The 144,179-nt window shown below is 36.4% G+C and overlaps 6 protein-coding genes across 12 annotated transcripts; 4 read left to right on the top strand and 2 right to left on the bottom strand.

Moving 5' to 3' along the window:
* Window positions 1–324: 324 nt before the first annotated feature.
* Window positions 325–52,354, bottom strand: tmem163a (transmembrane protein 163a). The gene is made up of 8 exons (XM_051120061.1): window positions 52,016–52,354; window positions 47,575–47,694; window positions 10,263–10,306; window positions 9,011–9,102; window positions 6,927–7,023; window positions 3,712–3,823; window positions 1,524–1,665; window positions 325–788 (listed from the first exon to the last, which is right to left on the bottom strand). Exons 1-8 carry the CDS (start codon window positions 52,203–52,205, stop codon window positions 728–730), a joined length of 858 nt encoding a protein of 285 aa, XP_050976018.1. The 5' UTR covers window positions 52,206–52,354; the 3' UTR covers window positions 325–727.
* A 1,839-nt stretch (window positions 52,355–54,193) lies between these two features.
* Window positions 54,194–59,331, top strand: acmsd (aminocarboxymuconate semialdehyde decarboxylase). Its single transcript, XM_051120058.1, has 10 exons — window positions 54,194–54,362; window positions 54,845–54,889; window positions 56,072–56,168; window positions 56,333–56,382; window positions 57,204–57,440; window positions 57,573–57,666; window positions 57,808–57,903; window positions 58,027–58,199; window positions 58,837–58,935; window positions 59,078–59,331. Exons 1-10 carry the CDS (start codon window positions 54,306–54,308, stop codon window positions 59,138–59,140), a joined length of 1,011 nt encoding a protein of 336 aa, XP_050976015.1. The 5' UTR covers window positions 54,194–54,305; the 3' UTR covers window positions 59,141–59,331.
* Window positions 59,332–59,783: 452 nt separating this feature from the next.
* ccnt2a (cyclin T2a) lies at window positions 59,784–70,672 on the top strand. 3 transcript variants are annotated; one of them, XM_051120054.1, is made up of 10 exons: window positions 59,786–59,979; window positions 60,582–60,663; window positions 61,661–61,789; window positions 63,796–63,856; window positions 64,164–64,226; window positions 64,456–64,501; window positions 67,314–67,477; window positions 67,570–67,640; window positions 68,058–69,138; window positions 69,234–70,672. In XM_051120054.1, exons 1-10 carry the CDS (start codon window positions 59,822–59,824, stop codon window positions 69,299–69,301), a joined length of 1,923 nt encoding a protein of 640 aa, XP_050976011.1. In that variant the 5' UTR covers window positions 59,786–59,821; the 3' UTR covers window positions 69,302–70,672. The 3 variants fall into 3 exon arrangements, 2 of the variants coding, with proteins under 2 accessions (XP_050976012.1, XP_050976011.1); XM_051120055.1 differs by having other exon boundaries at window positions 59,784–59,979; window positions 68,058–70,672; XR_007828512.1 differs by lacking the exons at window positions 67,570–67,640; window positions 68,058–69,138; window positions 69,234–70,672 and having other exon boundaries at window positions 64,456–64,871; window positions 67,314–67,456.
* A 781-nt stretch (window positions 70,673–71,453) lies between these two features.
* map3k19 (mitogen-activated protein kinase kinase kinase 19) lies at window positions 71,454–85,885 on the bottom strand. 2 transcript variants are annotated; one of them, XM_051120044.1, is made up of 14 exons: window positions 85,748–85,885; window positions 85,074–85,255; window positions 84,336–84,527; window positions 83,970–84,124; window positions 81,755–81,867; window positions 80,820–80,929; window positions 79,919–79,976; window positions 78,897–78,975; window positions 78,257–78,465; window positions 75,913–75,953; window positions 73,968–75,824; window positions 72,695–72,796; window positions 71,886–72,577; window positions 71,454–71,742 (listed from the first exon to the last, which is right to left on the bottom strand). In XM_051120044.1, the coding sequence occupies exons 2-14, from the start codon at window positions 85,242–85,244 to the stop codon at window positions 71,643–71,645; spliced, it is 3,879 nt and encodes a 1,292-aa protein (XP_050976001.1). In that variant the 5' UTR covers window positions 85,245–85,255; window positions 85,748–85,885; the 3' UTR covers window positions 71,454–71,642. The 2 variants fall into 2 exon arrangements, with proteins under 2 accessions (XP_050976001.1, XP_050976002.1); XM_051120045.1 differs by having other exon boundaries at window positions 79,919–79,973.
* Window positions 85,886–89,079: 3,194 nt separating this feature from the next.
* On the top strand, window positions 89,080–112,958 carry kif5c (kinesin family member 5C). Of its 3 annotated transcripts, none has more exons than XM_051120052.1 (26): window positions 89,080–89,564; window positions 95,942–96,029; window positions 96,128–96,201; window positions 96,707–96,811; window positions 97,796–97,844; window positions 98,436–98,492; window positions 98,590–98,676; window positions 98,818–98,942; window positions 99,564–99,668; window positions 99,808–99,956; window positions 100,620–100,768; window positions 101,970–102,136; window positions 102,233–102,301; window positions 103,278–103,484; window positions 103,590–103,733; window positions 104,219–104,407; window positions 106,037–106,154; window positions 106,295–106,371; window positions 106,576–106,685; window positions 106,806–106,907; window positions 107,045–107,105; window positions 107,254–107,325; window positions 108,054–108,158; window positions 108,282–108,498; window positions 108,719–108,888; window positions 110,963–112,958. In XM_051120052.1, exons 1-25 carry the CDS (start codon window positions 89,439–89,441, stop codon window positions 108,874–108,876), a joined length of 2,910 nt encoding a protein of 969 aa, XP_050976009.1. In that variant the 5' UTR covers window positions 89,080–89,438; the 3' UTR covers window positions 108,877–108,888; window positions 110,963–112,958. The 3 variants fall into 3 exon arrangements, with proteins under 3 accessions (XP_050976009.1, XP_050976008.1, XP_050976007.1); XM_051120051.1 differs by having other exon boundaries at window positions 110,911–112,958; XM_051120050.1 differs by having other exon boundaries at window positions 110,866–112,958.
* A 401-nt stretch (window positions 112,959–113,359) lies between these two features.
* lypd6b (LY6/PLAUR domain containing 6B) lies at window positions 113,360–137,489 on the top strand. 2 transcript variants are annotated; one of them, XM_051120068.1, is made up of 6 exons: window positions 113,360–113,505; window positions 131,703–131,792; window positions 133,862–133,987; window positions 134,796–134,894; window positions 135,038–135,165; window positions 136,180–137,489. In XM_051120068.1, the coding sequence occupies exons 3-6, from the start codon at window positions 133,885–133,887 to the stop codon at window positions 136,348–136,350; spliced, it is 501 nt and encodes a 166-aa protein (XP_050976025.1). In that variant the 5' UTR covers window positions 113,360–113,505; window positions 131,703–131,792; window positions 133,862–133,884; the 3' UTR covers window positions 136,351–137,489. The 2 variants fall into 2 exon arrangements, with proteins under 2 accessions (XP_050976025.1, XP_050976026.1); XM_051120069.1 differs by lacking the exon at window positions 113,360–113,505 and having other exon boundaries at window positions 131,390–131,792.
* The last annotated feature ends 6,690 nt before the right edge of the window (window positions 137,490–144,179 follow it).

The raw sequence follows: 144,179 nt of genomic DNA, 5'->3' as shown, positions 1-144,179 counted from the left end.
GACCAATAGTCATGTGGTTTCAAATACACATTTACATGGTTTTTCATTAAACTTCCCTCAGCCTCTCGAGTAATATAGTACTGCACTCCCTGATTGTTCATGTTTGTCATTTGCACTCCATAATTTGGAATTGAAAAACTCTCACTAAAAATTGTCTTTTGTCCTCGTGTGTGTTCGGTTCGGTTTGTTTTTGAAGTTTGTGGCATATTTGTGTTTTGTTTCATTAAAATTATCCTTTCCTGCATTTGGACCCTGACCTTTTTTCATGGATGTGACCATTAAATGCTAATCTCAAGACAGACGTGTTTAAAACCATCTATGGTTTTTCATTAAACAGAGAGTAATATAGTATAAATTAATGTTTTCCTCCATAATTTAAGAAAAAATAAAAACATAAAATGTGGCATAATAGAATTTCATGGATGTGACCATTAAATGCTAATCTCTGTTTAAAACCATCTAGAACGATAACTTGAGTGCCAGAAGTGACACCGATCCATTGACCAGCCCACTCTTCTTCCTCCTTCCTTCTCTTAAATGTTGTGCTGAGTGAATGAGGATATTAGGATCTGGTCAGAGTGGTGATTCTACAATACATGATGTTGAACTGGCTGCCAGCAGACTTTATTCCTGGATGTTTTGGGTATCGTGTGAGTTGAGAGAGCAGCAGGAGCAGAGAGGGATAACTGGATCCATATGATGTCTTCTTTGTTCTTCTGAACCAGCATTACTCAAAGCGCTCATAGTTTCGAGTTTGTCTTACTCGTGGTACCATGTCCATCAACAGCCTGCAGGAGAAATGAAGAATGGAAAGATTCACATTGGAGACATTGGGTGTTTTTTTTTTATAATCACCTTATTATTATAATCACCATGCTATGTTGTCTTTAATGTCAAATACTTCAATTTACCCAATTAGACTGTTTAAAATTGTATCTTTAATTATATATGTAAAAAACAGGAAGTCTGCAATATTATGACAAGATGTAGATTATTTTGTAGATCATAGATTTGTAGATTATTGCTCTTTGTAATAATGATTATTCATTTCGATACAATAAAACAATATAAAACATTTTTATGTAGTTTTGGGCACATCACATTTTGGCTTCACAGACAAACATGTCGGTCCATGACATTAGCCAAGTCTAGCACAAGTTATGCAAAATCTCCCATTATTATTACTGAAGCTACAAAATTAATATTTTATTTACATCACATCTATACTGTGTTGTTTATGATGAGGGAATTCGTGATCGTGCGCACTCATCAACAGGCTCAGTGCTGCACAAAACAATACTTAAAAGCATTTAATGCAGTGTGAGCGAATCTAAATGTAATTCTGCAAACTGACACTTTACATTCATTTTCACTGTTCATTGTAATCACAGCTGCTGTAATAAATTGTGCAGGGGCATTTTTTGCCCCTTTGTCTTGAATTTATGCTACTTTTTTGTTCATTTTGGTGGCATTTTTGCCACAAGCCCTCATTAATTTCAGACCCTGGTTCTCAGTACACTTACTTGACCCCATAAGCTAGAATGATGAGTCCAATCAGGACCCCAATGGTTCCGTCCAGGTACCAGATGGTGGGATGATGTCGAAACACTTCAGCACTAATGAGGATGGAAAATCCCATGATGCCTCCAACCATAGAATTAAAGCCTTCAGAATAAATAAATAAATGAATAAAGAAGAGCAATTACATTTTATGTTATTATGAATTTTATCTTCATGACACCTTCATTTAAGGTTTATAAACAACAGTATTGTTACTGTAATCTAATTATTTTAATTAACTGAAATAAAGCTGAAAAACTTAAACAGTTAACTTGAATGAAAATTTGAAATATTGCCTTGGCAGCTAAATCCAAAGTTCTGTCATGAAACTCTAGATGGCGCAGTCCATACTCAATCTGACTTAATGACATCATTATCACATGGCGCAGCTGATTGGTTTCTTTTTGTATCAGCAGCCAATGAGCTTGCTGCTCAACATTCAAATATTCGGCTAGTGCTTTAGCAACCGCAGCATGTTTCAGAAACCCTCCACCTTCCCCTGCTCCACCTGTATAGATCTGCTAAACATCTCTCAATACTTAAGTCTGTTTTTTTTAACTCTTCACACAGCTCTCACAACCAACTTTCATCTTGTTACAGCAGTTAATTTCACATTTAAATGCACTAGGGCTGTCATCGACTAAAGTGTTTTCTGGTCGGCTAGTAGTCGTTCATTTTAAGCATTAGTCGACTAATCACATGTTTATTAATAAATCATTTCAATTATAATAATCAGACTTTACATAGTCTAGTAAGCGCTCAAGAGCACGCATAAAACTTGCCACAGCGCACCGGTAGAAGTAATGATTATGAGTGTGTCTGGGGAAAACAGTAAGGAGGTTGCATTAACATTTTTATAATTTATTGATAAATCAGTCTTTGTTTGTTTTCGGCTTAAGAGATCAATTTGGCATCACTGACTCGTCATCTCCACAGTAGTGATGCACCTGTATTCATATTGCATACGGATTACATAATCTGAGAATATTTGTTTTCCATTTGATTAATTTGAAAATAAATATTTCACTCTCTATAGATATATTTTTCATGTCTGTAGGGCAAGTATACACAGAGTTTTAACGTGACACGCTCAAGTTCACAGAGACCAAGATGGCAGAAAGTGCATCCTGTTTGCTTTTTTTATTATTTTACCAAAGTGCAACATTTTGTTGTTAAGACTCTACAAATAAATGTAGAGTCTTTACATATTCAAAACATGTATTACTTCTATCTGTATGAGCAAAAATGATAGAGTATTTTAAGAGCAAGTGAGCGCACCGGCGCCTCCATCTGTCATGCATCTGTTCAGCTTCCACACTCCGCACATACACATAAATAGCACATTTTTCTAGGTTAACATTAGATTGAGTGGCCATGTAAAGTTACTACTACATACATCTTTTAGAATAGATGAAAAGCCATATTTGAGGTTGATGAATGATGCTCAGTGTTCGGATGTCCTGCCCGATGTACTACTGTATATTACAACATAGACCAGCCGTGATCAATCTGTCAGTCCACTTCCTGTGGATTTTTTATTTATTTATTTTTTCTTTGACTAAACACTAATAAAATTTTGATGGACCAAGCCTCCTCTCGTCTCGTTAGACAACTGTTCAGGGGCAGCCCTAAAATGCACCAAAACAACCAAAACACTTCATACGTCTGACACACCTGAAATTGACAGACTAACACGTGTGTATGTGTTCGGCTACATCTAATTGTTCTGATATATTCAATTGCTGTCTTATTCAGTTCTGTATTACTTTAGGTTTTGACCTTAAGTTTAACGGTTTTGAAGAAAGTATGTAAACTGGCCTGTAAATACATAGACTTTTGGTGGTGATTGTGTCTAAGTCAGAAAAGATTTAATGTAATTGGAAAGATGTGGTCACTGAATGCATTTTGTGCCAAAGCAATAAAAAAGGATCCACAGTTTAGCCCACATAAATTGCTGTTGTGCTCACTATGTGAAGAGTTTTGAAAAAGTGACCAAAGAAGTGAGAAACTGCTCCTTGCGACTGTAAAAAACAATATTCACAGTCACAGAGGCAGGTGGCACTATGATATTGTGAGCTAATAGTATGAACTGAATGAGAAACAGTGACATGCCACACGCTCATGATGTGTGTGTGTGTGTGTGTGTCATACCATCAGTGATTAGGGCTCTGCTGGTCAAAATCCTTCCCAGCATGAACTTGGCAACAGCAAGAATGACACACATGAGGCCACTGACGATAGAAACGCTGAACAGGAAGTCATCCTGGCAGAGAGTCAGACAGTAACAGACAGAAAAAAAGAATTGTTCACAGTTAGAAATTATGTAGGGTCCATATGGTTGAATACCAATATGGAGACATTAAAGCCAGAAGGCCTGTGGAAGTGAAAAAAAAAAAAAGGATACATGTATAACAATATCAGTAGGTCTTTCAGTGATGTCTTGTTGGCTCTTGAAGCTATGCAGAGATGAAGCACAGTTCATTTTAAGCACAAGTAAAAAGTGATAAGAGAAACAGAAAACGACGATTAGATATGACTGATTTACAGAACAAACATGCTGGCTTTAAATACACAAAAACTAACATTATCACAAACTGATCACAGAAGCCGAAAATCACCAAAGCTATTAAAGCATCAATAAAGGGAAAACTAAAGGTACAAAAAATAGCTATTATAAATAATTAAACTGCAAGAATGACTCGTATCAGTCCTTAGGACATTTTTAGGTGCTTCATAAATGAACTACAGCTGTTTTTGTCTCTTGCTTTTTCTTTTTTCTCTCCAAAGTCTGCTTCCCCACCCACACAACATCTAGAAGCGCTTCTCCTACATTTCTAATAAGATGGTTTGTTCAGAGACCTTCATCTCCGAGGAGCAGCTGAGAGATAAAGAATGTGTTTAAATTCAGACTTTCATCTTTAAAGCTGTAGACTGGCTAGTTAAGACTGACAATTTGGATGAACTGGACCACACAGTTTTCAATAAGACCACCTTAGAGATTCAGAGTGATGGCCGTTTGCCAGTGAAGGTTGCTGACATGGACAGTCCAGATCTAATGAATGTAGAACCACAGGCCGACAGAATGAAAGAAAAGCACATTAAAGAAGGTGGAAGCCCATTTCCAAATCATCCATCCTAACGGGAGAGGGCCGGCAGAACAGATGGCTTTCGGCCAGCACAAATCCATCATTAAAACTGCTGCAGTGATGTTTCATTAGCATTAAAGGGGCAAAACAAGACTTGAATGAAAATCTGTGATGTGATGACAGTAATTATTTACATCAGATCAGCCTTTCAAGGAAGAGATGGCATTCACTAGTAACTTAATAACACACACTTAGATGTCAGTATAAAGTGGAGTTTTAACCACCTAAACGTGTGGTGAGTTTGGTGGGGGGTAACTGAGAATGAATGGGGGAAAGTCACAATGCCTCCATCACAATATGATTGGATATGACTGGTTATGATCAGCTGTGATTCGTTCACGAATAAATCCCAGCTCTTGTGTTCATGTGTGTTCCACATTTGCGAATCAGTCTTAATAAACAATATAATGGTGTTAATGAGAAGACTACTTTAAAAAGTAAGTAAACAACTCACACCCTTAGATATAACCACGGTGTTGTGTCAAAATAAGACTTAAAATGGCCTGAAAACATGATGTGTGGGAGTTTTTAGTGAGTAACCAGGTGAAATTTAGGGTAAATGTGTCCGTGATCAATATTTACTGAGCTTTGATGACAGATGATTTAAACAAATTAAAAAATAGTTAACTGTTAAAAAGAAAAGCTGAACATAAGTTCACAAACAAAATAAATGGTTTAAATTGTTACTGCCTTGAGTTATTACTGTGGAATAAATGTAAAATCCTTAAAAACACTAAACTGATGAGATAACAATGTAATGTTAATGTAAAGATATAAAATAGGATTCAATTGTTTATTTTTTTCTTTCTCCCTCTTTTTCTGATAGTGTAAGTAATGTTTAATTAACCAAGAAAAATGCAACAAGGACATGAATCTACATTTGATTTAAAAAAAAAAAAAAAAAGGACTGTGATATATACTGTGATGTATATGTCGGTAAATTAGTACATTATGTATATGCCAGTATTTTAAAATTTTTAATTTGTATTTATTTTTAATTTTTTAATTTTAATGTAATTTGTCATTTAAATACTTTTAATTAGATTAATTAATTTAGTTTATTTTAGTTTTAGCAAATTTAGCATGTTAAACTCTTTTTATATTTCAGTTAGTCGCCAAAGCAAAATTTTCAAATTTATGTTTTTCCTCCAATATTTATAAATTGTAATGTTTTAGCTTCATTTTGATTAGCGAGTCACTCATTCCACTCATTACTTGTCTTGGGATCTTGGCAACATTTCCCATTTCCTCTTTTTTTTAATCTAAAAACAGACATATTTAATATTTTCTGCACATTAGAGATTCATCAAATAAACCACAGAGGACAGTGATAAAAACTCATTCTTGACCCTCCCGCTGTGCTGCTGGAGTCGAACATAACAGATCCCTGACACCTATTATTCCTGTCAGCGGCATCTATGTGTGACTCCAGATTACTGCCGTTTCCTCGCACTCATTAGCATTTTATAGTTTGCAAAGATGAAAAGGATGTGAACTGCTATTTCCCAACCAGAAAAATAATCATTGAGTAAAAACACTGATTTACATTTAGATTTACTTTAATTACTTTTGGCTGTCAATGACAAACAAAGGGAAAATATAGTGTTTTGATTGTCATTCAGTTTTTTAGTATAGCCATTTTCTCTTTCATTCCTTCTTCCTTCCTTATATGTTTCCTCACTCATAAACATAGAGAACATTTTGTGATATAGATAACTAGAAGTCTCCAGATCTGGATATCAGTTAAAATCTTGTTGATAGTAGATAAAAAAAAAATAATGTTCAGTAATGTCACAGTAGGGATGTATCAGTGCTCAGAGATTTATCAGTGGTGTAAAGAGAGATGAAAATAGAGAGAGATTAAACTCGCAATACCATTAATCACCACCTCTGAAATGATCATCCTGCAGCTCTTTGGAGTGCTGCCAGTCTTTGATTAATTAACGGATAAAGACTAAACACATTGCTGTTAGCTGTGACTGCTGGAAAAATCCACATCTGACCTGTGAGATTAAATACTGCAGTGTAGAAAGAGTTTGTCAGGTGACCTAAAGTCATTTTTAAGTGTCAAAAGAGGAAGAATAAGTTAATAAATGTACATTCGATTTTTTTAAGGCGTGAAGATGGCTGTATTCCATTTGTCTAACTCACCATCTATTGCATTCACTGTAGGAAAATTAACCTTAAAATTATAAATACGACACACTGCCATTAACTCACCACTTCAGGAAGAAGTTTGGTGGCAAGATCATGGATGGCCTTTCCCAAAATACACATAGATGACAAGATGAAAATCACTCCCAGGATCACACATGCTCTGTTGATGGAGAAAAGCAAAAAACATATGCTGAAATATGCTTTTTGACACTGAAGACTAAAGAAATGAATTACATTTTAAATGTACATTTTAAATTATATTTTAGACTTCTTTAAAAACACATTTTATAAATATTACCAACCCCAAAGTGTACAATTGAGGTCAAAAGTTTACATAAACCTTGCAGAATCTGCAAAATGTTTATTACTTATAAGAGGGATTATACAAAATGCATGTTATTTTTATTTAGTACTGACCTGAATAAGAAATTTCACATAAAACACATTTACATGTAGTCCACAAGACAAAATAGCTGATAAATAAAAATTACCCCGTTTACATACACTTGATTCTTAATACTGTTGTTACCTGAATGATCCACAGCTCTGTGTGAGTGTTTTGTTTTTGTTTTTTTATTTTAGTGATGGTTGTTCACTTGTTTTCCTTGTTTGTCCTGAACAGTTAAACTTCTCAGTGTTCTTCAGAAAAATATTTCAGGACCCACAAATTCTTTGGATTTCAGCGTTTTTGTATATGAATCTTTCCAGCAATGACTGTATGATTTTGAGATCCATCTTTTTACACTGAGGACAACTGAGGGACTCATATGCAACTATTACAAGGTTCAAACGCCTACTAAATTATTTTGTCTTCTGGGAAACATATCTTCTGTAGCTTCTGAAGGGCAGTACTAAATGAAAACATATGATATTTAGGCAAATAAGAAAAATCTTCATTCTGTTCAAAAGTTTTCACCCCCAGCTCTTAATGCATTGTGTTTCCTTCTGGAGCATCAGTGAGTGTTTGAACCTTCTGTAATAGTTGCATATGAGTCCCTCAGTTGTCCTCAGTGTGAAACGACGGATCTCAAAATAATACAGTCATGGTTGGAAAGGGTTCAAATACACAAAAATGCTGAAAAAAACAAGTAATTTTAAGGATTTTTCTAAAGGACCGCGGGCAGTTTAACCGCTCAGGACAAACAAGGGACTCGTGAACAGGTATTACAAAAAAAAAATAAATAAAAAAGTTGTGGATCATTCAGGTAACAACACAGTATTAAGAATCAAGCTTATGTAAACTTTTGAATGGGGTTATTTTTTATAAATTCAACTATTTTTTTCAACTATATTTTACTTTATGTAAACGTCCTTTATGTTAAATAAAGAAATAACATGCATTTTGTATGATCCCTCTTATTTTGGTAAAATAATTAACATTTTGCAGATTCTGCAAGGTGTATGAAAACTTTTGACCTCAACTGTATATATTAAACCTCTTCTATACTTTGTATTTTTTTTTTTTTTAGCTGATGTTGATTCAAGGTTGAAGCTATAACATTGACAGCTTCACAAAGGTGTACCTGGGGAATGCTGGCTTCAATTGATTTACAAATGCTTTGGTTTTTTTTTTTTTTAGTAAACCTGCAGAAACCTGATCCACTCTGAAAAATATGAAAAGTGCCCACAACACACCTTCAGATCCATGTATGACAGGTGGCCACCAGTACACCTACAGAGACCTGCAATTCTTCTCCAGTATTGCACTATAAATCTCCTATTCTGACACATCGACCAGAGAAATGTAATTCACAAACCCTCACAGACTGAGGATGAAACCGGCAGCACAGGCCTTTATCAGCGTAATACGTCTCGAATTGAGACAGTCAAGGTGAAACCCAGAAACAAAGCAGATCACTCAACAAACCTGATAAATCAAACATGTTCAGACTTAAAAAATGTCACACTGAATGTTGGTAGGATCTAGTCGATTGTGTGTTCTACCATGCTCCACCACAATCCCAAATGTGCTAGCTTTACTAAAAATACCACTGACTGTAAAATGTTGACTTATATTGTAAACTGGAATATATTTTTGAATGTTGGTCACAGAAAGCATTATTCATCTTTTTTGGTGATTTGCTACAGGTTTTTTGCACTATGCAGTGCCCTACATACCACAGACAGCTTGTCTTTTGTTTACTTACATGTATTCTCTATGGGCAGAGTGCACTGCTGCAGCGTTGCTATAGCGCCACAGCACTATAATGGAGGAAAGAACATCTAACGTCGCGTCAAACTGAAAAACAACAGTGATTCATCAGTGCTATAAAAAATTATCCTCATTACATCAACTCACTATGTCACAAACTCAGGTCCAGTGATGCATTTAGTCTAACGAAACACTCCCACAGCTGCCTTAAGCACAAGAATGTAATTAAGGTAAATGTAATAAATCAAAAACAAAACCTGGATCATAAAAATATCCATTTAAGCAGCTTGTTATTTTTTTCCCCAGCAACCATCTTTCATCATACTTATTTAGCTTGATGACTGAATATTAAAGGGATAGTTCACCCAAAAATGAAAATTCTGTCTATAATTACTCACCCTCATGTCGTTCCAAACCCGTAAGACCTTCATTTATCTTTGGAACACAAATTAAGTTTTTGATGAAATACAAGAGCTTTTTGAACCTGCATAGACAGCAACACAACTGACGCATTTAAGGCCCAGAAAGGTAGTAAGGACATCATTAAAATACTCTGTGTGACATCAGAGGTTCAACCTTAATGTTATAAATCTATGAGAATACTTTTTTTTAACAATTTCTTCTCTTTTGTGCCAGTTCTTCTGTGTGTTCACTGACTGACGTACAAAGTCCATCTCTCTTAGTTCATCATCTGTATATTCTAGTTCAAATAAGTAAGGCTGGGCAAAATAATTACAAGTCATCCTCTCTGTCAAATCTTCAGACATGTTTACGAAGACTGTTTTATGTACAGTGTGCATCATCTTTTGCTTGTAAACAAGGCGCAGTGCATCCGGGCTCTACGTCCTGCGTCAGCAGTATCTTACACATGCGTCGAGGTACTCTTGTGAACGCACGCTGAATAATTGTTGAATAAATTCGTTGTTTTTGTTTTCTTTGCACACAAAAAGTATTATCGTAGCTTCATAAAATTACAGTTGAACCACTGATGTCACATGGACTATTTTAATGATGTCCTTACTACCTTTCTGGGCCTTGAACGTTTCAGTTGCGTTACTGTCTATGCAGGGTCAGAAAGCTCTCGGATTTCATCAAAATATCTTAATTTGTGTTCAGAAGATGAACAAAGGTCTTACAAGTTTGGAACGACATGAGGATGAGTAATTAATGACAGAATTTTCATTTTTGGATGAACTATCCCTTTAAGCAGAAACAAATAATTCATTAACACTGAATATTATACTTACGGCAAATCCAAAAGCTGAAGCACTGTGTCTCATGAAGGATACAGCTATTGGGAGAGAACAAAACAACAGAGAAGAAGAAGAGAGAAAGATGTATCAGTATTTATATATTACAGCACAAAGCATAAATAATACATAGTACAGCACTTTACAGCACTAATTAATGTAAAGGAGCTTCTGATGAATATTAAGCCATTTCTGAACTACAGTTACTATGTCTATTATTCTGAACTGATGTTTGGTAACGAAACATTCAAAGCACATCTCTGTTGTATAATGTCAGCTGTTGTTATCAGATGAAAGTGCAATTGTCAAATCCCATGTTACATTTGTCAGTAACAGAATGCACAGTCAACTCACCCCTTTATTTGCATCTATTAAAATGTGAATTGAAAAAGGCTGCCCACTGTGTTTTGACTTTTTTGACAAAGCTCTCTAGCTGTAGAGATATGAGGCTCTCCATTTTACCAGGCGTGAGCTTGCATTTGAGAGGCTCTATTTGCTGCCCCCCTCTTGAGTGGAGAACTCGCACTGTTCTATTGATCTCCAACTTTAAAGACAGACTCGACCACCACGTGTCATAGCAACAGAGGGGCTGCACACCGCATGATATCCAACACTGCCCTTGAAACAGAATAACGCTCCAGCTTAGAAGCTGTTGTTATGCATGGAAAACAAAACATCTTTTGTTTATTAAATCAAACGATTAAAACAACTGAGAACTCTTCAGAGCCAATAACAATGTTGATGCAGTCAATGCATTGTTTTAATAGAATATCCAACAATGTCAGAGTGGTGGCATTGTGGTCAGGTTCAAGTTGGGCCCAGATTGTGTTTCCATCACATTCTATCTCTTTTCATTTTTGTTCTCAACTATCTTAAACGTATAGTTCACTCAAAAATGAAAATTAGCCCATTATTTACCCTCCAGGCATCCTAGGTGTATATGACTTCCTTCTTTCAGACAAATCCATTCGGAGTTATATTAAAAATTATCCTGGCACTTCCAAGCTTTAGAATGACATGAGTGGGTGTTTCTCTTCATCAGTCTAAAACAAGTCCAATAAACCGCATTCATCCATATTAAAAAGTGCCTCACACGGCTCCAGGGGGTGAATAAAGGCCTCCTGTAGTAAATCAATGCATTTTTGTAAGAAAAATATCCATATTTAAAACATAATAATCACTTTAGCTTGCGCCAGCTGGTCATACACGGAAGCCTTTGCAGGCGGATTGCGTAGGACATATGCGTTGCGCAGAAGTGCCAAACGTGAACGCGACATAGAGTGACTGGTTTTCCTTTGCTACAGTGAGGAAACTTTGCTTTCTTTGCTCTTGTAAACAAATGTTGGTTTTCATGAGACTCACCGGCACATGTGCAACGCCGACATCCTACATCATCTGCCCTAAAGGCTTTCGTGTATGACCAGTTGGCGCAAGCTACTAAAGTGATCACGTTTTAAATATGGATGCAATCAATTCACTACAGGATGCCCCTTTATTATGGATGGATGCACTTTATTGGACTTTTTTGGACTGAAGAAGAGAAACTCTGAAGAGATTCATCTGAATAATGGAAGTCATATACACCTAGGATGCCTGGAGGGTGAGTAAATAATGGGCTAATTTTTATTTTTGGGTGAACTTTCTCTTTAATCAAACAGCTTACATGTTTAATAGCTCTAAACATAAACAATTGTTTGCTGATGGCTTTTTAAAACTTGCCAATATACACAGATAAAAAAGTACAAGTCTATCTGGAAAAGATAACATCCACATTCTTCCTGGCCTATATGCATATGAAATATTCCCCAAAAAAGCTGTGCACATAGGCAGGAATGTGATGATCAAAGAACCCAGTGAGTGTAGTTACTGCAGAGGAAACATGCCCAAAGAAGTAGGTCAAAATATGTGTGAATATCTCCGGTCCTGCATTACATCCATATTAGTATTACCAAGATTTTTTTCTACTTATGTAAATATATGGTTTTGGAATGTTCAGTAAGCACATATGGCTGTGTTGTTAAGGTGTCAACATATTTGATTTGTTTACTGTCTCTTATAAAGGCTCAGTTGGAAACTGGAGGTGGGAAATGTAGGCTGGTCCAGATCTTTTGACAGACAGCAAGTTTGAACTGGGGGAATTTCTGCATACTGAAAGTTTCTGAGTAAGAACACAAAACGAAAACTCCCAGTTGGGGGTTTGCTAACAAGACATAAGACACCTACTAACAAGAGAAAAGCCGTAGAGGAAGAATTAGAGGAGAGAGAAAGAGAGATGGCTGGCTTGTCTGATTCGCACTTAGTCACTATTTCACTTTCAGTCTCTTCTAGTCTCAAGTGTGTGGTCCAAAGTCCCTTTCAAGAAATCTCAGTTCACTCAGCGGCTGTATTTACAATGTCTCTGGGCAGCTATTTCAAGCAACATCTCTCTTATATTATTGACCGGGGAAATAGTGAATTTTCTTTACTCACATTGCAAATCAGCAACAAAATTAGACATGAAATGTCTCATAAATCTTGTTTTTAAATGCCCAAACAACATATGTATTAAAGGTTGATGTAGTCAAATCCCAAGCACAGTCTTCTGTGAGAACTGAATCTTCTAACAGCACATTCAGTGACATGATGACACAATTTATTTAGAAAGGTAGGTTCATAATTAGCATGTTTTCTGAATTTTCATGGGTGGAATCATTTCATTAGGAATCCATGCAATTGACCCTTTGCAGGGAGTTTGACTGAAAAGCAATCTGTCCAATCATAATGCCGAATCTGCCATTTTGTCCAACAAACAAACCAGACAGAAGAGCAGATTAATGTCGGTGGACTTGAACTTGAAAAATGGTGTGTACTGACGTCTGTCCACGGTTGAAACAAGATACCTTCTGATGTTCATTAATGTTTTTTGTTTGTTTGTTTGTTTTTTTGTGCTATAACTAGTAAAGAAGAAGAGATGATCGGTTCACGTGCCACTTGAACGGAGGTCCTACAGCGATCTGTTACATGTTAAAGAGCGACAAAATGGTATTTATTGTTTGAATTTCTTACAAAATGACCAAATTTGAAAGCTGAGATTTTGTTTCCTACCCAAAGTAACCTGTTTTGTCTTGTCTGTCGGCGCATTGTCAAATTCCTTTTTATTCCGCAATGTATTTTATCACTGCATGAGAATGAGAACGTGTGGCTTGAAAGTATGGGTGCCACGATAAATCGATGTCTAAAATCTATTCAGATCTTAGTTTTTACCAGCAGATTGCCTTCTAGGCTAGTTTTTAAGCACACATTCAAATACTCACAAAAAGAGCGCTTGTGAGAAATTTAATTGGTTACTTGCACCTTAGATTTTATGCTTTTATGATGCGAAATCAATGTAAACACAGCCCACTGTGAACACGCTTGTAATTCACTTTAACCTTTTCGAACTTTATGAATGATTTTAATGATTTTAAGTTCAAGTGGTGTGTGTGTATGTGTGTGTGTGTGTAAGGAACTGGACGGAAGCAGGGTACAGCTGTTTCTAAAGCACGCTGTGCCATCTGCTGTTATAAACTACGTTCAGAATCAATTCAAGAGAGATTTGCGATGCAGTTGGAAAATCACAGAATCGATCCACAAATCAGTTTACTGAGACAGCCCTATGTAAGAGTGCCATGGCTTGTTGGACGTAGCAACAGTAACGGGTCAGCAACGAGAAGGGTCTTTGAGAAGGGTCAATAGGAATTTCGCCTAAGGGCGAATGATTTTCCCACACAGCTTTTATAACAGGTTCAAGTTGGTTACACCAGATTCGCCCTATGACCATCAGAAAGCTGCTTGTTTTCAACTTGCTTTATCAAGTTAAAGACAATTTCAGCAACATTTTAAATGCATTTACAGATGCATTTAAAATGTTGCTGAAATTGTCTTTAACTTGATTGTAACTAAAGCCCCCTCATTGTGCATTGCAGTGTAATAAATTTCACTTTCGCCAACCTAGGGACGCCAATTAAGGTAGTGAATTTAACTTTCACCAACCTAGGGAGGTGAAATAGGGTAGTGATGGGTACTCATGTCACAGCTGACGTTATGATTCTTGGATCACGTGTCAATTAATGTGTGGTTATGAGTACATCACATAAGAAAGATTGGTGGGATCTCTAACTTGTAGAACCTCTTCTGTATTATCAACACAAGGAAGACACAAGTTGTAATAAAATAAATTTTATTAACAAAAGATAGACAAGAGTAATCAACAACTACTAAATGAATGCCATGAATGAAGAAGGAATAAAGTGCATAAGATGCATAAAAGCAAGTGATTATGTTGGGTGTTGCTATGTCATTGCTATGTTATCTGGAAAGATAAACTGTTGCTACTCTGAAACAAGGTGAATAACCTTACTATGCATTCAAACAAATACGTGTAAGATTTGTTATCAACTGCAATCAGCTATATAATATCTAATGTAAATTAGAAAATCATATACTGATAATATACAACAATGGTCTCCGGAAGAGGTTTGGAAGTGATATGTACGTTCACTGTGGTTGAGTGAGCAGTCCGGTGGCGACAACTTCCTCCACCGGTTGCGCTGGTGGCAGTACAGTGGGGAAAGGAGCAGTAATCCGTTTCAACAGCCTTGAAGATGAAGCGCTGTAGGATGCTGATCTCCTGGAGCACCAAGGGTCCTAAGATCTGGAACACGCAGATGTGGCCCTGGAGTAGGTGCTGAAGGTCCTTAGCTTGGAACACGCAAGCAAAAGTACCTGAAGTGAAGGTTTGCTCGCCGGAGCCTAACCTCGTTGCAAATGTCTGTGTGTCTTCTGCCTCTCTGAGCTAGAGACTCAGAACTTGGTCAATCCGCTTTGTCTCTCTAGGATGGAGACTCAGGATGCTGCATCAGTTGTTGTCTCGCTGGACGAAGACTCTGAAAGATTATCTCTTTCCTCGCAGGCTAGAGGCTCAGAACGTGGTCGTATCTGTTGCTGCCTCAAAGCTGGAGACTTGGACTTGGTATCTGTTGTTGTCTCACCCTTGCGGGTTGCAGACTCAGAACTGGTTGATCTGTTAGTATCTTTCCCCTTTCAGAACTCAGACTCAGAACTGAGGTTGATCTGTTATCGTCTCACCGGATGGGAGACTCAGAACGAAGGTGATCTGTTTCTGTCTCATCCCTTACAGGACTCAGACTCAGAACAAGGATTGTCTTTTGGAAGAGTACCTTTATCCCTTTCCGATGAGGAAGAGATTGCAATTTGGTGCTTCTCCGTTTCCATGCTGTGATTGGCTGGTTCCATCAGAGTGGGGGAACACGTGGTGGACCACCCTTCTTTCCTCCTGTGGAATTTATTTGCATAGTCCAAACACAGGGTTAGAAAAGTGTCACTAAAGTTTTACTGGTGCATTTATCACTTCTCAAACCATAACCAGAATGCATTTGGCAATGTTACGAACACATTAAGTAGTTAAGTTAAGAAAAGATTGAACTGTCATGCATGCATTTATTTGTCGATTAACAGCTGCACACCGCATGATATCCAACACTGCCCTTGAAACAGAATAACGCTCCAGCTTAGAAGCTGTTGTTATGCATGGAAAACAAAACATCTTTTGTTTATTAAATCAAACGATTAAAACAACTGAGAACTCTTCAGAGTCAATAACAATGTTGATGCAGTCAATGCATTGTTTTAATAGAATATCCAACAATGTCAGAGTGGTGGCATTGTGGTCAGGTTCAAGTTGGGCCCAGATTGTGTTTCCATCACATTCTATCTCTTTTCATTTTTGTTCTCAACTATCTTAAACGTATAGTTCACTCAAAAATGAAAATTAGCCCATTATTTACCCTCCAGGCATCCTAGGTGTATATGACTTCCTTCTTTCAGACAAATCCATTCGGAGTTATATTAAAAATTATCCTGGCACTTCCAAGCTTTAGAATGACATGAGTGGGTGTTTCTCTTCATCAGTCTAAAACAAGTCCAATAAACCGCATTCATCCATATTAAAAAGTGCCTCACACGGCTCCAGGGGGTGAATAAAGGCCTCCTGTAGTGAATCAATGCATTTTTGTAAGAAAAATATCCATATTTAAAACATAATAATCACTTTAGCTTGCGCCAGCTGGTCATACACGGAAGCCTTTGCAGGCGGATTGCGTAGGACATATGCGTTGCGCAGAAGTGCCAAACGTGAACGCGACATAGAGTGACTGGTTTTCCTTTGCTACAGTGAGGAAACTTTGCTTTCTTTGCTCTTGTAAACAAATGTTGGTTTTCATGAGACTCACCGGCACATGTGCAACGCCGACATCCTACATCATCTGCCCTAAAGGCTTTCGTGTATGACCAGTTGGCGCAAGCTACTAAAGTGATCACGTTTTAAATATGGATGCAATCAATTCACTACAGGATGCCCCTTTATTATGGATGGATGCACTTTATTGGACTTTTTTGGACTGAAGAAGAGAAACTCTGAAGAGATTCATCTGAATAATGGAAGTCATATACACCTAGGATGCCTGGAGGGTGAGTAAATAATGGGCTAATTTTTATTTTTGGGTGAACTTTCTCTTTAATCAAACAGCTTACATGTTTAATAGCTCTAAACATAAACAATTGTTTGCTGATGGCTTTTTAAAACTTGCCAATATACACAGATAAAAAAGTACAAGTCTATCTGGAAAAGATAACATCCACATTCTTCCTGGCCTATATGCATATGAAATATTCCCCAAAAAAGCTGTGCACATAGGCAGGAATGTGATGATCAAAGAACCCAGTGAGTGTAGTTACTGCAGAGGAAACATGCCCAAAGAAGTAGGTCAAAATATGTGTGAATATCTCCGGTCCTGCATTACATCCATATTAGTATTACCAAGATTTTTTTCTACTTATGTAAATATATGGTTTTGGAATGTTCAGTAAGCACATATGGCTGTGTTGTTAAGGTGTCAACATATTTGATTTGTTTACTGTCTCTTATAAAGGCTCAGTTGGAAACTGGAGGTGGGAAATGTAGGCTGGTCCAGATCTTTTGACAGACAGCAAGTTTGAACTGGGGGAATTTCTGCATACTGAAAGTTTCTGAGTAAGAACACAAAACGAAAACTCCCAGTTGGGGGTTTGCTAACAAGACATAAGACACCTACTAACAAGAGAAAAGCCGTAGAGGAAGAATTAGAGGAGAGAGAAAGAGAGATGGCTGGCTTGTCTGATTCGCACTTAGTCACTATTTCACTTTCAGTCTCTTCTAGTCTCAAGTGTGTGGTCCAAAGTCCCTTTCAAGAAATCTCAGTTCACTCAGCGGCTGTATTTACAATGTCTCTGGGCAGCTATTTCAAGCAACATCTCTCTTATATTATTGACCGGGAAATAGTGAATTTTCTTTACTCACATTGCAAATCAGCAACAAAATTAGACATGAAATGTCTCATAAATCTTGTTTTTAAATGCCCAAACAACATATGTATTAAAGGTTGATGTAGTCAAATCCCAAGCACAGTCTTCTGTGAGAACTGAATCTTCTAACAGCACATTCAGTGACATGATGACACAATTTATTTAGAAAGGTAGGTTCATAATTAGCATGTTTTCTGAATTTTCATGGGTGGAATCATTTCATTAGGAATCCATGCAATTGACCCTTTGCAGGGAGTTTGACTGAAAAGCAATCTGTCCAATCATAATGCCGAATCTGCCATTTTGTCCAACAAACAAACCAGACAGAAGAGCAGATTAATGTCGGTGGACTTGAACTTGAAAAATGGTGTGTACTGACGTCTGTCCACGGTTTGAAACAAGATACCTTCTGATGTTCATTAATGTTTTTTGTTTGTTTGTTTGTTTTTTTGTGCTATAACTAGTAAAGAAGAAGAGATGATCGGTTCACGTGCCACTTGAACGGAGGTCCTACAGCGATCTGTTACATGTTAAAGAGCGACAAAATGGTATTTATTGTTTGAATTTCTTACAAAATGACCAAATTTGAAAGCTGAGATTTTGTTTCCTACCCAAAGTAACCTGTTTTGTCTTGTCTGTCGGCGCATTGTCAAATTCCTTTTTATTCCGCAATGTATTTTATCACTGCATGAGAATGAGAACGTGTGGCTTGAAAGTATGGGTGCCACGATAAATCGATGTCTAAAATCTATTCAGATCTTAGTTTTTACCAGCAGATTGCCTTCTAGGCTAGTTTTTAAGCACACATTCAAATACTCACAAAAAGAGCGCTTGTGAGAAATTTAATTGGTTACTTGCACCTTAGATTTTATGCTTTTATGATGCGAAATCAATGTAAACACAGCCCACTGTGAACACGCTTGTAATTCACTTTAACCTTTTCGAACTTTATGAATGATTTTAATGATTTTAAGTTCAAGTGGTGTGTGTGTATGTGTGTGTGTGTGTAAGGAACTGGACGGAAGCAGGGTACAGCTGTTTCTAAAGCACGCTGTGCCATCTGCTGTTATAAACTACGTTCAGAATCAATTCAAGAGAGATTTGCGATGCAGTTGGAAAATCACAGAATCGATCCACAAATCAGTTTACTGAGACAGCCCTATGTAAGAGTGCCATGGCTTGTTGGACGTAGCAACAGTAACGGGTCAGCAACGAGAAGGGTCTTTGAGAAGGGTCAATAGGAATTTCGCCTAAGGGCGAATGATTTTCCCACACAGCTTTTATAACAGGTTCAAGTTGGTTACACCAGATTCGCCCTATGACCATCAGAAAGCTGCTTGTTTTCAACTTGCTTTATCAAGTTAAAGACAATTTCAGCAACATTTTAAATGCATTTACAGATGCATTTAAAATGTTGCTGAAATTGTCTTTAACTTGATTGTAACTAAAGCCCCCTCATTGTGCATTGCAGTGTAATAAATTTCACTTTCGCCAACCTAGGGACGCCAATTAAGGTAGTGAATTTAACTTTCACCAACCTAGGGAGGTGAAATAGGGTAGTGATGGGTACTCATGTCACAGCTGACGTTATGATTCTTGGATCACGTGTCAATTAATGTGTGGTTATGAGTACATCACATAAGAAAGATTGGTGGGATCTCTAACTTGTAGAACCTCTTCTGTATTATCAACACAAGGAAGACACAAGTTGTAATAAAATAAATTTTATTAACAAAAGATAGACAAGAGTAATCAACAACTACTAAATGAATGCCATGAATGAAGAAGGAATAAAGTGCATAAGATGCATAAAAGCAAGTGATTATGTTGGGTGTTGCTATGTCATTGCTATGTTATCTGGAAAGATAAACTGTTGCTACTCTGAAACAAGGTGAATAACCTTACTATGCATTCAAACAAATACGTGTAAGATTTGTTATCAACTGCAATCAGCTATATAATATCTAATGTAAATTAGAAAATCATATACTGATAATATACAACAATGGTCTCCGGAAGAGGTTTGGAAGTGATATGTACGTTCACTGTGGTTGAGTGAGCAGTCCGGTGGCGACAACTTCCTCCACCGGTTGCGCTGGTGGCAGTACAGTGGGGAAAGGAGCAGTAATCCGTTTCAACAGCCTTGAAGATGAAGCGCTGTAGGATGCTGATCTCCTGGAGCACCAAGGGTCCTAAGATCTGGAACACGCAGATGTGGCCCTGGAGTAGGTGCTGAAGGTCCTTAGCTTGGAACACGCAAGCAAAAGTACCTGAAGTGAAGGTTTGCTCGCCGGAGCCTAACCTCGTTGCAAATGTCTGTGTGTCTTCTGCCTCTCTGAGCTAGAGACTCAGAACTTGGTCAATCCGCTTTGTCTCTCTAGGATGGAGACTCAGGATGCTGCATCAGTTGTTGTCTCGCTGGACAAAGACTCTGAAAGATTATCTCTTTCCTCGCAGGCTAGAGGCTCAGAACGTGGTCGTATCTGTTGCTGCCTCAAAGCTGGAGACTTGGACTTGGTATCTGTTGTTGTCTCACCCTTGCGGGTTGCAGACTCAGAACTGGTTGATCTGTTAGTATCTTTCCCCTTTCAGAACTCAGACTCAGAACTGAGGTTGATCTGTTATCGTCTCACCAGATGGGAGACTCAGAACGAAGGTGATCTGTTTCTGTCTCATCCCTTACAGGACTCAGACTCAGAACAAGGATTGTCTTTTGGAAGAGTACCTTTATCCCTTTCCGATGAGGAAGAGATTGCAATTTGGTGCTTCTCCGTTTCCATGCTGTGATTGGCTGGTTCCATCAGAGTGGGGGAACACGTGGTGGACCACCCTTCTTTCCTCCTGTGGAATTTATTTGCATAGTCCAAACACAGGGTTAGAAAAGTGTCACTAAAAGTTTTACTGGTGCATTTATCACTTCTCAAACCATAACCAGAATGCATTTGGCAATGTTACGAACACATTAAGTAGTTAAGTTAAGAAAAGATTGAACTGTCATGCATGCATTTATTTGTCGATTAACAGCTGAGTTTGTGTAAGATGTTGCACTACACGTTGCTGTCACAAGGAATACTTATTTCTCTGAATAAGTATAAAATGTGTGTGTTGTAGTGTGCATCAGATTTACGGTTTGAAAACAGTTATGAATGGATTTGGATGGATCTCCATGATCCCTCTTAGTTTCACCCACTGCTGCTGCATCTGGAGGTCCTGAGGAATTTTTATGGTTGGTCACAGGCCAAACCATTAGGAATCAGTCTCAAGGTGGGTGAAGGGCACAAACTGCATTTTGACCAATAGGAAGTTCTGTCCTTCCCAGCTTTGTACCAAAAGTGGTCTTCTTGCGCTCTAAGAGATGTCTGGCTGTTGTCCTGGCATCTTTATCTGATGGCGTTGGACAGTTTGTTTATGTTAGTTCACCAAGATCCAATCAAAATGTAGCAAACCTATGTCCAGTATTGTGGTCAGGGAGGGCCCCTGCCATAAACTGGGCCCTGGAATGTGCTGTCCAATACAGCAGTTTCTCACACTGTTCATTTGAATGAGTCTTTGTTTTCTTTTTTGTTTTTTTCATTTTCAATGAATCATCAAATCTTATTCAGCTAATTCAATTCAGCTGAACTCACTGAATCAGTGATCATGTTACAGCAGTTAAGATGTGAATGATGATTTAAATTACAGTTTGTTAATCACACAAGCCTATCAAATGACTTGGAATATAGTGCCTGAATTGTATGGACAACTTCTGTGAACACTTCTATGATCATGTTAGATTTTTGTGCCACTTTTGTGCTTTTGTGGCACTAAAGCTCCCGTTAAATGTATCTATTAATTATCATTAATAGATCAAAATGTGTTGATTTGTTTTCTACAGAAGAAAGCAACATGGGTTTTAATGACATAAGGGTGAGCAAATGCTGATACCATTTTCATTTTTAGGAAGGACTATTCTTTTAATTCCTTTAATAATAGAGTCTAGTTATAGCCTTGTTCCCTGATCTGAAGATAGCCTTTGAGATTGTTATTCATAAAATCCTTATATCTAAGTCATGTAGTTTCAGTTTTAATTTTTCCTTGCATAAACTCAATTGACCCTTTGCAAAAACCCACCTTCCTTAGTTACTATTGCTATATCTGAGAAACAATGCCACTCTCACACTACACATCACGTTCTCACTCAGTGAAAAATACATTGCGAAACAAAGAGGAAACTGACAACATACAAACAGACAAGACAGAGCAGGTTACTTCTGGTATGAAACAAGCTTTCAGCTTTAAAATGTTGTCATTTTTTAAGAAATTCAAACAATAAATACCGCTTTGTGGCTCTTTAATGTGCCGTGACAGATCAGCATATTGCCTTATTATATCAATGGCATGTGAACTGAGTGTCTTTTCTTCTTTACTTAAAGCATAAAAAAACATGAATGAACATCAAAATGTTTTTTTTTTTTTGCAACCACAGAAAGACGTCACTACATGCAATGTTTCAAGTTTAAGTCCACCAAAGTTAATCTACTCTCCTGTCTGAATTGTTTGTCTGACAGAATGGTGGATTTGGTGTTATGATTAGTCAGATTGCCTGTCAATCATGCTGTTTGCGGAGGGTCAGCTCAATTGAATCATATCTGTCAGATCACAACATCCTCAATCAACTGATGTAGGTACATGTACTGGTGTTCCTCAGGGATCTATTTTGGGTCCATTGTTCTTTGCTTCATATATAAATGATCTTCATTTTGCATGTCCAGGCACTAATATATAAATGTATGCGGATGGTAATGTAATCTATTTACGTGGTAATAGTTTCACACAAGCTGCAAATGAACTTACGAATATTATAGTTAATGTATCGGCATGGCTAAGGGCCAGATTTACTAACAGTTTGCACCAGTGCAAACCGTCTTCTGGCATTAAAATACTCCTGTCAGGATTTATTAAAGACGTGCAGTGAAGAAGTAGTGCTGAAAAGGTGTGGACAGTTATTTTCACTTTCAGATGCAAAATGTATCACACAACGTGATTTACTAATATTTGCGCTCATCAAATGATTGATATTTGCGCCATTATTTATGTCTTAAAGGGGTCATCGGATGCAAAGTTCACTTTTTCATGTTGTTTCAACATTAATGTGTGTTGGCAGTGTATGTACAAATCTACCCTATAATGATAAAAAAACTCTTAAAATCTTAAAATTGTAATTAATCTGTAAAAATGATATCCCCTTTTTTAAAATCGAGCCATTCTCAGATGCATCACACCGACAGAGGCCGATCCCACGATAGTTGATTGACATGAGCGTCTTACCTCAGACCTGTCAGCTGTAACAGTCCAACCTCCATTGTTTCGATGCCGGAGCAGGGATGTAAGTTAGACAAGAGTATCTCAATTGATGTGTTGTGTGGCTGGATGCAATAATGAACAGTGGGTTACGTTTGTTTGTGAATGGAATGTGCCTCCCGATCTAAGTTACATATATCTGTCTATGTTTGCGCAACTTGCGTTGTGCAGCTTCACTTAGTGCATCAGATTTACGGTTTGAAAACAGTTATGAATGGATTTGGATGGATCTCCATGATCCCTCTTAGTTTCACCCACTGCTGCTGCATCTGGAGGTCCTGAGGAATTTTTATGGTTGGTCACAGGCCAAACCATTAGGAATCAGTCTCAAGGTGGGTGAAGGGCACAAACTGCATTTTGACCAATAGGAAGTTCTGTCCTTCCCAGCTTTGTACCAAAAGTGGTCTTCTTGCGCTCTAAGAGATGTCTGGCTGTTGTCCTGGCATCTTTATCTGATGGCGTTGGACAGTTTGTTTATGTTAGTTCACCAAGATCCAATCAAAATGTAGCAAACCTATGTCCAGTATTGTGGTCAGGGAGGGCCCCTGCCATAAACTGGGCCCTGGAATGTGCTGTCCAATACAGCAGTTTCTCACACTGTTCATTTGAATGAGTCTTTGTTTTCTTTTTTTTTTTTTTTTCATTTTCAATGAATCATCAAATCTTATTCAGCTAATTCAATTCAGCTGAACTCACTGAATCAGTGATCATGTTACAGCAGTTAAGATGTGAATGATGATTTAAATTACAGTTTGTTAATCACACAAGCCTATCAAATGACTTGGAATATAGTGCCTGAATTGTATGGACAACTTCTGTGAACACTTCTATGATCATGTTAGATTTTTGTGCCACTTTTGTGCTTTTGTGGCACTAAAGCTCCCGTTAAATGTATCTATTAATTATCATTAATAGATCAAAATGTGTTGATTTGTTTTCTACAGAAGAAAGCAACATGGGTTTCTAATGACATAAGGGTGAGCAAATGCTGATACCATTTTCATTTTTAGGAAGGACTATTCTTTTAATTCCTTTAATAATAGAGTCTAGTTATAGCCTTGTTCCCTGATCTGAAGATAGCCTTTGAGATTGTTATTCATAAAATCCTTATATCTAAGTCATGTAGTTTCAGTTTTAATTTTTCCTTGCATAAACTCAATTGACCCTTTGCAAAAACCCACCTTCCTTAGTTACTATTGCTATATCTGAGAAACAATGCCACTCTCACACTACACATCACGTTCTCACTCAGTGAAAAATACATTGCGAAACAAAGAGGAAACTGACAACATACAAACAGACAAGACAGAGCAGGTTACTTCTGGTATGAAACAAGCTTTCAGCTTTAAAATGTTGTCATTTTTTAAGAAATTCAAACAATAAATACCGCTTTGTGGCTCTTTAATGTGCCGTGACAGATCAGCATATTGCCTTATTATATCAATGGCACGTGAACTGAGTGTCTTTTCTTCTTTACTTAAAGCATAAAAAAACATGAATGAACATCAAAATGTTTTTTTTTTTTTGCAACCACAGAAAGATGTCACTACATGCAATGTTTCAAGTTTAAGTCCACCAAAGTTAATCTACTCTCCTGTCTGAATTGTTTGTCTGACAGAATGGTGGATTTGGTGTTATGATTAGTCAGATTGCCTGTCAATCATGCTGTTTGCGGAGGGTCAGCTCAATTGAATCATATCTGTCAGATCACAACATCCTCAATCAACTGATGTAGGTACATGTACTGGTGTTCCTCAGGGATCTATTTTGGGTCCATTGTTCTTTGCTTCATATATAAATGATCTTCATTTTGCATGTCCAGGCACTAATATATAAATGTATGCGGATGGTAATGTAATCTATTTACGTGGTAATAGTTTCACACAAGCTGCAAATGAACTTACGAATATTATAGTTAATGTATCGGCATGGCTAAGGGCCAGATTTACTAACAGTTTGCACCAGTGCAAACCGTCTTCTGGCATTAAAATACTCCTGTCAGGATTTATTAAAGACGTGCAGTGAAGAAGTAGTGCTGAAAAGGTGTGGACAGTTATTTTCACTTTCAGATGCAAAATGTATCACACAACGTGATTTACTAATATTTGCGCTCATCAAATGATTGATATTTGCGCCATTATTTATGTCTTAAAGGGGTCATCGGATGCAAAGTTCACTTTTTCATGTTGTTTCAACATTAATGTGTGTTGGCAGTGTATGTACAAATCTACCCTATAATGATAAAAAAACTCTTAAAATCTTAAAATTGTAATTAATCTGTAAAAATGATATCCCCTTTTTTAAAATCGAGCCATTCTCAGATGCATCACACCGACAGAGGCCGATCCCACGATAGTTGATTGACATGAGCGTCTTACCTCAGACCTGTCAGCTGTAACAGTCCAACCTCCATTGTTTCGATGCCGGAGCAGGGATGTAAGTTAGACAAGAGTATCTCCAATTGATGTGTTGTGTGGCTGGATGCAATAATGAACAGTGGGTTACGTTTGTTTGTGAATGGAATGTGCCTCCCGATCTAAGTTACATATATCTGTCTATGTTTGCGCAACTTGCGTTGTGCAGCTTCACTTACAGCAGAAGTGAGTATAAGTTTTTTTTTTATGAATCTTTGCGATTGCCTTTCCTAATAACGTGCTAGTTAGCAAGTTTTGCAGCTAAACGTGGCTAAATGCGGCTAAAGTACACGGGCTCGTCACTCCACAGAGAGAAGAGAGGGGCAGGGCGAGCAGAGCTCATTAACATTTAAAGCAACCTTGATCAGAACAGGATGATTTTTGCAGAGCTGGTTTTGGCAAGGTAAAAAAGGTGTTATTTACACTACCACTGAGAAATTTTAACCAAAGCATGTTATGGACTTTTCGTTAAGACCCTAAAGAATCATATCAACTTGTGGAATCCAATGACCCCTTTAAAGCATTAAAGCTTTAATGTGCACACTGTCAGTAAATCACACACAGAATTTTCCCGTTCCATCTGCACTTTTATTGAATTGCACTGTAACGCTAATTTGCACTGTTTTGTAAATCTGACTCTTGGAATGCAGTGCCTCAATTGTATGGACAACACTTTTATAATCATGTTATATTTTTGTGCCACTTTTGGTGTTTTTGTGGCACTAAAGCCTCTGTTAAATGTATCTATTAATTGTAATTGTATAGAATTAAATTAGAATGAAAAAGGTCACTCTTCAAAAATTGTTCATTTGTATTCCACAGAAGAAGACCACATGGGTTTCAAATGACATGGGGGTGAGTACACAATGATACTATTTTCATTTTTGGGGAGGACTATTCTTTTAGTTAAATCAATTTTTTATCTTGTTAAAAACAATAATCCTACATTGTTCAATAAACGGCCAAAATAGCATTTGCGTTGCTCTGAAACAAACACTGTATGACCTCAACAGAATGACAATGAGATTTTAAATTTGTTTTTGTAATGAATGAGGAACGGTGGGAGAACCCCTTTCTGAGAGCTTTGGGCCGATAATGGCCACCGCTTCTGCTTTTCATCACGCTAATCCCCGTCTCAGAGGAATCGAGCTGACTGAGGATGTCGTCCTCTTGTAAGACTGTGTGTGCTATGAATTTCAAAAGAGGACAGAGACATCAGTGCAACAGAAAGTAGAATGTGCTGCTTCCTGTTGATCAGATTTTTAAAGGAAGAACTCTTTAAAAGCTTTGAGCTGTCACAAATATACGTCAAAGCTTCTTTGTTTATTTAAGGCTATGACTTGAGATGTCACCGGCAGTCCAAGGATTCCCATTTTAAAACTTTATTTGTGGTGCAGTGCAGCTAATTTGTTGTTGTGAAAGGAAGAATCTTCCATCCACTTTCTGCAGTGGAAATCCAGTATATTTATAACCGACTGGGCGAATCGATAGCCAGTGTCTCGCTAATTCTACTGTAATCTATTTGAAATCAATTTTAGGAGCGAAACAGAAAGCGTCACTTTAAAAGAGTCAATAGGTTTAAGCGAATATCAATACATAACATGCTCTTAATATCTTAGTGTCAGGATAGTGACTATGTCACCCCACGTACAGTACGTGAATAATCAGCATTTACCTCATAATACAGTGTGTGTGTACATGCAAAGGATTTAATCGCCAATTCCAATGCAGATGAATGCAAATTCCTCGACCCCATGTAGCAGCCACGTTAGGGGATGCTGGCTATCACAACAATGCTCTTCCTCAGCTCTGCTGCAATATGTTGTCTTTAATAATTCACAACCTACAGCGCTGGGCCATTTGCCACATGCAGAGTGGAGTTTACTGCACTCCCAATGCTCAGTGCAGCTTACCAGTGCTGACACCAAATTTAGGGAACTTCTTTCGAGAAACTGTGGAGTTTAGAACTAGCACTGAGTAAAGAAGTTTAAAAGTGCACCTTAAGGGTCTAACAACTATTTTAAAATGATGTTTCACATAACCTGATTTCCATTAACTCGTTCTCACCACAAACAAAAATATAAACTCATCAACCACAGACCTCCACAGTCTTAAAAAGAAAAAATCAGAGGGGGAAAAAACTGAATTTGCACATACATTTGCATTATTTTTTCAGAAGGATGGAATAGTGAAGCAGTACATCAGTGACTCATTGCCCCAGTGACTGTGTTTTTTAGATTAGTGTTCAGCTGTGTGCTGAGGAAAAGTGTGACTTTAAAATTGATGTGTTTATCCACATAAGAATTTACACACTGCCTTGCACACAGCGGCACACAAAATACTTCCATACATTTCTAAAGCGTTTAGCATAAGAAATGTGCAAAAAGTGCAAGTGTATTTGTCTTCAGTTTACAAAACTATGAACCAAAACACTTCAGTTTTCACTGAATGCCAAATTTGTATTTTGTATGATACTTTTGATTTACTTTAAGTCATTAACTAATGCAAACAAGTAAATAAATTAATAAATTAAATAATTAATATTAATAATTATTATAATTATATTATTATTATTATTAATATGAATTTTTATTTATTTATTTATTTATTTATTTATTTATTTATACAAATGGCTATATTGAGTAACATTATTCATTATTATTCTTAATACTACTACTACTACTACTAATAATAATAATAATAATAATGTTATTATTATTATATAAATAATATTTATTTATTTTTTTTCCAATGGATATATTGAGTAAAATTATTCATTATTTTAAATGATTATTATTATTTTTCCCCCACTGGCTATATTGAGTAAATGTATGTATGTATTTATTTATTTATTTACTTACTTATTTCCAATGGCTATATTGAGAAAAATTAATTAATTATTATTATTTTTTTATTTATTCATTCCTTTATTTTCACTGGATATACTGAATAAAATTACTTATTATTTTTATTATTATTATTATTACCATTGAGATTGAGATACAGCAGTTCTTAATATAATAATAATTTGTTGTCAAAATATATATATAAAAAGTTTGATAGCTAAGCAGAGATTTTATGCATGATCTCAAAGGACTTTGATGGCCCTTTGATGACTATTACGATAGATTGTAAATGATGCTGTCATAATGTGGAGATGTTCTATAGACCTGTGACAACAACAAAATAGAATCTTTATTGGATACATTTTAAGGAAATAATACATTTCATGCATTAGTACAAAATGTGACGTTCCACTGAAAATGCATTCATCTCATTTTAAGAAGAATTATTTACAGATTCCAGGTATTCCCTCTTGTGGGACCAGCCACACGTCCGACCCGCCTCCTCACCCTCCGAATCTCTGTGGTACCGCATCCAGGTTCCAGAGACCTAATCTAGGTTGATTTATTGAGGTCACACTCACAGCACATGCAGCTCACGTCTGAGCTCAGCTTGCAGGAGCCCCTTGAGACCAGAGACTCCCCGCCAATATGGCCGGTCGAGCAGATTTGCTTGGCTACCGTTTCGCTGTTAACAGGAAGAGAGCTGCACCTGCTTTCTGCTGCAGAACACTATCAAATATATACCGATAAAGGCTTCAGGACATGCCAGACTGCCAGTGTTTCTATGAGGAAGTTTTATGGTTTGCATTCATGTTTCAAGGCATTTAAATTTAATGCGGTGTGTGTGTGTGAAGAAGCATGTGACAGGATTGGCATGCCCACAGACACATCTGATCCCCAGTCAGTGCTCACGCTCACGTAAACACCCCGTTCGGCTGACTGAATAACTGAATAAATTCTGAGGGACTGAAAAGAAAAACTAATGTCACTCAGTACATGCAGTAAACGTTAATGATATAAAATGAGATTTGCAAAACTTAAAGAAAAAAGAAAAAGGGAATGATATTTACTTTTTTGTAGGGCTGCCTCCTAATAGTCGACTAATCATTAGTTGATGAGAATAGGCTTAGTCGACTAAAATTGTATCAGTCGCTTAGTCAGAGGAAAAAAATCCACAGGAAGTGGCGAAGTCACGGACGGACAGATCATTAAGGGATGGTCTATGTGGTAATACAGTACATTGGACAGAACATCCAAATGCCAACCTCAAATATGGCTTATCATCTAAAATATGTAAGTAGTAACAACTTTACATGGTCACTCAATCTAATGTTAACCGAAAAATGTGTGTTATTCAAGTGTCTGTGCGGAGTGTGAAAGCTGAATAGTAGCACGCTCACTGCATGACAGATGGAGGCGCCGGTGCGCTCACTTGCTCTTAAAATGCTCCGTCATTTTTAGTCATACAGATAAGAGTAATACATCTTTCCAATCTATAAAGACTGTACATCTATTTGTGTGCACTCACAATATCAACAAAACATTGTGCTTTTGTAAAATAATGAAAGCAAACAGCATGCGCTTTCTGCCGTCTCTGTGAACTTGAGCGCGTCACTTCGAAACCCCATGTATTTTTGCCTTACAGACATGAAAATATAGAGAGCGAAATGTCTACTTTTAAATGAACCAGTTCAAATGGAAAACAAATGAAGAGTTCAGACGCAAAAAGCCGATGATAATGATACTGATAATGAGTGAATGCTCTCGACACATTGTATACGTCCATCAAATACTTTTACTTCAAACTCGTTAAATCCCAGCCTCAGCCCAATCAGAAGTACTGGTACTTAGGTAGAAACCTATACATAGGAGCCTGATAAAAATGCTTATTTTAAAGAAAAATGTCAGATGGACTTAGAGACTTTTGCATATGAACTCTTCAAATATTCTCAGATTATCTCATTTGTTTGAAACATGCATACAAGCACATCCACTACTATGTAGATCACAAGTCAGTGTCGCCGACTTCATCACTTAAGCAGAAAACAAAAAAAGCACTAGTTCATCAATAAATTATTATTAAGTTAATGCAGCCTCCTTACTGTTTTTCCCTGACACATTCACAATCGTTACCTCTGCCGGTGTGCTGTGGCAAGCTTTATGTGCACGCTTGAGCACTTCGTAGGCTATGTAGGCAATTAAAAGCTCATTATTATGACTTAAATGGTTTGCGATTATTGACCAGAAAAATCTTTAGTTGAAGGCAACCCTAAATTTTTGTTTAATTGTTAAATACCTGACAGCAGAAGCTTATGATTTTATTGCATGTGGCCAGAATAGAATAAAAATGAATTAAATAAATAATCAGTTGGGAACAGATACACTCTTTGATATTAAAGCAGATACTGGATGCAAAATACACTTTTACACTGTGTTTGCATATAAATGTGTCCTAGCAGTGTGTGGACACAACCACCCTACAATGATAAAAATCTATTCATGTCTTTTTTTTAATCTCCAAAATACCTAAACAGTCTTAATTATCAAGCCGTTTTGATTTTCTGAGCAATATGATGTCATATTGCTCAAGCCCCGCCCATAACTGCTAATGGAATGTCCTGTATCCTGTATGCTGTCTGCCATTTTCTCCGAACTCAAGCAGCTGTTGTGACATCAATGTCTCGTAAGCAATGCAGGTGTTTTGTAGTTGGATGTAAAAGTGAACATAAGAGTCTAAATTTTCTTTCGACATCAGAGCCACTGAAGACACATTGGATTAGTTTTGTTTCACCAAATAAACAGAAGAGAGGGGTGGAGTGAGCAGAGCTCATTATCATTTAAAGAGACATGTACTGAAATGGGTCGCTGTGAACAGAGCTGATTTGACAAGGTAAAAAGAGTGTTGTATTACATGACCATTGAGGAATTTTAAAGTATTTTGCAGACATTTCATAAAGACTCTAAAGAATCATACCAACTTGTGGTAAATAGGCATTTGATGTCCACTTTAAAGGTTTCTGTTCAAAGCTTCAGCCTGTTAAAAGTTTAACTAGAAAAGACCTAAATACAAACGATCTGCTTTGTTGGTATAATGACTTCATATTACTCAAAAGCCTCTCTGGTGTATTTTAGAAAAGACTATTAGACTGTGGCATAGTGGAAACTTTAACTACATGGCTAGATAAATATTTAATCACCTTAAAAATAAATCATTTTTCATTAAAGCACAATTAAATATTTTGATCTAAAATTCTTTATAGTGAATTTTAAGGGTTTTTAGGACTCTCACATACAATCATGCATAAAGATAAAGTGTGTAATATCTGAACAAAATAACATCATCAAATAGAACACTCCCCATCTGCCATTGGTTAAGCAAACAGATAGTCCCACCTCCAAACTCATGTCATTGGTTGAGCCAATGTTGCTGTGTCAAGCCAAAGTCCCTTTCAAGGAAAGCCTGGTCATTCTGCAGCCATATTTGCAATGCCTCGGGGCAATTATTTCAGACATGCAAGTCAAAGTCCTTTTAACTTCAGTAGGAAAATACTGAAATCTCAGAAACTTCTTGACACACTCACATGTTTTAAATCAGTTTCTCTGATTCATAGTAATATGGGAGCACTGTCCATGAGACATCACCGTTCAACAGTGATGTTATGAAGCTACGAGAATACTTTTGTGCACAAAAAAATAAATAAATAATGACTTTATTGAACAATTTCTTCTTTGAGATGCTTCATAACATTATGGTTGGACCACTGTTGTCACACGGACTATTTTAATGATGTCCTTACTATCTTTCTAGGCCTTGAATGTGTCAGTTGTGTTGCTGTCTATGCAGAGTAAGAAAGCTGTCGGATTTCATCAAAAATATCTTAATTTCTGTTCCGAAGATGAACAAAGGTCTCACGGGGTTGAAACGACATGAGGGTGAGTGATTATCGACAGAATGTTCATTTTTGGGTGAACTATCCCTTTAAGATTATTTTTTCCTCTCCATTACGGTTGCCTGCAGACTGAGGCACAGGTTGAATGCTGACCTGATGAGCTGACATGCCTTAGGAACACCTGCTCAGCTCGTGTCTGTGTGCTGTACATGAACACATGTCTGAGGCCCTGACAACAAGCTACCAGAGCAGCAGCTGTTCCTGTCTATATTTTAACATGAGCAGGACAGGAGTTCAGGTGAAATAGACTGTAATGTCCTAGTGTTAAATACGGTGTCCTTTCATGCATTCCTACATGACACATCCAGTTATATTTAAACACTGATTTTTTTCCAGGACAAAAGAACTTATGTTTTTCACAGGTTACTATAATTAGTGCTCAAAACAGAAATTGTTCTTGAACTTGACCTTTTTAGCTGTATGCAATGTATGAGCAGCATTACTCAGAAACAACATAATTCAAGCTCAGTCCAGGCTTTCTCAACTGTAATAGCCAGGGGGAATTCAGGACCTTGGACAGCACACTAGGTGCTTTTCACTACCTTCGAACAAAACAGTGAGAACACAGATGAGAAGAACATACAGCTAGAATATATGTGCTGGCTGATGCCACTGAATGCTGACATTCTCGATGGATAAACTGTTATCCTCTCAACTTACACATACACAGCATTAGCATATTTTTTCAAAGTATTCTATTTTTGAGGGATTACATTGGAGCATTATGAATACCAGTTGTTGCTGTAGTGCAATAACTCTGAACTTAAAAAAAATCCCAAGCAGAGAAATTAATTTAAAAACTAAGATATTACTCATATTTACCAAACAGACTGCCACACTCTGCATTCCGTCAGAAAACATATTGAGGCATTACTAGGGATTGAAGCAGGAAAGGAAGGAAATTGCAATTTTTGTAAAAAGAAACTCCGTAGATAAATTGTATTTCAAAAAGGAAGGAAGTGAGGATGGATGGAAAGAAGAAAGCATGGCCGTAATCAGGGTTTGAAATAGAGTGAGGTCTGGGGTGGGGTTAAGAATTAAGCTATAATAACCCCTACAAATATAACACATTATATAAACAAAACACTTTAAAATTAGATGTTTATGAACGATGTTTTCTCTGCTTTGAAGGGATAAGCAGTATTAAATTATATTGCATCAAAATTTGTTATTACTTTACTATAGGCTAGTGGTTTTCATTATTAACCACTGCTATAGGTGATAATTTCATCTTGTGCTCTTATGAATGATTTTAGCATGACTTTGTGAAAATGTAACTACTATACTGAATGAAATAACTTGTGTTAAATGTTGTGTTAAATGCTACTGTTTTTGATAGCACTAATAAGGTTTCTGACAGATTATATCATGATGTTTTAATCATGATGTTTGCCTTACCAAATGTGGTATCTTGTCAGCAATAACCCGTCTGTGGGCTTTTTTGATTACTGTCAGTTTAAGTGTCAGCGATACAGTGTTGCCAGATATTGCTATGAAAAAAAAATAAAATAATAAAATAAAAATAAACCAAAATCTTTTGCAAATAAGATAAGATAAAGGTATTGCTAAACCTAAACTGCAACTTCCAACTTTATTAAGTTGCTAAAGTGTCAAATAAAGTGGAAAAGACAAGTCCAAGAATGCTTATAATAGCTTGATCTGACAACACAGTGAAGGCTGCACCAGTGCACTCACTAACAACTCTCTCAAGCCTCCTTCACTCTGCCAGCGTCTCGCAGTTAATTATAATTTTCACACCACGGACAATAAACATTAACTTAATTATACATGCAGACACTCATATGAGGAGTTTTAAACAGCAAATTAGTCAGTCAGAGAACACATTTTATTTTTGAATATGCAAAATTTACTGAGGTCCAGACCTCGGCGACCTTATAGCTTATAGCCACGGAAGAAAGGAAGGAAGAAAATTGTAATTAAAGAAAAAGAAACTCAGCAGATGAAATATATTTAAAGAAATGCAGGAAGAAGGAAAAAGATGTATTGCAATTTTTGTTAAGAAATTTCAGAAAAGAAAGAAAGAAAGAAAGAAAGAAAGAAAGACAGAAAGAAAGAAAGAAAGAAAGAAAAAGAATTAGATTTTTGTAAAGAAACTAAATGCAGAAAATAAATAAATGCAGAAAGACAAAAGAAAGAAAGAAAGAAAGAAAGAAAGAGATGCAATTTTTGTAAAGAAACTCAATAGACAAATTATATCTCAGAAAATAAATGCAGAAAGACAAAATGAAAAAGAAAGAAAGAAAGAAAAATATGCACTTTTTGTAAAGAAACACAGTAGACAAATTATATTTCAGAAAAGAAATGCAGAAATGCAGAAAGAAATGCAGAAAGAAAGAAAGAAAAAAATTTTTTAAAAATGAAAAATTTATAAAAAATGAAAAAATAGAAAAGAAAGAAAGAAAGAAAGAAAGAAAGAAAAGATGCCAGTATAGACAAATTATATCTCAGAAAAAAATGCAGAAAGAAAGAAAGAAATGCAGAAAGAAAGAAAGAAGAAAAAAAAGAAAAATGAAAATTTTTAGAAAAGAAAGAAAGAAAGAAAGAAAGAAAGAAAGAAAGCAGAAAAAAAGAAAAATGAAAATTTTTAGAAAAGAAAGAAAGAAAAAAGAAAGAAAGAAAGAAAGAAAGAAAGAAAGAAAGAAAGAAAAGAAAGAAAGAATACATTTTTTAGATACATTTTTTGTAAAGAAACAGAAACACAGTAGGCAAATTATATCTCTGAAAAGAAATGCAGAAATGCAGAAAGAAAGAAAAAATATTTTTAAAAATGAAAATTTTTAGAAAAGAAATGCAAAAAGAAAAAAAGAAAGAAAGAAAGAAAGAAAGAAAGAGATGCAATTTTTGAAAGGACACTCAATAGACACATTATATTTAAAAAAATAAATGCAGAAAGACAAAATGAAAAAGAAAGAAAGAAAGAAAGAAAGAAAAATATGCACTTTTTGTAAAGAAACACATAGACAAATTATATCTCAGAAAAGAAATGCAGAAAGAAAAAAGAAAGAAATGCAGAAAGTAAGAAAGAAAGAAAGAAAGAAAGAAAGATAAAAAGAAAGAAGAAATAGTTTTAAAAATGAAAATTTTTAGAAAAGAAATGTAGAAAGAAAGAAAGAAAGAAAAAACATTTTTAAAAATGAAAAATTTTAGAAAAGAAAGAAAAGCAGAAGGAAAGAAAGAAAGAAAGAAAAGATGCCAGTATAGACAAATTATATCTCAGAAAAAAACGCAGAAAGAAAGAAAGAAAGAAAGAAAGAAAGAAAGAAAGAAAAAAAAAAAAAAAGAAAAATGAAAATTTTTAGAAAAGAAAGAAAGAAAGAGATGCAATTTTTGTAAAGAAACACAGTAGACAAATTATATCTCAGAAAAGAAATACAGAAATACAGAAAGAAACAAAAAATATTTTTTTAAATGAAATTTTTTAGAAAAGAAATGCAGAAAGAAAGAAAGAAAGAAAAAGAAAGATGCAATTTTTGAAAAGAAACTCAATAGACAAATTATATTTCAAAAAATAAATGCAGAAAGACAAAATGAAAAAGAATGAAAGAAAGAAAGAAAAATATGCACTTTTTGTAAAGAAACAGACAAATTATATCTCAGAAAAGAAATGCAGAAAGAAAAAAAAGAAATGCAGAAAGAAATGCAGAAAGAAAGAAAAATATGCACTTTTTGTAAAGAAACACAGACAAATTATATCTCAGAAAAGAAATGCAGAAAGAAAAAAGAAAGAAATGCAGAAAGAAAGAAAGAAAAATATGCACTTTTTGTAAAGAAAAAGACAAATTATATCTCAGAAAAGAAATGCAGAAAGAAAGAAAGAAAGAAAGAAAGAAAGAAAGAAAAAAAAATATTTTTAAAAATGAAATTTTTTAGAAAAGAAATGCAGAAAGAAAGAAGGAAAGAAAGAAAGAAAGAAAAAAAGAAAAGCATTTTTTAAAATGCAATTTTTGTAAAGAAACTCTGTAGACAAATTCTATTATTTCAGACGGACAAATAGGCACACAGAAAGGTCAACAGAAAGAAAGGTGGAGAGTTTCAGAGTGACTGATGATGTGTCCCATAAACACCAGCAGCATGGCTGCCATCAGGACACTGGTTCCATTATTACAGAACAATTTTGTGTTACGGGTCCTGCCTAAATGGACTGGAAGGAGAACTCAACACCGAGACATAATGTGTTTAGACATGTTCCTAATGGAGCAGAACGGGAGACGTCTGCAGCGCACTGCTCAGGTTACAGGGCCAGTAAAATACATGCAACTCATTTAGCCAAACCTTTCCTGATGCTTTAAGCAGGTCCTGCAGAGGGACAAAAACGTTATATACTCAGCTAACAACAGCGGGGATGACAAAACTAGGACAAAACAATAAACGATCATCATCATCATCCGTGACAACACGGTCAAAACAGCCTCAGGAAGCTCAAGGCGTTGACAAGGTGAGAGAAGAACACTCAGTATGTGCAGAAATTAGGGTGTAACTTTAGGTGAAATGTGTTGCCGCACTAAAAATGTCACCAACCACTGTCTTCTTAGTGATGATTCACAAGTGAAAAGGGAGTGTCTACATGTTTTTTAAAAAACTGAGCTTATATGCAAGAAACTGAAGTAACCAACAGGGATAAAACGAGTACTCGCAATGTATCTGAAATGAAAATGTTCTCCTAAATGCTTGGTTGAACTTGAAATAAAATGCCTGTCAGCAGGGCAGGAATAAAGACAGACAGCTGGGAATAAAGTTCAACTGCAGGGAATAAATCTCTGTCTTTTGGCACAGTGTGTGTGGATATAATCCATTATACTGTGAAACTAAAAGCTGTAGCGCATGTCAGGATGAAGCTGATAAAGACAGTCCCAGTGTAAAGATACAGCACTCAAACAAGACCCAACAACGTCTCAGTGAAGCTACTCTAATGGGGCCATATTATATTTCACACACTATTTTCATAACCCCTAATTAACTCTGACCAGTGCTGCATGTATCTTGGCTTCAGTTGGCTAAATGTCAGCTCAATTAAACAATGCTATATTTGGATCTGATATAGCCTAGAATCCCATTTGAAATGTAAACATCATGAGATATTTGATCTCTGTAAGTAACAAAACATAAGACAATGATGAGGTTGAAAAGCATGGTAACTGCTGCAGATAAAGCGCCACACGTTAATTCAGTTCAATAAAAAGCTGAAATGACAGGCTAATGACTCATCATTATCGCTTCTCACTTTCAGTATAATTTTGGTAGCAAGCAACATGAGTTCACACTGGAAGGGCTTAATTAAAATAGAAGTCTCAAGGATCTAGTTATTATGCCACATATCAAGACTTGAAAACTAGAATACTGATTTCCCATGAGTGCCACATTCTACCAGTGTTGTCTCATTTTTGACTATGAACACAGTTCCGGTTCATTAAAAAATCAATTGCACACACAACTATGCATATTCACACCACACATTCAGAATACATCCGAACTTCCCCCATCTGCCTGAGTAATTTCTACAAAAAAAAAAAAAAAAAAAAAAAAAACATTTACAAGTTCTTAAATAGCATATGAATTGTATAAAATACATTTACAGTGCACAGCATGAAATGAGTACACCCCCTCTGAATAAATATAAAAGATGTATTTTCTTAATGATCACTAGTATAATTCATGGAAATATAGCAACATTTAAATGCATTAAACATATACTTTATAAAACCAACAAAATATATGCCAATATTGTCTGTAAAATAAGTACATTAGCCAATTTTGTTTAAATAAAGGACTGCAGAAATGAGTACACCCTAGACATAATTTAGCAAATGTATAATATTTTAGTACTTGTATGTCCTCCAGAATTTTAAGGATACTGCTCTGACCCTTCTTGGCACTGAGTGTACAAGTTCATGACAAATTTTCACATCTGTCCTGTTTAACTCCTGGAGGATGACCTCCTTAAATGCCCTGGTCTTTAATGAGGAGTTTTGCTCAGCTCGTCTCTACAGAATCCCCCACAGCTGCTCAAAAGCATTAAGACTGAGTGAAATACATGTCCACTGAAGGATTTTTACCTTGGGAGAATTAATATCTTCATTGTCATACAGAAAAAAATGCCCAATAATGCAGGGAATGAGGGGAGGGTAGCATCTGCAATTTCAGTTTTTTGTATTACATCACACAGTGGTGTGTGAATTAATGAGAGCGTTGATAAAGCATAACTCCCTCACACCTACAGTACTCATACATCCCTATAGAAGAGCTTTACTACCACTGAACATCACTGTGGGTACCAGGCACTTCTCACTGTACTCCTCCTCTAGCAACACCAGAACATTTTGGATGCTGTTAGATCCAAAATGATTGACTTGGTCTCATGAGACCAGAGTGTGGTCTCCCAGAAGTCTATATTTTGTAAATATGGGCCTTGGAAGAGGTTAAATGAGTTTATTGTGCTTTGGCTACAGTAGGTATGTCTGGTGTGGATAAATAACCATGCATGTCATTTCTACAGGCTGCATCTTACTCTGTGAGATAAAGTGTCATTCTTTTCATAGCTTTTGCCGGCTCGGAGACCCTTGCATGGTATTTCTCTGGCTCTTTTTGTAGCAAGCATTTGGGTTACAAAAAATAACCCAGCATTTTTAAGAGTGCAGCTACTGCAATATGAGAAAGGTGACATTGAAGGAACAAAAGAGATGATAATTTGCATAAAAGGCTGAAACATTTTCTGAGCACATATCTGGCATTTAGCTAGTGAAAAAATCCAGATTTAATTTGTGCAGTGTAGTTGGGTTTTACCTGAAACCAAATGCAAAATACTAATGTTGTTATGTCTTTGCTAAATGCTGTAAGTTAATACACAAAGCATGTATCACATCACCAGCTGAATTATAACAGTACTGACCCTTCATTAAACTCTGTCCACCTTTAGTTTTTTGCTAGCTCCGTCAAGCTTTCCAACAAGCACTTGATCTGCTGTATGCTGTCTGAATGATAATGTCCTAAAAAATACAGTGCAAATGAACATCCTGACTTTCCGCATTGACCTGAGTGAATGAAAACCTACACAGATACAGATACATTTCTCAGTAGACATATTGGATTTACTTAAAAGTCATTGTAATTGTAAGTCATCATAAGTACTATAACGCACATTAAAATTATAAACACCACCGTTCAAAAGATTGGAGTCTGTAAGTTTTTTGTTTTGTTTTGTTTTATTTTTTTACAAATATTTGTTTTAAAAATGCTGTTCTTTTGAACTTCATATTCAAAGAATTGTACAAAAAAAGTAACGTATCACATTTTCCACAAAAAATACTAAACACTGCACAAATCAGTGCACAACACTGATAATTACAGCATTTTTTGATATGATAAAATATTTTTTTTAAAACTGTAATAATATTGTTTTACTGTATTTTTATCAAAAAATGCAGCCTTAGTGACCATAAGACACAAACAATCTCACCCCATACTTTCGTATGATAGTATGTAAAGGCCAATTCACACTGCACCAACAGAAGCCAACCAATGCGAACAATCACTAGATTATACTTCTTAGACATTTCAGACCCGACGAGAGCTGATTCAGCATGTTCAACTGGTGAAAATGAAATCCAACAAACACCGGTCTGTTGCTGTCACCGTTTGTCAGTACAGTGTGAATTGGCCTCATACCATGTCCTAACAACACGTGACAAGATTCCAGTGATAAGCAATTTGGGTGTCCATACCAAACGTAAAACGACAGAATCAGTCAAATATCACAGCCAATCAAAAGCATGTGTGGGCGGGCTCTCTCTGGAAGCGCATTGCACTCGCAAAATTATATTTAAAAACTCACATTAGACACATTTAACTTTGAATAAAACACATAATAATTATTAATGTCATATAGTTTGTCTATTGTTGTTCCAGCTGTGACGTCGCAGAAATATAAACAGTTTCTAAATTAGAAATTTTGCATGGTGCCATCGTGGCTAGTTAGGACAAAAACTCAGATTAACATGGAAAAGTTACCTCGCAGCGTTGCATCATGTAAAAAAATCACATGAAAAAAACAAATCACATAAAAAAATAAAACTGAATCAGCTGATATCCAGTAGTATCCACCTTTTTCCTCAACATGGAAGTAAGCTCATGGGTGAGACTTCCGGTCCATTATCCGCTATAGGGAAATAATGAAAGGAATAACAACGTCCAGTAAATGGTAAAACTGTTTTTACTACAAAACAGTGTGTTCATAATTAAGATATTGCATTAAAATAATATGGTAAGACACACCAATCCGCAATATCAAGCAACAAAACAACTGTTTTGTACTAAAAATAGCTGGACGCGGATGAGACCAGAAGCCAGACCCATAAAATTTACAAACAGGCGCACTCGCTCTTAAGGGAAGAAAAAAGTGGATATTCTCCAATTAAAAATTCGTTTTTACTAGCAGTTGCTATATTTTTGTTGGGCTAATAATAGTATTCTGGGCTAACAATAAGTCCAACATCAGAGATTTGCAAAGTAGGTTTTGGGGTACTAAAATCAAAATTTTATTAAGCAACAATGCAATATCTCCAGGAAAAAGAGATTATGTTAAATAATAAATCATATAAAATCAACAAGGGAAATATAATGGAAGAAAAACTATAGCTAGGTCAAGAAAATCACATCTACCAGGAGAAATGGTATGTTACAGGTCCTTATTGTGAAATCACTGCTGGACGGAGATACCAAACCACTACTCATGACAATGATTGATGAAAGCAGAAATAAAATGATAAGCTCTTTTGCTGATCGGTGTATTACATTGTAAAAAGTAATTAGGTGGAACTAATAAGACATGGAGTTATGAGTAAATTTTGATTAACAGTCATATAACATCCATCTTATGGAAAGTTAGCCAATGTTGATCACAGAAATGTTTCGGACAACACAAATCTTTTACACAACATCTAATAAATGCAGTAACTGACCAAAGAAACACACCTCACAGAATGACTGTAAATCCATAACATAAGCAGATAGATCATTTCTATCTAACTGCCAATCAAATGCTTTGTTTAGCATTAATAATATACAGACAAGCAAAGACTTGCACACATATCATATGTGAAGGTCATGTTAACAATGCATTTTCATGCTAGTCTATTCAGCTGAACTACTGAACAAGACTGGAGTGAAGAATGCAATTTCCTAATGAGAAACATCATATTACACTGAATTTTAAATAAGTACAACGGAAGACTTAAATCTTTTTCACAGAAATACTGCCCTAGATGAAAGTTTTTCAGCTCTCATTAAAAATAAATGAGAACAAATGAGACATTTAAGCAGAAAAAGGGGCTTTATGCTGCTGTAGATGTAACCTAAATGATCGGTCAAGTAAAAAAAATCTGTAATAAAAGAATTTATCAAATAACTGTTTCAAACAGTGTTAATGAACAGTAAGTAATCTAGCATTATTTGAGAGGAACTTTTCTCTTACTGAATCGTTTCCTTAAAAGCAAAGTTTACCCAAACTTTGCAATCATAAACTGAGAAGTAAACGCCTCAGTAAAGAGAAGTTTACTTAAGAGAAGTAGCAACATCCCATTCAAGAAAGATACGGTCAATGAATCGTTAATCATCACAAAAACACCCTTACCTACGATTCAGTTCTCAAGGTCATTCAGTGATAAACAACATACAGTGGCATGTGAAAGTTTAAGAACCCCTTGTAGAATCTGTGAAAATGTGAATAATTTGAACAAAATAAGAGAGATCAAAAATACAAAATGCATGTTATTTTTTATTTAGTATTGTCCATAAAAGATGTTTACATATAGTCCGCAAGACAAAAATTAAATTAAAATATAAATTAAAATAACCCCCTTCACAAGTTTGGGAACCCTTGGTTCTTAATACTAAGTGTGTGGTTATCTGGATGAGTTTTTTTGTTTTAAGATGGTTGTTCATGAGCCACTTGTTTATTTTGAACAGTTAAACTTAGCACTGTTCTTCAGAAAAATCCTCCAGGTCCTGCAGATTCTTCAGTTTTCCAGCATCTTTGCATACATGAACCCTTTCCAGCAGTGACTGTATGATTTTGAGATCCATCTTTTCACACTGAGGACAACTGAGGGACTCAAACACAACTATTAAAAAAGGTTCAAACATTCACTGATGCTCCATAAGGAAACACGATGCATTAAGAGCTGGAGGGGTGAAAACTTTTGAAATCTGAAGTTCAAGGTAAATTGTTCTTAATTTGTCTTCCGGAAAACATGCAAGTATCCTCTGTTGCTTCCGAAGGGCAGTAATAAATTTAAAAAAAAAAAAGATATTTCAACAAAATAAGAAAAAATTTGGACATCTTCATCCTTTTCAAAAGTTTTTACCCCACGGCTCTTAATGCATCGTGTTTCCTTATAGAGCATCAATGAATGTTTGAACTTTTTTTAATAGCTGCGTTTGAGTCCCTCAATTGTCCTCAGTGTGAAAAGCTGCTGGAAAGGGTTCAAATATGCAAAAGATGCTGGAAAACGTAAGAATCTGCAGGACCTGGAGGACTTTTCTGAAGAACCGTGCTTAGTTTAACCGTTCAGAACCAAGAAGGGACTCATGAACAACACAATTACAAAACAAAAAAACAGATAATCGTCATAGATCATCCAGGTAGCCACCTGGGGGGTTATTTTAATAATTTCAGCTATTTTTTTATCTTTCATGTAAAATATCTTACTCAGGACAGCACAAAATAAAAAATAACATGCATTTTGTATGATATTTCTTATTTTGTTAAAATTATTCACATTTTCACAGATACCGCAAGGGGTTCCCAAACTTTCGCATGCCACTGTAGCTCACAAGAATAGAAGATTATCAGTGATGAACAACTTTGAAACTTCAGTCTGTTTATCACACAAAGTTATTGTATGATTTCAGAAGACTCAGAATATACTGAATGTTTAAGATGGACCATGTTCATGAGACTGTTATGGTGCTTGTGCATCGTTTTTTGAAACTGGCAAGCTCCAGTCCTCACATCAGTTAAAGGGATAGTTCACCCAAAAATGAAAATTCTGTCATTAACTACTTGCCAGCATGTTGTTCCAAACCTGTAAGACCTTCATTCATCTTCGGAACACAAATTAAGATTAAATTTAAATTAAGCAACGCAACTGACATGTTCAAGGCCCAGAAAGGTAGTAAGGACAACGTTAAAATAGTCGTAGCTTCATTAAATTAAGGTTGAACCATGTCACATAGAATATTTTAACAATGCTATTACTACCTTTCTGGGCTTTTCTTAGCTGTGTTCCCTGGAAGTAAGAAAATCATACAAATTTGGTAAGACATGATGGTGAGTAAATGATGACAGAATTTTCATTTTTGAATTAACTACCACTTTAACACTTGCTCAAATGTTCCACTAGACTATAGAACATTCTGACTGACACTGAATGTAAAGTTAGTACAGCAAGCAAATAGTCCCTGCTGTACGCCTCCATAAATCTCTGAGTTTTCCAAATAAGATGCATTGCCGGAACGTAGTTTTTATTATATATTTTCCCATGAGTTTCTGTAAGAATGTTATCGTATTCAGCATATCATATGATTTCCCAACTCGCATGAAGTATCTAGAAAAATAGAAGTATTCAAGTCAAACCACAGAAACAAAGCTGGGTGTTCATAACCTCAGAATCCAAAGACAGTCACAAGCCAAACACCACTGGCATCATGAGAGTCATGATGTCTTTTCGGTGAAGAATGATTTTTTACAGTACAAGTGTGACTGTGTGTGTTAAAAGTGCTGTTTCAGCATAAATTAAGAGCACTGAGGCAGAGAAAATCAACTTAAGTCACAGTCAATGTTGAATTCAAAACATCTTTTGAAAAGTTCAGGGTCACTAATAACACAGTGAGTAGTATTGTCATGTCAAATGTCCAACAACCATATGCTTTATCACTAAAGACAACTCGTGATAAACACACTGTCTGCTTCGTATAGGCCAAATGCCAACTTCCTCTTCTCTGTTAATCATCCTGTTACGACATAAAGAATAAAAATAGACAGGGATGATATAGTGAAAGAGCATGTTTGTGTGTGTGTGTGTGTGTTTGAGAGGTATAGGTAAATGTAGGTATATTAAATATAAAAACCTTAAAGCTACAGTCCCTCTGGGATGAAAACATTGCTCTTCTCCTTCATTTCAGGGCCATAGTATAAATCTTCATTTCTCTCAGTTTACATTCTCAAACAATTTCTTCTCAGTTCAATTTTACCTGCTTTTTTCACAAGACATATGGTTCCAAAGCAGTTTTACATAGAATAATGCCTTACAACACTGAGACAAAGGCAAAAACTAAGATGATTCAATAGAATGAGGAAGAAACCTTGGCAGGAACCAAGACTCAGCTGGGGAGTCATCGTCATCTGGCAAGCAAATGCTGAAACGTCCTGTCAACCTTTTACATTTCTCCTTTGCTTCGTCCTTGTGCATGTGCAAAAAGGCTTCATATACTCTATACTGTGTTTCAATATGATATATTGAAACCACATTTATTCTGTTGACGAACTGCTTGAAATACCTCTTTGTCCTAGTTATCTCTATATCAAGGGTGTGAAGACAGAAAAAACATCAAAGAAACAAGCTTGCTTGTAAATTCTCAGATCAGCTGGATAGGTGTCAGTGAGCTTTGACATTTTAAACAAGTATCTGCTGCACAAATGCTATCTATGTTACGCCTCCTTTAAAATGAGCTACATTCCTTTGCTGTATTTTGCCTCAGTCTTATGAGGAGTTAAGAGGCTAACATCAAGAATGTTTTAATGCCAAGGAACCCATTGAGAATGACCCCTTTTAAATTTTAAAGGTGGCTATATATTTACAAGGCATGCGAAAAATAGTATGCATGATATTAAAATTAAAATAAGCATTAATAATTTGCTTTTTTTCACTGTACTAAATCCCTAAAACAAATTTTCTTTACATTTATTAAAATGTAATCTGAAAAATCTAAGAACATTTTATAATTTATTACAAATATATTTATAATTTATATTTTTTTAAGGTTTAGTAACAAACTGTTTCAAAGCGGCTTTACAGAACATAGAGCCATACAAATTAAAGAGGTCATCGTTTGTCCATTTTCCACAAGTTGATATGATTCTTTAGGGTCTTAATGAGAAGTCTATAACATACTTTGGTTAAAATTTCTTAGTGGTAGTGTAAAACACACCCTTTTACCTTGTCAAAATCAGCCCTTTTCACAGAAAGCTGTTTTGCTGCATTTGCCTTTAAATGCTAATGAGCTCTGCTCGCCCCGCCCCTCTCTACCGTGGGGTGATGAGCCGTAATGTTTACTTTAGTTGCGTTTAGCTGCAAAGATGCACACAATGGCGGACTGTTACAGCTAACTCAGGACGGGACTAAGGTAAGACGGCCGTGTCAAACAATTATCGTGGGAGCGGCCTTGGTCTGTGTGGCGTCACATAGACAAGAAGCTGAGAATGCCTGATTTGAAAAAGGGGATATTACTTATAAAGATTAAAAAATACCACTGGGTGGATTTTTATCATTATAGGGTGGTTGTGTACACACACTGCCAACACACATTTATGTTCAAACAACATGTAAAAGTGAGTTTTGCATTCAATGACCCCTTTAAAGGTAACAGAGTCAAGAAAAAAAATCCAAAATAAGAATCACTACAAACCTGAATTATGTACAAAAATGACAGATAAATACTAAAAATTAAAGAAGAAAAAAAATTACAAAACTATATGCATATATAGTATAAATTTTCACCTGACAAACGCAGCAAGTCATCTGCAAGACAGCTGAAATATAAGCATATTCTTCTGATAAATTTGATATCTTTCCAAATAACTGAAGATAAATTGATTTTTAGAATGTTTGCTCACCTGAAGTCGGTTTTACAGATACTTTGTATGCTTTATCAATACAGTTTTCCAGTTACTTTACTGCATATTATTTATAAATATATACATATATATATATATATATATATATATATATATAAGCAGTACATGATATAAAATAAATATTTAAAAAATAAATTATTTACTATTAATTTTTATTTGTTTATTTATTATTTTATACCTCAGGTGTCTATTTTCTAACTCCAAAAGATTGTTACATATTTAATTTGTTTGCTAGTGCTGTCAAACGATTAATCGCGATTAATCACATCCAAAATAAAAGTTTTTGTTTACATAATTTGTGTGAATACTGTGCATATTTATTACTGTATGTATATATAAATACACACACATACAGAATATATTTTGAAAACATTTACATGTATATATTTCTATTCATATAATTGATATTATATATAAATATTTTTAATATATAAACATATTTTTCTTAAATATATTAGACATGCACGTGTGTGTATTTATATATAGATATTAATAAATTAAAAAAATGTACGTACTTTTTAACCTCAAATGCTCGTCTTGTCTAGCTCTGCCATGCGCATGCATGTCTGCAGTCCTGTTCAAGACAATTAGGGTAGGTCGAAAAACTCCCATCTCATTTTCTCCTCCAACATCAAAATCATCCTACATCACTGGTTTACCTTTTTTTGTAAAGGGCGTTTGACCTTCCTTGCACGTTCATTATGCAAACACAGGGTCGCTAGTTTTAGGAGAAAATGAGATGGGAGTTTTTCGACATACCCTAACTGCATTGAATCGGAATGCACAGAGTACACGCAGAACTAGACGAACATTTGAGGTTAAAAAGTATATAATTTTTTATTTTTTGTAGAAAATGACCGATTTGTTCTGAAAGTGAACTCTAACTCAGTAATGACAACAATTTTGACCGCCTACACTTGATCACAATGGCCAGTTCTAGCTTAAACTTGAATTTACTGAAGACTGGTTCTGCCAGTTCTAGTCTCAACTAGCTGCCCATCCTGATGGACGTCACTGGCAGTTGAAGCTAGTTTCACATAGCCAGGGCTTTGACTCAACAGCATAAGGTCCGGTCCACATTGCAGCTTATTTAGGCCAAGAACGGCCCACTTAGACAGGAGGAGATTCAACTGAAATGTAACGTTTCATTTAGAGCCAAGTTTTTCTTAAATTCATTATACCACAGTAAAAATACAACTGTAGGGCATTACTGCAAAGGTTGTAAAGAAAATGTGCAATCAGAGTAATCATAATTCAATCAGCCAATCAGACTGAAGCTTGCCATTCTGAGAAAGTAGTATTTTCCAGTTTTGTGTGTAATATGCACCAAACAGTCAGTGAACAGACTGTGGGCGGCCTGTGGGTGATTGAAACTACTTCTAACCTAAACTAGCTGAACATCCTGAAGGCTGCCTGCCACAGCCAGGAAAAGCATCACCAGGAACTTACTGAAGCCTGCCACAGCCAGGATGAGCGTCACCACAATGGAGATCCAGGACACCCACAAAGCTTTCTTCCTGTAACTCTGAGCTTCATGGGGCTTCAGGCGCATGCTGCTCTCCAAGAGACCTGTCAAAAGAGTAAATAAAACACTGGTTAAAGCCCATTATAGAATTAAATTAAGTGCACTAGGAGAACAAACAACAGGGGCTGATTATTTACTCACTGGACCATGACAGGTTTTGAGCCTGAGGTGGGTAGCAATATTAAAGAGCTTTATGTCAGACGCAAAGATGAGCAGACATGAATCTGCACTGTCAGAGCGGCACAGGCTCTATGTTTAATTAGCATGACACTAATAAATTCTGTTTATCATATATCAAGTCACAAAGAATATGACTTTAAATGCTGTTCGCAAGCAGCCCTGGGAGATCTTTATCTATTATTATTATCTATCTATAACGATGAATACATTTTTCCACCACAGAGTAAATGAACAAAGAAAGACAGAGTAAATTAAACACATTATATTTATTGTGACTTTATATATCACAATGAATGTATATCTTGCGGTTTGACTACAAACAATGTACACTACCAGTCTGTAGTTTTTGAACAGTAAGATTTTTAATGTTTTTTAAAGAATCTCTTCTGCTCACCAAGCCTGCATTTATTTGATCTAAAGTAGAGCAAAAACAATTTTGAAATATTTTTATTATTTAAAATAACTGTTTTCTATTTGAATATATTTTAAAATGTTATTTATTCCTGTGATCAAAGCTACATTTTCAGCATCGTTACTCCAGTCTTCAGTGTCACATGATCCTTCAAAAATCATTCTGATATGCTGATTTGCTGTTCAAGAAACATTTATTATTATTATTATTATTATTATTATTAATAATAATAATAAAATGTTACTGTTTTTGCTGTACTTTGGATCAAATAATTGCAGGCTTGGTGAGCAGAAGAGACTTCTTTAAAAAAAACATTAAAAATCTTATACTGTTCAAAAACTTTTGACTGATAGTGTAAGTAAGATTTTTTGTTTTTGACAAAAAGTACTTTATGCTCAATAAGACTGCATTTTTTTTATCAAAAACACATTAAGTACTATTGCAAAATATATTACAATTTAAAATAACTTTTTTATTTAATTCATTTTAAAATGTTTATTCCTGTGAATGCAAAGCTGAATTTCTCCAAGTCTTCAGTGTCACATGATCCTTCAGAAATCATTCTATAATGTTGATTTGCTCAAAAAGACATTTATAATCATTATCAGTGTTAAAGGCAGTTATGCTGCTTATGATTTTTGTGGAAACCATAACATTTTTTTTCTGGATTCTTTCCTGTTCAGAAGAACAGCCTTCATTTGAAACAGTAACCTTTCTTTACTGTCACTTTTGATCAGTTTAACGCATCTTTGCCCTTTACAAGTATAAAATAATAATAAAAAAAAATCTTACTGACCCCAAACTTTTGAAAGTATCATTATTTTAAACTTTGGCTCACATTTATCTTTATATATTTCACTCTGAGACCCTGGAACATGTGTAGGAAAATACATCTGTGTCCCTCAACAGAGTCTTTATCAGGCCATTATACATTCTACACCACAGGTCACAAATTGAATCCGTGAGTGTAATTATGAACAAGAGTAAGTGAACAGAATCAGCAGAACCTGTTGACTGTCTATTGTGTAGCGTCCAAGCAATGTTTACATTGTGCTGTGTTTGCCAAAGAGGTAAAATTCAAATATGCCTCTGTCATCTGTTCAAAATGAATGGCAGCTATGTCACGATGACAGTGGGTGGTTGTGTATATCTTCCCCCATGCTCACCAAACTGATCTGTCGGCCTGTGGAAGTCACATGCTGAGGGTTATGAGCACAGAGTCAATAGGTGGTCAGTCAGAGTGATTGTAAGAGCAGAAAAACAGAGCTGGGGAATGTGGCCGCTCACATGATTTATTTCATCAGTCAGGATTGCGAGCATGTTTTGCTCTCACACAAATGTAGTTCCAAACTACTTCATTTCAACACCAAAAACTCATTCTAGTGAAGCTGAACTTTGTTCTGACAGATCTATTACTACACAAACCTTTACACACAGTAAGTTAGCTCAATTTGTACTTTCCCATGAAAACTCTAGACTATATAGGCACATAAAATGAGCCGAAACTCAACATAAAGGTCTTGCCCCCACTCCGTCTGTCTGCTAATCATGTGGAAGCAGGACATCCACATGACCCAGGATTTCTTCCATGCTTAATAGGGTTTGCATGAAAGAGAGAGAAACATTCCTCTTAATGGATTAAAGGATATCAGCTAAAAGATTTGCTTTTCATTCAACTTGTAGGTGGAATTAATGATGTAACTTAGAAAAACAAGATACGCTTTTGTTTAAAAACATATGCATCATTTTTGACAAGAGGTCTGCGTGTCCAAATTTACTGAATAGATATGAATAAACTGTTTTTAATCCATATTTAGCTTCATTTAGTTTAACAATCAACTGCAACCCTTTTATATGACTGAGATTATGTAGAAAATTATACAAAATCTGAATATTTTCTTTTCAGAGAGCAGTGCCAGCAATTCCAACAGCCAACTGGCCATGATGGCCTGAAGTTTATACCTGCTTAATGTGCCAAGAATTTACTGAAGGCTGCCAGTGCAGTTTTATCCTAAACTAGCTGTCCATCCTGATGGCTGCCACTGCTGGTTTAAGTAACTGCAAGCCTTGAGCAAACAGACCTTTAACTAAAGTTTGGGCTGCTAAAAACTGCTCGCTTAGATAAGAACAGACTGGCGGCATGTAAAGTGACTAACCACAGATTGTATTATTTTTATGTGCCAATTATGGTTGGGTTTATCTAAAATACATTATACCACAATGCATGAATTTTCCAAAAATAAATAAATAATCCAAGTGCTACTTTTAACTAAAACTCCTGTTTCTGCCTCTTCGTTAATTTGTCTTTTTCTTGGGCTTCTTAGTCTCATTCTAATGCCCCCACAATTCCACCAGTGGAGAATTGAAGGGTCTTATGAATTATTCAGCAGCTCAAACTGATTGCACAGGGGGTGCTACAGCATACAGCCACACTCAGATCCTGCAGGTGCAGAGACTAATGCTCCTTCTAAGAGCAGAAGTGCTGATATGAGATCAGATGCACCTCTGAACAGCTCCAATGGAGGTGCAAGTCAGTGTAGAGTCAGTTTGAGGAGTAGCAGAAATAAAGTTTACAGTCTTTTAGTGGGGGCTTAACCATCATATGGGCAGATTGTAAACTACAACATTTATTCCTTCCAAATGTTTAGGATCTTGTTTTGCAGTAATATGCAGGTTAACAAATGCTTAAGAACGCCAAAGTCAATTGCAACTAAAAAATAAATAAATAAAAGTAACCACTTCCAAAAAAAATTAAACACATCCCTGGTGGAAAAAACAGCATATGCTGGTTAGGTTTTGATGTTGGTTTAAGCTGGTCCTTTGCTGGTTTATTCTGGTCCTTGACCAGCTAAGGACCAGCTTAAACCAGCATCAAAACATTCCTACCAGCATATGCTGTTTTTTTCACCAGGGACATATACACAAATACAGTTCATTCATTTGAATCTTGAATCATTTACACTTTATCGCAAACCACCAATTTATAACCATTTTCCTGTCAACACACACAATAAACAAAGGTATGTTACAAAAACCAAGGTATGAGAACATCATATAAACAACTTCAGATATTAATTATGTATATATACTAATTAGTTTCACAGAAATGAATAATAAATGTCACATTTAAACATAAGAATTATCCGAAAGGTAGTCTAAAATTGTAGCTAGTATGTAACCATGTTTTTTTGGCGCATTGATTATCTGCTGACAACAATGTTACCTTTAGTAACAAAGTTTATGATAATAACATATTGAAGGAAATATATGCGATAACTTTGAATATCCGCAAAACAATCGGGGGTTTTTCCCAAATATAAAACTTATGGAGCCGCTTTGTGGTGTGGTGTCAAACAGACTCAATGCGACATGCAGAGACCGACGTAACGAAACTGAATGAAACAAATGAAGCTCCACTGAAACAGGCAAAACAATATTTTCCGTAATAAACAATGTCCATCAATTTACTTAAAAGCTAAACGTATTCTGTTAAAGTATAGCCTACTTCTAAACATTTTCAACCTTCAGAAAGGATGTTTAGTCTTGTCTGCTTCTTAACTTATACTGAGCGTGTTTTGTGCTCACCTGAATTATTAATATCTTCCAGAGCGCCTGCGTGCTCCACTGAACTGCAACCTTTTAGTCTTATTCACATCACATCCCAAATAAATTAGGCTACTTTAAAGAATTGCACAGTGTTTTAAAAGCATTTCTGAAACAACTCTAGAAAAGTATAGCTTGATCTGTGTGTTTGAGAGATTAGGTGTGTTTACCTTGGCCCTCAACGCTATCTGTGATTTTCATCTCCTGGTCCCGGTCCATATTGAAAGGATCGTCCTGGCTCCCTCTTTTGGGTAGGTTCGGATCCTGGGCAGCGGCGCATTGTCCGTTTCGCACAGCCGACGGGTCCACAATAGTCGGATTGGGAACAGGGCACGGATCAGAAGTCGTACTGTCTGTCATGATTGTTTTCTTTCTTCTTTTCTGAAATCAGATGAAGCCCTCAATATATGATCTCACGTCGAACTGCGACGCGCAGCCATCCAGTGGCAGCATTAAGGGTAGCGGAGCAGAGATGCGGAGATAAACGCAATCTGCCCAGCATCAGCAACGGACCCCCACCCCACCCTCCCACCGAGAACAACTCCAATCCGAGCGCAAGAACCGCAGCCACCCAACTGTAATTTGACATGACGATGAGTAAAATGTTGTATCGCTTTCTACATATCTCCACTTTTGCAGATCATCTGATCTTAGAAGCGACAATGTACAGATCCTTGGCAGTGGTGTGAGAAACGATCTTGTCAAGTGTCAAAGTCATAGATATCTGTCTCCAACATTAAGTCAAATAATGACAAATTTCATTATATTATGATTTTGTTGTTTCCAAATATGTTTTGTTGTGCTGTTTTAAATATAGGCTAGCCTAAATCACCAGCACTTGTTTAGTGTGAGTCAATCTGATATCACACAATTATGATACTGATTTGCATACATATGTAACAAGTTTATATTTTTAGTAATTTATGTTTCAGACAAATAAATAAATAAATAAATACCAGGCGTGCGTTCACATTTACCACAAACGTCTTACACGAGCCAACAGAAAACTGGTTTAAATATGGATTCTGTGTGAAAGGTGATACAAACTCTAGCTACTCTACTGGCAATTGACGTTTTTTGCCCAAAACTGAAATTTCGCTCAAATGGCTGGGCATATTCAACAGCTCCAACAGAATCCAAAGCGCGCTTTGTATGTAACCAAGCAACGGACCGGACTTCAATCAAGTGGAACGGAGCGACAGTAACCTGCTCAAACCTTTCTTTAATCGCTTAGCTCATGATCCAGTCCGGGGTTTCCATTTCATCACTAGTGAAAGAAACCCGCTCCGAGCGAAGAGACACCCGCTCCAAACTGCAGACAAAAGTCGCACACAACTTTGCTTCCATTCCCGGCAAAAAACAATGAGTGCAAACAAAACAAAAAAAAAATTATGAACACAGACACTATGCGAATTCCAAAGGGTGTTTTGCGAGAAGAAGTGATAGATCTTATGTAGCCCCGCCCCTTTTCAGCGTTGCGCTCGTTGTCTTCTGTCTTCCGTGCATATTTCTTCAAATATAAAGGTAAGGTCGTACGAATTTATGAATGAACCACTAGTTTTAAAATCCAGTGTGTTCATAATTAAGATAACACATTAAAATAATATGGTAGGACACACCAGTCTGCAATATCAAGCAGCAAAATGAGCTGTTTTGTACAGCTAAAAATAGCTGGATGCGGATGAGACTGAAAGCCTCGCACATAAAATTTGCAAATAAATAAGGTGGCTAGAGCTACCGCAAAAACGGAAGTTCAAAGACAAAATTCTGAAAATTCTTCAAACTAAAATACATAGATGAAATACATTTTTAAAAACAAATAGTTCTTAAAAGTAGAATTTTACTGTTGCGTTATCATGCTAATTTAAATACACATATCAGCTATGCTATGTTTTATATTTTAAACTCAATAAAACTTTGTTCAACATTATACTCGTATGTGACAATCAATAAAGTTAACCAAACTGTCAACAGTGTGAGGTTCCTGCCTGTAGCGTTTGGCGCCCTACCTCCAGTAACCGCTAGAGGACACTGTTGTGCAGGATGATAAGACAGGGCAGATATTTTCTGAATTCATTAAAATACCCATGAAAATAGATATTGCAGACAGCAGCCTTTTCTGATCAATTTTTAAACCTTATTTTTGTGTTTATTCATTTTTTTAACCATTGGTATTGTATGTAAAAGTCTGCCAGATTTTGCATAAGTTACAAAGACATTAATTTGTTCAGACAATTCATAAATGAACTCATGCAGACAAGTCATAAAAGGCTAAAACTGGTTGGTGTGTCTCTTCTCATGGGTTTTCATTGGTCCATTTCAAAAGACAGGACGGGGTGGGAATGTTTGTCTTCTGTTTCACACACTGTTGAACATTCACAACTGCACCAGGGGTGAAGATTCAGTTTACAAGGCTGTCAAAAATCTGGGCCTACGATTCGAGCTCTCAGCATCAGCAGAATGAAAATTGATATTCATAACCATATTTTACCAAAGGAATGGCCCGACCTGAAACAGGTAGGTTGCTTAAGGCAGGAAAGTTATCTTTAATTAACTTGCACGTTGCCCTGATTCGTCAGACAGGCCTCTAAATTGCTCCTGCTGGATTTTGAAAGATGTACTGTACTGTTTTCCCTTGGCATTTAATATACAAAAATGTCTAAGTATAAAGAAGAATCTACATGTCCAGTTTTAGATTATCAGATGTTGATGTTTTTCCAAAAAGTCCTGAAAGTGTAAAAGAAGACTCTAGTCTTACTCTTAAAATGTATGCATCTGTTAAACATTAATGAAAGAGTTTGTTCACTAACCCTGACCTTTATTGCTTGTTTATCTCAGCGAGCTTAGGAAGGCTCTATTAATGATTTCTCATGCCTTAACATGCAAATCAAAATGTATTTTACATTTCTTAAAGTATTTCAGATGTATTTCTTTACATCAAATTATAGTGTAAAATTACATCTTAAAATTTACCTCAATATTCTCTTTGTGTTTCACAGAGATATGGATATGGTGGATTCATTCAGCTCCACCATCACTGCAAAGTAAGTTTAACATTGCAAATATCCGCACTGGAACATGATAAATGCTTTTTCTAATGCACCCTTTACACACCTAATCATTGCTCATGGAGCAAATCAGCTCAGTCTGCAGTTTAGTGTGATGATGGTGGAAGAACACCAGCTGGACAGAAAGGGTTCTGCATGCTTGGCCATAGATCCAGCTGGCATGATCTCTTGCGAGCTCTTCCAGAGAGAAAGTGTGAATGTGTGAGAGTATGTTTCGACCCCCATGAGGAATGAGTGGGCAGCAAAGACAGATCTGATCCTCCACTCAGAGCAGGAGGATGTTAAAGCATCTGCCAGCTTCTTTATACCTGCAGGCCTTTAGAGTAATTGGATTGTTCTGTACTGCGCTTCAGCTGGTGTCTCAGGTGGTTTCTGGTCTACTCGGATGCTCAGCTTATTCTGTTCTTCAGTGCAGTAGGAAGAACTCTAAAACGGAAACACTGAATAAACATAAGAATAATGCACAGAACTGCTCATTAAAACATTTTGACGTGAGTCACTGCAGCAGCCCAGTTTTTTGCATTAAATCCTCTTCAGGCTCCACTGCTTTTCCTTTCAAACTAAATGAATAAGACTTCTTAGAAAGCACTTATTTTTGAGAATATCATCAAGAGTGCTTGTGTGTGTGGAAAAAAAAAGACAGCAGGCCTTTCCTGCACTCACTGTCTGAGCAGCTGCAGAGCTCCACATGGGGTTTAGCTTCAGTAAAATATCAGACTGAGACCAGTTCACCTTGAGTACAACAATACGGCTGCTGCATTTATAATCACACCCACACATAGACTTTGATAAATCTTACCATTTGTGCTGTGCCTAAAACATGATGTACCTTGATAAACAGTGATATAGACTGAATGACTACAATAATGATAATTGTAACAAACATTTACATCATAATTTACCACTCTGAAATGAAATTCATAATCTCTGCACTGCAGATGAACGTTGATTGCTGATGTAAAATGTGCTTGTCATGCTAAAAACTTTGCACCTCCTTCCCATCTAAAGTCCACTGCATTGAATTACTGTATGTGCTTGACCTTTCTCTACACTGCCACCAAGTGGCTGAAAATACAAAGTGTCATGTGGCAATGTGGATACCAGCATATTTTCACAGAAATGTCAGATTTAGCCATTTTTTCCTGTTGTGTGCACCAGGGAGAAGCTAAAATGATGAAGGATGGAAAATTGTTCAGAGTGATCCAGGAAAACTGCTGGGATGCAGAGGCTCGGATTCAGGATATGGACAAGCATGGTAAAGACAGTAAAGCAGTTATTTCTCAATTAAAATGTTTTGTGTTTTTTTTTTTTTTTTTGTAATAATCTTATATACATTTCTTTCTACATTATCTGCAGACCAGTTTGACTTTAATTAATTGTTATATTTATTGCAGACTTTTTTCTTTCTTTCTTTTTCAGGAGTGACAGTGCAGGCCCTTTCCACTGTGCCTGTGATGTTCAGCTACTGGGTAAGACAAAACATGAAAATTAACATGAGAATTTTAGTGATGCACTCTCAGAAAAAAAAAACGTGACAGTTTTTCACTGGGGTGGTCAAAAGTTAATAATACATACACTTTTGGTACTAATATGTCCTTTAAAAGCACTAATATGTGCCATTTAGATGTAAATAAGATAGGAAGAAAAACTTTTTAGCTTTTGTACCTTACAACGCCATTGCAGTGACCACTTTGCCATGGTTTTCCTATTGTTAGATCATAACACATAGAGTTTAAAGGGATAGTTCACCCAAAAATGAAAATTCTGTCATTAATTCCTCCCCCCCTCATTTCGTTCCAAACCCGTAAGACCTTTGTTCATCTTCTGAACACAAATTAAGGTATTCTGGTGAAATCCAAGAGCTTTCTGACCCTGCATAGACAGCAACACAAGTGACATGTTTAAGGCCCAGAAATGTAGTGAGGACATCAATAAAATAGTCCATGTGAAGGCAAAAACTGACAAACAAAAAGTATTCTCATAGCTTCATAAAATTACGGTTGATCCACTGATGTCATATGGACTATTTTTACAATGTCCTTACTACTTTTCTGGGCCTTAAACGTATCAGTTGTGTTGCTGTCTATGCAGGGTTAGAATTTCATCAGAAAATATATATTAATTTTTATTCTGAAGATGAAGGTCTTACGGGTTTGGAACAACATGAGGGTGAGTAATTAATGACAGAATTTTCATTTTTGGGTGAACTATACCTTTAAATTTCTCTATATACAGACATTCACCACTTTTACTACTGAATTCTTTTTGATGTTCCTCTGCATTTCTAAAGGCCAAACCCCATGACACACTGGACCTGTGTGGGATACTGAATGATGATTTGGCTGCTACAGTGAAGCGATATCCAAAGCGTTTCGTTGGGCTGGGTACTCTGCCCATGCAGGCCCCTGATCTGGCAGTACAGGAGATGAGGCGGTGTGTAAAGCAGCTAGGATTCCCTGGAGTGCAAATTGGCTCTCATATAAACACATGGGACCTCAATGCCCCAGAGCTATATCCTGTCTATGCTGTAAGTGTTTTGCCTTTAGTAGAACATGCCACAGTCACAATAAAGTATTTGGATTCTTTGTGATTATTTCGTCAAGTAGTCATTCAGTCTTTTGTCATTTCAAAAACCAGAAATGTTGTTATCTTACCACAGGCTGCTGAGGAACTCAACTGCTCGATATTTGTGCATCCATGGGACATGCAGACAGATGGAAGAATGGCAAAATACTGGCTGCCTTGGTTAGTTGGTGGGTTTGACTGAGTGTCTTGATGTGACATCCTGCAGGTTATATAATAGCAGATGTTTTTAAATACATTTGAGGTTTTGTGGAAGACTAGTACTGTACACTATGTAATCATTGTTTGGCCTTGTGTTTTTCTTTCTGAAGGTATGCCAGCAGAAACTACAATGGCAATTTGTTCTATGATTTTTGGAGGTGTTTTTGAAAGATTTCCCAAACTTAAGGTCTGCTTTGCTCATGGAGGTAAAAGTATTCATATATTTTTAGATAATCAATTGATCATTTTTTGGAGAACAAAACTACTGTCAAGCTATAAAGACCGTTTTATTTGTCTTGAGGGATGTGACATCACAATTTGGGTTCCAGGTGGTGCTTTCCCATACACCATCGGGCGAATTGAGCATGGATTTAAAGTGCGACCTGATCTTTGTGCAACCGACAACAAGATCAACCCACGCAAATACTTAGGATCTTTCTACACTGACTCTCTAGTGCATGACCCACTTTCACTGAAGTTACTCATGGAAGTCATAGGAAAGGTAGTTATTTTACTATCAACAGCAATGCTAAATCTCCCTGTAACAGAAGAGGCACAATAATATGTGACCCTGGAACACAAAACCAATCTTAAGTAGCATGGGTATATTTGTAGGAGTAGCCAACAATACATTGTATGGGTCAAAATTATTGATTTTTCTTTTATGCCAAAAATAATTAAGATATTAACTGAAGATCATGTTCCATTAACATATTTTGTAAATTTCCTGCCATAAACATATCAAAACTTGATATTTGATTAGTAATATGCATTGATAAGAACTTCAATTGGACAACTTTAAAGGCCATTTTCTCAATATTTTGATTTTTTTGCACCTTCAGATTCCAGATTTTCAAATAGTTGTATCTCAGCCATATATTGTCCTATCCTAACAAACCAAACATCAATGGAAAGCTTATTTATTCAGCTATCAGATGATATATAAGGAGTTACTTAAGTGAACTGAAATGAAGGTGAAGGTCCTCAATGGGAAGTTAAATGAAATTGTACAGCTAGATTTTTCATGTCCAGGACCTTTAAATTCTGAGAATAAAAAACTGTGCAGCAATTTACTACATACCTGATTAAAGTTTTTAGTTTGCTGTTTTAGTTTTAATAAAGGATTCTGTTTCTTGCAGGATAAAGTGATGTTAGGCACAGATTATCCATTTCCACTGGGGGAACTGGAGCCAGGCACATTGATTGAATCCATGGATGAGTTTGATAGTTCACTAAAGGTAGGATAAACAGCTCCCTATCTTTCTATCTATCTATCTATCTATCTATCTATCTATCTATCTATTTCATTTCAAACATCAAATTATAAATACACCATACTTGTCATTTTACAGCTAATCTTCCTTGTACTCTTTTGTATAGGACAAACTGCTTGCTGGGAATGCCCTGGAGTTTTTAGGACTGTCAAGAAAGCAGTTTGAGTGACTGATGAACAGTTGTACCAATATGTATCAGAAGACTGATTTTGTTACCAAAGAGCTTCATTAGAATTAAACCTTACTTGATTTGTTTTATTTTGTATTGAATTATGACACCCATATATTATTTAATTCTGTTTAAAAAATTGTTGGTTACATGAAAAGTGTATTAAATAAATTATGTTGAACCACAAAGAATAAGTCATATTTATATACGGTAGTTAACATTTGAAGTGGATTAAAACCTTTCAACAAAATTGTCCTAAAAGCAAAACAGTACTCGTTCTTGTCTTAGGACTACTTTGATGAACTTTTTTGATTCACCTTAAATGTTGATCCTTTTGCATTTATAAGTAGGTGTTACTTATAAATGCAAAATGATTATCCACATTTAAAAAAAAAAAAAAAAAAAAAAAAAAAGGATTCTGATGTTTGCTTTAAATAATTAACTTTAGAGGATTTCAATAAAATATTCTTGTCTTTTAAAGTATTACTGAAACCACCCAGTATTTGTACACACACATCCCCAATCATACTATATATTATTGACGATAAACCTATGAGCGAAAATAAACTACAGTTCCCAGCAACACCGCGCTGCTAGACGTACGTCAAGGACTTGACGCCGTGCGTGCGTGACGTATGTGAAATACGTGACGCTCGTTCTCTGTTCGTCTGCTGGACGGTAATGGCGGCGTGCCGGGGATCATCGTCCAAATGGTTTTTTACCCGGGAACAGCTCGAAAACACCCCGTCCCGCCGCTGCGGAGTGGAGCCAGACAGAGAGCTGTCGTATCGACAGCAAGCCGCGAATCTTATTCAGGACATGGGCCAGAGACTAAATGTGTATCCTTCAGACGCGCTGATCAACAGCAGGCCCGTTTCTATCTCTCGCTGTGACTGTTTGTTTTACCTTCACACCGAAAATATCGATCAATTTTCTGTACCATGAATATCTGTAATAACTCTGAACTCGGCTGAAATTATTTGAGGTTGTCAATTAAGTCCCGTTTTGGTAGCAGCGCGCACTTAGTCCCGCGCAGGCGCTTGCTGATTAATGCTAATGTTGTACAAATGATTAACTTACAGGTTGTATATCTAGCTTGCTCTAAGTTAGTCTGTCTATATGTAGCATAATAATGAGCTAGTTGTACCTTTTATCTAAGTTGTTTATGTTCAAGTCGCTCAGGCGCGTGACAGCACGCAGCTCACGCACATCTGTGATGTCAGTGGCACGCGAGTAGGCCGGTTACCGTAAATATTAAAGCCGTTTTGGACTAATAAACCCTGTAAAGAAATGAAATGTGTAAATATTTTTACGTTTGTTTAAAAAATATTGGTATTGGTATTTCGGGCAGCTTGTATCAGTATGAAACGCGAATACGTAAATGGGTCAGTAAATGGTTGAAGTTACATAACGTTACGTTTTCCTTAACTCTAAGGATCAGTTCTCAACTCACAATAAATACTGCCATTGTTTACATGCACAGATTTTATATGTACCACTCTTTCACCAAATTCCACAGAAATGTAAGTGTTTCTATCCACACTGCCTGCATTCAGTACATATACCCTTTTTAACCATATGAATATGCATGATGGTCCCTCAGTGCAACTGTTAATGCAGTTTACAAAATGAAAGTGAAATAGATGCATTATAGAGCACAGTGTTAACCACAGCAATGAACCTGTTGGAGACTGATAATAAGTGGTCTACTCCGCTGTGATGATAATTTTTATTAACTCTGGTAACGTTGATATCTTAAAGGGATAGCTCACACAAAAATGAAAATTCTGTCATTACTCATCCTCATGTCATTCCGAACCCATGAAATCTGAGAGCTTTCTGACCCTTCATAGACAGCAGCACAACTACCACGTTCAAGGTCCAGAAAGGTACCAAGAACATAGACAAAATAGTCCAGTGGTTCAACTGTAATTTTATGAAGGACGCTTGCTGTCTGTGGAGGGTCAGAAAGCTCTCGGATTTCATCAAAAATATCTTAATTTGTATTCTGAAGGCAAATTAAGGTCTTACGGGTTTGGAACGACATTAATGACTTGATTTTCATTTTTGAGTGAACTAACCCTTTAAAGGATGCTTTAACCAAAAATACAGTTCTGTCATTGCTCACCCTCATGTTGTTTTAAACACTTAAAACTCATTCATCTTCAAAAGACGAATGAAGATATTTTTAATAAGACATGTAGAGATTTCTGTCCCTCCACTGAAATTCCATTCAACCAAAACACATTTAAACATCCGTTTACGTATCTGATTATGTGTTTTGATCAGTCTTTCTATATGAATAAAAGTCTAAATTAAATCTGTTAATTCAATGCGGTTGTGTCTCTTTAGAAGACCCAAATCGTGAACTTTTTAAATTGTCAAAGAATTCTCTCCAGTTTCATTAAAAGTGTGTTCGAAGAAGAACATAAGTCAGAATGTTCATTTTGAGTGAAATAACCTTTTAAAGTAGGCTTGTATCTTTTGACATGACCATGACATTTTTTCTTTCCTCTCCAGACCATCTCCCCAACGACATTATTTCTGGCTGCAAAAGTTGAAGAGCAACCACGGAAACTCGAACATGTCATTAAAGTAGCGCATGCGTGTTTAAACCCCCAGGAGCCTCCACTGGATACAAAGAGTAATGTAAGTCCTGGGTATTATTATTGCTTTTATTTTCTTCAATTTCCTTAACCTTTTCATCACACTGGATAATTTCTGCCACCTTCGCTTGCATAACGGTGTTTAGATTCTGTCGCTACAGAATCAGGCGTCTCACTAGTCAGCTCCAAACAACTTTTTTTTCGTCTTCCAACTGTTTTAAAAAAAATCTTGTCCTGTTTTGTCACACATCTGTCACATACACTGATTAAAGGTTTAGTTTACCCAGAAAATAAACATGACCCTCATGTTGCTCCAAACCCTTAAGATTCTTCATCACAAATTAAGTTATTTGAAATAACCTGACAGATTTTTGGGGGTTATTTTGTGTCTATTTCAAATAATATCCTGAAACTTTGACAAAAAATATGTAAATCCATTAGAGTCCGATTATTTAATCCAAGTCTCTGGATGATCACGTTATATATTAAAATATTTAACTTATGCTGTTGTGCACATATAAACGTTAATCGCTTATATGTAAAGCTTATCAAATATGCTTTAGCTCAAACATGCATGCTTGACACATGAGAACCAATAAGGTTTGATATTGCATGTCTTACAAATTCCCCTGACCATATTTGAATGTTTTAAGTAAATGTCAATGGAGGGAGAGAAATCCATTTAAAAAAATCCCAAAATATCTTAATTTGTTTTGAAGATGACTTTGGAACAACATGCAGGTGAGTAAATGATGACAGATTTTTAATTTTTGAGTGAACTATTCCTTTAAAGGAGAAGTCCACTTGCAAAACAAAAATTTACAGATAATTTACTCACTCCGTTGTCATCCAAGATGTTCATGTCTTTCTTTCTGCAGTCGATAAGAAATTGTTTCTTGAAGCAAACATTCCCGAATCTTTCTCCATATAGTGGACTTCAATGGTGCCCCCAAGTTTGAACTTCCAAAATGCAGTTTAAATGCAGCTTCAAATAGCTCTAAACGTTCCCAGCGAAGGAAGAAAGGTCTTATCTAGCTAAACAATCTCATTTTTGAAACAAATTGACAGTTTATTTACTTTTTAGCCTCGTCCCTGCAATGCGCATGTGTAGCCTCTGTAATCTGGGTCAATACAGTTAGGGTATGTTGAAAAACTCCTGTCTCGTTTTCTTGTTCAACGACAAAATTGTCCTACATTGCTGTTTTACCCTTTTTTTTTGTAAAGTCTGTTTGATGATCTCTGCATGTTCACTTTGTAAACACTGGGTCGGTACTTCTGCAGCAATGTAGCACGATTTTGAAGTTGGGAAAGAGAACGAGATGGGAGTTTTTTTGACATACCCTAACTGTATTGACCGTATTGAACCGAGTTCACTCAGACTTAGACTAGACGAGCGTTTGAGGTTACAAAGTATCTAAATTGTCAACTTGTTTAGTAAATGGCTGATCGTTTTGCCAGATAAGACCTTCTTCCTCGGCTCGGATCATTTAGAGCCACTTGAAGCTGCATTTAAACTGCATTTTGGAAGTTCAAACTTGGGGGCACCATTGAAGTCCAATATATGGAGAAAAATTAGGGAATGTTTTCCTCAAGAAACATAATTTCCTATCAACTAAAGAAAGAAAGACATGAACATGGACAAGGGGGTGAGTAAATTAACCTTTTATTCTGGAAGTGGACTTCTCCTTTAAGAATGACAGAGGGAGTGATAGATTAAACAAATGCCTCTGTTATTTCTTTCCCGTTCATGTGAATCTCACAGAACCTGTGACTCCCTTCGATTCTCCAGCAACAATGTAATTGAGGCTTGCAACTCAAAATGGACTAGTGAGACACTGACATTAGACATCCAGCTTGTCAGTGCTGGGACAGAAATTTCTTGAATGAGGAAAAAAAAAATTGTCTTGAAAAAGACAAATAGAAAATAATTGTGTGGCAAACAAATAATGTTGCCTGTAATTGGAAGAGTGCAGAGAATTGAGTTTATGGGTTGAAGATACAGAAAGACACATTACAAGCCTCATGTAATGATTGTCTATTGAACTTCAGGCATACCTCCAGCAAGCTCAAGAGCTGGTGATACTTGAAACCATAGTGCTGCAGACTTTAGGTAAGTCTATGGAAGGAGGTTTCTTTCAACTGAATATTAGAGTGAACGTAGAGTGCTGACAGTGGTTCACTTCTGAAAAGAAAAAAAAAAAAAAAGAGTATTTGCCTGAAAAGTTGGTGATTTTAAATCTTGTTGCAAAGAAACCAAATTGATTTTCAGTTAATCTTTCAACATGGGTATCATCTCAACAATTGCACATTGTTTTAAAGGCTTTGTTCTAACTAATGCATGATTATCTCTCATGATCCACAGGTGTTGATATCACTGCAGTTCAGCTGTGAATAAATTCATGTGCTTTATATTGCAGGCTTTGAAATTACAATTGAACATCCACACACTGATGTGGTGAAATGTTCCCAGCTAGTGCGAGGTATAGACTTTCCTTCATATGTTCTCTGCAATCAACTATATAAGATATAAAACAATGCTTACTTAATCTTTGAATCAAACTATTGGCTTTTGAATTATGGCTAAGCATGCAGTTCATGGAGAGGTAAACCTCGCTGTATTGAGGTTAACTGGGTCTCATTCTTACTCACACGCACGGTCTGACTCGCTCTCATTCTTTTGCCGTTCTCTCTCTTTGTTTCCTTTCACAGCAAGCAAGGATCTGGCACAGACTTCCTATTTCATGGCTACCAACAGGTTGTTATCCAGAACCTCATTTGTTGCACTGTGACTGCACACTATAGCTTCCTTTACTGCAGGTTACCCTACCAGTGTCCAACACCCTCCTTGCACCGGTGGCTACTGGGACGCCCCCCCTCTCAAACATGCCCTCAGAGGAGGGTGGGGAGGGGGTTCGGTGGCACCGGCCCCGGTTGCAGTGCGGTGTATTGTACGGGGGATCATTGTTGGCACAGAGGGGTTGAATGCACAATGTGAAGTGTAGTGGTGCTCTTGAACCTCACGTTTGCTCGGTTACAGAAGTGCATTTGTCTAAAAAAGACACTTTGGTAGCCTGAATAGCAGCTAAAGATTACACAGATGTAAACATTACATAGAAGTCCTCACGGTAAGTACCCAGACCCCTTTGTTTTTTCCTATGATTTTGTTATTCTCAAAGTGATAATTGAACCTTTGTTTTGGTCTTTCGTATTCAGACTATTTAGAAGTACTTTTTTATTTACTTTCATTTGTTTTTGTCATTCAATGCCTGAATTGATTTTGAGATACAGACATCTGTTGTGCTTCCGTTGTGATATACATATGTTTTAATGCAAATAAACCCATTAAGGACCTGTTAGATTTTTTTTTCTAAATTGAAATAGTTGTTTCATTGACTATGTATTTTTATACACGTTATAATCTTTCAAAATTGTTTTTATCAGGTGTGTAACAAAAGGTCCTTAAAGGGTGTAGTCATCATTGTAATTTAATCAAATAGAGGATTTTTTGTTGTTGTTGTTTGTGTTTGTTGTCCCTCATCGTGTAGTTGTTGTCTTCATTATTTTTAAATCAGGTTAGTTGTCATTAGTGTTTGCCCCCTTGTTTGCATAGGGATACTGCCGCATTGTATGCGATGTCTGAACATGGGACTAGAGCGGCATACGCTCCACACATGGTCTGCATATAATGTGGCCATCGAGTTTAATTTTTTTTATTTCTTGGCTTTTGTTTTGCCCTCAAACAAGAGCATGTTACCCAAAGGACAATGACTATAGGTTTTGAAACAATTAATTGAAGCTAATTGATATATTAGCCCCAGTTTTGTATGGCTAATGTGTCTGATGATGGGTGATCTCTCAATTTTTATTTGCTTGTGTGTTTTTCCTTGCAATTTTTTTATTCTTTTGAATAAAAGTACATCTCCTATAGCTAATGCGATTAATTAATGTTGCAGTTATCATTTGTTTGTCTTTGTTGCATTAGGATTTAAAGGCTTCTCTTACCCCATGTCCAAACATTAATTCTGTTCTGTAGCACAGGGTTACCATCCAGCTTTGACTGAGGCTTCAGTTTATTATTTGTCTCAAATGTCAGTAAAACCCAACTTTGTTTAATGTAAGATTGGTAAGAGATCACCAAAAGATCTCATTCACTAATAATTGCCTAGATCAGTGGTTCTCAAACTTTTTATACCAAGTACCACTACAATGACCAGCATTAAAATACAGTAGCGTAGAAGGCTAGACATAGTTTAAAAGCGAGGCAGTTTTATTCCTAAAAAGAATATTTGTCAGCCACTTTATCATTGTAAATACACAGTTTGAACATTTAACACTGCAGTGATTACAAACAGGTACATTTAACACTTAAAGTATTAATTACATTAAAATGTGTTGTACTTAATAGGTAAATAAAAACTGTACTGTACATGTAAATGTAAAAAAAAATAAAGAAATAAAGACTTGACTCAAAGATTAAATTGTATTGTGTTTTAACATTAATTTATATATAATTTAGTAATTCGCCTACCAGTGGTACTTCTCATACCACACTTTGAGACCCACTGACGTAGATTATTTGTGTTTATACACACATTTGAACTTCTCACAAAAACGTTCTGCCTAATTCACAACACGTGCATACGCATATGAATTTGTTCTTAAAGGGTTAGTTCACCCAAAAATGAAAATAATTAATTACTCACCCTCACGTCTGTTGACACTGTCTTCAGACGTGCTCTCGCCAGGTCTTTGAGCACTAGTTTCAGTTCATACGCAGGTTTCACATACCAATTTGTCAGGCCTGCTTTGTTTTTTTATAACGTGGGCTTGCAATTCTTAAGTGGTAAATATGGATGGTAACCATATGCTTGTTTGCTTTACTGTTCCCTATGATTCTGTTGACTGTAAGCTTTTACACCTGTTGTTGAATGTACAGTATTATGTCAATAGTGTTTACCTTGATTATGAGTAACAAACCTATTATTCTTTTTGCTTGCACAGATTAAATTCCACAGAGTAAAACGTCCTTTTTAGAATCTTTAGACTTGCTACTGCTGTTGTAAACTTAAAATGTAGAGGTGATGCAATTGATCAGCTGCTGATCAGAATTGGCTGAGTGCACACTGATATTACCACTTTTTCTTCAGAAAATCTGTGTATCTTTACATGGATAACGTGTTTAGTAATCCTGCAGTATCAAAAATGTCTTAATCGGTGCTTCCCTTATGTCTTTTGCCATTAATTTTGTACTCTTTGTAAATTACTGTCTACCTTTTTTTAGAGCACAAATTATGAACTGTAGAGTTGGCGGGGGAAAAACATTTTGTGTAATGTCTTAATTGTAAAATGTGAATGCGTTTCATGGTGCCAAGTCAGTTTCTGAACTGTGCAGGTAAATTTTGAAAGTATGTTACTCACAATTGGGGAATATGTTAGTGGCTTCAGTGCTTCCTTAATAATATTGTCTAGATGTTCAACACTGCCTTCTGTCTGCTCAGTGACTGATCGTTTTGTGCTCTTTCTTTGTTGTCTTTTTTTTCTTCCTCCATAACGTGCTGCTCTTGCAGTCTGCACCTCACCACCTTCTGCTTGCAGTACAAGCCCACAGTCATCGCCTGCGTCTGTATTCACCTGGCCTGCAAATGGTCCAACTGGGAGATCCCTGTTTCCACCGATGGAAAGCACTGGTGGGAGTATGTGGACAGCTCAGTTACACTTGAACTTCTCGATGGTAAATGGACATTCCCCTAAATTACCATGTATGACTCATTTTGCGCTATTTGTTGTCACCCATGATTTATATTCATTCATATTTTGTTGTAGAACTGACCCATGAGTTTCTGCAAATATTAGAGAAGACACCCAGTAGGTTGAAAAGGATTCGTAACTGGAGAGTAAGTGATTAGAATAGATGCAGTTAAGCTTAAAAGTTTACATACCCCTTTCAGAATCTGTAAAATGTTCATTTATTTTACCAAAATAGGAGGGAGAATACAAAATGCATGCTAAAAGTTTAGAATTAGTTTAAGAATCCACTTGATTCTTAATACTGTGTTGTTACCTGAATGATCCACAGCTGTTTTTTTGTTTAGTATATAGTGTTTGTTTAGTGTAGTTTGTGTAACTTATTCAGGTCTGTACTAAATTAAAAATAACATGCATTTTGTATGGTCCCTCTTATTTTGGTAAAACAATTAACATTTAGCAGATGCTGCAAGGTGTATGTAAATTTTTGACCTCATCTGTAAGTAATGCTTTTGTCTTTACATTGTTTAATTTTGATAACACATAGTTGTTATATTTAATTTTAGGCTACACAAGCTGCTAAGAAGCCCAAATCAGATGGTCAGGCCTCAGACAGCAGCTCCTTAGCGGGACCTTCATTAACCCAGGATATGTCCTTAATGGATGCCCTTCCTGGGGTTTCTACAAATACAGCATTCTCCAAAGCCTCTACGTCTTTCCCAGTAACCCTGCCGAGCAACTCAAGCAGCAGTCTTTCTCTTGATTCCATTGCCAACATGCAGGGAACCTCATACACTTACACCGCCCCCAGTGACTGGCCTCAGGACCAAGTGCGCTCAGACCAGTATTCTGTCAAACAGCTTCCCCCACACAGTTCTATGCACCCACATCGGCCTGACAAAAGCGCAGAGTTCAACCCTGCCAAACACGAACACAAAGCCAGTGGTGGGGCAAAGCACCAGGCCACGGCCTATCCTCCACCTGCGGCACCCACGCAGAAAATGTCTCTAGACAAGTACAGGGAGAAACACGCTGCTGAGATGGCTGTGCAGAAACGCAGGCAAGAGCAGCAGAACATGGAGGCGGAGGTCTATGGTGCTCCAACACAGACGGATCACCGCAAACACCTGCCCCAGCTGCCTCACGGGCAGCAGGGAGCAGGAGCCACCACTGCCTCGCCCCTGAAGATGAAGCTGCCCGTTCCCGGGCAGGACAAGCTCCAGGACAAACGCGAGAAAGGGAGCTCTTTAAAACTGCGTCTTCCCGTCCCCTCCCAGAGCGAAAAGGGGGGATCAAGTAAGGAGGAGCTAAAAATGAAAATAAAGGTCTCCTCTGAGCGGCACAGCTCCTCTGACGAGGGTGCCGCAAAGAGCAAACATTCCAGCCCGCTTGTGAGCAAGGAGAAACACAGAGACCACTCAGCCCATCGTCACCATCACAAACACGGCCACTCACACACGCACACACATAGCGGCAACGGCAGGAGCGGCCTCGAGGCACCCGCATCTGGTTCGGCCCTTCGAAGCCCACTAAGTTCCGGTGGCGATGGCACAAGCTCAGCTTCCAGCTCCTCACGCAAGAGGGTGAACCCCGAATCCAGCCACAATCACCACTCCAAAAAGAACAAAAGCTCCAAAGGCGGTGCAGGTAGTTCCTCTCATTGTTCCTCTGTTCAGCAGTGTGTGTCCTCTCACAGCTCTGTTCTTAACCTTCCCTTCCCCCCTCCCCCTGTCACATACCAGGTGGGCTACGGACATCTCAGCACCCTAGTGAAACTGGACAGGAAACCAGTGGAGAGCCATGGCCCTGAGAGCACCGGCCTGGCTAATGGCCGACACACAGACTACAAAGACACTTTTGACACGCTTGATTCGCTGTTAAGTGCCCGAGGAATGGACTCTTGAACTGATAGGAAAAAGGATAAAATATAAAAGAAAATCAAGCATAGATTTCATTATTAGGAGAGGAAAACAAACAGGATTGTGAAGAGTAAGAGAAAGAAAATAAAATGCTTCCCGATCTTCTGGCAGTTCGGTTCAGTCTCGCCATCTCTGTATAACTGCTGCTTTTCCTCAGTATTCCCTCACGAGCAGTCTGTATGTATGTGTGAGCCAGTATACGAATGTCAGGGCCATTATAGTAAACAAACAAACAAAAAAAAAAGCATAATTTTTGATAAAAGCATAATGAGTGATCAATTTTTGCCACAGTGGAAATTTATAGGACTGAAACACCCTCTAAGATGACTGATGCTCCTCACATTTGTTAAACAAAGAAGGAATGCAGAATCAAGATTTTAGTTCCATAGTTCTTTGAATGTTTCTTTATTTCCTTTCCCCTCATCTGATACCTTCTATATGAGCTGCATGTTTATAATGAAAGGGACAAGATCGTTGTTTACAGATTGTGAAGAAAAATTTACATACATTCTCGTATGTTAAAAGCTGTACCATAACTTCTCAGGTTTGGAGCTGCTTGTAAAATATATAAATATATATATATATATATATATATAAATATATGGGGGTGGGGGGGATTTTGTGACTCAGTGTTAGAATCTGTCATTGGCATTTCTAGCGCAGCCTTCCAGTGATGTGCTCTAGAACTGGTGATCCACGTTGCTATCAGGAGAGGGTGTACTAGCAGGCAGTCCACACACCCTGCCAATTACCTGGCATGTTGTCAGAGGCCATGCAATTTGTACCTTTTTTTGACCTTCAAGATGACCTTAAGCTGGATGCCAAAGGCTGTGCCTCAAAAAGTATAGTTCTATAAAGTTTACATAACCTTCGCTGTGAAGTGCATTTTATATATTTCTTGGCTTGAAGCAGTAGCCTATTTGTGCAACTCTGTAAGTCAGTAACAAATGACCAGAAACGTACATGGGTAAAAGAAGATTGAGTTCATTATCACAGTGCTGACCCAAAGAGATCTGGGCTTTCACAGGCCCTCAACATTATTTCTGAATACGGATGAATGCTTTTGATTTTTTTTGGTTTTGATTCTTTTTAGTGTGAATTTATTGGAAAATGAGGCCAGCATTGTACAACATTTTACTTTGGATCTCTGAATTGCAGTTGGATAAGGCAAGTGCAAACCCTGGCACTTTTTTTTTTTTTTTTGGTCTTTTCCTAATTTTATTTAGATTTAATAATAAATTCCATGGTTTCCACTACCTTAACCTCAGTCTTTATGTGATCATTTATTGTGTTAAAAACTTATTGGCACATTTGTCAAATAACTATTTACAGATATTCACTGTGTTATTTTATAAGTTTTTATAAGTTATTTTAAAAGTGAATTATGTTGGGTCAAAACAGGTATATTTCCATTACAGATTCGTGCAAAACTTTGTAAATATTACCAAAGTTTTGGGAAGTAACAGTTTCCATTAACCAATGTTATGTGACTAAAACATCATTTTTTTTCCCCTCACAATGAGTCATGGCAATGGATTTTGAACAAATTTTGGCTTTATTTAATCAAAAGAGGCGTTTGTGGGTATCTTTACAGAAGCAGTGTAGAGAGCCACTTCAGAAACGAGTGCAGCACAGCTGGTATAAACATAAGCATTGATTACAGTGCCCACAATCAGCTCCGGTGGCTGCATTGTAACCATGCAGACATGTGCATTATAAATGATGTATATATGCATTAATGGCAAGAAGCTCTTTATACTTGAGAATGGCCACGTATGAAATGTTTCTTGCAGGTTATAGTATATTGAAGAATTCTCATATGACTTTTTACATGTGCCATATGACCTGTAAATGCAAAAAAAAGGTTTCCCTTGCAATTCTGTGAAATATTCTGTGACAATTTACACTGCACACGTCTGCGGCACATTGCGGTTTTGAATCGGCCACCGGAACTGATCGCGGCCACTCTTTTCAATGCTTATATAAATATCAGCCGTGCATGTTTCAGAAGCGGCTCTCCACACTGCTTCCGTAAAGATACACGCATATGCCTCCTTTGATTAACTATAACCAAAATCCGTTGCCATTTGTTATCACGAGAGAAAAAAAAATTACATTTTAGTACTATTGGTTAATGGAAACGCTTTTTTAATCAACATTTATTAAATAAGGTTTGTGCAAAGGTTTGTGCAAATTTGTAATGGAAACATGCCCACTTTTTGATTTGGTAAATCAAGTTTTCAAGTTCATTGGCCTATTGCAGGCATGGCTGTGATGAAAGATGAATGGATGTCTTAACAGTTCATCTGCTGTAGGTCGTTGCTTTGGATCTCTGCAAAGAGGAAAATTGTTCCACTTACAAAACGTGTCTAAAATAATATGTGGTGAACTTAGACTACTAATATACATTAAAAAAAAACTTGGCATAAAATAACCAGAGCAAATATTTAATTTCTGAGTAAAAGAGAAAATTACCTGGTTAGGCAAGCTGTGACAAAAGACTTTGCATGTGTAGAGAAGTCATCAGACAGAGATGGCATTAAGCCCTTTTGAGCCCCAATGTAAAAGAGGGCTGCCATCTTGTTCATGTGTGCAAGGGGTGGCTTTCCTGTGGCCATTTCATACACAGTGCACCCGATGCTCCAGATGTCTGATTTTCGTCCATGACCTGTCTCGCTTATCACCTCTGGTGCCATCCAGTATGGGGTACCATGTACAGACTTCATAAGGTCACTCTTACTTCCAGTTGAAGTCTGAAGGCGGCGAGCACATCCGAAGTCAATTAGCTTGACCACTCCGTTGGGCATAAGCATGATGTTGTTCCCCTTCAGATCTCTATGGATGACCCTGTTTGCATGAAGATAGGCAACACCTTCCAAAATTTGTCGAGTGTATAAAACGAAGACCTTCTCTGGCAGGGGTCCGAACCGACTCAGGATATTTGAGATGGAGCCACCTGGAACATACTCCATGAAGATGCTTACGGTATTCTCACAGAGAGCTGTGCCCAAGAAACCAACTATGTTGGTGTGATGAAGGGTTTTGAGAAGGTCCACCTCTCTCTCCAGGCGTTCATACTCTTTTTCTGCCATCTCTGAAGTTGAAGCATCCAGTGCCACCTGTTTTACTGCAATCAGCTGACCTTGGCTGGTTAGCCCACAATACACCTATGAATAAAAATGTGAAACATGGCAAAAGCTTTACGTTTGATTATGCAGAACATTTTGAAAATCATACATTAATGCTAAGAAGAGTGCTTTAAAACGATGCATTTAAACACCTACCGTTCCGTAAGCTCCTTTACCTAGAACCTCTCCTTTTGTCCATGTGATAGCTTCATCTGAGTAAGATCCATTAGTGTAATGCAGTTCACCTGAGGATGCACCCTGATGGACAACAGAGACTCAGTGTAATGGCCCATAAAATATTGCAGGGGTAGCCAACCCTGCTCCTGGAGAGCTGCCATCCTGCAGAGTAATCAAACGCCTGAACTAGCTAAGCAAGCAGGGTTAAAGGTCAAGCAGTTGAAGCAGGGTTAGAGTCTGAAGTCTGCAGGAAGGTATCTCTCCAGGGCCCCTTTTCCACCAGCAGGAACCGAGTGCTAGTTTAGAGCTAGTGCTATTGCCGGTTTGGAGTTGGTTAAACTGGTGAGCCTTATAAGAACCGGTTTGCTTTTCCATGGGATAGAGAAGAACCACAGAACCAGGTCTTACATCACTGAATATGTCTCATCTTTCCCATCAACGCTAGTGTGGCAGCGCCAAACACATCAGGCTTGCTCGAAATGCATCGACGCAAAATACCAAAGCAGCATGTGAGCAATTGGAGAGCAGACGACTCTAAGCTTTTAAATTGCTCTTGCGGTACTTCGACACCACATGACAACCGGTCCGTGCAGCGCAGACACATCCCGAACAAGCATAATATTAACAAAGGCTTTGTGAACCTACGTCGGCATCCAAACATGGCTGTTTAAAAAAAAAAATAGCCTGGTTAGAATTTTCTGTTTCTCTTGTTGGTCACGGTAACCCCATCCCCGGCCCCTGACGCAAGCGGTTCTTACTTTTAGACCAGCAATGTTTTGGTGTTACTTACGAATCACTTTTCCTGGTTCTGAGCTGGCGCTTTAGGTGTCGAAGACAAAGAACCGATTTGAAACTAGGATCTGGCTCCGAACCAGCACTAAAGCAGCCTTGGTGGAAATGGGATACAGAAGCAGGTTTGGTTGACACTATCTACAAGTAATGCTGCGTTCACACCATGTCGTAATTACCGTAATTCTGAGATGACAACACGTGACATTTTACTCACAGCTTTCCATGTTCTCGGACTCGGAGTTAGCGCCAAAAAGAGCCTGGCGGCGGTCAGGTGGTACAGCTGTCACTGGTCCAAGTCGTAACTCTCAGAATATTCCGAGTTTACAAGTTGTAATTACGAGTTCAGGAGCATGTGAGGGCTTTGGCGTTCATAGTTTTGCCATAATTCAGCTTGAGTAGAATGTCAGAATGTCAATTACGGCATGGCGTAAAGGCAGCTTAAGATATGTTAGAATGTTACCTCATTTAAAAGCTTCTTAAATTTTGAAGGCAAGTTATGTTTGAACTCTGTGCTGTCTTCTTTTTCAGTCTTGAGTGTTTCTTCGTCTCTTCTCTCAATTGAAATCAGCTCCTCTGCCAAAGACCTTAGCAGGTCATCTGTTAGAGGCCCATCACCAATCTCATCTAGAAACCTTTGGTACACAGGTGATCCCGTTCCGTCACTTGTCCAGGTATTAATAAGGGGCTGCGATGGCAGTTTGGTCTCGTGTGATATTTCAGGTTCAGTTTTGGGATCAATTGGAGTTTGTTCTTGATGTATTATTTTCTTAATGATACTTGTCTTGGACAGAGTGTTGGAAAGTACTTCTTCAATCACTGATAGTATGGAACTACATTGTCTTCCTGCATTTGAAATTTCCCTCCCATCACCCTCAGTTTGCATTTCAGATTTCTTTTGCTGGACATTTCCACAAGCAGAAGCTACAATGACATGGCATTGATTCTCGGAGGAAGATGGGCATTTCCTCATCCCTTTGTTAACATTATCCCTCCGCTTGAGTTGTCTGCATTTAGCTCGACTGGATCTCTCAGACTGAGCTTGTTTCTTTCGGTTAACCTCTTCTTTTTTTTGCCCCCTCACTTTTCCATTGATCTGTCTTTTTACTTGAAGTGCAGTATGGACTTGTCTGGTTCTCTCTGTAGAATTGTCTACTCTAAGATTCTCATAAACTGGAGTCGCGAACATTTCGTAGATTGCTGGACCTTCATCTCCCTGGCTGATCTTCAGAAACATGTCATTGTACGTGACATAATCCACAGCAGACCTTGCTCGCTGTACTGCTCCTGTTGCTGGCTTTTTGGATGCTCTTGCACTTCTCAGATCTCTATGAAGTTGGTTTTGATTGTTATTGCTTACTTTCTTGTCATCACTCAACTTCATTTGTTGAAAAGCTCCAGAGACCCCCCTTGTTGTTGGGGCTTCACGTGCAGTTTTTTTACAAGCCGTTATAGGTGCCCTTGGCAAATATTTGTTAGTAGACTCTCCTGAAATAACTAGGGTGGTGGGTTTACTTTCTCTGAGCTGCACTTTTGCATGAAGTGGTGAATTTATCCTATTCCTTGTGGTTTTGACAGTACTTTGATTTCTGTGTGCCAGAACGTTGAATGACTGATTTGTCTGAATTGATGTTTTGCCTTTATTGTCATTTCTTTTGATCGTCTTAACTGGTTTGTTCTTTTCTTGTGAAGTTTGTTCTACTACACCAGCATCCACAGTGGTGAGGTGCTTCTCACTTGCAATGAAACAGGATCCTCTGACTGTAGGTTGTATTTGTCTGACTATGCTCTTGGGTCCTTCAGAGACAGAGCAGCTGTCCATAGTTGGAGACTTCCTCTGAAAATCCTCAGAGTTTTCAGTTGTCTTGGAAGACTTGCATCTTATTTCATCCTCGACTTCCTTGACAGTCAATGATTTGATAGATGTATAGCCTTTCTTGTCTGAAATTACATAATCTGTTGCAGTATTATGTATTGCTGAACTGAGTAACTCCTGAAAATCCAAATAGGTCCCCAGTTCCAGATTTAGTGACTTATCTAAGCCCACATGTATCTTCTGTATATCTTGAGGCATAGTATCATCCTCTTCTTGGCTACTACTGCTGCAGGAGTTGCTCTCTTCACTGCCTGCTCTGGTGCCTCTGGATCTTCTCGAAGACGGCCTGGAGATCCTTTCCAGTCTTCGTCTGGACTGTGATGAGACAGGCAAGATGCTACTTTGTTTTAAGAGCAGAGGGTGCTCAAGACTTGAACGTGCAGAGTATATATTGTCCAGTGGAGCAAGATGTTTGGGTGTCTTTGAACATAGAGTAGGTAGTGTCTGGAAATCACAACAAAACTATCAAAATGGTATTACAGGCTAGAGTTTTTGCATTTATTGAAATGTTTTAAAGAAAGCTTTTCCTCACCTTTTGTCTGTCAACATCCCCTGTGTGAGCACCTCTAAGCCCTGTAGGGTTGTACAATGTATTAGTGAAGGTCTGCTCTAATACTTAGTCTTCTGATGACAAAACACCCTAAGTTCCCGCACTCATTCTTCTCAGACTATCTCTACAGCTGATCAGGTGAGATGACACAGATGGGGAAACCCTCCACAGCTAAGATTCTGGGGTAAATGTATCTCTGTCAGGATAATGTTCTTTAGGATGGTGATTTCTTCACTCTCTTTTAATCCATTCTGTTTTTCTAACTGTAGTGGAAGCTCCTGGCACAAGCAGATGTGTCCTCAATCACAGATTACCTAATGACAGACTCTGGACCACAAAAATGATCAACACTGGCACTACTTCGTTTTGTTCTTGCTTTCTGTGTTACTTGTAGATGGTCTTTGGAAACTCCTCCAGTCTCAAGAGAAGTTAATGGTGGATTTTTTTGAGCACTGGAAACCACTAAGACTAGGCAACACTCAAGATTATCTGGTCTGTTTGGGGAGGAACATTAGTGATTGTGGATATGAATTCACAAACACTTTTGTACATCCTCACACAGCCAGTCTGGACTGCGTGCAACTTTCCTAAAGGCTAGTTTACACTGGACCAGCAGATGCCAACCACCACATTATGTCACTGCTTAGGCATTCTTTGACAAATGCTAATTGAACATGTTCAGTCAGTGAAAACAAACAGTGACCAACAGCAACAGACACCAACAGGGGTAACACATTGATCAGACGAAACCTGACAAACCACGTTATGTATCACAATTTATACAACAGTTCTTTCTGGTCCTCGAATCTGATTGTTTAATAGGAGTGCGATATTAGAGCCAAACAGCCATTTCACCATTTGTAACTGTATCACTCCGTTTGCGATACTTCTCACAGTGAGTGTCATGGCGGATGCCCAAATCTACTATAATTTTAAAAAATATTACTGTTTTTGTGTCACAGCATGTATTTTTAAGAGGTTTTCAGATGAGAATGTACTTGTACATATAACTTGTACATAATAGTTCAAATATGCAGTTTGTTAATAAAGATAACTATCTATTTGAAAATTTGTATCAACATTTTCAGAGACGTGAGCTCCAGGACCATCAGCGGCAGTTTAGCATTCATGATCCTGCCTAGAGCAGCCAGACCTTGGCCAGATCTTCTGGAATTTAAAGCTGGCTCTCATGTCTCTATAGTGGTTAAACATGAGCTCTAATTTGTTTTGGGTAAATCTAACGTGTAGTCTTTGGTCTAATTAATCTATTATTTGTTCCAACAGTTTTGGCAAAATCTTATCATTTTTTTTTGTAAATTCAATGCTGTGTATCAGAGCTGCCTGTGTACTTTTGACTTAATTGCCTAGCAACTTTGCGCATGTGTTGGTGATGGTGCTTTTAGTGGTGATGAGGCTGTTTTTACGTCTTTTTTTACTGAAAAATAAACGTTGTTTTAAACAGAAGTTATTTTTACTTTCAACAACAGCTTGACACAGCTACCAAATGCACAGAGTAGCGCTGTCATTGGGAATCACCCTTAACAGATGAAAGAATATTAATGTTATGATAAAGATAAAGCTTTCCTCAGTAGACATAATGCTTTATTGTGAATATTAGATTAAGCTGAGGAATGCTGTATCAAATGCAGGTAATCACACTTGCCCAGTCCATCTCTCACTCTTAATACTCTACTGCACATAATACACTGCTTTTAATACCGTAATACAATAAGCTTTTAATGAAGCAATTCAAAGTCCTTCATTACTAGCTCTAAAGTGACGTTTTCGAATTAGTAACAGAGGCTTGGGCTCAGCTGTTAAACTGTCAAACTGAGATTTGAATCCATGGCGGAAGGAAGTAGTTCTGTGCAAAAGAGTTTTTTTTTTTTCAAGGTTTATTTTTGGCAATTTTGCCTTTAATTGATAGGACAGTAGTGAGACAGGAAATTAAGTGGGAGAAAGGGGGGAGGGGGCAGGATCGGGAAAGGTCAGTGAGGCAGGACTCAAACATGGGACGCCCAAAGTGCAGCGGTGCTGCATGTCGACACACTGCCCACGAGGCTATCGGCGCGACACAAAATAGGGTTTTTAAAACACTCCATTGTTGTTTCTTACTGTTGTATAAACGCAATATCACACTCGTAGATGTGCGATATGGCTGTATATCGGCATGGCTGATATGGCCGTAGGTAATCACAGTGTACCGATATACAGCCATATCTCACGTCTACAAGTGTAATAATGCTCATGAATCTAATTATCAGTGTCTGTATTTTTCTAAAATACAAGCACATTTTTTTCACAACAAACAATTGTATATACTTACTGTTTTGAATGTTAGCCCGCGCTTGCAGCAGCACACTTGCATCAAGTAGAGGGTCCATTAGCATCGGAGCAGATTTGCTGAACTGAGTGACATGAGCAGCAGGAAGAACAGGTATTGAGGAAGAAGTCAAACTGAGTGATGGATGCAAGGATCTTATTTCACCCCAGTCTTTTCTGTTATTCCATAGGCTGGGCAAGGATGAAGTCCGACTGAGTAAAAATTACATTACAAATTTACATTAGCATTTACAAATTAGCTGTTTAGAAACATGCTGAATGTTTCTTAGCAGTAACGGCAGAGTTAAATCTTCCTTAGACAAGTTCTCCCCTCTCTCTCTCTGTGGATAATGGTACACCCTGGAACCATAGTCTTATGCTGACAACGCTTGATCCTGTAACTGTACTCCTCTGTACGGTCTTTGTGTAGAAATGAGAAAGAGCCACTGAATGCACATGAGGTTTGTGAGCAGGCAAATTATTTGTGAGGACAGTTTGTTTGTGCATTTTACGTTTACACAGCTGCTGCTGTTGGTGTTTAAGTGTGATTTGTTGATTTGTGATTGGCTCTCTTGTTTATCTGAATGCTAATTTAATTTAATCAGGAAGTGATGAATGGGTTTGTATGTGGTCAGCTGGCTAACCTGCTTCGTTTCTCATCTCTGCCATCTTGTCTGATGTCTATCTTTGGCTCCATCCAACCCTCAAAGCAAATCCTGTTATCTGCAGACACGCAGCCAGATACACTCAGGGTGAAAAGGGTCATGTAAAATGGGCCCCATGGTTATTCTACAGAGCCAATATAAAAATTCACAACACCTGTAATACTCAAGGAGAATGAGATGAAATTAAATGAGAATTATCTACTGGAATAAATGTCAAATTTCTCTCTTACTCTCTTTCTCTCTATATATACATATATACATATACGTAAAATGTCAAATAAATGTCAAATTTGTATAGAGAGAGAGAGAGAGAGAGAGTATTTCTTGGAAGAAATGTATACAATTTCTCAAAAGTGACAGTACTTTTACACTGTTATCTATTAAAAAAACATTAGGTCGAACACTTATCAACATTTATAATAATAAAGGTTTGGAGTAATGCCTACCTGAAGTTAACTTTGTCATCACAGGAATAATTTACATTTTTAAATAAATTAAAAAGAAAATGCTATTGTAAATTGTAAATTTTCTTTCAAAAACTTCTGTGCATATACACATACAACTTGCAAACTAAATATGCAATATATACAAAAAGTACCTTTCACAAAGTCAGTCCTCTCTAAATTAGCGCAAGCTTCAGTGAAACCAAATTGTTTACAGTTCCTCTGAGTCTTGCATAATCCTTATCTGTGTGTGTCAGAGGTTTTCTGTGGATGACTCTGTGCAGTCTGACTCATTTGAAACAGAGGAGCCCAAAAAGCAGAGTCAGACACACCCCTCCTATTGTCATGGATTCTCTGAGGGATAGGCAGAGAGAGAGAGACTGCTGTGTGTGTGTGTGTGTTTTTCAGGTTGGTGGAAAAGGTTGCCAAAGCTTTTGAAAGCCCGGTGAACACAGAGAGTTGCTGTCATTCTGGAATGATCCTGCAGGTGTACCTCTGACACTGTATTCTGTCTTCTAGGATTAACAATGAATGATTTGAGTCTAGTTGTTGACTGACCTTGGTGGAAGTCTGCATGATCCTTTTGTGTCATGATAACCTCAGCTAATTCTTTCTGCTGAAAAAAAAAAAAAAAAAGTGCAGTGAAGGAAAGGTTATCCATGACACAGCTGGTAGGCAGCAAGAAACAAAACTGCTTAAAAGCTGTGAGGTTTGACTGTCCCTTACAATAACCTTTCACAGAGTAACACATGACTAATTCACCTGTTGTCTACTGACCATCTGGAGGCAGTCTATTCAATCAAATAACACCATCATTAGCCAGCTGTGATGCCTGTGACCAAGACTCAACCAAATGAAACGCCAAAAAGGGCTTAATCAAGACATTTCAGAGCGTATAAACTACACTAAATTATGTTTGTACGCATTTGTTCACACAGTTAAAATGGATTGCTGCAGAAGATTCACTGCGTATAATGAATAAAGGCCCGTTCACACCAATAACTATAAATACAATGAATACAACGATAACTATATTTGTGTCCACACCAGCGAACGATAACTCTGTTTTTGTTGTTCTTGTTACACATGACGTGAACCCGTAGACTGCGTACCTAAACGCACCTAAACAGTGAATATAACGAGTGTAGTCTACGCTGTCTCATTTCTATCAGTGAATTTAGCTAACGGCGTCAATGTAGTGGAAAAAACAACACATAGTCTTTCTATTGCAACTTCAAAGAAGGCACAATGTTGTCGAAACCAGCGCTGGATACCTGAGGAGGTTTTGTGTTTTATGTTATGTTTTTTGCTGTGCAAAGCTTCTCCGCAATGGCATCTGCTATTTTTTAAATGCGCAAGCCCTTTAAATTTGAACCTGAAAACAAATTTAAATTTTAAGTCTGATTAGCTGTCTGTATTTTATCATTCATCAGCTGTAAGAAGTGTGAGAGCACCTGACCTTCTTCTCATCTGAATCTGATGTGCAACGACCACGTGTTGGACAGCAGCTGGGGAGTACAGAAGGACTCGTTGGCCAATAAGACGTGTCCAGACAGGTGCCTATTGGTTCTCCAAAATACAATACAAATACTAACATAAATTATCACATTGAGAACATTAACAGGTTTTTAATGAATTGCATTACAGATAAATGGATGAATATTCTTATAATACTGTATTGAGAATTACAGTGTTTTGAGAATTACAGAAGTTATAGAGGGTTTTACATCACGGTTTGGTCAGTTACCCAGATGTGTGGCCATATTGGAGATACTCAGATGTAAACAACAGCATTGATTGCACGGTTAATGTACTACTGAATAAGTTGTTCTGCTCATTTATGCTGTCTTAACCACAAAAAAAAACATGTGGAAGCTGCTGAATTATATAAAGAAGGACTTAGTAAGCAGGAAAGGGCACAATATTTTGACAGCAAGTGGTTAAGATACATACGAGTAGTATTAATTAGGATATTAGCCTAATATTTCACCGGCCTGACCAGAAATGATAAAAACACACACAAATATTGTTAAGATTCTTGTCCTGGAAGTCCTGGTTCAGTTTGGCCAACCACAAACGCCTTCTTTCTCACTCTTCTCCTTGATTTGTTATAACTTTTGGCAGTCTATAGTACTCCAAATGTTTTCCCAGTCTAACCGGTTAGTTCCGGCCAAAACATGACAATAGTTGACCATTTTCAGCAGAAATAATCAGCAAAATTTGCAAGTTCCATTCAGTTCAATGGCATTGTTTACATTCTGTGCTGCCAATATGGCTGAGTGGTGACCTTTCGTGAAAACACTATTTATATAGAAAATGTTACTGTTTGCTGCACTTTCACAACAAATAGCTTGCTTCCACATTGCAAAATAAGGGGAATATGTAGCATGTTACCTGTATGCATTGAAGAATCTATTATACTGAAGAGTTCTTCTTTCTTGGTGCCTTTGACCTGAGAGACATACCACAGAGCAGTGTGACCTCTTCCATCAAGGATCTTCATATCACTGGAAATCAGAGCAAGTGTATTAGTGATATTTAATGAGAGTGACTTTGTTAAATCACCAATTATTTTAAATGTCATTATATTGTTTACAATTCTACATCTTCCAAATACGTTGCACTTCGGTTGGTTGTTTATCCACCTTAGTCTTTAACATGGAAGTAAGCCTATGGGTGAGACTTTCGGTTCATTAGCCACTATAGCAGGGGTCACCACACTCGGTCCTGAAGGGCCGGTGTCCTACAGAGTTTAGTTCCAACCTTAAGCAAACACACCTGAACCAGCTAATCAAGGTCTTAAAAGGAAAATCACTAGATGGCAAGCCTGCAACCATTAGCTGAAAAAGCGCAACGGCTAAAGCTAACGCTTCTGGTCTGGCAGTACGCGGGAAAGGAGACCAGAGGCCGTTTTCTGTCAGTGTCAGTGGAAGAACGGTTTCACTATGCTGAATAAATAGCTTTTTAGAGGTAATGGCTTATCATTTAATGAATTGACAGCCTATCTGCTAATCTTCAACATGTTTTACACTAAATAATAGTTTTGGATTGAACTATTTTTAGAGTTTACCACGAAAAACATGCGGTTTTATAAGAGAAGTCGCTGACTTTTTGCAACAGGTGGGATTCAGCTTACTGCACTTATTCCTACGGTATCCGTAAACGGTGATTGAGTGTCGCACAACGCTGACTAAAATTCAATGACGTCTAGGCTGTAATGTGATTGGTTATTAAGTAGGGATAGGTGATATCTTATCGTTGAGATATACCGATAAGAATTAGTCTTCCCGCGATAATAACGATGAAGTCTACAGTAGCATGTGTGCACAGTTTTGCATGTGTATGAGCCTGTTTACAAACCTGCTGTCCAACAAAGATATAATTTATTGACATGCTTTTTCTCCAAATTAACTTCATAACAGTCCAGTGTTTGAAATAACCTTTTGTGATCAGACGTGGTTTTATATCACAGATTGAGGCAGAAATCATACTATTTTATAGTATTATAAAAGCCATGTCGATTGGCATTGGATTAAAAATATACTTTATTCTTATAAAAATACCCAAGAATAAATGAAGAACAGAGACAAACCATATACTGTAGCAACTTTGTTTATTATCAAGTTTTCTCAGTTAAATTTGTCTGTCTGCTTTTTATTCAGCTACAGCGATAACCAGTTAAGGCTAGAAGGAATACAGCTCTAGCTACTGGGTATGCGCACATCAATCTAACGTTATTTTTGTCACACCGTACAACAATAAAACTGTTTTTCTATTATAGTAAGGGCTAAGATTAGGATTGAAGTAGGTGTAGAAAAACACAAAGGTGTTAAAAAAAAACTCTATCCCTCAGAGCTCTATCCCTTCTAACCACAACAGCGATAACCTGTAGCGTCAGTATGCTATAAAGCCCATGTGGAGTTTCCACGCTTGGGCGCCCCCCGGCTTCCAGTATGAATTAAACAGTTATTACATTGTACGTGTGTACTCAGATACGTCTATTTTGGGTAAAAATAGGAAATATAATACTTTTCTCTAAAGAAACAGGAATCCCTGAATTATCGTCATTGATATCGTTATCGTAATAAATAACAGAAATTATCGTGATAAATTTTTAAGCCCATATCGCCAAGTTAGCCAAGTTAGCCGTTACGCTTTTTCCAATAGTAAGTAATACAGACCCTCTCATCTCTCTATGGTAAGAAAATCTCTGTTAATAAGTATACTTGAAACTTCCAGGCAGGTGTGTTGAGGCAAGTTGGAGCTAACTCTGCTGGATCAAGGATCAAGTTTGGTGACTCCTGCACTATAGGGAAATATCAAGAAGAATAACAGCATGCAGTAAACGGTAAAACTGTTTGCACAACATACCAGTGTGTTCATAATTAAGATAATACATTAAAATAATATGGTAAGACACACCAATTTGCAATATCAACCAGCAAAACAAGCTGTTTCGTACAGCTAAAACTAGCTGGACGTGGATGAGACCAGAAGCCAGACCCATAGCATTTACAAATGGCCACACCCACTCTGACAGGAAGAAAAAGGTGGATATACAAGATGAGAAACTGGCTAAATGAGGTTGAAATGAATTTGCCTTCCTTACACTGAAAGAGACATAAGCTCTTTCACCACTTCCACAGGTTGATAGTCCCACGGCGTCTCTAAGCTTTCAAACAGATCGACATCCCTTACAGCCAGCATCAGCAGGGTCAGTCCATCTCTGTTCTGTTTATTTAACTCCACCAAGTCTGTCTGGGCCTGTAACACACAAACATTATAAGCTTTATTTGTTCTAATTTACTCCAGCCATTGCCTGAGGTGAGAGTAAAAATATCTCACTCACACATGACAGGTGGCCAATACTGATCCATCAGAGAACTCTCTATGGAGTCTAGCCTGCTTTGTGTGAGCCTAAGGTTTATATCACATTTCAACAGTCAAATGGCAAGTTGAAGTCTGAGCTGCTCACCATCAGGTCTTGTAGACAGCAGAGGTCTCCCCTCCAGGCTGCTAGTGAGAGCTGTCTCTGATGGGGTATGTCTCTGATCATAGACGTCAACAGCTCCCTCTGGAGTGCTGGTTGACTAACATGAAGAGCTGTCTGGTTGCAATGGTTACACAGTGTAGCATCAGCTCCTCTTTTTAGAAGGAAATGCATCACCTGTATTCAAAAATGTTAAAGAGATAGTTCACTAAAAAATGACAATTCTGTCATTAATTACTCATCCTCATGTCGTTCCAAACCTGTAAGATTTTCGTTCATCTTCAAGACACAAATTAAGATACTGTATTTTTGATGAAATCTGAGAGCTTTCTGAACCTGTATAGACAGCAATGCAACTGATACTTTCAAGGCCCAGAAAGGTAGTAAGGATATTGTTAAAATAGTCCATTTAACATCAGTGGTTCAACCGTAATTTTAAGAAGCTTTGAGAATACTTTTTGTGCTGTAAGAAAAAAAAAAGACTTTATTCAATCGTTTCTTCTGTTCCATGCCAATCTTTGGCATGCATCCACGACATTTGCATAATGCAGCTTTGAAACCAAGAAAACAGGAAGTAGTAGAAAGTAGCTACTACAGTGAAACATTATGCCCATTATATTAATCAATACATTACACCCCCATTACACTACATTAGCTTTCCTACACAGACGTTAGCTATAGTTTCTGCTTTGTTTTGATCATTATAACACTATTGTCTCATACCCTAGTAAGACCCCTCCTGCAGGCACTAATAAGAGGAGTGGAGCCCTGTGAATCATGAGGCAGGTCAATTTCTTCCCAGGCGTACTCTCCCTGCTCCAGTCCCAGAGCCACCGCCTCCAGCTCTTCATTCAACAGCTGCTCCACAAATCTGCTTCTTTCATGTCTACTCATGCTCCAATGTTCTGCAGGATGCACAAACACAGAAAATTAGCTGCAGTTCTGGTGCTCTAACTAATGAATATCTTCTTCAATATTCACAACATGCACAAGAACTGCTTTGTTGCCCCCATGTGGTTATGTTTATGATGAAGGCAATGCGTAATCTCAGTACTGTGTAAGTGCAAGGACATTTTAAGTATTTTTTCATCTTTAATAAATGGTAAATGTTTGCTTTTGAAATGATTAATTAGCACATTTTCCCTAAAGCAACTTTCTGTATAATTTGGTAATGAATTTAATATGATTATATATTAGATAATATTAGAAATTATTAAATGGCCTTTCATTTGTTGCATAAGAAAAACAGAAGCTCTTATTAGCCAATAACCACAATTCAGAATGCATAAAATATCATCAAACTTCCCAAGAAAAAATATTTAATGTTAAACAATAGTTACTAAATAAGGGAATGAAATGTATTTACTTTTGCTAACATTTAAACCAGCAAGACTCACCTGTGTCGGCAGTTTGTTACTTCTCTGGACTGAAATGTTTGAGTTAAATGAAGTTAAATCAGTTCCTGTGTTTACGTCCTTGTCTTTTAAGGGTCAGTCCTTTGTCTTCATTGCGCATTTGCCTGAAGCAGCTTTGAGTTTACAGCCTGTTGCCAAGGAGACACCAGCTTTGGCATGAAAACAATGAACTCACCCTGAGACCTTTGTTTTGGTTTCAAAGGGGAAGTGTGCAGACACGTCCATATAAGCATTTGCATTTGGTTGTTATGATAAAACTATATTATACTGCATTGTTATTCGATTTTTGAGCCAAATTTCCAAATTGTCCTATGGTGTGACTGTCTCAAGCAAGGTTCAATAAATTACAACTTCTATAAATGAAAAAGAAAAGCATAAAAATGTTAATAAATACCTCCGGCATAACTGTACAAGTGTCTATTTTTGTAAATGCCAATCATTTTTTCAGTTTCTAAAACTGTAAGAACTTGGTACATATTGTCTCTGAAAACCATGTCCTCTGGTGTGACACCATATACTGATTTTAAAATCAGCCAAATTCAGAGAAAATTTTAATTAATTGAAGGACCCCATTTATAATAGTGTTACTGCCCCCCTGTCATGGTAAATATTTGTCTCGGAATTGATCAAATATTTAACTTTTTTGGAACCACTACAAAAGACACCCCTACATTTATTTTTGTTTAAAAATCTTGATATTGTTTGTATCAAAGTTAAACTTTCTTTCTCCTTTGACATGTTTAAAAAAACAACATAGGTTAATAGAAATACTTTAATAACTACCATCTCTGTCCTTTAGTGTGACGTGATGTCCTATGGTGTGAGACACAGATTTGTTTTTATCCCAAAATATCTAAAAAAAAAAAAAAAAAAAAAAAAAAAAACATTGCAATAGCAGAGATACAAATATCACTCAACTTAAAATGATATAATTTTCAGCAGTTTTTAAATGGATGACAGCACAGTTTGTCTTGTTGCCAAAGTTTGTCTTGAAATTGTCCAATAAGTCATGGGGGAAAAAATGATGTAAATTATAATTTCATATTAAATAAATAACACTATATAAAAATAAGTGTCTAACATCGAAGATAAATCTCTCTCATGCTTGCTCTCTCAAACTTTTTGTTTCATAAAAGGTTCTTTATGGCAAAAGAAGGTTCTTCAGATTATAAAAAAGGTAAGAAAGAGATGGTTCTTTAAAGAACCTTTGACTGGTTCTTTGTGGAACCAAAAATGGTTCTTCTATGGCATCGCTGTGAAGAACCTTTTAAAGCACCTTTATTTTTTTATATTTACTTTTTTTTGTCTTAATTTTTGCCATGTCACACCACAGGACATATTTATGGTACAGTTCAGTAAAAATAAAAAAAATAAAAAAATAAAAAAAGCAATGAAAGAATCGCCGAATATAGTGACCGTTATATTTTCTCAAAGATCAGACTTCACACTAAATAAATATGTGCATTTCTTCTTCAAATAAGGTCTTTTACAGAAAAAGCATTTTTAGTGCTTATTTGTCAACAACCCATGTGTGTGTGTGTGTGTGTATATATATACACACACTTTTGCAGTTTTGATAGTGTTAGACACTTTTTATACAGATTAGTGAACACACAATACTAATGCCAATATTTTTTCTCTTGCAAACCTCATATCCTAGTTAGCATGTGAGTTGTCTCTTATAGCCTCTTTGCCCTTGTGTTGAGCTGAAGCTGTCCTGGGAGTCATTCTGTGGGAGATTCAGTTGCATTGATTGACCTTCACTGAGACCAGCGGCCTTCATAGGCAGAATTACACAGCTGTAGCTATTCTACTGCATTAAAGGATCGCTTTAATGATCCACTTAATTGATCCTTATCTAATTGAATCTTTGCTATACCTTTTACAGTACTTACTGGAACATTATACAATTTTAGAGTTAGCCACAACATTTGAATTTAAAATTTTATGAGTTTCAGACATCACAAAAAATACAAGAATTGAACAACCACGCAGAGCCACACGACCTCTAGTGTTCACTGAAAAGTATTGTTGATGTTGTAGCATAAACAACAGCTTTGATTAAAAATCCTTGAGAAAAAAAGGTTAAACAATAAATTATCAAATGTGTAAATAAGTGTACTTGTTTTTGCTACATTGTGGGGACCAAATGTCCCCACAAGGATAGTAAAACCTGAAATTTTTGACATTTAACACAGTGTTAAAAAATTCTTAAAAATAGTAAATGATGTTTATCTGAAAGTGTAAAGATGCAAACATGTTTTCTGTGAGGGCTAGGTTTAGGGTTAGGGTTGGGTTAGGGGATAGACAGTATCGTTTGGTCAGTATAAAATCTATAGAAGTCTATGGAAAGTCCCCACAATTCACAAAAACAAACATGTGTGTGTGTGTGTGTGTGTGTAATGGTGTGGTCAAAGATGGCAATATCCAAAATCCTTGTACTTGTGGGGAAATTTTTTGGTCCCCATGAGGAAACAAGCTTATAAATCATACAGAGTGTTTTGAAAATCTAAAAATCCAAAAAGTTTCCTGTGACGGGTAGGTTTAGATGTAGGGTTGGTGTAGGGCAATAGAAAGTACAGTTTTTACAGAAACCCAGCTAACTGGTTGGCTGATTTTAGCTGGTCATCCAGCCTGGTCACAGCTGGTCAGCAGGCTGGTTTTAGCTGGTCAGGCTGGTTTTAGCATGTTTTTTTTTTTTTCAGCAGGGCCATAAAACATGGAAACCCAATGTGTGTGTTAGAAAATGAATGAATTAATTAGAAAACGACTTAAAAAACATTATTTTATTAACTCTAACTTTATAATCGCACAACTGCTAAACTAAACATTTGAATACAAAATTGGTGATGTGTTTTAATTACCCATTAACATACGTTTTGACATTGCATAACTAATTGTTTAGTTGATTTTTCCATCTCAAAAACTACCATCGAATGCAAAACAACAACAACAACAACCATCCGTAATTTGTTTTATACTCTAGCTGGAAGTGCTTGTTTGGAAAATGTATTTTTCCATTCATATGCATTATTTGGACTGGTCGATGTATATTGCTTTAACTGTTTTTTAAGTCTGGCTTGTTTGCTTGTTTACATGTAACGTTATGTTTATGTTTTGTAAAGCATCTTGATGTCATCATGATAAGTGTACATCAACTAAATTCTATTTAGTCTAAGTGCTATTTATTTCTGTGTTTGTGGAACTTTTTCATTTACAAAAATCGTTCCAGTTCTTGTTGCAGTCATAGGCAGCTCTGCTGAGAGGCGCTGTTGGACAGCAGACGCGCGTGTGGAAGGAGCGGCCGCCGTCAGTCAGAGCGTGTAGAGCCGCAGAAGGTGGAACTGTCCAGTGCTGATGCTCTTCAAACGCTCAAGGTGCACTCGGCTTTAGCTCCTATCGCTAACGTCAACAAAATTACACTCACTTTAAATGATTATGTGATATGTTACGTGCTATTTAAAACGGAATCCAGGAGTTTATTTTATCTGAGATTGTTTTCAGTTTCAAAGCTTCTTTCGCCCAACCAATGGGAATGGACCGTGCGGGCTGAACGGCTGGCAAGCGTCGAGACATTTTGATTGTTTGATTGATGCATTCCTCTGCAGACTGCGGGGTGGTCGACCAGATCTGCTGACCGGAGAGAAAGTTTTGTTGGATAAAATCATACACGATGGTGGATGCGGCTGAATGTTGCGTGAAGGTGATGTGCCGATTCAGGCCACTTAACGAATCGGAAATCAACAGAGGTGACAAATACATACCGAAATTCAAAGGAGAAGACACCGTGGTCATATCGGTAAGATGTCTTCAGAGTCTACAGATGTTATCAAGGCGGACGAAAAGTCCCTAGATCTTTTTCTCACGCTCGTATTTTCTTTCTTTGTGCAGGAGGTTGATATATATGATGTAACTTGAGATAAATATAGGTCTATTACTCTAACTTGACTCATTAATGTGATCATTTCATATCTGTCTGGGTGAATCATACTCGAATGGTTCTTTCATATTATAAAGGTTAATAAGTCTTAGTTCTTAGTTTTCCCTCTTAGACAGCGCAACATTTCATTTGAAAAGCAAATTATCTTTTCGTTTGAAAAATTTGTTTATTTTAGCGAGAATCACTCCCTACAATGCTATATGGAACATGCTTTCTTTTGTTTTACTGCAGCGAATTTGTTTTAGTTTTGTATTTTTAATAACATACATTATTGTCTACATAATGCTATTGAACATTCATTTATGGCCCAGTGAACAGACGCAGGACACACGATCACCCTAAATTGCAACGTGTTGTCCAAATAGGGGGTAAATTGTCATAATAGAACCGGCCATTAAATAACCTATTATAGGCTTTTCAGCAAAATATAAACGGTAAAACTATATGAAACACAAAACAAAAATGTGAACAGTAATGTAAAATGTGACCCTGGACCACAAAACCAGTCATAAGGGAATTTTTATTTTGTATTTTTAAAAAGCTTTCCATTGATTTGTGGTTTGTTATGACAGGACAATGTTTGACCGAGATACAATTCAAAATCTGGAATCTGAAGGGGGCAAAAAAAATCTAAATATTAAGAAAATAGCCTTTAAAGTTCTTCAAATGAAGTTCTTAGCAATGCAAATTACTAATCAAAAATTAAGTTTTGATATATTTACAGCATAGGAAATTTACAATGATTTTTACTTAATATCCTAATTATTTTTGTATTCAAAGAAAAATGTATAATTTTGACCCATACAATATATTGTTGGCTACAGCTACAAATATACCTTTGCTACTTAAGACTGGTTTTGTGGTCCAGGTCAGAAATGTCAGAACGTTGTTGACAGATATAACAAATATTGTGATAAACTGCACAAATGTACATCATATAAAACACATGTGGAACGAAAAACCTTGTCCAGCGATCACAGTTTATCTTTTCAGTTAAAATCTATCTTCTTTATATTGTTGACTCTTGTCTGAATGTACTTGGCGTTCATTAGGTACTCAATAGATATAACAATATTTTGGTTTTATAAATTTTAGTTTGGAGGATAGAATTTAAAACAAAATAATATCTCACACTCCTTGTGACAACTTTCCCTCATTAACCTTTGAGAATTTCAGTGTTCTCAGTATTCTCACCATAATAACTTTGTTTACTTTAGTATCATATTTTTTCTTAATGACCACCAGTTGCCCTAGGCATTTTCAAGAAAAAAACAGAATGGCAAGTTGCCTGTCACTTAATTTAAGTAATTTTGTTCATTTCACTTTCACATCAGTATTTATTTAGCCAAATTACTTGCATTCCGCTTTGTTCTGAATACAGATGTAGAGTGTAGAATGATTGTCTCACTTTTAGGGTTGGGGTTATTTGTGCTTATTCTGGAAGATACATCTACATTATAAGCCAGAGCCTTCATTTATCTTTTAATAACAGAATATGGTTTATATTTTAGTAGTGGGATCAAATTAAAGAGCATTTGATATCTGGAATGAGAGTCTGAGTGACTGTATGTGTGTGTGGGTGAGTGACATGCTATAAATAATCTGGACTGTCGACACAGTAAGATACTGATGGTTTTTATGTTTTACAGTAAACCTCCAGAAATCCCTTGTGCGAACACAATAGCCCATATTATCTGACTCATTGAGATGGTAATCGACATTACCATGCCTAATCTGCACACAAAATCGAGCGTAGCAGGTATTAGACTTCTGCTTCTAATGTAAATTCCCTTTAATGGTACCCTGCAGGCTCTGCACAGCCCGATGATCCTAATGCCAGACATTTAGCTTTAGGATACAAGTGTGACTGTGAATGGAGATCCGGGTAATATATGTACATTTATTACTGTCAATGTTTATCTAACTGCATCTCATTAGTGACTGTTGTTTAGTCGTGAACCTTTCCGCATGGTGCTTTAATGAAATAGATTTTAAACAGTCAATAAAATCAAATTCATTTGTGGGGGAAGGGTGTATTTCACACCTCCTCCCCCAACAGCTCTGATCAACTGGAAATAAATAGAAATGAAGGTTTATCTATCTGTCTATGTATCTATCTATCTATCTAACTATCTATCTAATATCTATTTGTGTTTTGTGTATGAAACTAATTCTGAATAAGAACGTGATATAATGCAAAAAAATATCTGGTCCATTAAAGATCACGAGTATCAACTTCCACAAAGTCACAAAGAAATTAAATTTACAATTTTTAATCAGCCTCTGAATTATTGATGAAAATGTAAATGGACTGAAAATGTCAAGAGTAATTGTTTATTTAATTATAAATAGCACAATTTTATCATTTTACAAATGATATATAGTATTTGTTCTGTAAAAATGTTGTTTTTATGTATATTTTGTTTATATGCTTTATTTAATCTAAAAATGTAACAACATAGCAAAAGTTCTGCTAAAAAAAATTACAAATATTTTGATAAATTGTTTATTTACAGTATAATTATTTAATTTATAATTAATATTATTTATTTCTAAAATTATATTTAAAAGTTGTTTTTTAAAAAAAATGATCAATTGTTTATTTCTTCAAGTATTTATGAATTCATCTTTTAACATAAACCAGCAGTAAAGGGATTGCATTTGTGTTTAAGTATGAATTCCCTAAATGAATATCCACCACAAAACAATTGCAGGCAGATTTATAGGATAGTTTGTGACAGTGAGAAATCACTAATCATTTGCAGCTTGTCAATACCAGGCTTGATTTGCTTTATGAAGGTTGTCTGGTCAGCAGTGTTTAATATGGGTGCTAACGTCTTATTATATGCACAAGACCACAAAGAGGCCCAAGGCCCCTGCGAGTAATTTACGTTGCCGTAGTGACAGTGGTGCCGTTTGAGGGGCCAGGGAACGGTTAGGCTGATTTAGTGGAATATTTAAGCCAGTCCACAGAGGACTGAGACAATTGTTGTTTGACACGCACAGTCACGTGCATGTTGCTTGTATAAACACCCTTCTTGTTGGTGTATTTCTTGTTCTCTTTTATATTTTGACACTATCTTCTGTCTCACCTTGCAAACCGTTTTTTTTATGACCAAATTTATATGCAATGTACTATTTCTAATCTACAAACCTGTCTCAAATGCATAAATAAACATGCATTATCCTTTCAAGTAGTTGTTCAGGAAGTAAGCAATATAGATTTTCGATTGAATGTGGTAAAATCGTGCACTCTTGGAAAAGCCTTGATGGTCCCCAGATAATATGCATAAATTATTGACTAAAGAATGCATTGTTCTGAACACATGCGCTTTTATATACAGCCAGTGTTTGTTTGGATTGCAGCACGTGGATAAAAGTCATACACAAGATTTAATGTAAATGTCCTTGTCTATTTAGGGATTCACTATTGTGTATATATAAAATACTTGTCTGCCTGTTGACAGTGGTTTGTTATTCTTTCTTCTGTATTACAAAAATTCATTTTAATCTGCAGTATTTACATAAAAGCTTGGACAAAAAGAGAGAGATGTTTATCATCACTCCTTCCCAGCAATCATGTTATTCTCCTCCAGTATTGGCCAGGAGACAGGTGCTGACTATCAGCCAATCAGTGCATTTCTTTCCGGGTGAGATGTAGTTTCCGTGGTGACGGTCTGGGTTTGAGCAACAGCTCTCATTTGTGTCTCGGCAGGGATGCTTGACCCCAACCGGCTTAATCAAACACAGACTGAAACATTATGTGTCTGTGTGAACACTGTCTATCCTTATACAGCAGTATTAGTGTCTGTGTGATGTCTTACACTGATAATCAACAGGGCAGATGCGTGTCTGTTTTAGGTCACCTGGCTCGTATGTTTCATTTATGGATGTAAAAATAACGCATAGGAACTGGATCTGTGTAGGTCTCAGGATTCTCTCTCTCTTTTTCTCGTTCCATATGGAGAGTGTGGTTGTATGCATATGGGCGAAAGCGGATATGGAAAAACTGCTGTCAGCAGTACATGAGCCCCCATGATCTTGCATGCATATGTAAACGCAACACTAATGCTAAATCTCACGTCTTGGTTAGCTGATTTTGCATCTATATACAGTAAAAAGAAGAAGCATCCTTAGATATTTATCCAGCTTTTTAATTCTAGCTTTTTTATTTACTGTTACAGTGTGTGTGTGTGTGTGTGTTTGTTCACTTCTCACTGCTGTGTGTGTACACTTGGGTTAAATGCAGAACACCAATTTCGAGTATGGGTCACCATACTTGACAATACATTTTGACTTTTCACTTTTATTTATATGTTTTTGTCTAAACAAAAGTTTTAAAGGATTAGTTCACACCAAAATGAAACTTTCCTGATAATTTACTCACCCCCATGTCATCAAGATGTTCATGTCTTTCTTTCTTCAGTTGAAAAGGTTTTTGAGAAAAACATTCCAGGATTTTTCTCCTTATAGTGGACTGGAATAGGAGCCAGTGGGTTGAAGGTCCAAATTGCAGATTTAATGCAGCTTCGAAGGGCTCTACACGATCCCAGCCGAGGAATGAGGATCTAACGATCTGTCATTTTATATACTTTCTTAGCCACATTTGCTCGTCTTGCACTAGTTCTGCGATGTGCATCCATGTCTTCATGCATTGTGTAATCACGTTGGAAAAGTCAAGCACGGTTAGTGTGTTGCAGTTCAAAAAACTCAATTTTCTCCTCCAACTTCAAAATCCTCCAACATTATTGTTTTACCTTTTTTTGTAAAGGCCGTTTGACTTTCTTTGCATGTTCAATTTGTAAAAACACTGGGTCGGTACTTCTGCCTACATCATGTGTGCGTCATTACGTAACACGTGAGGTCAAGCTAGTGCAAGACAAACATTTGTGGTTAAAAAGTATATCAATTTTTATCTTTTTTAGAAAATGACTGATCGTATCGCTATACAAGACCCTTATTTCTCAGCTGGGATCATGTAAGCTGCATTGAAATCTGCATTGAAACGGCAATTTGGAAGTTCAACCCACTGGTCCCCATTGAAGCCACTATTCGGAGAAAAATCCTGGAATGTTTTCCTCAAAATCCTTAATTTCTTTTTGATTGAAGAAAGGCGTAAACATCTTAGATGTCATGGGGGTGGGTAAATTATCAGTAAATTTTTATTGTGGAAGTGAACTAATCCTTTAATACAAAATTAATTAATAAATCAATAATTAAATATAAAACAAAAAATACAAAATTGTTACCATTTTACAAGTAAATTTAAATATGGAATACACATAAATACATGCAGAAAATATTCAAAAAATATATATGAGAAAACAAACGACAAAACAATTAAAAACACAGGATAAAAGGGGAGAGAAGTGATTTCTGTGCCTGTACTATTATCTAACAGAATTTCCAAAACTTTTTTCTAGCTTCACATTATTAACTTTTAGTTTACACTATTGTCAAAAACATTTCTTCTTTTTGAGAGTTATTTTTCACTGCACAGTTTCAAAGTCTGTAGATTTGAGCAGCAGGTTTAGGCTCTGGCTCAGAGAATCGAAACAAAAGAGAGGGATCTGTTGGGGCTCAATAAGATTGACTGGCAGCTGGGGGTTGGGCTGCATTCATCACAAGGTCCTCTTATTTTCTCTTCAACAGTGTATACCCCTCAGATCCTCTGGGGAACTTCATAAATAGCCGTTAGTAGAATCTGTGCAGCGTCAGCAAAACAAAGAGGTGCTGGGGCCATTCATGAGAGTGACCTATTGATACAAAAATGGAATAATTTTTAAATGAATCTGATATAATGAAATCAAACCTATTTATCTGTTTTGGGCTAAGTCATGGAAAACTAAAAACAGAAACTTCACAGTTTCATTCTCACTGGTAAACATCCAGCTTTGAATGTGTGACTGTGTGAACGCAACCTGAGTTTATATTTAACCCACCATTCCTTCATATGCGTGTGTTATTATGAAATGTTACGGGGAAAATGAGGTTCTGTGTAAGCCTCTGAAGAACACAGAGCCTCAACTAAACAAAGGAAAAAAGGAGTGCCGATTTACTCCACATTTATAATCATATTCAGTCTGTATGGTCTGTGTTTTTGTGGGAATGAGAGATTATTGTGGGGTTTTAAGGCTTAAAACAAAAAAATAATGTTTTTTTTATTATTAGAGATGCCTCTTCAACTATTTATGTGTTAAGCCCTGGTTATACTTCTGTCTAATGTGTCTTTTTAGGGCAAGCCGTATATCTTTGACCGAGTCTTACCTCCAAACACAACACAAGAACAAGTATATGATACCTGTGCCAAACAGATTGTTAAAGGTTGTATGTCTATTATGTATAGCTGCATGACAGATTAAATTATATAGACCTTAAAGGAAAAAAAGTTTGAAAACCGAATCATGAATCTTGCATTTCAGATGTGCTGGATGGCTATAATGGGACAATCTTTGCATATGGCCAAACCTCATCAGGGAAGACGCACACTATGGAGGTAAGGAAGTAAATCTGTTCGTGACTGATAACAAGTTTACACATTTCTTTATTTGATAATAGAATAACCTTTCAGCACATGTACCGTGAGAAAATATCACTCTACGCTCAGTCTCAAAATGCTCTAGATGGATGAACATCTCTCAGAATCTTTCATGAAATGACTGAAATGCCAAACTGCTGCCACAGCTGCAAAATGCCACTTGACTGCATGCGTTGCCCTGGAAACAGGCTGTGCTTTCAGCAAGTGTTTTGAATATAAAGTCAATAAATTCAGTTGTAAAATATTTCTGAAAATAAATCACTTTGTAAACATTGAAAGATGCAAATTATGCCAAACAGGATGTCCTCATACATTCAAATATCGTCCTTATTCACATTACACACGTATTTTATACAAATTTTATAATGCAGTGCTTAGTTCTCAAACAAACTGTCATTAGCTATAAATAAAGTGTAATCTTATTAAATATTTGCTGTAAATGTTCTCTCCGACATGCACACAGGGGCAGCTCCATAACTCACAGCTTAAGGGCATCATCCCTCGTATCGCCCAGGACATCTTTGACCACATCTACTCTATGGACGAGAACCTGGAGTTCCATATCAAGGTGAAAACATTCAGTATTAAATCTGCTTGTGTATTTTCACATGTCAAATCATCAATTATTATATTGATTTCAATAATGTGCAAATATTAACAAATCAAAACAAAACATTAAGCTTAGCTGTCTAGAAAAATAATTGTTAGTGGAATGTTTTTCTGGCATAAGGTTATATACAGCATATTTGATTATAGGTTTTGTTAATATGTTATTGGACTATACTAATACTAACTCTAATATGTGACCCTGGACCAGTCATAAGGGTCCGTTTTTTTCTGATCATCTGAAACCTGAATAAATAAGCTTTCCATTGATGTATGTATTTGTTAGGATAGGACAATATTTGGCCGAGATACAACTATTTGAATATCTGGAATCTGAGGGTACAAAATAATCTAAATGTTGAGAAAATCGCCAAATGAAGTTCTTACTAATGCACATTACTAATAAAAAATTAAGTTTTGATATATTTACAGTAGGAATTTTACAAAATATCTTAATGGAACATGATCTTTACTCAATTTTCTAATGATTTTTCGCATAAAAGAAACATTTTGACCTATACAAATCGACTTAAGACTGGTTTTGTGGTCTAGGGTCACAAATGTTATAGATTTTGGGGTTTCATTAAAAGAGTATAATATTGTAATTAATCCCTCTCCTAGTAGTATAAAAAGCAGAACCAACCTATATTCATAACACTATTTAAATAGAAGAAATGTTTATTATTGATGACAAATTCAATAACCACTTTGTTTGTTTGATTACAACACTCTGATATTCAGTACATTGTTAGTTTATTTATTATTTATTTTTTATACATAAATGAAAAATTAAGAATTTTTAATTAAGAATCCACTACACTGTAACTGATAGTCAGTAATTCCTGTGTTATGTCTTTAATATGTCTTTTTACAAATATTTTGGTTAATAATATTATTTTTGTAATAATGGTTCTTTGTTTTAATTAATGACCATCTCTTACCACAGGTCTCTTATTTTGAAATTTACCTGGACAAAATTCGAGATTTGCTTGATGGTGAGATAAAAACAACTTCTCTGTAGTATTAAAAGAGGTCGTTCAATGAAAATGAAAATGAAAATTCTGTCATTAATTTCTCACCCTCATGTCGTTCCAAACCCGTAAGACCTTTGTTCATCTTCGGAACACAAATTAAAAATTTTTTTTATGAAATCTAAGAGCTTTCTGACCCACCATGTTCAAGACTTAGAATGGTAGTAAGGACACTGATTGTTTCAACTGTCATGTTTTGAAGCAACAAAACAAAACAAAAATAAGGACTTTGTTGAACAATTTCTTCTTTTCCATGTTAGTTGACACGCGTTCACAAGAGTCCTTACTACCTTTCTGGGCCTTGAACGTGTCAGTTGCGTTGCTGTGTCTATGCAGGGTAGGAAAGATCTCGGATTTCATCAAAATATATTCATTTGTGTTCCAAAGATGAACAAAGGTTCTAATGGGTTTACAATTGGAACAAGAAGTTATTAATAAGAGTAATTAGAGAATTTTCATTTTTTTAGTGAACTATCCCTTTAAGATTCTTTTTAAAAAGTATAGTACTGTTTCTTTTCAAGGTGTAAATGAAATTTTTGTTGTCCAATTCTAAAGTTTCCAAAACCAACCTGGCTGTCCATGAGGATAAGAACAGGGTACCATTTGTCAAGGTAGGAAAAATGTAAAATACAGAATTTATTAGTCAGCAGGCGTGAAGCAAACACTTGCTTAATGTCTTGTGTCTTTTAATGCTGTTCCATTGACAGGGGCTGTACAGAGCGTTTTGTGTCCAGTCCAGAGGATGTCATGGATGTGATCGATGAGGGTAAATCCAATCGTCATGTGGCTGTTACAAGTAAGTAACTATTCTATATCTCTGATATAATACATCACATTTTGAATCAAAAACAACTAATATACAGTGCTGTTATCTTGACCTTGTGTTACACTGTTTTTACCCTAACCCATGGTCTTCTGTTGTTACACTGTGTTACAGACATGAATGAGCACAGCTCCCGCAGTCACAGCATTTTCCTCATTAATATTAAACAGGAGAACGTAGAGACAGAGAAGAAATTGAGCGGAAAACTCTACCTGGTGGATCTGGCAGGAAGTGAAAAGGCATGTTTTATTGATTTTGTTTTCCTTTATTGTTGTTTTGTTTTTGCCTTTGTTTTTGTTTGGCAAAATGTAGTACCTGTATTTTTATTATTCATATTAATTTAGCTAAAACTGTAGAGTGGTCTGAGACCATAAGTGAAAATGCTTCTATTTCTACATTAGATGAAGGACGTCATATTTTCAGTATTATTTCAGCCTTTTGTATGTCACTGTATCTGACCCTGGACCACAAAACCAGTCATATGAGTCAGTTTTTTGAAACTGAGATTTATACAACATATGAAAGCTGAATAAATAAGATTTCCCTTGATGTATGTATGATTGTATGTAGGAATTTTACAAAATATCTTCATGGAACATGATCTTTACTTAATATCCTAATGATTTAAGGTGTAATGGAAAATCAATCATTTTGACCCATACAATGTATTGTTGGCTTTTGCTACAAATATACCTATGTTACTTATGACTGGTTTTGTGGTCCAGGGTCAATAATTATGTTCAGTGGAATTATAGTTCATGAACCCTAACACAGTCATTATAAAACTACAAAATAGATTTGAGAATGATATAATATCTCCACTCTCTCTCGACCTCTCTGTGGTTCTTTCTTTTTCACAGGTCAGTAAAACTGGAGCAGAAGGATCCGTGCTGGACGAGGCTAAAAATATCAATAAGTCTCTCTCTGCTCTGGGGAACGTCATCTCAGCCCTTGCTGAAGGAACCGTAAGTGCTTGACCCATCTCAACTGCCCAGACGTTTTCTGCTATTCATCTTGTGTACATAATCTAGGCCTCACACAGTACAAAGCAATATATTTGCTTCATAAATTATTTATTGTTTTCCCTTATCTTTCTTATTACAGAAAACCCATGTGCCATACAGAGACAGTAAAATGACCAGGATCCTACAGGACTCCTTGGGTGGGAACTGCAGAACAACCATCGTCATCTGCTGCTCTCCGTCCGTATTTAATGAGGCTGAGACCAAATCCACGCTCATGTTCGGCCAGCGGTAAAGTCATTTTATGCTCTGCACTATTAAAAAGGTTCTTTATTGGTATTGATGGTTTCAATGAAGAACCTCGAACATCCATAGAACCTTTCAAATGCAGAAAAGGTTCTTTATAGTCAAAAAAGGTTCTTTTAATTTTTTAAAATGTTCTTCAAAATGGTTCTTTTAAGAACCGTTCACTGAAAGGTTCTTTGGGGAACCAAAAATGGTTCTTCTGTGGCATCACTGCAAAAACACCCTTTTGGAACCTTTATTTTTAAGAGTGTAGAAAATTTCTCTCAAACTGTATCCATGTTATTCTTCAATGTGGAATGAGCCTATTGGCGAGGCTTTCAGTTCATTAGCCAATAAGGGGAAATAACGAGAAGAATAACAACATGCAGTAAATGGTAAAACTGCACTACAAACCATTGTGTTCATATTTAAGATAATGCATTAAAATAATGTGATAAAACACGCCAATTTGCAATATCAAGCACCAAAACAAGCTGTTTTGCACAGCTAAAAATAGCTGGATGCAGATGAGACTGGAAGCCAGACCCATAAAATTTACAAATGGCAACGCCCCCTCTTACGAAATTTAAGAATAGTCAGTTGTGCTGAAACAAAAATGACACAAATACGTACAGTACAAATCATTTCCACATCCATCTATTCACACAGAGCCAAAACCATCAAAAACACAGTTTCTGTTAACATGGAGCTCACAGCTGAGGAATGGAAGAAGAAATATGAGAAGGAGAAAGAAAAGACCAGAAATCTGAAAATCATCATCCAGCGGCTGGAAAATGAGCTCAAACGATGGCGGAAAGGTAAAGAGGGAAGATGGAGAACAAACACAGACATGAAAAAACAAAAAGACATCTGCAAACCATAAAACATCACTTTCTGTCTGCTAGATTTCTATTTAGTTTCATGTTTAATAGTTGTGTTATTGTTATATATTATAAATTTGTTATATACTGTTATATTTGTATATGTTTTATATATACTTGGTTGTTTGACATTTTAAATGGTTGCTTTGAAAATACTGTAAAGGTTCAGATGATGCATATCATTTTGTTTGCTGGGTCAAATTGGCAGAGGCCAGTCAATTTTTGATGTAATTGTCTTAACAAAGGCTTTGTTTTTTTGTGATTTGAGTTTTAAAATGGGCTCCACGTTGAGGAGCCAGTTATTTCTTTGTTTAAGACTTATTATGGCCAGAGCCGATTTCTGTTTTTTTAGTAAAATAATGATGTTTCAAAAGAGGAAATGAAGTTATTTAATCGTTTATGTAATTATTTGGTTTACATTGATGAGAACTTGACACAAATTGGCTGTCATACAAACCATGCATGTGCTAATGATAAAAAAACACAATAATTGACAGTGATAAAAACAAATTAGCGCTAATTACACAGATTGTAATGGTACGCACATAATGACTCTAAACAAACAGGCCTGTCATTAAGTACAAAGCACTTACAGTATATATGTCAACACTATTGTATATGGCTAATTATATTTATTTTCCTAATTATAATATTTTTAGTGACATACTCAACCTCAGTCCAAAGCACTTCTTTTTTTCCCCTTCTGTGAATGCTGATGTCTTTGTCATTCTCTCAGTATTCTCTCACGTTCTCTCTCTACTGCATCCCCATGAATAGATTTTTATTTCTTTGTCAGTGTTATCAGCTCCCTCCACCTCTCTTGCACATAAAACACACACAGATGCTGAGTTCACCCGTCTCAGCACTATAAAGCCACAGAATAACTGTGGCCCTGACTCTGTGTGCAGCTGTTCTTTCCTTTAAATCCAATCAGTCGTTTTCATCTCTGTCTTTATCATCAAGTCTGCAGGACTGTTTCCTGAAAGCCTTGTTCCTTTTATTAATGAAGAAACAAATGCATCTGCTATTTTATTTATTAGATTTTTTTTTTTATTTTACAACAGCTCCATACTAGAACTCCAAAGCCACATTAAAATTATTTAAAAATTGTAAAATTAAAAAAGTCTTTATCTTTTAGGTGAGACTGTACCTGTTGATGAGCAGCACAGCAGTAAGGAATTAAAGAATTCTGAAGCCGCTCCCGTAATTGACACTTCGGCTCCGCCCCCTGAGCCTATTTCTGATTCAGAGAAAACCCAGTATGAGGAGCTGATCAATGACCTGTATCAGCAACTAGACGACAAGGTGATAAATACCTCTCACACGCTGTTAGAAAAGTGCATTAGGAAGTGCCGCCTTCACAATTCAGACCTTCCTCTCTCTTCTCTTCTTTCTCCACAGGATGATGAGATCAACCAGCACAGTCAGCTGGCAGAGAACCTGAAGCAGCAGATGGTGGATCAGGATGAGGTGAGTCCGGCTCAAGAGCAGCAACATAGAGCAGAAAACTCATGCCCTCCGCAATTTATGATGTCACACGCCTTCCCATGATGCTTTGTCTGCAATGAATCTAAAAGAAGGAGCCATGACAGTGAAATTGTTATGAAACTGTTTTAGTTACCTGTGTAAACATACAGTACACAGGCTGCTGGCTAATCACTGGTTGGCTGTTATGCATTTCTTCACTGCGACAGAATGTGTTTATCAAAAAGGTAATAATCAGCTTAAAATAACTGATATTTCATATGGCAACAGCTATTTGCAAATAGTGATAGAAGCTATTTAGCAATTCCAGTCAGGTACAAAAAGGCAACAAAGCAAAATTGCTCCTAATTATGCAGATGGATGTGAAAGACATTTAAATATAAACGTTGTTCCCAAGGAAACTGTTCTACAGCATCTCTATTAGTGTCTTTTGAAACACTTGGACACCTCAGGAACTTAGAAAATGTCCATATTTCTGCAATGGTACAATACCAGTCAAAAGTTTTTGAACAGTAAGATTTTTAATGTTTTTTGAAGAAGTTTCTTCTGCTCACCAAGCCTGCATTTATTTGATCCAAAATACAGCAAAACAGTAAAATTCTGAAACATATTTTCTATTTAAAATAACTGTTTTTTATTTGATATATTTTAAATGTAATTTATTCCTGTGATTTCAAAGCTGAATTTCTAGCAGAATTACTCCAGTCACATAATCCTTCAGAAATCCTTCTAATATTCTGATTTGCTGCTTAAAAAAACTTTTATTATTATTATTATGTTGGAAACAGCTCAGTATAATTTTTCAGGTTTCTTTGAGGAATAGGAAGTTCAGAATAACAGCATTTCTGAATGATCATGTAACGCTGAGGACTGGAGTGATGATGCTGAAATGATGCTTCTAATTAAATCTTTCTGAACAGCATTCCAGTGACCACATATGAAATAATACCCATCCTTACAGTTACTGGCATCCACACGGCGTGATTACGAGAAGATCCAGGAAGATCTGAGCCGTTTGCAGCATGAGAACGAAGCAGCTAAAGAGGAGGTGAAGGAGGTGCTCCAGGCCTTAGAGGAGCTGGCGGTGAACTATGACCAGAAAAGCCATGAGGTGGAGGAGAAAAACAAGACAAACCAACAGCTCACAGAGGAGCTTATGCAGAAGAGTGTAAGTAGAATAAGGAGAAGGTAAAGAGGAAATAATAAAGCTCATATGAATGAAGAGTGATGGTGATGTAGCTTGGTGCATTGATTTCGTCCTGTTATCTCTTAGGCAGCTCTGGCTGGTGTGGAAAGGGATCTGTCTGCCCTGCAGGAAGTCAGTGGACATCACAAGAGGAGATCAGCAGAGATCCTCAGTCTGTTGCTCCGGGACCTCAATGAGATTGGCGGCGTTATTGCCTTGAATGACCACAAGGTAACAATTCATAGCTTAAAGGAATAGTTCACGCAAAAATGAGAATTTTGTCATTAATTGCTCTCTATTATGTTGTTCCAAACTTGGAAGACCTTCGTTCATCTATGGAACACAAATTAAGATGTTTTTTGATGAAATCAGAGAGCAGACATAGACATTTTTAGCAGTCATTACTCCAATCTTCAGCGTAACATGATCCTTCAGAAATTATTCTAATATGCTGATTTTCTGTTCAAGAAGCATTTTTTCTTATTATTGTCAATTCTGAAAACAGTTGCTTAATATTTTTGTGGAAACTGTGATACATTTGAAGCAACCATGATATTATGGAATATGTGATGAATAGAAAGTCCAAAAGAGCAGCATTTATTTGAAATAGAATTAATTTGTAATATCTTCACTGTCACTTTTGATGACGGAGATTCAAATAGCAAGTGAATGAAACAGGTATGTGCCATTTATTTGGTTTGTCTGTCTTCATTCAGATGGCAGAGATGAATGGAGGAATGGAGGAGGAATTCACCATGGCACGGCTCTTCATCAGCAAGATGAAGTCAGAAGTGAAGTCTCTGGTCAACCGCAGTAAACAGCTTGAAAGCACACAGGCCGACACAATAAGTAAAATGCAGGTCAACGAGAAAGAGCTCGCTTCCTGCCAGCTCCTGATCTCTCAGGTACACATGCTGAGAGATTTATTTAGAGCAGCAAAAGCGCCCTCTAGTGGTGATTGTAGATCAGAACACTGTATATGGGTGATTGTTCACTTTAAACCTTAAAGCATATCTTTTATTTTCTTTTAAATTATTTTAATGAGTTATTGTTTCTTTTTATTACCTTGAAACATGGTCAGTTTTCCGTAATTTTTGTATTTTATGCTTGTCCCCTAATAACATATTTTAAATTCTCTTCTATAATAGATTAATAAAAAGATTTTTAAAGGTGTTAAATTCAATAAAAGTTCTATTTTTAGGGGTTCAAGCGCATAGCAGTGAAACCCTATTGTAATTGTTACAATCGCCAAAGATCACCAATTTTCACACAATATTGATTGCCAAAACCGTAAGTCATAGAGACTTGAAACTTGGAGGGATGGTAGTACTCACACCACCAACAACGTCAACAAGTCTCGCCCCAATCGGCCTGACAGGGACGCTACAGTGATCAAAAGTGCGAAATCCCAGAGCCGAGTGTCTTGAGTCATTGGAATCCTTGGCACACATCGGACAAAAAGCATGCCTCAGATTCGATTGTGAGCCTGGCGAAATTGTATTTTGAATTTTTTTAAAACCCTACTTTTGCAAACTAGTCCTAGGTTTTTCAACCGATTGGAACCAAATCAGTGCAAAGAGATTCTGTGGAGATCAATAATTATCAAAAAAAATTAACTTTGAACTCCTTGTCGCAAAGAGATGCCAAAAAGTTTGAAAGGGGCATTAGTTAAATGCCTATAACTCTAAACGGAATGAGATATCTTCGCCACACTCAGAACACTCATGTAAGAGCTCAATCTGAGGCCACAGGACAAAAATCACGGAGCATTGCCACTTGGTGACGCTACAAGAGGGAAAAAAACATATAAATGGTTATACTTATGCAACCATTTATCAACATGAAAATTACTGTACACGGTCTTGGTCCAAAGAGCCACAAGTGTCTGTAAGGACATTTGCGTATCTCAAAAAATCATGGCCGCCATTGGCTGATGAATTTTGAACACCTATTAGACAAGGTTAATGGAGAACTACTTTTGCTTACTAGTCCTAGGTTTTTCACTCAATCTGGGGAAAAAAAAATACAGCAGTACAATGACTCTCTAGGTCAATAATTATCAAAAAAATTATTAAATTTACCCTTTGGGAAGCTATAAAGGGGTTGTCTGAAAAAGGGGCCTGTCCAAATTTACCCAAAATCCTATAAAGCCTAAAGGAAAACTTAAAACTTCACGAAACCTGCTTAACCAATAGGTGATTCTAAACAAGTATGCAAAGTTTTAAGGAGATTGGACCACAGTGGCGCTAACAGTCATAAACTTTAAAAAAAACATAATATTCTATGGTAAATTACCTGAATATGCTAAATAAAATGCTTGCCTTAAGTGCTTGAACCCCGGTAATCGCAGCTTGCTGTTTTTGAAACCACAAAGTAAGGAATTAATAACTGATTAATGCAATTAATGTCGCTAATTGAAGAAGAATACTTACCTAGTAGCCTGTCTGCAGCACCTGTATTGCAGCCCATTGATGTAGTTCTTAAACAGTAATCTCAACATTGTTTTTTCGCGCATTTTGTGTTTATGTGTGTAGCATCAAGCAAAGATCAAATCCCTCACAGACTACATGCAGAACATGGAACAGAAAAAGAGACAGCTGGAGGAAAGCCACGACTCATTGATGGAGGAGCTTGCTAAACTCCATGCGCAAGGTCTTTGTGATGCATGCACATTTTTTGTAGTATTTACCAGCAAAGTGATATTATATTCAAATTCATTCCAGCACAACATGTTTTATTTACTGTATATGTAAAAATCTTCTAAAGTTTTGTGATTGTTTTGATTCATGCAGAAAAAATGCATGAGGTATCAGTCCTGGATAAGGAAAAGGAACACATGAGCAGGATGCAGGATGCTGAGGAGATGAAAGTAATGAACTTTAACACTCTACATCTGCCATTAACTTATAGCTATCTTTGATGGAAGTATTTCATTTTTGATAATTTGAAATATATAAAGACACTCTGATAGTCCTAACTTGCATTATTTTATTATTAAAGACTATTTTTAAACGTATAACATTTCTGCACCGATTATATTTAATATGTAAATCCTATGTGCATCTGCATGTAGAAAGCCCTGGAACAGCAGATGGAAAGCCACAGAGAGGCTCATCAGAAGCAGCTCTCGCGTCTGCGAGATGAGATCGAAGAGAAACAGAGGATCTTGGATGAGCTGAAGGAGTAAGTGCTTTATTTCCGGTTACTTCTGGTCAGTTCTGTAATTCATCTGTTGTATTTTGAGACATTTATTACTCCAAATTAATGAAAAGTCTGATTGATTCAAAAACTCCATGCTGTCAGTGTGAACCAGGCTCTTCAGCTTGAACAGAAGCAGCTCATGTCTGACTATGAAAAGCTGAAACAGGAGGATCAGAAGAAAGACGAGAGGCTGCAGAAGCTTCTGTGAGTCAACCGCTCATGTTAAAAAGTCATATACATCATCTGCTCATGGAATAAGTCAGTGACAATGTTCTTAAAACAGCTCTGTTTTTTTAATAAAGACATATTTTGACCACCTATATTATTTTTGCTGTAATCAGGTTGTTGAATGAGAAGAGGGAGCAAGCTAAAGAAGATCTCAAGGGTCTGGAAGAGACTGTGGTGAGTAAGATTACCTGGCTGGCGGTTTGTCCTAGAGTTTGTCTCTGAGCACCACCATCGGCTGTCTCACCTTGAATATTCAACCTGTTATTCTTGTATGAAGTAGTTTTTTTTAGATCATTGATCATGCAGTTCTCTCTTCTACAAGGCCAAAGAGCTCCAGACTCTTCACAGCCTGCGTATGCTGTTCATCCAGGACATCAATACTCGCATCGGACGAGTGAGTATCCGAAACAAATACTGTTTCCTTCATTTATGATTTCACTTTTTTCTAGTATTCTCTGACCAACAGCTGCCAGTTACTGTTTTTAATGATGCAAGACTAGACAATAAATGGAATAAGGAAACACATTAAAGCAAGGCATTGTTTTTTCATACACTGGCCAATACTTTTGCTTCCATAAAATGTCTTCTTTCAGACATAGCCACAATACACAGTTTATTTTATTACACTTCATCTATGTGTGTCTGTAGATATTAATTTCAGTACATTTAAAGGCTATTTTCTCACAGTTTTATCATGCACTGAGCCAAAAATATCTATTCAGTAGTAGGTTTATTCCTTTCTAAATTCTTATCTTGTTTTTTCTTTTGTTGACATATTAAAGGTTTTTACAGAGGGAATTTTGGATATCTATTTTTATCAATCCACATATCAGTAAAATCTGTCAACAGCAAGAAAAATGTTTTTAGGAATATGATATATAAATTGTGCAAAATGATATATGAACCAATCTGTAAAGACTTATGTAAAAACCATTAACTCTTAACAGATTTAACAGATTAAATTTCATGCAAATTAGAGCTAATTTAATTCGATAAAGCCTTATTTGCATATTCAAACATAGCATTTTAGAAAACTTATTTTGAAAGATGTATTATAACTTATTATGGTGATATTTACATGGGTATCTACTGTATTAGTTATATTACATTTCTGTTTTGCAGAGTGTAGAGTTGGACACTGATGAATCCGGGGGAAGTCTGGCGCAAAAACAGAAAATAATTTTCCTGGAGAACAACCTGGAGCAGCTCACTAAAGTCCACAAGCAGGTTTTTACATTTTTTTTAAACTTTGCACAGAAATTACAAATATAACATAATAAAAATAATAATGTGTATTATAATTTAATATGATAATAGCAATTCTGTCTATATATTCTTTAATTTGCATAGCTGGTAAGTGATAATGCAGACTTAAGATGTGAGCTCCCCAAACTGGAGAAGCGCCTGCGTGCAACTGCTGAACGTGTGAAGATCCTGGAGTCTGCTCTGAGAGAGGCCAAAGAAAGCGCCATGAGAGACCGTAAGAAGTACCAGCAGGAGGTGGACCGCATCAAAGAGGTCATCCGAGCCAAGAACCAGGCCAGGATGAAACAAACCGCACAGATTGGTGAGAGATGCTTCATCTTCAGATCCTAATGTTGCATTATATCCAGTAGAGGGCACCCTATACTCAAAAAACGTGTTTCCTGTTACCTGATGACCAATTGCTTTTATGCATTGCTGCATGTCTCCAATATATTATGCATATTCCATATATGTATGTATGCATTTATTTAGGTTAAAGGTTTTTAAATATGTTTCATTTTGAACTTCTCTGCTTTTAATAGCTAAGCCTATTCGTGCTGGACATCATCACTCAGTGGCGTCTGCCTCACCGGGCCACGGTGTCAGAGGGGGCGTCTCAAGCCCACGACGACACCACCAACACCAACCGCAGCACCAACAGCATCACCAACAGCAGCAGTACCATCACCGGAGCAAGTGAAAAACACATCATGTAGGTTTTTTTGAAAGCACTATTTTGCTGTCAAATGTGCTTTTTCTACTACAACATGTACAGTTGAGGACAAAAGTTTACAATCACCTTTCAGAATCATTAAACATGTTAAGTATTTTTACCAAAATAAGAGGGATAATACAAAATGCATGTTATTTTTTTATTTAGTACTGACTTGAATAAGATATTTCACATAAAAGATGTTTACATATGAAGAGTTCAGATGCAAAACCAGCTAAAAGTCACCTCGGTCAAAAATGAGATAATGTTAATGTCTCAAAAATGAGAGTGAATGCTCCTGACACATAGTTTACGTCCATCAAATACTTTTACTTCAAACTCGCTAAATTTCAGCCTCAGCCCAATCAGAAGTACCAGTACTGCATAGAAACCTATACAAAGTAGCCAGAAAGAAATTTAATTTTAAAGAAATACGTCAGATGGATTTAGAGGCTTTTGCATCTGAACTTTTCATATAGTCCACAAGGGAAAATAATAGCTGAATTTATAAAAATGACCTGGTTCAATTTGATTCTTAATATACTGTGTTGTTACCTGAATGATACACACCTGTGTTTTTTTGTTTAGTGATAGTTGTTTATGAATTCCTTGTTTGTCCTGAATAGTGAAACTGCCTGCTGTTCTTCAGAAAAATCCTTCAAGTCCCACAAATTATTTGGTTTTCCAGCATTTTTGTGTATCTGAACCCTTTCCAGCAGTGACTGTATGATTTTTGTATCTCTGAGAGAACTGAGGGACTCCTATGCAACTATTACAGAAGGTCCAAACGCTCACTGACGCTCCAGAAGGAAAAACAATGCATTCAGAGCCGGGGGGTGAAAACTTTTGAACAGAATGAAGATGTGTAAATTTTTCTTATTTTGCCTAAATATCATATTTTTTTCATTTAGTACTGCCCTTCAGATGCTACAGAAGATCTTTCCCAGAAGACAAAATCAGTTAAATTTACCCTCATCTTCAAATTCAAAAAGTTCACACCCCCCGGCTCTTAATGCATTGTGTTTCCTTTTGGAGAATCAGTGAGCGTTTGTACTGTCTGTAATACTTACATATGAGTCCCTCAGTTGTCCTTTGAGAAATATGGATCTCAAAATCATACAGTCATTGTTGGAAAGGGTTCAAATACACAAAAATGCTGGAAAACCAAAAAATTTGTGGGACCTGAAAGATTTTTTTGAAGAACAGCAGGAAGTTTAACTCTCAGGACAAACAAGGGACTCAACTATCACTAAACAAAAAAACACAGCCGTCGATCATTCAGATAAGCTCACAGTATTAAGAATCAAGTGTATGTAAACTTTTGAACCGGGTCATTTTTAAAAATTCAACTATTATTTTCTCTTTTAGACTATATGTAAACATCTTTTATGTGAAATATTTTATTCAGGTCAGTACTAAATAAACAATAACATGCATTTTGTATGATCCCTCTTATTTTGGTAAAATAATTAACATTTTTAATGATTCTGTATCATATTTAACACATTAGGCTTTTATGATTCATATAGTATGATTATAAAATGCCTATAAATATCAGTTGACACTCTGTATCTCCCATTAATATGTCTTGACGTTGGAACAAGCTGGTGTGGTGGCTTAATGTTGAGATTAATGGGTCAGTGCTGAAAAATGCTGCTAATTAGGTTTCCAGCATGTGATGCATCAGGGAAGAACAAATAACTTTAGTCAAAAAGTTGTGGCGTAACATAACTTACTGTGCCAACTGTTTGACAAAGATGGAGCAACATGGTTATAATAGCTACAAAAGACTTGTGCCTGAATGCTTGGGAAAGTCAGTGAACTGTGGAGCGTCTAGTGCCATCTGGCATTCGCTGAAATGTTGTCAAAGTTTATGGATCTATTTCAGGGTAGATAACTTTCTTCATGTTGTGGGTGGCAAGAAAAGCTGTTCGTCAGTAATTTAATGTTTAGGTTGCTATTATTTTTTTCTGACAGGTTTCTTACCAACAGAGCGTGTCTAACTCGTTACACTTCCAACAGGAGACAAAAAATGACCGGTCTGATACCAGTCTGCACATTCTTTCCATTCCAGCTATGTGTGGCAACAAGAAGACATCTTTTTCCAATGCAGTCTTTTCTATTCAACGATGGGAACTACTAAAAAAGAACTACTGTCATCTTATACTAAGACTTTCAAGTTCACTTCCTGTCCTTACCATGACCTCCATGCATTCATCCTGTTTAAGTCAACTCCCTCCAGTTATTCATCAGCCCTGAATGGAGATTTGTGGATTCGTGTATGAATAAACAAACCCCAGACCTGCAAACTAAGATGAAAGGATAATGTCTTTTAAAATGATAGAAGTGCTATTTCATTGCAAGCTTTTCTTCTTGGCTTCTTTTTGCCCTGACTCGTTTTGTATTTTAAAAAGTCTTCAGTGTTCCTATCACATTCTGATTACAGTAATTCAGCTTGTCTTTCATTTCACATGCCAGGTTAGTTTCCATAGGAAGTCTGGAAAGATGAAAACCCTTGGGAGTAACATTAAGACCTTTCTGTGGTTCTTTTAATTGGCACTAATTCCTTGGGTCTTAATGGCCATTGAGAACATGCAGTGACATGACTTGGGAATGTAGCTTAGCAACATACACATTGCTTCAAGCTTAATTCACCATGATTTATAATAGCTGATAATGTCATTACTGGGTGTTAATATTTATGTATTTATGTATTTATTTATTTATTTTATTTTTAATGCAGTGTTATATATTGGAATTGAGTTTATTTACACCTTGTCTTTTGTATATTATTTTTGAGTTCCTCACAGTAGATCCAGATCATCATGTGTATATGTTTTTATATAGATATGGGTGCTTTGTAAATTTTCTTTACTGCAATTTATACTGCAAGGTGCTCTGGAGCAAACAACAACTGTAAAATATCAGTATCAGTAATACCACGTTTGTGGTGAAATCAGGAATCATTACTCATCATATGTTCCTGTTACTTAACCTGACCTGTTTTGAAGGCCATGAAATGCAATCGTTTAAAGAAAGCCAAAGTTAGAGACATTACAGCTTCACATATGAAAAGATCAGATAAGTTCAAGAAAGCAAATGTGGAGAGATTTTACAGCTGATTGTTTATTTGCCATTTATGTGCTGAATTTTACCTCATAATTTGATTTAGCTTATTTTTGTATAATTATTTATTATTCTTGATATCATTATGATATAAGCGACGAAGGATTCTTTTAAAAAACTCCAAGGAAGAGATATAGACTAATAGTATTTCATCAGGTAAACTATGCTATCATGCCATAGCTATTTACAATCTTGTGCTAATACAAAAATCTTGCCTACTAACTGTCTGGTGTTAATTGTCTCTGGTAAGTGTGTGCATCTACATGCTCAGAATTGCTTTTTTTATCAGCTGTAACAGTGACATCAGTACATAAAAATGTCAATATGGTAAAAAAAAAAAAAAAAAATCATAATCAGTTTGCTGTAAAGACTGACCAACTCCATGATAAGTGATGTGAGCACTTTCTTGTTGGATGTTGTGAACTGATGAAGAAAATACTAATACATTCACAAAAATTCATCTTTGTTTCAACTGAGAACTTGTCCTATGTAAAGAACTTCCTTCATCATTAATATAATTAGTTTTTCCTATTTAAAAGATCATCTAATGTAAAGTATACAAACCCCATTACCTAACAAGGTCTAGTGTTTTTGTATCTATGTCCTTGTACTGTTTTTCCATGTACAGCTCCATGTATTGTGGTGAGTTACTGTACTGCACAGAGACCTCTTTAAATCGAATTTGTCTTCAGGTTCTTGTTCAGTAGTGTTTCTGAAACGTGTAATGACTTTACCTCAGCAGTGTATGGAGCATTTGACAATATTAAAGAACATGGAATGAACTTCAAATGGTTCAGTTGTTTTGTAGGTGAACAAAGTGCCACAAGGAGGATATGGAAAGGTTTCCTATGTTTGTTTCAGATCTTGCGTAAAGCACACGTGTTATGGATAACAGGGTTTTAGCAACAGAGTGTCACTGATTTATCAGATGTTGATGTGGAATAAATAAATGTTTACTAAATGTATCTTGCAGCAGTTTTGTGTTCTCTTAGTAAACACGTTTACTTTGCTGTAATTTGCTTTGAGGGAAAAAATGAACATACTGGACAACATTTTAGCTGAAGAACAGTGTAAAAGCAAGTCCACCTTTTTCGCGAATCGATTCTTTTGAACAGTTCGTTTCAAAGAACCGGTAAATAGATTCACACGTAATGTAATTGCGTCAAGTGATCCTTACATCCCAGTGAGCATATTACAATATGGTCTAAATTGTTCTAATTCTAATTTTTATTGCGTTTTTATTAAGTTAAGGAATCGCTGGTTATGTGAATTGATTCAAACATTCAGTGAAAGATTCGAAAAGGAATCCTAGAGTCGAGACCCAGTCGACCAATCAGAGACCGTGTTTGTGAGAGCGGTGAGACGCGAAAAAAACACAACGACGCACTCAGTGTGCTAGTCCCGCGGCGCAGAGGGGATGCAGGTGACCTTCATATTCCACAAGATGTGATTTTATTTCTGTACATGTAAATGAAGTCACACACGTCGACGGTGAGTATGTTTTGAGCTCTTTCAGCTTGACAGTTAAACTCAAATGGGACAACCGCTCGAGATTTTACCAGCACCAAACTCATGAATGAAACGCCAACACAGCGTGACTTGTTATTTAACGTTAGACACCTTTACACAGTGTTAGTCGAAATCTTTTACCCAACCGACTTAAATCTAATGACCACAACTGAACAGGAAGGATGATCTTCAGTTTGAGTTCCCTGTCATTCACAGCTTCAAACGGGGCAGAGACCGGGGCTAGTTGTCACACGGTTTATTTCACTCAATATAACACTCGGCATGATGTTACTTTATAACATCGTGTTTTTGACAAAACTTTACCTTTTGGCTGTATGTAGAAAAGTAATTAAACATGTCCATCGTTATTGTCCGGGAAAAATGCAGTTCTTTGAAGCACGTCGGGATATGTTTATGTTGAGACTGTATATTTTAAATTAAAAATTACGTTATCCACAACATACAAAGTATATAGATTAGATAATGATTTTTTTTCTTCCAAAGTTGAACAATAAATATATTATGAAACACATAAAACAGAAGAAATGGAAAGGCATATAAAATGCTAAATATTTTTGGCCAGTTGTAGTTTTTGAATTTATAAATTAGTTTTTCTTAGTTATAAACTTACAACATATGTGACATTATTATAACCCCAACCTGACATTGATGGCAAATACCCTTGTTCTTCATTACATAGTTATTTAAGCAATATCAGTAATGACGTTTGATATTGAATTTTAGTTTGGTTGACATAATTCAGAAAAAATTGTCATTATTTTTACTTTTTACTTGGGTGTCTGAAACCACCTTTCATTAGCATTGCTTTAGGAAAAATTACCATTTTGTCTGTTTTCTTTGCTCATATAGCACTGATTTTTACATTGTATTTATTTATTTCTACTGCGTAGACAGCCAAGTTTTATTAAAAGCAATTTTTTTCCAGCTGTGAATGTCCCATTTAAAGCCATGTAACAACAGTGACAACTTGCCCCGGTCTCTCCTTTATATTTGATTTACACAATTTTCATGAGTTCGCCTGCCCATCCAGTCCTAATGGGCAATGGTAAACAAACTTGGCTTGCTGTCCTTAATGGAGGCTCGAACCCGAGGCTCGGCTTGAGCACAGAGTTCGCAATGCGATATTACCTAGAGGGAGAATAACAGAAACAGAGGAGGAGAAGGGGAGGTGGAGGGATGCCAGAAGAACGGAGGCTGGGACGATGCAATGAGAGCTGCTTATATAGGCTCGTAATGATGATTGACAGGACTGAATGATTAGGCTTCTCCCGAACCTACGTTTGGAACTTCATTTAATGAACCCAAGATGTATTTTCCAGTTTAGGTGAACACATATTAAGAGAACACATTTCTACATACATTCTTGTTCCTGACTTTTCAAGATGGCATAGCACCTGTTTTGAAAGCAGTTGGTTTATAACTGTGTAGTGGTTACACAGCTGTTGTGTGGCTATTCACAGAAAAAGGTCAATAAAATATATCTTTAATATACCTCAGCACAAAATCTGACTCCAGTGGTCTCAAACCTGATTATATATCATATTGTGATTAGAAACTCTGGTGGCCCTGCGTGCTGTCCTCTGCATATCTTCCTCCATGTGTCATGCGGTTGAGGAGTGATGTAGAGCCCCTCCTCTCTTCTTACCTCAGCCGTCACTCATCTCCGCTCTCATGTAGAACTGGAGGACACTAGCAGATCACAGGCAGGATTGTTGTCTTTGATGTGGCCCTCAGCTCCTCTAGATACCATTGAGGCTCCGTCTCTGGCTACTCGAAAGCTTCCATTAGTCTGTCAGTGAAAGCTCAGTCTTACCCGGGGATCAGATTCTGCTGTCAGCTGCCATGTATCTGTGCAATCGAGAGTCAGACTGTCATTAACTGTGTGTTGAGGAGCCCACAAGATAGAGATGAACTGGTCACGTCCTGTCATTCAAACCATGGTGTGCAGTACACATCACTAAACCTAAAGATAGGACAGGTTCTCACTCACTAATTTAAAATTGTAAAAACTCTGTGTGTATTTTGTGGCATTTATAGTGTTACTTTGTGCAGAAAGGAAAAACGCAGTAATACAATTTTCTTATGCCTTGAATACATCAGAGTTATTTTAGTGTTATTTAAATACTTTTATTTATATATAAATATTTTGAATTTGCTTTTATTTTTATGTTTTCAGTTACAATTTTAATTGTAGTTTAAGTTATAGTCATTTTGTATGACAACACTTTAGTGTAATGTTAAAAAAGTAATTAATGTCAATATTTTGAGCTAAAATGTCATAATACACATAGGAGAACAAAGAGAACAAAGTGGAAATACATCAGCGCCGAAAGCCTCGTGGTTGGTGCTTCAACATACAGTGCAACTGTGTTCACGGCGACAAATAGGGTAAAAATATTTTGGGAATAAAGTCAAAATTATAAGAATTAAGTAATAGCAAGTACAAGATTAAAGTTATAGGAGAGTATAGCCTATGTTGCGCATGCAAATGGCCAGGATTGGGAGCACCGGGAGAAATTCCGTTCGCAGGAACAGTATGCTTGGAAATAATATTTCACGTCTTCAAATGCATTCATTATTTGTAGTCCGCCAGCCACTCAATAATAGCAATAAGCTTTGTTCTTTTGGTACTTTTAATGTAAAACAAAGTCGACTTAATTCTCATAATTTTGACTTTATTCTCGTAATTTTGACTTTATTCTCAAAAAATTTTGGCATTATTCTTGTAATTTCAACTTTATTCTCAAATTATTTTGACTTTATTCTCGTAATTTCGACTTTCTTCATTCTTAAAACTATTAGACTTTATTCTTGTATTGCTACGACTTTATTCTCGTAATATTTACCTTTTCTCAAAATATTTCAACTGTATTCTTGTAATTTTGACTCAAAATATTTTCAAAATAAAACATTTCAACTTCATTCTCATGATTTCGCCTTTACTCTCAAATTATTTCGACTTTATTCTTAAAATATTTAGATTTTATTGTCGTAATTTCGACTTCATTCTTAAAACTATTAGACTTTATTCTTGTGTTGCTACGACTTTATTCTCGTAATATTTACCTTTTCTCAAAATATTTCAACTGTATTCTTGTAATTTTGCCTCAAAATATTTGCAAAATAAAACACTTCAACTTCATTCTCATAATTTCGCCTTTACTCTCAAATTATTTCGACTTTATTCTTAAAATATTTAGATTTTATTCTCGTAATTTTGACTTTATTCTCTCAAATATTTAGACTTTTTTTCTCGTAATTCCAATTTTATTCTCAAAATATTTCGACTTTTCTCGTATTGCTAAGACTTATTTTCTCATTAATTGTAACTTTTTTCTCAAAATATTTCATCTTTGTCAGCACCAGTAGCCTTGTGGGCAGCAACATACAGGGACGTTGCGCTATGGGCGACGTGGCACTTTGGGCGTTGCACTATGGGCGTCCCAAGTTTGAATCTCATCTTGAGGACCTTTCCCAATCCCATCACCTTCTCTCTCCCCCACTTCGCTTTCTGTCAGCTATGATCTGTCCTATCATAATAAAGGCAAAAAGACCAAAAATAAATCTTTTGAACAAAATAAATATTTCGACTTTATTCTTGTATTGCTATAACTTTATTCTACTTTACTGTCAAAATATTTAGATTTTATTCTCATAATTTTGACTTTTTTCTCAAAATGTTACAAGAATAATCTTGTAATCTCAGATATTTTTTATGTAAACGGATCATTTGAATGAATGAGTTGTCGACTCGAGAACAGCTGTAAACAGATCATTCCAATTTGTGAATTAATAGTTTGGTGCGATTTAACAGGTTCATTGAAAAGATTCAATTTGTTCATGATTTAGACCGCTTCTGCATCTCGGAGCACGTAATATATTATAAGGAGTAACGATATGTTTTATGAATGTAGTGAAGTAAAAAGTACAATCTTATGCTTTGGAATCTAGTGAAGTAAAAGTGAAAATTACTCAAAATAAAACTACTCCAGTAAAGTACAGATACTTGAAAAATGTACTTAAAGGAACACTCCACTTTTTTTGAAAATAGGCTAATTTTCCAACTCCCCTAGAGTTAAACAGTTGAGTTTGCTGCCGTACCATAAGTGCAGCAGGCGCAGTGATATTACGCAGCACCTGAAAATAGGCTTACTTCCGTCAACATAACCAACATGACCACCTGCTTGCACAGGGAGACTATTTTCAGGCGCTGAGTAATATCATTGCGGCTGCTGCACCCGTGGTACGGCAGCAAAGTTCCTTGATTATTACGCCGGAATGAGAATATAGTTCCTAGCCATATCAGTCTAGAAAATTACAACTTTTCATTTTCCGTCAGTCTTAGTACACAATGTAACAACAGAAGAGTCAAGTTTTAAATAGGAAAAACATTGAAACTCTTTGGTCATTTTTGAGCGAGATGCTAACGGTCTAATCTGATTCAATGATCTATGCTAAGCTATGCTATGCTAAAAGTGCTACCGCCAGACCCAGAGATCGGCTAAATGGGTTCGAAAACAGTAAAACTCAACTATAACTCTAGGGGAGTTGGAAAATGAGCCCATTTTCAAAAAAAAGTGGAGTGTTCCTTTATGTACAGTAATGAAGTACAAGTACTTTGTTACTGTCCACCATTTTAACATGGCACTAAAACACTGTCGTAATTTTGTGAGGTGCTTTGTAATTTGTTTATTTGAATGTCATTTGACATTTAGCTTTATTATATTCTTAGTTACTTAGTACTTTAACTTAAACTCTTTGAAATTTTATTTCAGTTTCTTGCAAAAAACACATTTTTAATTTCAGAATTTTTTTTAATCAGATATTTTTCAAAATTTGTCATTAGGACTATTGTCCTACCATGCTGACTTTTTTACTTTAAACTTCAAAGAAAGAAAGAAAGAAAGAAAGAAAGAAATTCTCATAACATAAGAGGTGTATTACAGTAAATCATTGCAAGAAACTAGGCTGTCTCTTTGGTTCTTGTCTCTAATTGTCAATATTTAGGTTATGATGTTCTGAATAAAACTGTTTAGATCAAAGCCACATGACTCGGCTGTTTTGGTCCTGATTCAGACCTTTGCAATTACTGTGGAATGTTAAAAGTGGTCGCATAGCACACCAATTACGTTTTTATCACTTGCATAGAGAGTAAGAGCCTTGTTTGCTTGCCCTCTTTGATTCAGAAGGACCGCTGTTGCTGTGGACAGATGATGGAGGACAGATGGCAAGAAGGCTTGATGATATTAGAGGTCGCAGCTGCTGTTGACTGACCTACGCAGCATTGTGCTTAATGTCGAAACTATTGTGTTCCTTTCAAGTTTGCAAAGCAAAGATACTGTAATTTCAACTCACGTTCACTGTATAATTAGGGGAAGGTCCTTTTTTTGTTTTGGCTGCTCATGTTTTTCCGCATTTTTGAGTGGGTTTGTTCACTTATGGATGGCGTAGTGCTGAGGTCTTTTTGTTTAATAGGTGTTTGGATGTATTTTAAACACAGGGTTGTTTTACTCACTGAAGTGGTGCTTATGATAGCTAAGAGCTCAGCTATTTCACTGCGGTCTATCATTAGAATGAGTCATGAGTATCAGCTCTTTACAATTGACTTGAGAGGGAGCTCAGAGCTCACAAGTGGTCTTCATCAAACCTTAAAGTACATGCTCTTGACTGGTATCACATGACTCTGGTTATGTCATGTTCTAACTCAAGAAATGATGTAAAGATGCTGTTTCAGTTCATTGAAAGGTTCTGACTTGTATTTTTTGCCCCAGTTTTTAACGACTACCCTGACAGGCCCTGCCTCACTGTGGGCAAGTTTAGACCAATACATTCAGGTTTAAAGAGGTCGTTTGTTGTAGTTACTATTCTGCTCTGTGATTACATCCTGAAAATACCAATTCTGTTTGTGCTTCAGTATAAAAAAGGAAAAAGCAGAAAATGTCTTGGGTGAGTGTCCCCCTCTTAGAATGACTGGGGATGGTCAAGCGTGGAGATAAGCCTGACCTGAGGCCCTGTGTATCAGGGCTATCGCAGTGTCACCAAGTAGAATGACAGAGGAGGGTCACCTGCTCTTGCCCTCAAGGTCACAAAAACAATAGAGGTCCCCAGGGTCATCGATGAGAAACACATACTCTTTTATCTCCAAAAAGTTAGAGGAAGCATTAGTAGAGCATCTAGAATCAACTCTTTATATAGCTGAAGAATAGGTCCTCCCTTATGAGGAGAGTTTGTTCATTATTTTCTATGTACAATTTTCACGAAGCGTCTTGGCATCTAGGTGGTTCACGTCATAATGAAAAGGATCAGATATCCTCAGGAAAATCATGCCTTGTTTGAACTGAGAGGGCTAGATTTTTTGAACTAAGTAGATAAATGCAACTTCCAAGAAATTAAATTAGTTGTATATTTGATAAAGTGCTTGATTTTGTGGATAGAAAAAGTGTTTGTCTGCAACATTATGGATGCAAAAACCATTTTCAGTTTTGCTGGGTTCATGTATGTTATTAGTAATTGGGAGTTTGTGCTTGTTTATAAAGAAAGGAATATGTTTATTCAGTAAGGATGCATTAATTGATCAAAACTAACAATATTTATCCATCCAAAAATATTTGTCCATCCATTCTGCAAACTTCTGCTCATCTTCTATAGAACTGTGGGAATATTAGGGAAAAAACATAAAAAATGTGAAATATTTGTACTATTTAAAATAATTGCTTTCTATTTGATATTTTAAAATGTAATTTATTCATGTGATTTCAAAGCTGAATTTTTAGCATCATTACTCAAGTCACATAGTCCTTTAGAAATCATTCTAATATTTTAATTTGCTGATCAAAAAATATTTATTATTATTATTATGTTGAAAAAAGCGGAGTAGATTTTTTTTCAGGTTTCTTTGATGAATAGAATGTTCAGAAGAACAGCAATTATCTGAAATAGAAGTCTTTTGTAAAATGATAAATCTCTTTATCATCACTTTTGATCAATTTAAAGCATGCTTGCTAAAAAAAAAAGTACAGTCCAAGCTTTTGAATGATATAATGCATAATCTGAAAATAAATGTACTCAGCTGTTTTAAATGTTGATGATAATAATAATAATAATAATAATAATTGTTTCTTGAACAGCAGATCAGCATAGAATGATTTCTGAAGGATCATGTGACACTGAAGACTGGAGTAATGATGCTGAAAATTTGCTTTAATCACAGGAATAAGTTACATTTTAAAATATAATCAATATAATCAGTTATGTAAATAGTAAAAATATTTCACAATATTACTGCTCTTGCTGTATTTTGGATCAAATAAATGCAGGCTTGGTGAGCAGAAGAGACTTCTTTAAAAACATTTCAAAAAACTTTTGACTGGTAGTGTATATATAAAAATATATGTAAAAAATATTGTATTTTGTAGTTTGAGCACAAATGGACCTTTATGACAGTATTTGGTTAAGCCAACAGTCACAATCTGCAGTTCAGGGCAGGGCATCCCACATTATTCTGCTGTATTTCCACCTTTTTCTCATTCTTCAGGTAAACTGCACATGACCTCTGCAGTATTATGGCACTTAGCAGAGGCTGCATTCCATCTCATTGCTCTCTTCAATAAGAGCACTGTAATCCTCAACAGATCCTGAGAATGCAGAGAGACTCTCTCACACAGAATAAATGTCCAGGCATCTCTATTCAGTTACCTTGGCCACAGTCCCAGGTGAGACAGCTAAAGGGTCTATTTAATCTTAACTTAACGAGAGCACTTTGGAAAAGAAGCCAATCTCTCATCATCTCAGGAGATTAGATCCACACACCAACAAATCAGATGCGTCGAAAGCAGTGGCCAGAGTAATAGGCACTTAGGCCTGGGCTTCTGAACACAGTGTGTTTTCAGTTGAAGCACTGTGACTGGTTAATTAAGCATGAATAGAAACGTTCTGGGAGAGTATTAAGAAGCTTTTGACAAAATTAAATTGTTCAGACCCATGAATTACTCATTACTAAACTTCTCAGATTATAAATGAATTTCAATGTTTGCAGAAAGGGATGAGTAGTTTTATGATTAGCCAATGCAAAATAAATGACATTTAGTCATATCTTAGTGATTACAAAAGCAGCACATTTTAGGAGAGTGAAGTGTTACGCCCTTTGGGGCGTATCTGTTTCTCTGCAAATCTCCCAATTACTCTTTCTGGCATTCATTCCCAACAACTGCCAGCTATCTATTCATGGTAACCAAACACTAATACTGTATTGCACTTGGTCTAAACTGTTATTTGTTTTATTGCTTGTTTGTTTTTTTTTTTAATAAAGAGAAAGAGACTAAGAGCATGTTTGTTAGACGCTTTTCCTGGCAAGTTTTGTTTACAAGTTTTGTGAGTGCTTTGTGAGTTTCAAACCTACTATTGTGTGGAGGCTTGGCCCACTGCCTTCCTTGCTGTGTGTATCAGTTCTTGTGCTGGGATGTGAATAGATAAAGGACCCATCATCACATTGTGCGGCACATAGACTGATTTACTTTTGTTTACTCTAGTAGTTTAGGTTGTCAGTGGATGTTGTCTTCTGTAGAGTCAAGTTGAGTTGTGACTATTTTAGCAGCTTCACTTTTCTTTTGTTCTCGTCTTTGACAACACTTTTGCCCCTTTTGTTTATTAAGTATTAAGGCACTCGATTTAAATATGAATCGTTCATTTCTGCGTGTCTCTGTGTGTGTGAATGACGCAGATGTGCGGTTTTGTTTACTACACATAGACTGAAGTGCGTCTGACGCTTGCGTGATTTTAGCATCTGCCGTCTCGCCAAATGAGGACATAAATATATGAACAACATTTCCAGAACTGCTCTGAAGTTTCTTCATGAGCATTTTACTGTTTCTTTTGAGAGAAACTGTCACATCATATACACACAGAAATGTAAAAGTATTCACGGCCCCCCATCAAAATAAAAGCTCGGTTTAACTTGAAGATATATATTCCTATTGTTTAGTAGAATGTACGTAATACTACTACTATTACTACTAAAATTGTTAAAACTTTATTTGATTAAGGAATAATCACACAATTTTTCTATCATGTTTTCATTTTAATGAAATGTAGCTTTATTTGCCAAAAAAATACATTTTGTTTAATTTACATTTGATTGAAAGATAAATTAAATTAATATTTTATGCCTTCAGTTGATAACCAGAAGAAATTAAATATTGTAAAAAATGTTGTAAAAATAAACTTTAATAAATTAAGTTGTATTTATGCATTCAAATAATTATGCTTAAACAGAATTTGGTAAAACAGCAGGTGAGAATAATACAATAAAACAGAAGGTGAGGGAAAAAAAAACATTTCATAGGGCCCTAAATATGTAATTTTTGTTAAACTTTTAATAAATTGATGTTAAATTGTACAAGTTTCATCATTTTAATTAATTGGACTTGCTTTTTGATTGATAAAATGTCATTTAACCATTAAAAAAAAAGAGTCCAAAAAAATTTTTAAAAAAAATGGAATTTGGGATTTCATAGGTCCCTAACCATATGTGACCCTGGACCACAAAACCAGTCTTAAGTAGCACTGGTATATTTGTAGCAATAGCCAACAATACATTGTATTTGTCAAAATTATCTATTTTTCTTTTATGCCAAAAATCATTGGTATATTAAGTAAAGATCATGTTCTATGAAGATGTTTTGTAAATTTCCTACCGTCAATATATCAAAACGTAATTTTTGATTAATAATATGCATTGCTAAAAACTTGATTTGTACAACTTTAAAGGTGATTTTCTCAATATTTTGATTTTTTGCATCCTCAGATTCCAGATTTCAAATATCAGATTTTCATGACAAAACATACGTCAATTGAAAGCTTATTTATTCAGCTTTCAGATGATGTATAAATCTCAATTTTGAAAAATTGACCCTTATGACTTCCAGGGTCCAGGGTCACATATATAAAGCACACTTTTCAAATTTGTTTTTGGAAGAGAAGGCTCTGGTTGAAAACTCTGGCCTTAGACTAATCAAGGTGCAACATAAAAATGTTTTGAATGCAATAAGTGATTATTATTATTATAAGAGATAATTCACCTACAAATGAAAATTTTGTCATTAATTACTCACTCTCATGTCGTTCCAAACCTGTAAGACCTTTGTTCAACTTCCAAACACAAATTAAGATATTTTTGTTGAAATCCAAGAGCTTTCTGACCCTGCATAGACAGCAACACAGCTACCACCCTCAAGGCCCAGAAAGGTAGTAAGGACATCATTAAAATAGTCCATGTAACATCAGTGGTTTAACCTCAATTTCATTAAGCTACCAGAATACTTTTTGTGCGCAAAGCAAACAAAAATAATGACTCAATTCAATAGAAAGTTCTCGGATTTCATCAAAAATATCTTAATTTGAGTTCCGAAGATGAACGAAAGTCTTTGCATTTGGATCAACATGAGAGTGAGTAATCAATAACAGATTTTTCATTTTTGGGTGAACTATTCCTTTAAGAACGTCTTGGCTCCAGTGTGAGTCAAATCATTTGCGGAACATTACAGCACTACAGTCATGCTGGATTTTTAGAGATCTCGTCCAGTTAGATATCAGTTCAGAGCCATATGCTTCACCTGCCGTTAGGGATACCTGAGCCTGCGTTTCTCCCAAGGCCCCATCCAGCCCTCGCTGTGGCCTCAGAGGCAAATGGACAAACTCATCTCCATTTCCCAGCCCAGTGAAGCACACAAAGGAAGCCGTTGTTACGGGGCTCTGATCTCTCTGAACCTGCAGGCCAGAGAACAGGAAGGCTTCTGAGAGTCTGCAGGAGAACAGGGGGAGCGAAAGAGCGTATGCGCTGTAATCAGTTGGCCAATTAAACAGACCCTGGTCTCTCACCCCCATGTAATGAGAGAGGCTGACACTCAAGGGTTCCTTTCTCAACATATGAACCTTGGGAAGGGATACTTCAGCTTCTGTATGCACAGATAAGCCATACACACTTGTTATGCACTGGTTACCATGAGATTGTATTAAATTCTTCTTAACGTGAAGATTATGCTAATTATGGAAGCAGATGGCAGTTCTGAAATCTTGAACACAATAGTAACTAGGACTGAAGACCAATTTGCCTTTGGGACAGAAGACCAATTTGCTTCTCAGTTCACGATGGACTTTTGAGAGGAAGAAAGACCCTAATTTTAACTTGGGTGGACTAATGAAGGGCTAGGTCAGCTAGAATAGGTTGAGACACCATATGCACATTCTCAGAATTTCTTAAAGGCTTTCTAAGCTGCTTTTAGGTGTCACCTACCAAAAAGTAATCAATACATGGGAAAGGGCCCACAAAGAAACTTAACAGGAAATATGAGACACGTGTAATTTTACCAGGGTGGCCGTTGAGCCCTTAATATGCTGTGGAAGGAGACGTTGAGCTTCCCTTTCTAAAACCTTTTTCCTGGTTCAGTGCAGGTGCCAAACGCTGCGGCTCGCTCCTCTGATCATTTACAGCTAAGGTGTTTTCTTTATCTTTCCGACTCCAAATTTTGAACAATGGTTTATGTCAGATATCGTAAGCTTTGAATTTAAAAAAAAATCACCTTGAAAATATATCCTATATATAATTATACAGGAATTTGCCTTTGTTTAAATATGAGCCAAGATGCTAAATATTAAACTGACATTTTTTTATAATCATTGGAGGTTTATAGATTTGATAAGTTATTAATTCTGTTTTAAGTAAACTGAACAGCAGGTCACAGCTTGTTGTCACATGAGGAAGTTGTCACAAAAGCAATATCCTGAACGGATAAGCAAGGACAAGAGTATTTTTCATAAATGGCAGTTTTTGGGAGAAGTTGCCACATTTTAAATGTTGGAAATGTATAATTTATTGAAATATATAGTATATATATATATATATATATATATATATATACAGTTGAAGTCAAAAGTTTACATACACCTTTGCAGAATCTCCAAAATGTTAATTATTTTTACAAAAATAAAAGGGATCATACAAAATGCATGTTATTTTTTATTTAGTACTGACCTGAATAAGATATTTTATATAAAAGACGTTTACATATAGTCCACAAGAGAAAATAATAGTTACATTTATAAAAATGACCCTGTTCAAAAGTTTACATACACTTGATTCTTAATACTGTGTTGTTACCTTGAATGATCCACAGCTGTTTTTTTTTGTTTTGTTTTGTTTTTGTCCTGAACAGTTAATCTGCCCACTGTTCTTCAGAAAAAAATTTCAGGTCCCACAAATAAAAAACCAGCATATGCTGGTAGGTAGGTTTTGATGCTGGTTTAATTAAGCTGGTCCTTAGCTGGTTTATGCTGGTCCTTGACCAGCATCATGACCAGCTAAGGACCAGCATATGCTGTTTTTTTCACCAGGGTTCGTGGTTTCAACATTTTGCATATTTGAACCCTTTCCGACAAGGACTGTATGATTTTGGAGATCCATCTTTTCACACTGAGGACATCTGAGGGATTCATATGCAACTATTACAGAAGGAAAAAACGATGCATTAAGACCCAGGGGTGTAAACTTTTGAATACAATGAAGATGTGTACATTTTTCTTATTTTGCCTAAATATGTTAATAGATATGTGCCTAAGCAAAAATTTATTTAAACCTTAGATCTTGAGAAATAAATAAATAAATATGCAACAACTAGTCCTGGTCTTCCCTGCCGTTCTCAGTTCAGATGAAATGTCATGGCACAAGTGAAAATGATCCACTGCAAGCACCTTTTTTATCCTAACTTACCATGACCTTCATCTTCACATAGACATAAATACACACCTCAGGGATTTTCCACACAAATCTCACTTAGGCACGACTAGACCTGATCGGGTAACAGAAAGGCATTATACTGAATTTATTACTGTACGTCACCTCCGTTATACACATGACATAGCCTGAAGGATATAATGGAATCTTTACATGGCAGTTTTATATAACAGTGAACAATTGCCCGTCTGATGTTTTTCTGTGGATGGAAAAGATTATGCAAGTCAGTAATAGATTTACAGAGTGAACAGATTTAATCTTTTTATAGCCTACAAAATATTACTTAAATTCTTTGAAGCATGCAGTTTTTCATTTAAAAATGTCTGTAAGTCCACCAGAGTACTAAAAGCCCCTTTTTTGAGTTTGTAGTGTATTGTCCTTAGGGCCTTTGTGTTTTACAACCTACATGTCTGTGTGCTGACTTGGTCAGCACTGATAAATGAGTAGGAAAGACACCAATCACAAATAAGCAATAAAAGGAGTCAAACAAAGCCCCCTTGAGTTTATATCCTTGACCTGGTGTGTTTATGACAGTCTGTCTTCCTGTGAAGGTGGGCTCACATACCTAACCAGTCACTGACAAATGTAAGACAAAGGAGATATAAATGTGGTGAGATAGTGTAGGAAAATTCCTAGACATTTCAGTTCAGAGAGGAAATGGAGAAGTTTGTCAAGTAAGCAGTCTGGATGGACTTTATTTGTGTGGTTACTCCACTATTCTTCCCTTTTTTTTATCAGCTTCAGCTTTTATTGTTTTTTTATCAGCTGTTTCTTAATTAGGAAAGTGGTTTAAAAGAGAAAGAAAGTGTTTGAGGATCTCAACAGGAAATCTCAGGTAACTGGAACATTTGAATGTTTGTATTGTTCTTTCAGTGTCTCCTTTGGTGATTCATGAGCTTGGTAAATATACACACACTTGAGTGTGTCGTACTTGAAATTCTGCCAGCGTTACTGTGTACTGAGCAACATGGAGGTCTTTTAAATATTGCTTTGTTGTCACTTTCTACCCGTATTCCAGCAGAAATTTGATTCCTCAAATCTTTCATTTGATGAAAGTGTCGTGGAACCATGGCGTTTTGGTCTTTAAAGCTTATTTTCTAATGCATGCTAAGCTCTCCGTTCTGACATATTTCAAGAGACGTGACATGAGGGTTTAAGTGTTTTTCACTTGAATGGTCAGGATCTGGGTCGTACCTATGCAGGTGCCTCCAAGTCAACTGTGGGAATATTCATGTTCAGACAAATTGTTTAAATGGCTAGACTTAGGATCACATTTACGAGAAGGTTGTTGAGGAGCATTAAATCATGCCATTCTCAGGACAAAAAGCTACTAAATGATTTCTGCATTGGTACATCATTTAAGATTAGATTTCATGTGACATCATGTGTACTTCAGGCCTCTTCCCCAGTTTCTTTACATTCCTCTTTTTTCAACTGTAACCTCAAAAAAGCAAATATGGAGCACTGTATAATATAATGAAATGGATCCACTGGTCCTCAGGCCATTAGAAAAGCCCTCCGGCCCTCGAGAAGGGCGGGACCATCAACACCTATAGATGAGCACATCATTTCTGTTTTTTCTCTGTCAAAAGACCGAAATCTGCTGGTTTCAAAACAAAGTAGTAAATCTGTCAACAGTGTCTTCCAGTAAAAGAGCTGACAGAGCGATATAATATTCCTGGACATACACTACCGGTTAAAAGTTTTTGAATAGTACGTTTTTTTAAAGAAGTCTGCATTTATTTGACACAGAAAAAGCAGTAAAATTGTGGAATATTTTTATGATTTAAAATACCTCCTTTCTATTTGAATATATTTTAAAATGAATTTTTTTCCTGTGATCAATGATACATTTTCAGCATCATTACTTCAGTCTTCAGTGTCACAGGATCCTTTATAAATCATTCTAATACGCTGATTTTCTGTTCAGGAAACATTTTTTAATTATTATTATTATTATTATCACTATTTAAACCAGTTAAAAAACAGAAATTATACACTATACCATTCAAAATCTTGGGAGTCAGTATTATTGAAATATATAACTGAAAAAATTCTACTCAGCTGTTTTCAATATAATAATATATATATATTTTTTTAACAGCAGATTAAAATATTAGAATGATTTCTGAAGGATCATGTGACTGGAGTAATGATGCTAAAAATCCGCTGTGAAATCACAGGAATAAATGACATTTTAAAATATATTCAAATAGAAAACAGTTATTTTAAATAGTATAAATATTTCAAAGTTTTACTGTTTTTGCTGTACTTTAGATCAAATTAATGCAGGCTTGGTGCGCAGAAGAGACGTCTTTAAAAACACATTAAAAATCAAACTGTTCAAAAACTTTTGACTGGTTGTGTATGCCGTACAGCTTGTTTTGGTTTATTAATTATGCAATCCTGCAAATTATATTTTTGAAAAAAAATTGTACAATGTATGCCATTAAGGAAAGTATTTAAAAAATGTATATCTCCATTCAAAGCGAATTATTTAATTTGTAAATATTGCATTTTTTTTTTTTCTGGCTCCTAAACAACTGTAAATTGACTAGTTGTAAGACTGAAAGTCATGACAATTTGTCCTTTATTCGTTCCTTTCAAATCCTGTTGAGCCTCTTTGTTTCGAAACCGTCAGTCGGTTTCCCTGGAGGCGAGACAGTGGGTGATTTGCATTCTGCACTAAAATGTGTTTAAAGAACCGTTTTTTATTTTTATAGAAATAGTGCCATGACATAAAGCTTAACACGTTAAACCTTCACTGAAAGACATAAATGCGAAATACCAAACTGTTAATGGCCAAAAAGCAGTTTTGAAGTATTCAGGAACGTATTTGAGAATATCACCACTGTTTTATTTGGCTATTCAAAGCATAATCCACCATTAATTTAAGGGATTTTTAAAAGCTCTCATTAGTCTGGAAACATTCCAGTAATTCTAGCCCTGTCAGCACATAAGGCTTGTATAAAGCTCAAAGGATGCACTAAAATTCACTGTGGTGTGATATTTACACAAGACTTGAAGATTTCACAGCTGTATATTTACTGTGACAGCCGTGAGGGACAGCTAGAACTCAAGATATCATATGAGCAATGCTGTATCATGTTTCATTGATATTCCACATGCAGTTTTTTATGGCGACTGGCAGAGGGCCATGATATATTTTGCAAAGTACATAAAATTCTTTTTATTCAGTATATTGTATGAGAGAGTCAGTAGTGACACAGAAGCCTCCTGTATCTCATGTTACTGTGGACTAAAAGTGATTTGTACACTCAGCAGTCTTTTCCTCACTTTACTCGCTGCTGATCTCACCTCTCAATGGCAGCTCTCCAGAGGAATAACACATACTGTACTGCTAACTATTGGTGCTGCTCACAGGTATAGGTCAAATTGTAAATTCACTTACATTACCAGTCAAAAGTATTTGAACAGTAAGATTTGTGATGTTTTTAAAGAATACTCTTCTGCTCACGATTTATTTTTTTATACAGCAAAAGCACTAATATTGTGAAATATTTTTACAATTTAAAATAACTGCTTTCTATTTGAATATGTTTTAAAATGTAATTTATTCCTGCGATCAAAGGCTACATTTTCAGCATCATTACTCCAGTCACATGATCCTTCAGAAATCATTCTAATATGCTGATTTGCTGTTCAAGAAATATTTATTATTATCATTATCAATATTTAAAACAGTTGAGTATTTTTTTTTTTCAGGATTCTTTGATGATTAAAAGGATCCAAAGATCAGCGTTCATCTGAAATAAAAATCTTTTATACATTATACACTATACCAAAAAAAAAAAAAAGATTGTCAGTATAGGGGAGATATTAATACTTCAGTTTAGCAAGGATGCTTTAAAATGATTAAAAGTGGTGATAAAGACATTTATAATGCTACAAAAGATGCTGTTCTTCTGAACTTTCTATTCATCAAAAAAACATGAAAATATTCTACACAGCCGTTTTCAACAGAATATTAATAATAATAAATGTGTTTGAGCAGCCAGTCAGAATATTATAATGATTTCTGAAGGATCACGTGACTTGAGTAATGATACTAAAAATTCAGCTTTGCAATCACAGGAATAAATTACATTTTAAAATATTATCAAATAGAAAACAGTTATTTTAAATAGTAAAAATCATTTAGAAATTGTACTCTTTTTGCTGTTCTTTGGATCAAATAAATGCAGGCTTGGTGAGCAAAAGAGTTCTTCAAACATCAAAGATATAACTATAATATAAATGCTGATTGGTCGGCGTCAATAGCCTTATGGGCAGTGCGCAGACATACAGCGCCGTTGCGCTCCGGGTGTCTCGTGTTCGAATCCCAACTCGACCTTTCCTGATCCCACCCCCCCTCTCTCTCCACCTCACTTCCTGTCAATTCTGATCTGTCCTGTCACAATAAAGGCAAAAAAAAAGCCGATTGCTTATTTCCACATGTGCTGGTTCAAATGTGTCCTTATTTCCCAGGAGTCTTGGGTTAAATTCAACAGTTTATTTTCCTCAACATCAAAATGTATGACCGAAGGTTTAAACATGATGATGCTTGCTTTTGGAATAAAAAGCTTTATTTCTTCATTTATAATATGATAAATAACCGCCTGCTGGGTTATTTGGGTTATGCCTGGGGGTCAGGGTTTTTTTTTTTTTTGGAAAGAAAATATTTAAAACTTTTTAATACTTCAAATTATGTGACACTGCAGACTGGAGTAATGGCTGCTGAAACTTAAAAAAATAAAGAGGAAATTTTTATTTTAAATTGTAATTATATTTCACAATATTACTGTATTTTTGATCAAATTAATTCAGCCTTGGTGAGCATAAGAGACAACTTTCATTAATATCATTTCTTTCAGTTTGTCAACCAAGTAAGATTCTCAAGAGTTGTTTTTACAACAGAGTGAATAAATTGAATCCCATTGCTAAGTAATAAAGCAATTGACCATGCAACCCCCCCCTCAAAGACTATCAAGTACCTCATATCTTTAGTGTGTTCTTTTTTGCTATACAGCTATAGCAAAAATCAATGCGCGATTCACTCATGTAGTGCATTGAGGAAAGTACAGTTAATCTAGCAGAGTGTTGTGTTGTGGGTGTTCCAGAGGTTATGGGGAAGGGGTGTGTGCTAAGTGTGTTTGTGTGAATGCTAATTACATGGGCTAGACTGGCTTGACACCACACTGTCGACTGCACACAATGGCTAGAGGCTCCGCCCCCAAAACGCACCTGCTGTCCAATCAGAAGCGGGGGTTGTCAGGAGGTTGGAGTCAGTGGTTTCTTTTTGCTGTTGTTGTGAGAGAGAGCTGAAATGGAAAATGACTTCTAAGCTTTCTCTTTCCTTTTCCTTTGAAAGTCTCAGTCAAGACAGGAACCTCTGCACATTTCCTCAGGGAGACCGTATGCCTGGCATGTTAAATCTATAAGCTTTCCGTACAGACAAAAGGTAAGTCTCTGTGTTTTTTTGTTGGTTTTTTTTGTTTAGTTTAAATTTCAAATTCATATGTTTTGTCTAAATGCTGTTTTGTGTGGATGAAGTTTATTTTTGCATTATATTATTTGATATTTGACAAGTGAGCAAATTTAGTTTTAAAGTTATTAAGGCATCAGTTTCTGTAAATTCTGAATATTAATTAGCAGGTAGACTCTTACAATTGAAGTTACTTTTAAAAGTCTTGGTTATTCAGGTGGCTTCACAGATCACTGAAGAAATCCAACAGGCCTTGGAAGTTCTCAAACCAGTCAGACAGCACTAGCCTTTAGAGCTCATTTACATCACATTTGCTTTAAAAGAATGCATTTAAATATCAAACTAGACTATGGTTTTGATCTAAAGTCCCACCATGTTTCAGAATGCAACCATTGTTTATGTAAGAATAAGTGCATGTTTGTGTGCCTTTATATTCAGCATAAATATGCCAACATAAAGATGCATGCAAATGGCCATTTTATGCTCTTCACTCTTAATGAACTGCTTTTAAGTCCCTACATGTGCCCTGGCTGGTTTGTGACCTAGGAGCACTTACGTTAGGAGCTGAAAGGCTTCAGACGGCAGGCCCCTGTGTGCGTTTTAACCTCTGGGTCAGTGGAGCTGATTGCTGTTGTGCTGTCAGTCATTATATATGTGTGATCTCTCTTTACACTGCTAGAGACCACTAGCAGTAGATTGTCACTGCCACAAGATTAATGATGCTCATCTGTTTGCTTTTAAACCATATGCTGTCGAGAGTTGAAATAGAGCCTGTGGATTGTACTGTGGTGTACTGATGCTTAATATTTGATTTGAAAAAACTGAAATTTAAAATTATTTTCCAGATTGTGAATGTATTTAAAGAACATGCTCACAGCATGTTTCGCTGATGTTTATTCAGACGGGAAATAAGTTACTTGTGTAAGCACTAGGCTAATGCTCATCACACACAGTGAGATTTGTCAATGCTGTGTAACTGAACACTGATGGAAACAAGCACTAGAGCATGTTAATGTCCTCAGAGAATGTGTTCAGCCTTAATCATTAACCTCTGAGGTCACCGTGCCTTACTGCTTCTTAAAATGCCAAGGGCAGGTGCAAGACATTTTAAATATGGGGGCGGAAGATGTGGATGGGGACTTTAGTCCCTTGTTGTCAGTTATAAGGCCTTATGCTGGATTTTGGTTTCCTGCTTAAAAAATGTAGGCACTTGCAACTGAAGTACCAGAGGGCTTTATGCAAATAGACATATTAGTGAATCCAGCACATTCATAAATTGAATAATGCATGAAATGAATGCTGTTCGGATGATTAGAATTCATAGGTTGTAGTTCTTCAGAGTCTGTAATTAAAAGGACTGATGTGTTACTCCATCCATCACCTGTAATTCTGTCCTGTTATTTAGGCATTTGTGCCTTGTCATTGTTCTGTTGAAAGAGATTATGATGGATATGAATGAATAGTTAGGTTATCTTACAGCTGTTGGCATCAATGTTAGAAGCTAACTATGCATTAGCTAACTACATTACTTCTACAGCATTTATTATTCTTAGTTAATGTTAATTTCAGCATTTGTTAATGCATTATTAAAGGAGAAGTCTACTTCCAAAACAAAGATTCACATACAATGTACTCACCCCCTTGTCATCCAAGATGTTCATGTCTTGTTTGAATCTTTGTTTGAAAGTGGACTTCTCCTTTAAATCACAAATTGTGTTTATTAACATTAGTTAATGCGCTGTGAACTAACATGAACAAACAATGAACGACTGTATTTTTATGAACTATCATTAAGAAAATTAGTAAGTAGTGTAATAAATGTACTGGTTATACATTAACTAATGTTAACAAATGAGACCTTATTATAAAGTGCTACCGAAAAAAAAAAAAAAGAATCTGCTATTTATGTGATATACCATTTTCTGAAGCTGTGTGTATTTGCCCAGTCTATACCAATAATTATTATTAAACAAAATATATACATTAGGACAAGTAGACATCAAATGTTTAGAGACTTTAACTTTATCTTATATTATTTATTTTAGGAGTCACTATCAGTGTTTTAAACATGGCAGCAGATCTGGCCTTGGTCACTGTTCTCATCCAGCTTCTTGTTGATTTGGTGACAAGTGACAGCATTGACTTCTACAATGTCATGCCTGCTGTAGAAGGTGAGTTTGTTTATTCCAGTTCATTTTGTTGTATGTACACTCGTATTAAAATGTTTGGGGTCAGTGAATACTGTGTGAATGACAGTGAAGGATTATGTGACAATTGTGACTGGATTAATGGCTGCTGAAAAAATAGTTTTGCTATCACAGGAATAAAATACATTTTAAAACATATTAGGATACAAAAGTTATTTAAAGTCTGATAATATTTTACAATATTACTGTTTTTGAGCAAAAGTTTACATACACCTTGCAGAATCTGTAAGATGTTAATTGATCAAAACAAGAGGAATCATACAAGATGTTTACATATAGTCCACAAGAGAAAATAAATAAATTAATTTATAAATATAACACCATACGTTCAAAAGTTTACATATGCTATTCTTAATACAGTGTTTTGTTTAGTCATAGTTGTTCATGACTCCCTTGTTTGTCCTGAACAGTTAAACTGCTGTTCTTCATAAAGATCCTTTAGGTCCCACAAATTCTTTGTTTTTTTGCCATTTTTGTGTATTTGAATTCTTTCCAATAATTACTGTATTATTTTGAGATCCGTCTTTTCACACTAAGGACATCTGAGGGACTCATATGCAACTATTACAGAAGATTCAAATACTCACTGATGCTCCAGAAGGGAATACGATGCATTAAGAGCCAGAGGTGTAAACTTTTGAACAGAATGAAGATGTGCACATCTGTTAAGCAATAATGTGATCATGTTATTAATGAATGTTGCAATCAAGTGTTATCATAACTTCCAGTGACTTTATACCGATACAATAACACAGTGTTTATGTCTGCGCAGCCACCCCGTATCCCAAGAGTTTCAAGTGCTTCACATGCGAACAGGCGTCAGACAACTACAGCTGTAACCGCTGGGCAGAAGATGTGTGGTGTCCGCAGAGTGAGTTTACTAAACACAAACCCACCACTCTCAAATCTTCACAGTTGTCTCTAGATTTAAACAGAATTGTTTGATTTAGTTGTTCAGGAAATTTCTAAAGCAATATCCTTTACACTCCTAACAACCTGTTTCTTTGTTTATAGATACCCAATACTGTATGACAATACACCACTTCAACCATCATGGAAAGACAAAATTTGTTACCAAAAGATGTGCAATGCATGAAGAATGCCTGTTAGCTGGCTGTAGACATCACAAAAACACACACCATGTGAGTATCCACATACACACTATTCCACTCATTCACCTAAAAATAAAAATTCTGTCATTAATTTCTCACCCTCATGTCGTTCCAAACCCATAAGACCTTTGTTCAAGATATTTTTGATGAAATCCAAGAGCTTTCTGACCCTCTATAGACAGCACGTGACACGCTCAAGGCCCAGAATACGCATGTTCAGGAGAGTACCATGACGCGTGCTAATGACGCAGGAGCTGACACTGAATAATTGTCATTATTTTTTGTTTTCTTTGTGCATAAAAAGTACTTCAGAAAATTAAGGTTGAACAACTGATATCCTTACTACTTTTCTGGGTCTTGAACATAGTTGTGTTGCTGTCTATGCAGGGTCAGAAAGCTCTCGGATTTCATCAAAAATATCTTAATTTGTGTTCCCATGATGAACGAAGGTCTTCCGGGTTTTCAGAGTAATTAATTAGTACAGAATTTTCATGTTTTCATTTCATTTCATTTTTTCATTTTCTCTTTAAAGGAGAAGTCCACTTCCACAACAAAGATTCACATATAATGTACTCACCCCCTTGTCATCCAAGATGTTCATGTCTTTCTTTCTTCAGTCGTAAACAGAATACACAGAGTTCAGGGAGAGAAAGGCAAGACGAGCGTTTGAGATTAAAAAGTATTTAAATTGAAACCGATCGTTTCGCTAAAGATAAGATAAGACCCTTCTTCCTTGGCGGGGATTGTTTACAATCGCATTTGGGATCGTTTGAAGCCGCATTTAAACTGCATTTTGGAAGTTCAAAATCGGGGCACCATATCAGTCCATTATATGGAGAAAAATGCTGAAATGTTTTCCTCAAAAAACAATTTCTTTACGGCTGAAGAAAGAAAGACATGAACGTCTTAGATGACAAGGGGGTGAGTACATTATATGTGAATCTTTGTTTTAGAAGTGGACTTCTCCTTTAATATCTGGCAACATCTAAAAATAATCTATTCTATCAAGATGATTTATTTACAGAATGTGGTTCTGTCTTGCAGGAGTGCATATCTTGCTGTGAAGGGATGGTTTGCAATGTAGAGCTGCCGACCAATCACAGTAATGCAGTGTTTGCCCAGAGACGAACACAAAGCGCAGCAGCACCCACTTTCAGGATCTGGGATTCTGTGTTCCTGCTGATCCCACTTCTCACGGGACTGTTACCATTGTGATCCTCAATCATAAGAACCTATTCGGTGGTGAACAGCACTACAAATCATTGAGACAAAGGAGACGTCACTCACACTGGAATATTAATACAGTCAGATGGATGTTTTCATTAAGGCTACACTAATCTCATACAGAAGAAAACTAGCATTCCCATTCATCTCAGGACGTTGCAGGATTGACTAGATGAATGTGATTTGTCATTTTTGCTGATGGGCTCACAGATGTTTTCATGACTGATCAGTGACTAATCAGCCTGGAGCCACAGGAAAAATTACATCATGGCTTGGCTGATTGGTTAATGCACCACAAAGATGAGGATCACTCAATAGTGACTGTCTGGAGCTGTAATATAAGCCAATTTCACACTTAGGCTCCCTTCAAACACAGATGGACCCTGATGAATAATCTACGATGATATAATGAAATGCCTGTGAGTTGGACACTATGACTTGGAGTGGAGAAGGATGCGTTTTCCAGCCAAATTGTGTAGTTACGGCATCTACCAGCAAAGGCTAACTAACTCGACTGTGCAAATCAGCAAAAACTTATTTCTTTGGTGGATTCAACAAGGAGACGGCCAGTCGGCCAGTGGTGGACAAACTGTGTTCACAGGAAGTTGCTGTGTCAGGAAGGTCTGTCAATGGAGTACTTAAAGCGCTTGTGATGACTGCTTACTAATGACGTGCTAAATGGGACAGAGAAAAAGACGGATTGCAAAACAGCGTTTAGCAGCTAAAGCAGTGGAATTAACTTATGCTGCCTCACTGGATTTGTATTGAGCAAATTGAGGCTCACACTCTAAGCATTAGAAGTCTCTGTGTGGGATGGTCCTGTGGCTCTGATCCCAGATTCTGTCACACAGGCCGAGCACAGCAATGAGAGGATGCAGGATGTGTTGCTCTAGTTTCCTAAATGGTGCGAACGTCTCTAAAAGAAGGCTTGATTGCTGCATAAATGTCAGTGCTTTAAGAACATGGACTTGCATCAAGTAAAGCACTAAATAATTAACGAATTATATATATTTTGAATTATTCTGGCTTGACTATTGCAAATGCTGTCATGTTTTATTCACAGAAAGCGATAGAAATAAAATGTGACCATATTTAATGATTCTAATGTGTCCATGCACATATATTCTATGTTCAGTTATTATGCTACTAATATTTCCCTTACAGTTGGACTTACATAAAAATTCCCCCTATTTTCTAAATGCATTTTATTTATCTTATCGTGAATGATTCGTCTTTTCATGTCAACCTTTCAAGTTTGCATTTAGCCAATCTGCCTTCATCCAAAAACAATCTTTTCTTATTCTATAAATCATTTAACTCGGTTGCACATCAAAATACTGAAGAAAAGATCTGTTGCTACTTTTTTTTCATAATGAAATTAAAACTGATCTAAACAACCTTTTTTGATATATAACTTATTTTTACATTACCAAAAATCTAGCACCAAAAAAAGCATTTATACACAGTATACACTACTAGTCAAAGGTTTTTGAACAGTAAGATTTGTAATGTTTTTTAAAGAAGTCTCTTCTGCTCACCAAGCCTGCATTTATTTGATCCAAAGTACTGCAAAAACAGTAACAATTTTACTATTTAAAATAAGTGCTTTCTATTTTAATATGTAATTTATTTCTGTGATTTCAAAGCTGAATTTTTAGCATCATTACTCCAGTCACATGATCATTTTAATATTCTGATTAGCTGCTTAAAAACATTTATTATTAGTATTATTATTATTATTATTATGATGAAAGCAGCTGAGTATAATTAACACTTTTGATCAAAAATACTGACGTTTAGAAAAAGTACTGATGTTTAGATCTGTCTATTCATCAAAGGATCCTAAAATAACATCCTTTGATGAATAGGCAGATCTAAACATCAGTACTTTTCTGAAGGATCATGTGACCCTGAAGACTGGACTAATGATGCTTAAAATTTAGCTTTGATCACAAGAATAAATTACTTTTTAAAATGTATTCAAATAGAAAGCAGCTATTTTAAATAGTAAAAATATTTCACAATATCACTGCTTTGGCTGTATTTTGGATGCTTGTTGAGCAGAAGAGACTTTAAAAAGCATTAAAAATCTTCCCGTTCAAAAACTTTTGACTGGTAGTGTATATAACAAAATAAAAATGTAATATAAGACATTCTATATGTGTATAAATGCATGCCCTAAATTGCTTGATAGATGTTACCGTACAAACCCTACAGCGCGGCTGTGTTTCTTCCCATGAAGGTTGAAGTGAGTTATGATAAATAGTCTTGTTTACCTTCATTGAGATGATTGAGTGTGTAAACGGTTTCTTGTCTCTTTAATCTATAACATACCGCTGTGCTTTTTGTATATGAGCAGCAGGGCTGCGTTTTTAAAATTCCTTCCACGCTGATCTGAGAACAGTTTTCTGTCTTTTCACATAAGACGGCCCAGGTTTAAATTTGGAGGAGGGAGCTGAACCTCAAACAGCACAAAAGAGCAACTTCCCCCCAGAGCTCAGAGAACAATAAAAACATTCCCAAGAGGATCTCAGTGTGGGACACAAAGCCGTGGACCATTAATATCATTGCTGTCTGGAATAATGAGGGTTTTTTCCCCTCTAAACTAAACATGACATATGGTTCTTCCTCTAAAATTGTTGCAGAGGAAATGAGATTTGGTTTCTGCGTAGCTGCTTTAATGACTTATGAAGTTAAAGTGTGTGTGTGTGTGTGTATGTGTGTGTGTTCCTGCTCCGCTGACTGTCTCGCCATGTGCGCTGTTTGCTCTGGCTGCTGGCTGTCTTTGTTCTGGTTTTATTAGGCGTGGAGTTGGAGTCTGTCACTTTCAGGCTTTGGAGAGTCGTTTATCTCCCATTGAGGAAAAACAGTATCACTGCTGCCGCTCTCATCTGCACCGCCTGTGTCTTTAGTATTCAGAACCCTGTCTATGCTGATGCTCATGGCTCTTGCATCTAGATGCATTGCTGTGAGAATATTAGCCAACCAAAAGACATTATAATTAAGTAAAACTATAACAGCGTTCTTTATTAAAATGGAGTCCAAAGGTTAGCATTGGAAATCTTTTCGAAATCTAATTTAAACCTGGAAAAGGAAATAAATATTTATGGCTAAAAAAAGAATAATAGATACTTAAAATAATTAAGAAAAATAATTTTAGGTCATTAATGTAGTAAACAAGTTTTTTTTTTCCTTGCTTCCATTGTAGCAAAAAATTTACATTTAGTAATTTAGCAAATACTTTTATCCAAACAGACTATAAGTGCTATGACAAGTTTCAGTTAGCCTTTTTAGAATGCTATAATAAATTAAAAGAAAACAGATCAGAGCAAACTAGTGTTAGAAGCATTTTTTTTTTTTTTTGCATTAAAAAATAATTTAAAAAAAAGATAAATGCAAAAAGAATCGATAAATAGATAATGGGAAAAAATAGATAAATCAATAGCAGAAAATGTTTTTTTTTAAATTCTCATAAAAACATAATTATCAGGTTTTACAAATATATGTGTGTGTGTATATGTGTATGTATATTTATATATATGTATGTATATTTATATATATATATGTATATATATTTATACATATATATATATATAAATATATATAAATATATATATACATATATATATATATATATATATATATATATATATATTTATATGTATATATATATTTATATATTTATATATGTATTTATATTTATATATATATATATATATATATATATATGTGTATACATATATGTATATATATATATGTATATATGTAGGGATATATGTTAGTCTGATTTCTGAAGGAAAAAAAGATAACCATATTATTAAAAGGTGGATTGGTAGTGATTTTTAATATATACACTGATGGTAATGATCTTTAATATATGCAGTAAACATTATAGTTTTTCTACAGTTTCCCTGCAATAACATGCCAGTGTACATTTGAAAAGAATACAGGACTTATTGGAAAGCCCCCTCATAAAGGAAAATTGTCATGATTTAATTAATGATTTATTGGATTATCCAGTGATGTGTTCAGTAATCACAGCGACTGCAAACTCTTATGTCGTAAAAGTAGTACAAAAGCAACATTCATTTACTGAATGGCATTTGATGCTCTCAAACAATGAGCAACCTTCATTCCTGCTCTTGTTTTTTTATGGTGGCGCCATGTAAATTTGTGTTTCATTGAAGTCTGGTGATTGATGATGTCTCCACACACAGGCATCTTCAATAATTGTGTTCTTCTGGTTAAGGAAGTGACTCGTGATTGGCTGCATTGTACACATGATTACATCTTCAGCAAACGAAATAAAAGCAATCAATAACACCATATCTAAAGAATATGGCGATTTTGTATCAGTACATAATCTGTCTGGCTTTTTTTTGATCAGTTTGGGATAAATAAGGAAGTATAGTTCTGATAGTGCAAGAATCCAGTCATTATTGCTTGGCAGCTACTCTATGAAATTGTGAAAAAAAGACATGAAAATGCAGTGGAAAAGCCTTTCCCTACTTCGAGGGCTTTTGACGAGCCAAAAATGTACTTTGAACATAAATACCCTCTTTGGACAACCTTTCTTGGTAATCCCAACACAGCACTGGCCGCATTTGATCATTAGATCGGGCCTGTCCTGTAATCCGAATGAGTCTCCCGGCTGCATTGTCCGCTTGTGTATATGCTCTGTGACGGCCAACGGAGCTTAACATTCCGCTGCAGGGCCGGAGATCACTGCACTAATTGGCAGCCGGCAATGTTTCCAGAGGGATTTTGTTCTCCGTGAGGATCTGACCTCTCTAAAACCTGGTTAAACCAGACCTCAAAGACAGCCCTGTACCCTCAGTACCACTTAGTCATTGGACAATAAAAATACCAGAGACGGAGAAGTTCTCCTGATGGGTTGCAGAGCAGTGGCCCACGTTGTTTATGATTCTGAGACATTCATTAGGAGCCTGTGACCTTTTAAATGAACACTGAGAGTAGAGTGAAATTCTTAAACATGCATCAGAAGTATAAAAGTCAGAATAACCCACATTATCATCTATAACTTCAAAGAACAAATTAAAAATGTTTGTACAAAAACCTAAGCCTGGTCTAAAAGTAGAGACTGTCATGCAGATGACGAGAGAGGACAGGTGTATGTCTCTCTGTGATGTTTAAGCTCATGTGAAGAGCAGTTTCTGTGAAGTCTGAGGACTTGCTGAGATCTTACACCCCCTGTGTTGCCAACAAACCTTTCAACATGAAGAAGAAATAACTTGGGGCTGATGGAAAGTACATACTTGGCCCCTGTTGACCCTCTCTCGCCAAACGTTTAAGAACTGGAAATAGAATTTGGATAGAGATAGCTTCTTTGTTAAAGGGATAGCTCACCCAAAAATGAAAATCTGTTATTAATTACTCACCCTCATGTCGTTTCAAACCTGTAAGACCTTCGTTCATCTTCAGAATGCAAATGAAGATATTTTTGATGAAATTCGAGAGATTTCTGACCCTCCATAGACGGCAACTACCACAGAAATGTAGTAAGAACATCAGTAAAATATTCCATCAGTGGTTCAACTGTAATTTTATGAAGCTACAAAAATACTTATTATGCGTAAAAACAAAATAAAAAATCCTTACTAAGTTTCTGTGCCTTGACTGTGAAAAATATCTTAATTTGTGTTCTGAAGATGAACGAAGGTCTTACAGGTTTGGAACGACATGAGAGTGAGTAATTAATCAGATTTTCATTTTTAGGTGTGTCTTAAGAATTAGTTTGACCAGCTGTGGTTAGCCAAGAGGTAATCAGTCTTTTCTGATTCAGAATGAGCCAATCTACCTTTTTGTAACCGACTTCAAAAAGTTATGACCAATCTTAAAGAAAACAAATTAGATGACTAACGTTTTAAGACTAGCCTAAGCAGTTTATGTAACCGGCCCCATTACTCTTCATAAAACTTAGATTACACAACTCAATTCATCTGGATTACTTTTACTTTGCCATTTGTGTACTTTTTGAAGCTTGAAAATGTTAATTACATTAGATTAGAGAATATTAAAAATGTCTTCATTTTTGTTGTAAAGATGAATGAAATACGGGTTTCGTAATGACATAAGTGAGATAAACTAATGCTAACCCTAACCCTAACTGTAATTACAGTGTAATGTATGATTATATGACCCGATCACAACAAAAATCATGTGAAGCATACGTCTTGAGATATGACTGTAGATGAAAGCGGAATAAAAAGAAGTTGCATAAGTCATTAGAAGCAGGAATGCAGAATTGCTACCAGCATTTCATCTCCAAATCCTCTTTTGCAGATGGGCATTTATCTCGTTCTGTACAAATGATTGACGTGTTGTGAGGAAGGATCGGTGCTCCTTGAAGACCAGAACGGATGATTGAAATATGCCGGAGGCAGTCATGCCTTCACCACTGTCCCTGTAGTGCATATCATCAAAGCCAACCCGTTCATTCAGTTTGAGATGATTATTCACCTCTCGCATGCCAACCAACTCAACTAGACGACTGGTGACAGGTAAGAGGACATACCAGGTGTGCTATTCCCTTCTGAAGGTAAAAAAAAAAGCATGGCTGTGATGAATAAGAGTCAACTCATCAATGTGTTTTTGACTTTGGCACACGGGCAAATGCTGAAAATCATGGTGTTTTTTTGTCAGGAAGTAGATTTTTAGGTATGAAAAATTCTCAACAACTAAGATGTTCCTCAGAGAGTGTGCAGGCCTGTAATGACTGCAGGTGTTGGTTTGCAGCTGTACACCCTGAGGCAGAAATGACAATAGCAGTTTAATCTGTTTGTTGCCTTTACCTTTGTGTTCATATCAGCTCTTTTTACAGAAGAGCTTGTGGAATGTAGAAGTTACAGAGTGTGTCCTAGAATTATTTATGTGGTCTTACTAAAGAAAGTATTACCTTATACAGTCTCCTTTTCCCTAGAGCAGGGCTTCACATAATACCACGCATTTGTTGTTTAAAATTGTCACAGCTGCCATAAAGAGATTATCCACCTTATTTTTAAAGTATGAGGCCATTTGTATGAGGCAATTTGAGCAGACGAGGCCATTTGTAACTTAAATGTGCAATCCTCCTTCGGTTATTTTAGCTGTACAAAAACAGTCCATTATCCTGCTTGATTGCGCATACTGGTATTTGGTGTCAAGCGCATAGGCCTGAAACCCTATTGTAATTGTTAGAATGGTCACGGATCAGCGATCTCCATGTAAAACTGGACGTGCAGACCAAACCGGAAGTTGTAGAGACTTGAAACTTGGAGGGGTGGTAGTACTCACACCACCTACAATGTGACCAAGGCTCGCCCCAGTTGGCCTGATGGGGGCACTACAGCAATCAAAAGTATGAAATCGCTCATAATTCCTATACGGTCAGTCGCAGGCTCAAATGTCTTATGTCATGGGAATCCTTGACAAAATGCATGCCTCAAAATTTTGGGGTATTTCACATTTTTTGAAAAACCTACTTTTGCGAACATTTTTTTTCACCAGATCGGAACCAAACCAGTGCAGAAAGATTCTCTGGAGAGTGAATATCAAAAATTATCCAAAAAAAATTTAACTTTTGACTCACTGTAAAAGGGCGACAAAATGTTTGTAAGGGGTAGGGCCACTTATAGTGAAATGCCTATAACTCCAGAAATGGAATGAAGTATCTCTGCCAAACTCAGAACACTTAAAGTATGTAAGAGCTCAATCTGAGGTCACAAAAAAAGTTGCGGAGCTCAGCCACTTGGTGGCGCTATAAGAATATAAAAACATAAAATGACTATAACTGGGCAACCATTTGTTCTATCAACATGAAA

The sequence above is a fragment of the Labeo rohita genome, chromosome 9 (assembly GCF_022985175.1).
Source record: "Labeo rohita strain BAU-BD-2019 chromosome 9, IGBB_LRoh.1.0, whole genome shotgun sequence".
Lineage (NCBI taxonomy): Eukaryota > Metazoa > Chordata > Actinopteri > Cypriniformes > Cyprinidae > Labeo > Labeo rohita.
Note: the sequence above shows the minus strand (reverse complement) of the source record. Positions and strands in the feature narration are given on the sequence as shown.

Bases quoted from the DNA above. Each gene is read 5' to 3' on its own strand.
- tmem163a (XM_051120061.1), bottom strand. From the start codon at position 52,205: ATGACAGACAGTACGACTTCTGATCCGTGCCCTGTTCCCAATCCGACT. The intron at 10,307-47,574 runs GTAAGTTCCTGG...CTCTCCCAATAG, and splicing joins CCTGGCTGTGGCAGGCTTCA to CTGTATCCTTCATGAGACAC. The intron at 7,024-9,010 runs GTAAGTAAACAA...CTCCATCAACAG, and splicing joins TCTGCCCATAGAGAATACAT to AGCATGTGTGATCCTGGGAG.
- acmsd (XM_051120058.1), top strand. From the start codon at position 54,306: ATGAAAATTGATATTCATAACCATATTTTACCAAAGGAATGGCCCGAC. The intron at 54,890-56,071 runs GTAAGTTTAACA...TGTGTGCACCAG, and splicing joins AGCTCCACCATCACTGCAAA to GGAGAAGCTAAAATGATGAA. The intron at 57,904-58,026 runs GTAAAAGTATTC...TTTGGGTTCCAG, and splicing joins GGTCTGCTTTGCTCATGGAG to GTGGTGCTTTCCCATACACC.
- ccnt2a (XM_051120055.1), top strand. From the start codon at position 59,822: ATGGCGGCGTGCCGGGGATCATCGTCCAAATGGTTTTTTACCCGGGAA. The intron at 63,857-64,163 runs GTAAGTCTATGG...TTTATATTGCAG, and splicing joins CATAGTGCTGCAGACTTTAG to GCTTTGAAATTACAATTGAA. The intron at 67,641-68,057 runs GTAAGTGATTAG...ATTTAATTTTAG, and splicing joins AAAGGATTCGTAACTGGAGA to GCTACACAAGCTGCTAAGAA.
- map3k19 (XM_051120044.1), bottom strand. From the start codon at position 85,244: ATGAGTAGACATGAAAGAAGCAGATTTGTGGAGCAGCTGTTGAATGAA. The intron at 80,930-81,754 runs GTAACATGCTAC...TGTATTTTGGAG, and splicing joins AGATTCTTCAATGCATACAG to AACCAATAGGCACCTGTCTG. The intron at 78,976-79,918 runs GTCAGTCAACAA...GCGTGTCTGCAG, and splicing joins TCATGCAGACTTCCACCAAG to ATAACAGGATTTGCTTTGAG.
- kif5c (XM_051120052.1), top strand. From the start codon at position 89,439: ATGGTGGATGCGGCTGAATGTTGCGTGAAGGTGATGTGCCGATTCAGG. The intron at 96,030-96,127 runs GTTGTATGTCTA...CTTGCATTTCAG, and splicing joins TGCCAAACAGATTGTTAAAG to ATGTGCTGGATGGCTATAAT. The intron at 106,155-106,294 runs GTCTTTGTGATG...TGATTCATGCAG, and splicing joins TGCTAAACTCCATGCGCAAG to AAAAAATGCATGAGGTATCA.
- lypd6b (XM_051120068.1), top strand. From the start codon at position 133,885: ATGGCAGCAGATCTGGCCTTGGTCACTGTTCTCATCCAGCTTCTTGTT. The intron at 133,988-134,795 runs GTGAGTTTGTTT...ATGTCTGCGCAG, and splicing joins TGTCATGCCTGCTGTAGAAG to CCACCCCGTATCCCAAGAGT. The intron at 134,895-135,037 runs GTGAGTTTACTA...CTTTGTTTATAG, and splicing joins AGATGTGTGGTGTCCGCAGA to ATACCCAATACTGTATGACA.